This window comes from Tachyglossus aculeatus, chromosome 10 (assembly GCF_015852505.1).
Source record: "Tachyglossus aculeatus isolate mTacAcu1 chromosome 10, mTacAcu1.pri, whole genome shotgun sequence".
NCBI classification, from domain to species: domain Eukaryota; kingdom Metazoa; phylum Chordata; class Mammalia; order Monotremata; family Tachyglossidae; genus Tachyglossus; species Tachyglossus aculeatus.
In genome coordinates this window covers 16637295-16754083 of record NC_052075.1, presented here as the reverse complement: position 1 = coordinate 16754083, position 116789 = coordinate 16637295, and the positions used below count along the sequence as shown (strand labels likewise).

Here is a 116789-nt window from a genome sequence, read left to right as displayed (position 1 = left end):
TTTACTTGTCGGAGGATGAGGATCATAACGAGTTTGTGATGATCTCCATCCATCCCCTCTCTCCATCCCCCCATCTTACCTCCTTCCCTTCCCCACAGCACCTGTATATATGTATATATGGTTGTACATATTTATTACTCTATTTATTTATTTATTTATTTATTTTACTTGTACATTTCTATCCTATTTATTTTATTTTGTTGGTATGTTTGGTTCTGTTCTCTGTCTCCCCCTTTTAGACTGTGAGCCCACTGTTGGGTAGGGACTGTCTCTATGTGTTGCCAATTTGTACTTCCCAAGCGCTTAGTACAGTGCTCTGCACATAGTAAGCGCTCAATAAATACGATTGATTGATTGATTGATTTCAGGCGAAGTACAGTAGCGTTTAACAAGATGTAATCTAGGCATGCGCAGACAGGTAGTGTGGATTTTCAATCTGGCTAATGCTTGATTTTTAAGAATAGCACCTTTGGCCGATAAAGTCCCAATTCATCCGGGCCATTTCAAGCCAACATTCCCTCCTGTTGATTCCTTCCCCATCAGGCTGTGCCAAATGGCTGGGGTTTGTCTTAAACCACTGCAAACCTCTTACTTAGATTTTAAGAAAGCGCTGTTTATGGAATGCTAAGGATTAATTCAGATAGGCCCTCTATTGCCCCGAAGCCACAAGAGTAGGAGGAATTCTTCAGAGATCAATATGGAAGTGTTTTTGTTAGTGATTAAAGACCAACCAAAGTGAGTCTCCCTCTGTAAAATGACGGCATAAAGACTTGAACATTAGCAACTCATTGGAAATTAGAAAGCCTTCCTCCGAGGACCATCGCTAGACAACCAGGGAGGTAGCGTAGCCTAGTGAGAAGAGCACAGGCTTGGGATCTAGTCCCAGATCTGCCCTTGTCTGCTGTATGACCTTGGGCAAGTCACTACATTTCTCTGGGCCTCTGTTAGCTACTCTGTAAAATGGGAATAAAAGACCTGATTTCTCTCCCCACTAGACTATGAGCCCCATGTGGGACACTAACTGTGTCTCATCTCACAGCAATTAGCACATAAGTGCTAGCTTTTGGCACCTACTAGGTGCTTAATAAATACCATATTCCTGCTGCAGGAAAATCGGAAAAGACGGCGATTCTCATTCCAGATTTGCGAACTGGATTTCGATCAACTCTTAGGCTCTTTATGCTACTCCATAGATGTATTCTTATGTGCCTGCTACTATTAAAGCCATTTCCTGCTTCAGGAAAAATGAAATCTTGTTTCAAACCCTAGAAATGAAGGGTGGTTCAATGGAAAAAAAAGGTCAAATTGAAGCAGATGCAATGGACTAGCCTTTACGATCATCTCCCCTAGAAAACAAATGGCGGGTAATGGTTATTGTGGTATTTGTCAAACACCTTACTATGTGCCAAACGCTGAGCTAAACTCTGGAATAGATTTAATCAGACACTGTCCTTGCCCCATACGGGACACACACTCTAACAGGGAGAGAGAACAAGTGTTTAATCTTTATTTTACAGGTGAGACAACTGAGGCACAGAGACCTTAAGTCAGACAGTAGACAAGGTCACATAGCAGTCAAGTGGCAGAAATAGGATTAGAACCCAGGTCTCCTGATTCTCCACCTTGAACTCTTTCCCCTTGGGCTTTGCAACCTCTTTAAGGCATTCTTGGGACCATCTGTCCCAATCAGGTTTCCAAGGTCAGAGTCAATCAATCAATTAATCTATCAACCAATCATTTTTATTGAGCATTTACTATGTGCAGAGCACTGTACTAAGCGCTTGGGAGAGTACAATGCAACAGAATTTGTAGACATGCTGTTGGCTGGGGAAAATTGAAAAGCGGAAGAAAATGAATCACTGGGTTTTGATTTCAATCCTCAGGAAGACACCTGCCATCTGTCCCTGATGCGATTTCAAAATGCAGAAGGTAAAATTCCACAATACGTCCGCCCCGAAGTTAGATTCTGTAATGAAATAATGTTTGGACAAGTCCTAAATGGAAAAAGCAAAAACAAAACATGTTTTCAAAGATTCGAAAATGTCACGGCCAACAGGGTTCAGACCCCGCAAAATACCACGGCGCTGGTTTATGTTGCCAAAGCGCCGAAGGGAGTATGAGCTCAGGAAGTGGGGCCCAAGGCTGGAAACTCAAATTTGGGTGATCAATCAATCAATCAATCAATTGCATTTTTTGAGCGCTTACTGTGTGCAGAGCACTGGACAAAGCGCTTGGGAAGTCCAAGTTGGCAACATATAGAGACAGTCCCTACCCAACAGTGGGCTCACAGTCTAAAAGGGGGAGACAGAGAACAAAACCAAACATACTAACAAAATAAAATAAATAGAATAGATATGTACAAGTAAAATAAATAAATAAATAAATAGAGTAATAAATATGTACAGACATATGTGATCGTTAAGAAGCATTTCTAACTCTGCTCCTTGCGGTCCTGCAGAGTTGAACTGTTAGCCCTGCCGGGTGGTGGGAACTGAACTCAATAAGCGGAAAGAGCCCGGGCTTTGAAGTCAGAGGTCATGGGTTCAAATCCCGGCTCTGCCACTTGTCAGCTGTGTGACTTTGGGCAAGTCACTTCACTTCTCTGGGCCTCAGTTACCTCCTCTGTAAAATGGGGACTAATTCGGTGAGCCCCACGTGGGACAACCTGGTCACCTTGTAAATTCCCCAGCGCTTAGAACAGTGCTTTGCACATAGTAAGCGCTTAATAAATGCCATCATTATTATTATTATTATTATAAGGGATGGACACAAATGCAACTATTTGAGGCCCAGGGCAGAAAGACCCTAACAAAGTGCCAGACAATAATCACATTTCTCTATTCTGTTTGGGTCACCATCCCAAAACATTTCAAACACATTTCTCCCTCCTCATAAACATCGTTCGCTTTCCATCGACCCCAACATCACACAAAATCTCCTTACCGTTGGCTTCCAGATTTTAAACCAGCTGCCTCCTTCTTACATATTCATTCATTCGGTCGTATTTATTGAGCGCTTACTGTGCGCAGAACACTGTACTAAGCGCTTGGGATGTACAAATCGGCAACATATAGAGATAACCTCCTTACTGTTGGCTTCCAGATTTTAAACCAGCTGCCTCCTTCTTACATATTCATTCATTCGATTGTATTTATTGAGCGCTTACTGTGCGCAGAACACTGTACTAAGCGCTTGGGATGTACAAATCGGCAACATATAGAGATAACCTCCTTACTGTTGGCTTCCAGATTTTAAACCAGCTGCCTCCTTCTTACATATTCATTCATTCAGTCGTATTTATGGAGCGCTTACTGTGCGCAGAACACTGTGCTAAGCGCTTGGGATGTACAAATCAGCAACATATAGAGATAACCTCCTTACTGTTGGCTTCCAGATTTTAAACCAACTGCCTCCTTCTTACATATTCATTCATTCGATTGTATTTATTGAGCGCTTACTATGCGCAGAACACTGTACTAAGCGCTTGGGATGTGCAAATCAGCAACATATAGAGATTCTCTTCACCCACTTCTACCCTCTTTAAACTTCCAAAGCCAACCATGGCCTTTTCATGTACCACCCTACAAAGCGCACTTATCCCTTGACTTAAATATCATCATCATTATCAATAGTATTTATTGAGTGCTTACTATGTGCAGAGCACTGTACTAAGCGCTTGGGAAGTACAAATTGGCAACATATAGAGACAGTCCCTACCCAACTGTGGGCTCACAGTCTAAAAGAGGGAGACAGAGAACAAAACCAAACATACTAACAAAATAAAATAAATAGAATAGATATGTACAAATAAAATAAATAAATAAGTAGAGTAATAAATATGTACAAACATATATACATATATACAAATATACAGTGTTACTCATTTGTTTAGTTAGTCTTTGTGCTCTAAGGCAATATCGCTCTTCTAGACTGTGAGCCCACTGTTGGGTAGGGACCCTCTCTCTATGTTGCCAACTTGTACTTCCCAAGCACTTAGTACAGTACTCTGCACACAGTAAGCGCTCAATAAATACGATTGAATGAATGAATCGCTGACAGTGAAATTCACCTACTGATGCACCGGATAGCTGAAAAGCCAAGGAGAAACCCTCAGTCACAGCCACATTGGGAATGAATAAAGAGTGTTCTTTTTCGGGGGGGTTGCCATGTTTATTGCTTTCCATAGAAAAAAATCTCACCGTCAACTGGGATAGATTAAAGATCATCAGGTTGGACACAGTCGCTGTCCCGCATGGGGCTCACAGTATTAATCTCCATTTTAGAGCAGTGCTTAGAACAGTGCTCAGTGCTTAGAACAGCGCTTGGCACGTAGAGAAGCAGCATGGCTCAGTGGAAAGGGCCCGGGCTTTGGAGTCAGCGGTCATGGGTTCAAATCCCGGCTCCACCAATTGTCAGCTGTGTGACTTTGGGCAAGTCACTTCCCTTCTCTGGGCCTCAGTTCCCTCATCTGTAAAATGGGAATGAAGACTGCGAACCCCCCGTGGGACAACCTGATCACCTTGTAGCCTTCCCAGCGCTTAGAACAGTGCTTTGCACATAGCTCTCTCTCTCTCTCTCTATATATATATATACACATATATATCTATATATACACATATATATATTTATGGCATTTATTAAGCGCTTACTATGTATAAAGCACTGTTCTAAGCGCTGGGGGGATACAAGGTGATCAGGTTGTCCCACTGGGGGGCTCACAGTCTTAATCCCCATTTTACAGATGAGGTAACTGAGGCCCAGAGAAGTGAAGTGACTTGCCCAAAGTCACACAGCTGACAAGTGGCGCATTGGGGATTTGAACCCATGACTGCTGACTCCAAAGCCCGAGGTCTTTCCACCGAGCCACGCTGCTTCTAATATATACGATTGAATGAATGAATGAATGAATGAATGAATGAATGAATGAATGAATGAATGAGGGGCGTGGTGTGGCCGGTAGGGGGCGTGGTGTGGGGTGGGGGGCGTGGCCTGGGCTGGAGGGGCGTGATCTGGCCTGTAGGGGGCGCGGTTTTGGAGTGAGGGGCGTGACCTGGGCTGGAGGGGCGTGGCCTGGCCTGCAGGGGGCGTGGTTTTGGAGCGAGGGACGCGGTCTGATCGGACCGGGGCGTGGTCTGGCCTGTAGGGGGCGTGGCCTACGGCGGGGGCGGCGGTATCCCGGGCGCTGAGAGAAGCCTATGGCGGCAGGGGTGGGCGGGGCCTATGTCTCCGTGGTGGGCGGGGCCTATAGAAAGGGCGGTGATTGGGGGAGTGGCCTGTGTCGGGGGCGGGATCCCGGGCGCGGATTGGAGCCGGAGGCGGGGTGGGCGTGGCCTAGGGCGAGGTGGGCGGTGCCTATGGCGACGAGGTGGGCGTGCCCCGTGATGGGGGGATCCCGGGCGCGGAGAGGAGTCTACGGCGGGGGGGCGTGGCCTATGCCGGGGGCGGGATCCCGGGCGCGGAGAGGAGCCTATGGCGGCGGCAGGGGGCCCCCCGACCCTAGGTCGAGGTGGGCGGGGCCTATGCGGCGAGAGCGGGCGTGGCCTCTGATGAGGCGGGCGTGTCCTATGACGGCGAGGTGGGCGTGTCCCGGGCCGGGGGGCCGGGGTGGGCGGGGCCTATGATGAAGCGGGCGGGGCCTATGTCGACGGAGGGGGTGTGGGCGGGGCCCGGCGGGTTGGCGGGTTGGCTGGCTGGTTCCCGGGGCGGGGCGGGGCGGGGCAGGTCGGGGGTCCGTCCGAGCCGAGCCGAGCCGAGCCGAGCCGAGCCGAGGAGCCGAGCCGAGCCGAGCCGGGCCCGGCCGGGCAGGGGCGGGCAGCGCCGTCGGCCATGGCTCCGTGGAGAACCCCGAGGGCTGTGGGTGAGTGACGGACCGACGGACGGAGGGAGGGACTGACTGAGGGACTGAGTGAGTGCGTCCGTCCGTCCGTCCGCCGGGGCCGGGGGTTGGCGGCGGGCGGGCGGGCGGGCGGCCGTTCCCCCCGGGCCTCCTCTCCTCCCACCAGCCTCCCTTCCCTCCTCTCCCCCCAACCAGCCTCCTCTCCCCCCAACCAGCCTCCTCTCCCCCAACCAGCCTCCCTTCTCTCCTCTCCCCCAACCAGCCTCCCTTCCCTCCTCTCCCCCAACCAGCCTCCTCTCCCACCAACCAGCCTCCTGTCCCCCAACCAGCCTCCTCTCCCCCAACCAGCCTCCTCTCCCACCAACCAGCCTCCTCTCCCCCAACCAGCCTCCTCTCCCCCAACCAGCCTCCTCTCCCACCAACCAGCCTCCTCTCCCCCAACCAGCCTCCTCTCCCACCAACCAGCCTCCTCTCCCACCAACCAGCCTCCTCTCCCACCAACCAGCCTCCTCTCCCACCAACCAGCCTCCTCTCCCACCAACCTCTCCCCCCAACCAGCCTCCCTTCCCTCCTCTCCCCCAACCAGCCCCCTCTCCCCCCAACCAGCCTCCTCTCCCCCAACCAGCTTCCTTACCCCCAACCATCCTCCCTTCCCTCCTCTCCCCCAACCAGCCTCCCTTCCCTCCTCCTCCCTCCACCCAGCCTCCCCTCCCTCCTCTCCCCCTACCCAGCCTCCTTTCCCCCACCCATCTTACTCTCCCCCAACCCGCCTCCTCTCCCTCCTGCTCCCCCAACCAGCCTCCTCCCCAATCCAGCCTCCTCTGCCCAACCAGCCTCCCTTCCCTCCTCCTCCCTCCACCCATCCTCCCCCCCCCTCCTCTCCCCCCACCCAGCTTACTCTCCCCCAACCAGCCTCCTCTCCCTCCTTCTCCCCAACCAGCATCGTCCCCCAATCCAGCCTCCTCTCCCCAACCGGCCTCCACTAGCCTCCTCCTCCCTTCTCCCCAGCTGCCTCCCCTGGCTTCTGCTGCCCACATGGGAGCCCGTTCCCTGGGCCGTAATTTCCCCGAATGGGCGGGCGGGCGGGCCGGGGCAGGCCGGGGTGAGAGGGCGGGGTGCGGCCCGGCCAGCAGAGCCCCTGCCCGTGGGCCTGCCTGCGCTCTTCCTCCACACCCTCGTCCCCTCTACAAGGGGGGGGGGGGGGGGTCAGCCCGGCCCTTATCGGGCTTCCTCTTGCATGTGGCCCTTCGAGCCAGCTCCCAGGACCGCACGACTTATCTGACCTGCGATGAGGGAAGGAAAACCGTCTAAGACGAGACTCTCAGTGACAGTTGGGCAGAGGAGCCGTCGGTTTTCCGGTCCCGAGGAAGACCGAATTAACCAAAGTCCCCTTCCGAGTGTCTGCGAGGTGGATTACGTCCCCCCACTCATCCCAGCCAGACAGTTAACTGACCTCAGGCCCCTGGGGGGCCAGGACTTGCAGGACAGAGATCGTCTTTATTTGTTGCTGAATTCTACTTTCCAAGCGCTTAGTACGGTGCTCTGCACACAGTAAGCGCTCAATAGAGAAGCAGCGTGTCTCAGTGGAAGAAGCACAGGCTTGGGAGTCAGAGGTCATGGGTTCAAATCCTGGCTCCACCGCTTGTCAGGTGGGTGACTTTTGGCAAGCCACTTCACTTCTCTGTACCTGTTACCTTATCTCTAAAATGGGGATTAGTCTCTAGATGCTGCCAACTTGTACTTCCCAAGCACTTATTACAGTGCTCTGCACACAGTAAGCGCTCAATAAATATGATAGAATGAATGAATGAATAATAATAATAGCATTTATTAAGCACTTACTAGTGCAAAGCACTGTTCTAAGCGCTGGGGAGGTTACAAGGTGATCAAGGTTGTCCCACGGGGGCTCACAGTCTTAATCCCCATTTTACAGATGAGGTAACTGAGGCGCAGAGAAGTGAAGTGACTTGCCCAAAGTCACACAGCTGACAAGTGGCGGAGCCGGGATTTGAACCCATGACCTCTGACTCCAAAGCCCGGTCTCTTTCCACTGAGCCACGCTGCTTCAAGATTGGGAGCCCCACATGGGACAACCTGATCACCTTGTAGCCTCCCCAGCGCTCAGAACAGTGCTTTGCACATAGTGAGCGCTTAACAAATACCAAATTCTTAATAAATACAATTGAATGAATGAATGAGTCTGGGAGGAAGAGAGCCCTGAAGGACCCCTGGGAGAGGGGTGGGAGGAGTGCAAGCCAGTTGTTGGGTAAGGACCATCTTTATATTTTGCCGATTTGCATTTCCCAAGTGCTTAGTACAGTGCTCTGCACACAGTAAGCGCTCAATAAATACGATTGATTGAATGAATGAATGAATGAATGAAAGGAGTTACAGCATTTCAGTTTGAACACCCAGGCCTGGAGTGGGGATGAAATGGCCCCAAACTTTTGCAAGGGTGGAGCTTTTAGGGCTGTGGGGCTCAAGGGCTTGGTTTCCGGGGTGTTATTTGTGGGGATGGGCTCCCAAGGTGGAAATCTAACTTTGCCCTCAGTTGGGGGGACAAAGCCAACCCCAGGGGCAGGAGGTGATGGAAAGGGGACCGGGGGGAAGAAGCCCCCAGTCTGCCCCTTCCTTCCTCTCCCCCTCGTCCCCCTCTCCATCCCCCCCCCCCTTCTTACCTCCTTCCCTTCCCCACAGCACCTGTATATATGTATATATGTTTGTACATATTTATTACTCTATTTATTTTACTTGTACATATCTATTCTATTTATTTTATTTTGTTAGTATGTTTGGTTTTGGTCTCTGTCTTCCCCTTTTAGACTGTGAGCCCACTGTTGGGTAGGGACTGTCTCTATATGTTGCCAATTTGTACTTCCCAAGCGCTTAGTACAGTGCTCTGCACCTAGTAAGCGCTCAATAAATACAATTGATGATGATGATGATGATGACCCCAGAGCCCAGTGGGGACCAGGCCCCAGAAAGACCAGGTCAGCCAAGCCCCAACTTCAGAAATTGGGCCTGGGGTCGGGCCGTTGAAGCCGTTAGCTTCTTCCCCCTGAGCTTTGGGCCTGCTGGGCGGCCCTGTCCTCCCTAATAAGAATGAGCAGCTGACAGCTGGAGCTTCTCTGGGCTGGGATGTGGCCTTTCCTGTTCAGGCCTCGGGCCTCAGCAGGCGTCAGGCTCCCTGCCAACTATCTACTTTTTTCCCTGGATGAGGTTTTGGTCCTTTTCCTGCCCCGGGTGTATCCGTGTGTCCCCTCCCGGGGGAAGGGGGAAGGGGCGTGAGTGTGTACGAGCATACGCTCGCAACCCCAGGTCTGTGTGTTTCCATCCCTGGCCCATGTGTGACTGGGTCTGTGCTTGTTCCTAGCCCTGCGTGAGAAGCAGCGTGGCTCAGTGGAAAGAGCATGAGCTTGGGAGTCAGAAGTCATGGGTTCAAATCCCAGCTCCACCGCTTGTCTGCTGTGTGACTTTGGGCAAGTCACTTCTCTGTGTCTCAGTGACCTCATCTGCAAAATGGGGATTAAGATTGTGAGCCCCACACGGGGCAACCTGATCACTTTGTACCCTCCCCAGCGCTTAGAACAGTGCTTTGCACACAGTAAGCGCTTAACAAATACCAAAATTATTATTATTGTGGCCGTGTCTCCTGTGTGTGTGTGTTTTCCTCAGCCTTACCTCCCCAGGATCCCTGTCCCGAATCTGTTGATGCCTAGCGGGAACCAGAGACCAAGCCCACCAGTTTCAGGGCTTGTTCAGGGAGCTGTGTCCTGCTGGCTAAGGTCATGGCTCGCCCTTTGGCCCTGAGGGGTGGCGTGGGTGCCTCAGCTGCCCTCTGCCCTGCCCAAATAGCTAATGCCTGCCTGGGAGCGGTTGCAACTCTGCAGCCCTGGCCCCACTGCTGTGCGCAGTCAGAGGTCCTGTGCATGTGTGGCTGTACCCCTTGGCTGGAGCAGTTTCAGATGCCCAAGGAGCAACCATGCATGCATGGCAGGGTGTCCTGATGTTCTTTTCCAGCATGGCTGGGGGCCAGGACTTACAGTTGGCAGCCACTCCTGCTATCCCTCGTTTATTTGAAAAGTTTAAGCTGCCCTCAGGCTGCAGCTCCAGGCCCCTGGGCCTTTGACTGACTGGGGATGGAGGGGCGGAATGGTTAACTGTGAATTGGAAAAGGGTGGGTCATGTTTATGTCCGCCCTGGGCGTTTTGCAATCAGAAGCCTTGGAAAGCCCCAAGAGCAGTGCGCTTTGTGAAAGGCTTGTGAGAGGAATGGGAGAGGGACCGTCGTGCCCAGGGCAGATGAATCCCAGAAAGACAACCCTGTGTAAAGTGGAAATTTGGGGGCCTGAGAAAGTGGTCGAAAAGATGAATTGCAGACACTATGGCGAATGGGAGAAAAAGAATGATCTGTTCCCCTCTCAGGAGCAAGGCTTTTTTTTTTTTTTTTGGTATTTGTTAAGCGCTTACTATGTGCAAAGCACTGTTCTAAGCGCCGGGGAGGATGCAAGGTGATCAGGTTGTCCCATGTGGGGTTCACAATATTAATCCCCATTTTACAGATGAGGTAACTGAGGCACAGAGAAGTGAAGTGACTTGCCCAAAGTCACGCAGCTGACAAACGGCGGAGCCGGGACTTGAACCCATCTCCCACAGAAGAATTCACTTCTCAAACTTCTCTCACCTAACTGCAGCGTTCGCCACATTCAGTCAACCCTGATTTACGTGGAAAGATTTCTTGAGCTTGTCAACTGTCTAAGCTCTGTCCCTTTTTTTTTTCTCTCCAGAGGTCGGATGAGGCAATCCCACCCTTATTCTGCTCCTTCCCCCAAATCCAGAGACTGTGAGCCCATTGTTGGGTAGGGACCGTCTCTGTATGTTGCCGATTTGTACTTCCCAAGCTCTTAGTACAGTGCTGTGCACACAGTAAGCGCTCAATAAATACGATTGAATGAATGAATGTTTTGAGGGGTGCAGAGTGTGTCCACCCCCTTTTACATTTGAATGAAGAGAAGAAAGACAAAGTGATTATTTTGTCAGAATATTTTGCTCATCACAAGGCTTGGTGTCAGGAGGCCTGGGTTCAACCACTTTCATTCATTCAGTCATATTTATTGAGCTCTTACTGTGTGCAGAGCTCTGTACTGAGCTCTTGAGAGAGTACAATACAACAATAAATGGACACATTCCCTGCCCACAATGACTGGGTCACCTTGGACAAGTCCGTGCCTCACTTTCCTCATCGGTAAAATGGGGAATCAATACCTGGTCTCCTTCTCCCTTAGACTGTGAGCCCTTTGTGGGGCAGGGACCGTGTATGAAACGATTGTATTGTATCCACCCCAACACTTAGCCTACTGCTTGGCATATAGGGCTTAGCAAAATACCACAATGGTGGTGGTTGTTATTATTATTAATATTATTATTCCTTGGGGCTGTGGCATTTAGATGTATGAGCGGCTCCTTACAGTAGTAGATGGGAGCCGGGGGGGAGGGGGGAGTGTGGGCGAGGGCTTGGCACCTAGTAAAGTCAGGAATGCTGCCGATCTGGCAGACGGGCAGGCTCCAGGGTCCCGGGATGGCTCGGGGCCGGGCGTACTGCTACGTGGAATCTCGGAGGATCAGTATCGTCCCCGCAAAGCCTAGATTGGCCTTTGAGGTTCAACTGCCCCTAGTCGATAAATCCATCCATCAATTTATATTCATTTTCAATCCATCCATCAATGCGTCATATTTATTGAGCACTTACCTTGTGCAGAGCACTGTCCCAAGGGAGAATACAGTAGAAGAGAGGGGGTAGACATGTTCCCTGCCCACAGTGAGATTGCAGCCTAGAGGGGGTACGAATATTAATATAAGTAACTTAATTATGGATATGAACACTAGTGCTGTGAGGTTGAGGGAGGGGTGAATAAAAGGGAGCCAATTCAAGTGTAGGGGCCATGCAGAAGGGAGTCATTCATTCATTCAATCGTATTTATTGAGCGCTTACTGTATGCAGAGCACTGTACAAAAGAGGCAATGAGAGCTTAGTCAGTCCTCTTGGAGGAGATGTGCCTTCAGTAAGGCTTTGAATGTGGGAGAGTGATTGTCCCATATGAAGAGAGAGGGAGGGCCTTCCAGGCCAGAGGCAAGAGGTGGATGAGGAGTCCGTGGTGAGATCATCAAGGTTGAGGTACAGTGAGTAGGTTGGCATCAGTGGAGTGAAGCGTGCCAGTTGGGTTGTAGTATAAGAGCCACTAGGTGAGGTAGGAGGGGACAAAGTGATGGAGTGCTTTAAAGCTGGGGTGAAGAGTTTCTGCTTAATGCAGAGGTGGATGGGTAACCCTTGGAGGTTTTTATTGAGCACTTACTATGTGCTAAACATTTGGGAGAGAACAGTACAATAGACTTGATCCCCGTCCTCAAAAATTTACGACCTAGATGAGGAGATGGACATTAAAATAAATTACAGATAGGGGAATGGTAGCGCATAAGGATGTGCACATAATCAAAGTGCTTACAGGGTATACAGATCCAAGTGCAAGTTGGAGTAAGAGGGAGGGTGAATAGGGGAATTAAGAGTCAGGGAAGGCCTCTTGGAGGAGATGTGATTTTTAGGAGGGCTTTTAAGATGGGGAGGGTGGTCTGTCAGATGTGAAGTGGGAGGGAGTTCGGCAAGGGATCGACAGAGGAGATTGAGGTACGGTGAGCAGATTGGCTTTAAAGGATCAAATTGTGTGAGTAGGAAATCGGCAAAGGCAGGAAGGAGAGGCGATTGAGTGCTTTAAAGCTGATAGTGAGGAGTTTCTGTTTGACCCAGAGGCGAATGGGCAACCACCGGAGGTTCTTGAAGAGTGGGGAGATAGGATCTGAACTTTTTTGTCGAAAAATGATCCACGCAGGAGAGTGAAGTCTACTGGAGTGGAGAGAGACAGGAGGCAGGGAGGTCAGTGAGGAAGCTGAAGTCAAGGCAGGATATGATCAGCGGTTTGGGAGGGAAGATGAGTTCTGTTTTTGACGTTTTAAAACAGGACCCGATGCTTTGGGGTTATGATCAGCGGTTTGAGTGGGAAGATGAGTTCTGTTTTGGACATCTTAAAACAGGACCTGGTGCTCTGTTGAAAAATCCTCACAAGCACAGACCTTCCCTTCGTTCCAGAAACCATCAGTACCTCTGCCAGCGGGAAGCAATTGAGAAGAGATGGTGAAATGAAAAGTTTTGGGGAGGAGGGGTTTTCCTCGATGCCTGGCACTCTTTTGACTTTTCAATCTGGTATTTTGAAGACATGGAACTCTGCATCTGATCTGACCTGTGGTTGCGGTTCGCACATCTGGTGTGTCAGATGTTGCTGGAACGAGATGATACTGAAAACTAAGTCGTGCTATTTGGTGAGCTCACAGGATGTGTTATGAAAGCAAAAGAAACGGCTAATCGTATAAGGAAGCTGAGCACCCGGAGCAGGCAGAGGAAAAGGTTTTGAGTGACTGTAGCTGTGTGGCTAGAGAGGAACGCAGAGTGAAATCAGGGGTGCACAGCGGCACCCATAGAGAATAAAAATCCCTCAAAGTGGTCTAAAAAAACTCTGCTTCAATCCTGACGTGAATGTGAAGCGGAAGGGCTGACGGAGGCCCAGTGTGAGTTTAGAACATCATTGTGTAAGGCCAGGAAGTTCTCGCTGCGTTGGCTGCAAAAATACTGTTTTGCGTGCTACAGACCTCCTGCGTTTGTTGAGATGTAAAGCATTGTGCTCAACTGACACAGATCTGAAGTGGGAGGGAGTTTCGTGCAGGAGGGAGGAAGTGGGTCCACTTAGGGTGCCCCACCCCCAGTCCAGTTGTTGATATTATTCTTATGGTATATTCTAATCCTGCCTCTGCCCCTTGTCTGCTGTGTGACCTTGGGCCGGTCAGTTAACTTCCCTGTGTCTCAATTACCTCATTTGTAAAATGGGGATAAAGACTGTGAGCACCGTGTGGGATGTGGATTGTATCAGTCAGTCAATCTTATTTATTGAGCACTTTCTGTGTGCACTGTAGTAATAATAATTGTAGTATTTGCTAAGTGTTCGGTACGTGTATAATATAATAATATTCCCTGCCCACAATGAGCTTACAGTCTAGAGAGGGAGACAGGCATTAGTATAAATAAATATAATGACAGATACGTACCTAAGTGCTGTGGGGCTGGGACGGGGGTGATAAATGAAGGGAGCAAGGCAGGGCGATGCAGATGGGAATGGGAGAAGAGGAAAGGAGGGTTTAGTCAGGGAAGGGCTCTTGGAGGAGATGTGCCTTCAATAAGGCTTTGAAGGCTTAGTAAGCGCTCAATAAATACGATTGATTGATTGATTGAAGAGGGGGAGAGTAATTAAAATATCTGTCCGTTATGAAGAGGGAAGGCTTTCCAAGCCAGAGGCGGGACAAGCACGAGAGATCGGCGGTGAGATAGACAAAATCGAGGTACAGGGAGAAGGTTGGCATTAGAGCAGCTAAATGTGTGGACTGGGTTGTACGTAGTTGGAGAGTAATGAGATGAGGTAGAAGGGGGCAAGGTGATTGACTGCTTTAAAGCCGATGGTAAGGAGCATCCAACCTGAGTACCTTGTATCTTACCCCAGCACTTAGAACAATGCCCAGCCCATAGTGCTTAACAGATACCATAAAAAAAAGTATTTGTTAAGAACTTACTATGTGTCAAGCACTGTTTTAAGCACTGGAGTAGCTACAAGGTAATCAGGCTGGACACCGTCCATGTCCCAGATGGGGCTGTGTACAGTGTAATAGGGGTAGAACTGCATTGAATCCCTCTTTTACAAATGAGGAAACTGAGAAGCAAAGTGATTTGCCCACACGCAGACACGTGGCAGAGCTGGGATTAGTACCCAGGACCATTCATTCATTCAGTCGTATTTATTGAGCGCTTACTGTGTGCAGAGCACTGTACTAAGCCCTTGGGAAGTACAAGTCGGCAACATATAGAGACGGTCCCTACCCACCAACGGGCTCACAGTGTAGAAGTCTAGAAGGTCCACTGACTCCCGGGTCTGTGGTCTTTCCACTAGACCTCGCTGCTCCGGTTGAATGAAGTAGGGTGGGACAAGGGGAAGAGTTCTGTTCAGGCTGAATTTTCAACTCCAGCCAAGCCAGGCTCCCCCAGGACCCGAGGCCAACAGGAAGGGAGGCCGTTCTTCAAGCTTTATACAGTGCTCTGCACACAGTAAGCACTTAATAAATACGATTGAATGAATGAATGACAGTCTGGTTTTCAGCTGCGGGGTCCCCTGCTCGGTCCCGATACGACGTGGGACAGTTTTGTGTCCGGGACGCTTTCTTCTTCTGGAAGCTCCCAGCCTCCCTCCCTCTGCCTCGGCTCCTCTCGTCGAGTGCCACAGCTCGGCAGCAGGGCCAGTGGTGGCGGGATCTGGGGGAGCCGTGGAGAAACTTCGGAACAAGTGGTGGGGCGTCACGGGTCCCCACCGGAGAATCGCTCTAGGGTCAGGTGGCCTCAGACAGGGTTTTGCAAAGTTCTGTACTTCCCAAGCGCTTAGTACAGTGCTCTGCACACAGTAAGCGCTCAATAAATACGATTGATTGGTGCGTAGAGCACCGTGGCATTATTCTGCATGGTGCATGCATCTATCTGGTGTCCGTGAGGGCTGTCTGTACCACCCTGCTGATGGCCATTGAAAAGCGCAGGGCTCAACCTGACCATATCCCAAGAAGCTTCTTTTGTGGGAGGGCTTTGGATTTAGAGAAGCCTCTGGCCCCATTAGAACAATCAATCATCCAGTGGTGCTTATTGAGTGCTTACTAGGGGCAGAGCACTGTACTAAGCGCTTGGGAGAGTACAATACGTTAGAGTCAGTAACCACGTTCCCTGCCCACAGTGAGTTTACAGTCCAGAGAGGGAGACAGACATAAATATATATAAATAATCTGCGGATATAATGATAATAATAATGACGGCATTTGTTAAGCACTTACTATGTGCGAAGCACTGTTCTAAGCACTGGGGGGGGGGGTACAAGGTGATCAGGTTGTCCCACGAGGGGCTCACAGTCTTAATCCCCATTCTATAGATGAGATAACTGAGGTCCAGAGAAGTTAAATGACTTGCCCAAGGTCACACAGCTGGCAAGTGGCGGAGTTAGGATTAGAACCCATGACCTCTGGCTCCCAAGCCCGTTGCTCTTTCCACTGAGCCACACTACTTCTCTGTGTACAATGTGCTGTCCTGCTGAAGGAGGGGTGAATACCAGATGCCCAAAGGGCACAGATCTGGCTGCAGGGAGAGGGAAGATCCTGGCTTTGGCTGCAGGCAGTGGTCATTTTCTTATCCTTTCCTCTGGTTTCATCTTCCTCCCTCTCTTTCTTTCTTCCTCTCTCTTTCATTCTCACTCTGTCTCTTTCTCTCTCTGGATTTAAAGCCAAATCAAAGCAGGAGCACCCTGCCCCGTAGAAGCAGGATGGGGAATGGGCAGTGAGCAGAGCCACAGCTTGGGCTCTGAGGTCCACTAGACCAAGTGGATTCATAGGCAGGGCTGGTTGATAATAATGATATTTATGATATTTAGGTCTTAAGCTCTTTATTAAGGGCTAGGGTAGATACAAGATAACGAGATCGGACATAGTCCCCGTCCCACGTGGAGTGCACGATCTGAGGAGAAAGAACAGACATTTCAATTTATAGAGGAGGAAACTGAGGCACAGAGAAGTTAAGTGGCTTACCCTTGGTCTCACAGCAGGCCGGTGGCAGAGCTGGAATTACAATCCAGGTCCTCCGACTCGCAGGCCTGTGCCCTTTTCACTAGGCTACATGGCTTCCAAATCCTAAGAAAGATGATTGATGGGTTGCTTGTATTGTGAATGTGCAGAATCTGGAACTGGCCATGATGTGCTGCTCTGAGCCTGTTTCCCTAGGAGCGTTGTCAGTGCCTATTGTTACTATCTAGTCATCAAATAAGAATGTGAGTAGGGGGGAATCACCTTTCACAGGAGTAACTCCCCTCTGGGTACAAACCAATCACCTAAAACGGGCCTGGGAATCAGAGGACCTGAGTTCTAACTGTGCTCTACCACTTGTCTGGTCAAGTCACTTCACTTCTCTGTGCCTGTCACCTCATTTGTAAAATGGGGATTAAAGCTGTGAGCCCCACGAGGGACAGTCCAACGTGATTAACTTGTGTCTACCGTTTAGTACAGTCCCTGGCACATGGTAAACAGGTAACAAATACCATAAAAACAAAAACAAACAAAACAAGCCCTGGCTCTGACCCTTGCCAGCTGTGTGACCCTGGGCAAGTCACACTGTTTCTCTAAACCTCCATTTCCTTATCAGTTCTCTTCCTTAGGCTGTAAGTCCCAAGAGGAACAGGAACCGAATCCAATCTGATTGTCTTGCATCTACTCCACTGCTTAGCACATATTTAACAAATACCCCAATTATTATTATTTGTTAATGTATGGTTCATTCCCACAATACCACCATGTCTGTGGAAATAGTGATTGCTGGCAACGATGAGTTCATGGATGTCTTTAAAGGCATCTAGAGAGAGCATGGGCCTGGCACTCAGATGCTCATGGGTTTCAATCCCGGCTCTGCCACTTGTCTGTTGTGTGACCTTGGGCAAGTCACTTCACTTCTGTGGGCCTCAGTTACCTCCTCTGTAAAATGGGGTTTGAGACTGTGAGCCTCATGTGGGACAGGGACTGTGTCCAACCCGATTTACTTGCTTCCAACCCGCGCTTAGTATAGTACCTGGCACATAGTAAGCACTTAACAAATACCGCAGTTATTATTATTATCCTTTTTTTCAACCTCTACCCCAATTTCTGGGAAGGAAATGGCCTTTTGGAGCAGTTGAGGGCTGAGTCCACGGTAGAGCCCCTTGAAAACAAGGGTTGCCGTTCTATTGCTGGCAGAGGTCCTTTAACAACTTGTAAATTGGCCGTGGGCAGGGAACGTGTCTACCAGTGCTTGTACTCTCCCAAGCGCTCTGCACACAGTAAGCACTCGATAAATACTATTGATTGATTGATCCGGTGCATTTCCTGGCAGGGATTTTCCATCCATCCCTCCGTTCAAATTGGCAGGGACAAAGAGCTGTTTGACTTTTGCTCCGGGTTAAGTGGAAAGCGGCTGTTTTTCTGCCCTAGCTACAGGAAACCTGCATCACTGCCCCTGGCAGGGAGGGATCTCTTCTGATCCAGCCATGGGCCTCAGGGCAATGTGTCCTTCTCAGGTTTGTTTTTTTTTTAATGGTATTTGTTCAGCTCTTACTATGTGCCAAGCACTGTACTAAGCTAATCAGGTTGATACAAGCTAATCAGGCTGGACACGGTCCCTGTCTCTCACAGGGCTCACGGTCTTAATCCGCATTTAAGAGAAGCAGCGTGGCTCAGTGGAAAGAGCACAGGCTTTGGAGTCAAAGGTCATGGGTTCAAATCCCGGCTCCGCCAATTGTCAGCTGTGTGACTTTGGGCAAGTCACTCAACTTCTCTGTGCCTCAGTTACCTCATCTGTAAAATGGGAATTAAGACTGTGAGCCCCCCGTGGGACAACCTGATCACCTTGTAGCTTCCCCAGCGCTTAGAACAGTGCTTTGCACCTAGTAAGTGCTTAATAAATGCCATTATTATTTATTATTATTATTTTACCGATGAAGTAACTGAGACCCAGAGAATAATAATAAGAATAATAATGAGGGTATTTGTTAAACACTTACTATGTGCCAAGCACTGTTCTAAGCGCAGGGGTAGATAACAAGGTCATCAGGTTGTCCCACGTGGGGCTCACAGTCTTAACCCCCGTATTTCAGACGAGGGAACTGAGGCACAGAGAAGTGAAGTGACTTGCCTAAGGACATATAGCAGAGAAGTGGCGGAGGCAGGATTAGAACCCAGGTCCTTCTAATTCCCAGACCCGTGCTCTATCCACTCGGCCATACTGCTTCTCGTCTGGGGCCTGCCTTGGCTTCTGCTTTCTACAGTTACAGCAGGGAAAGGCAGGAGGCTGTTCTCCTCCCTCCTGTCTCTGCTATCCAGCGGGGAAACTTTTATTTGGGGGTGGAATCATCTAAGCTTCTTCCTGGAAGAAACCTGACCTGACAGGGCAGAATTCAGGCTAGGGGGCAATGAGAATTTTACCAAAAACAAGTTCTGGGGCCTATAAATGGAGAGGGGAGGGATCGTGGTGGGAGTGGGGTCAGCTGGTCTTGGGTGGGAAGGGAGGCCGAGAAATCACCCGATCTGCAGATTCTTTTGTGAGTCTTTGGGGAAGTTCTGCTTTATCCACCCAGTTGACCGGACTAGATTTACAACAGTTATACCTCTCCAACTGCTCTTTAACCAAGTTGAAAGCAGCCCTGCTTAAAAACAAGAAACAAAAGTCCTACAGATTGAACTGCTCTGAAAAGAAATACTCCAAAAGCAATGTGGAGAATGATCAAAAACCTTTCCCACATTCCATTGTTGTGTCTATATTTAGTTTTGAGGAAAATGGGCCAGATTTGTAAATTAGACTGCAAATACTCTTGTTTGATGATTTTAATGAAGAAGGCAGAAATGTCAGCAATAACTCACCTAAAGACAAATGAAATGTACGCTCCCGAGCTCTTACAGTGCTCTGCATGCGAAAAGCACTCAATAAATACCATTGATGATTCATTCATTCATTCAATTGTATTTATTGAGCGCTTACTGTGTGCAGAGCACTGTACTAAGCGCTTGGGAAGTACAAGTTGGCAACATATAGAGACGGTCCCTACCCAACAGTGGGCTCACAGTCTAGAAGGGGGAGACAGACAACAAAACAAAACATATTAACAAAATAAAATAAATAGAATAAATATGTACAAGTAAAATAAATAAATAGAGTAATAAATACGTACAAACATATATACAGGTACTGTGGGGAGGGGAAGGAGGTAAAGCGGGGGGGATGGGGAGGGGGATGATGAAACCTGACTTAGAAACGGTACTCATCGCGTTGGGTAGGGACCGTCTCTATATGTTGCCAACTTGTACTTCCCAAGCGCTTAGTCCAGTGCTCTGCACACAGTAAGCGCTCAATAAATACGATTGAATGAATATCCTTAAATGCCAGCTCTTCATTGTGAGGGCTTACGATGTATCAAGCGCTGTTCTAAGTACTGGGACTGATACAGGTTAATCAGGCTGGATGTAGTCCCTTTCCCACATAGGGCTCACAGTCAAGAAGGGGACAGATACAAGATAATCAGGTCCCACATGGGGCTTACAGTCTAAGGAGGAGAGAGATCAGGTATCGAATCCCTATTATGCAGACGCGAGAACTGAGGTGCACAGAAGTGAAATGACTTGCCCATGGTCACCCTGCAGGTGTGTGGCAGAGCCGGGATTGGAACGCAGGTCCCCTGGCTCCCAATCCCGTGCTCTTTCCACCAGGCCACATTGCTTCCTAGTTGTGTTGAATTGAATCCCCATTTTGCAGCTGAGCTCCCAGGCCCATAATAATAATAATAATGGTGGCATTTATTAAGCGCTTACTATGTGCAAAGCACTGTTCTAGCCCAAGCTCTATCCACTAGGCCAGGCTGCATTTGCACCCGACCTTTTCCATAGCTGAGGACAGGGGCAGTCTCTGGCCGTCTCTGGGCAGTCACAGTTTCCTACTTTCATCTCTGTCATCTTCTGAATGAACGCAGCAATGGTGTTAGTTGTTGTGAGGCCTGCGGTGGCCTAGAGGAAAGGTAGCAGCCTCGAAAGGCCGGAGGCCTGGGTTCTAATCCCCTCTCTGGTGTGAGAGTTAAACAAAATTGTAAATACACAGGAGGGTTTAGAATAAATCACCTAGGAGTGCTGAGATAAAATTTTGGAGAAGCAGCGTGGCTCAGTGGAAAGAGCTTTGGAGTCAGAGTTCATGGGTTCAAATCCCGGCTCCGCCACTTGTCAGCTGTGTGACTTTGGGCAAGTTACTTAACTTCCCTGGGCCTCAGTTACCTCATCTGGAAAATGGGGATTAAGATTGTGAGCCCCCCGTGGGACAACCTGATCACCTTGTAACCTCCCCAGCGCTTAGAACAGTGCTTTGCACATAGTTAGCGCTTAATAAATGGCATTATTATTATTATTATTATCAGCCACGTTCATTGGATGCCCAGGGGTGAAGAACACTGAACTAGGAGACAGTGTGACCTGGTGCAAAGAGCTTGGGCCTGGGAATCGGAGGACCTGTGTTCTAATCCCGCTCCGCCACGTACCTGCTGGGTGACCACGGGCAAGTCACCTCACTTCTGTGTCTTCACAATAGGGATTCGATACCTGATCTCCCTCCTACTTAGAATGTGAGCCCCATGTGGGACCTGATTATCTTATATCCATCTTAGCTCTTAGAACGGTGCTTGGCACATGGCAAGTGCGTAACAAATACCACTATTGTAAGACACTGTCTTGGTTGCTTGGGAACGAAGAGCATAAGGAAGGATGAGATTCCTGTCCTTAAGGAATTGATGCATTCCACCTGAGGATCAGGAGGTGAGAGAGCGGCCCTGGTGAGCTTTGGGAGAAATGGAGGGAGCTGTCTCTGTGGGAGGCCTGTGAAAAACCAACAGAGATGTATTCCCCCCGGGAGGGTTTCCTCATTCCTTGTCCGTCTTTCACCATGCCCTTCTGAACTGACTCTCTCCATCTCCTCCGCGGCACACACCTCTCCCACCGTCATTTCTGCGAGACTGTTAGAGGGAATGGTGCGAGCGGGCCAACGCCAAGCCTCCGTCTCTCTCTGCCCATACATGCCCAGAAACCCTATGTTGTTTGCGATGGCTACAAGGAGTGGAGCTGAATTTACGAAACTTATTTTAGGCTGTTGGAGCACAGAGCTTTCAAGTGGAAGTATTCCCCAGGGCTCCGTGTAGGAGCCCGAGTCCCTAGGAAAATCATGAGAATTATTAACATTACCAGAAACACTATCCCTGGACTTCCTGGCATTGGTGGCAGGGTCCGATGGCTGCTGGGTAAGCATTCCTTTGCCTTTTTTCTGAGTCCTTGGGCTGTGCCCAAGCAATTCTGCTGCTTCCGCCTTCTTTTTTTCACTTCCTCCCATCCATTCTGTCCGGAGGGGAAAAAAAACTGCTGAGAAACAAAGAATTCTCAGAGCAGGAGGACTCCTGTCATATTAGCTGAGAATGCAATGCGTTGGGCACAAATATTTTTGGAGACTTGGTTTTCTTTTTTTTTTTTGTCTGGGAATTTCCATTTCTGACTAGACTCATCTGAAGGACACCTTAACTGTTGTGTCCCAAAAGTACCAACTGTAATAATCATGGTGCTTAAGGGCTTACAGCATGCCAAGCATGGAGAAAGTTGTTCTTTAAGCAAATCCGATGTGGTCCTTTTCCCACCTTGGGCTCGGAGTCTGGGAGGGAGCGCCAGTATCTTAGCCCCATTCTGCATCTGAGGAAACTGAGGCACCAAGAAGTCAAGTGGCTTGCCCAGGGTCACACAGCAAGTAGGTAGTGGAGGTGGAATTAGAACCCGGGTTCCCTGACTCCCGGCCCAGACTCTTTCCACTAGACCACTCTGTCGCAAATCAACATTAGTAGAGAGAAGTGTATTGGCTTCAGAGCCACATTGCTGATCCTGCTCCAAAGCCATCCTGGAATATCTCCTCAGAATGTCTTTATGATTGACAGAGTTGGGCTATTTGCTTATCTAGTCTTCAAACTCTGCTTCCACTGCAAAAATCTGCATCGTGTTAAAGAGCTGAAAAGTGGTCTCGGGGCTGTGCAGCAGGACTCCCAGTGCCCAGGCAGCAGCTGTCAGTCACTTAGATTCCCAGTCAGTTGGGAGGTCCCCAGGAGTTGGCTGAGAATGAGCCCTCCCAGAAAATCAACCCGGCCTGTCCAGACTCGAAGAAAAGCCTTTCCGTGTACAACTGGTTTCAAATCCCCCTTTTATTGGAGAGAAGACAAGGTTGCCTCTGTCTGGGCCGGGGATAAGCAGGTGCGTTTCGGGTGTTTTCAAATAAGCATTGAGTTTTCCCCAACCAAAGACTTGGCCACTGTATTGAAGCACACCGTGGTTAAATAGCTGAGCAGTGGGAGAGAGATTCACTTAAGGGGAACGGGCACGTTAAGTCCAAACTTAACTAAGAGCAGGTATAGTCTTTGCCCCTCACTGTCTGTTTCTTTAACATCACAGCCCGTCTTCTCCATTTAACAGAGAAAAGCAGGGCATGAAATACACTCTAATTACAAGTCAAGCCGTAGTGAACCTGTTAATCTGGTGTGATTATTTTAAAAGTTTATCATTTTATGTGGGGACATGATAAAATCTATACTAGACTTGTAGTGAGGCAGGTGATCCAACTGGTTTTACAGTCCTATATGTTTGAGAGAGACCTTCCTTGATGGCAGAGGCTGATTGAGGCCAACTGGATGGTTGATGCCTGGGGTGGATCATGTCCTCTGTCCTGCAAAGTGAAAATGACTTTTGAACTCCTTTGAAAGGATGAGTAAGAGAGAAGTTTTACAACCACCTAAAGGCATTTATAATGCTCCCGATATTCTCTGGAGTGGAGGGGTTATGAATGAGATGACCAGTCATAATCAAAGTACTGAAAGCAGGAGAGAGGATAACTGGGAAATAGCCCAGTGAAAGAGGGACAACTTATTGAAGTCAAGAAAAGCTGTTTTCTTGGCCTAGGTAGTCCCAAGGACCATCAGTCAATAGTACTGAGCGCTTACTATATGAAGAGCCCTGTACTAAGCGCTTAGGTGAAGTGGTAGACATGTAGACACGGTCCCTACCCTGAAGGAGCTTACAATCTAGGGAGAAAGACATGAAAATAAATTATATATATAGGAGAAGCAACAGACCATAAGGATATGAGAAGCAGCGTGTGGCCCAGTGGAAAGTGCCTGGTCTTGAGAGTCAGAGGACCTGATTCTAATCTGGCTCCTCCACGTATCTGCTGTGTGACCTTGGGCAACAGTGCTTTGCACATAGTAAGCGCTTAATAAATGCCATTATTATAAGTAACTTCTCTGTGCCTCACCATTCTCATCTGCAAAAGGTTCTTCTTCCTACTTAGACTGTGAGCCCAGTGTGGGACATGATAATCTTGTACCTACCCCAGTGCTTCGCTCAGTTTTTGGCACATAGTTCTTATTAAATACTATTATTATTATTATGATGATTATTGTCATAAGAGCGGGAGTGGTGGTGAGAACTTAAGGGCCTAGAGGGTATGGACTCCAGGACATAGGTGATGAAGTTGGGAGGAAAATAAGGTAGGGAGATGAAAGATTAGTCAGGGAAGGCTTCTGGAGGAGGTGTGATTTAAGTAGGCTTTGAAGATGGAGAGAATAGTGGTCTATTGGATATGAAGGCAGGAGGGAAGGAGGGGCCAAAGGTGAGAGAGATGAGCATAGTGAGCATAGCAAGTAGGTTAGTGTTAGAGTAAAGGGTTTGGGCTGGGCTGCTTTGTGAGTGGAGCGAGGACGGGTATTCATTCAATAGTATTGATTTCATTCAGTCTTATTGAGTGCTTACTGAGTGCAGAGCACAATATTAAGCTCTTGGGAGAGTACAATACAACAGTAAACAGACCCATTCCCTGCCCACAATGATCTCACAGTCTAGACGGGGAGACAGATATTAATATAAATTACAGATAGGGAGGAGAGAGCTGATTGAGTGCCATAAAACTGATGATTAGGAGTTCTGCTTTATGTGGAGATGGGTAGGCAATCAATCAATCAATCAGTGGTATTTATTGAGTGCCTACTGTGTGCAAAGCACTATACTAAGCACTTTGGGGAGTACAATACAACAGAGTTGGTGGACAGGTTCCCTGACCTGTCTGTTGTATTGGTTAGGAAGGGTACCTTGCCTTTTCCATATTCACAGGTAGCGTTCCCCATCCCTCTTAATTGCTGGCACAGTTTCTTTGGAGAAGGCCTCCAGGAGAGTGACAAAATTGCGGGTCAGCGGGGTGACAAACATCAGAATCCAGGTAATTTCATCCTGTTTTCATACCTGGCAAGTCGCTAGCCTCTCTGGGTCTCAGTTTTCATACCCAAGGAATGGGATGTTCCGTATTTTAAGGTATTGAGAGGAACGACTTCCAGGCAAAACATGCTGCAACCCAAAATATCAAGTGTTACTGTGGGGCTGAGTATGGTATAAATAGAGAAAGTTTTAGTGAATTCTTTCGGTGCCTGAAAACAAAGGAAGAGGACTGAGAAGGGAAAGTAAAGTTTGTTATTCAAGAATAAATTTGGGTTTTCATTCTTCCTTTGGGCCGTATGGTAGAGCAGCTGGCTACTCTACTAAAGATCAAGTGGGCCCCCTGATGCATACCGAATCAGTGAATGAAAGCAAACAAAATAGGATCAGAGCAGAAATACCACCCCATTCACCTGGCAGATAGCAGTGTATTTTTCTCATTCTTTCCTGTAATTTCTGGGAGCCATCAGATTGTACTATGGCTTCACAGTCTCTTACTAGGGAGGCTGTTTGCTCTTGGGGTGGGTCGGTCACGCTAAGTGACTTTGTATGTGTGCCCTTGATTAGCGAAAAGAACCTTGAATCCTCATGCTGGAAAAGGCGGATTAGAAATGTCTTCTGGGCTGAGATGCTTCCTTATAGTCCTGAATCACTGCTAGGTCACCCGTTCTGCTTCCTCTCTGTCCACAATAATGATTCCATTCGTGGCTGTGGTCAGTCTCGGTGATGCTTAGGTACCGGAGTGATTGACCAGGAGTAGGTACTATCCAACCGACCTGTTAGTGGTAAGGTAGAAGTGTAACTTGTGGGGCAGGATTTTCAGTTTCAGCTTCTGGTGTAATTCAGCATTAGGTATCTTGATTGAGGGGTTTGGTCCCGGGGCAGGGATTAGGGATGGGAAGACAGGTGTGGACTTTCCGTTTTTACCCCAAAGCGCTCCCGGCATGGTGGCCCAGGTTGTTAGGAAGTGGTGTGGCCTACGGGAAAGAAGCAGTGTGGCCCAGTGGCCTGGGAACCCAAGAAGACTTGGGTTCTAATTCTGACTCTGCCACTTCCCTGCAGTGCGACCTCAGGCAAGTCACTTCTTTGGGCCTCAGGGTCCTCATCTGTAAAATGGGGATTAAATTTCCGTTCTTCCTCCTTCTTACGACTGTGTACCCCATGTGGGTCAGGAACTGGATCCAAGCTAGCCCCACTTTTGCCAACTCACCTGGCTTTTTGCTGACCTTGGCCTCCCACCTGCATCATTTCAGTCCCCTGACCCACGGCCTCCTAAAAATCCTCTCACCTCCAAGAAGGCATTCCTGATCAATTTCCTAAACTCCAAGTTACGTTGATCTAGCACTTAGCCCTAGTATGAATGTAAGTATCTGTGTATGTTCTGTGATGTTGTCTGCCATTTCCCCTGGTTTTAACTTATTCTTCCTCCTGCTATTTTTAAAGAATCTGTCCCCCTGATTTCCCCATTAGACTGCAAGCCCTCCGAGGACAGTGACTTTAGCTTCCAGTACACCCTTCCCCCACAACCACTTAGTCGGGGCTCAATATTGATTGTTGGATGGATGGCCTTCAGAGCTGCTATGGCCCACTGGAGGCTGAGGTCTCCCAGGGAGTAATTACTTCTGGAAACGCATGTGATAGCAGGTTGTAGGAATGGTAGCCTTTCTCCAAGGACCTGCTCCAGGTCTGATGAAACTGGGGGCGAGGGGGTTCTGCCCCAGCCTGACATCCCACCTGCACTTAGGCAGCTCTTTCCTGATTGCCAGGAGAGAGTGGACATGGACCGCCCAAAAAACAAACACATGGATTTTGGAGCAAATTAAGCCAAAGTGTTCTTTGGAAGTCCAGATGACTCAGTTTAGATTAGCATATTTTGGACACATAATCAGGAGGACTAATTCTCGGGAAAAGACACTAATGCTAGGAAGAGTCCAGGGAAAACATGGAAGAGGCAGACCAGCAGCTAGATGGATAGAAACCGTATCAACGATAACGGAAGAACCGTTAGAAAAGGTTCCAGATTATGGCACAAGACAGGACGTTCTGGAGAAAAAATATCCATAGAGTCACTGTGAATCGGAAATGACTCGATAGCACATGATAATAATAATAAGGCAAGATTGTGTTTGTGTGTGTGCATGCGTGTCAGTGATGGAGTTCTCATGGACTCTTCAGAGTATCCGTATGATTCCCCAGCAGGGGCCTGCGGAGGACAGGGGCAGCCTAAGCGGCCACCCAGATTGAGACCACGTCTGTCCTCTTTCCACCCCTCAGCCCCGATCCTGTCCCACCTGGAATGTGAATTCTAGAGCCCGGGAACTCCTCCCCACCCCCTTCACCCCCACCACTCTTCCTTTGTGCCCTAGTGAGTGGGCTTCCCTCCCACAAGTGTCTTCCTGAGCACAGGACCCTCCGCGAAAGTGTTCCCGAGGAGCAGAGGGCTGGCAGGAAGACAGGGGTGGGGAAGAATGTTCCACAGAGGCCCTAGGCTTACAGGCTTCCAACCCTGCAGCAGCCACAGTGGCTTTGGGTTTGGCATTCTCAGCCCGGAGATGTTTCATTTCTGGGAACTCTTAGCACGAACAAGTTTCTTAATAATAATTATGTGGTATTTGTTAAGCACTTGCTCTGTGCCAAACACTGTGGTAAGGGCTGGAGGGGATATAAGACTGGTGGGACAGAAAACAGCCCTTGCCCCACCTGGGGCAGCTGAGAATAATAATAATAATGATAATTGTATTATTTGTTATGTGCTTACTATGTGCCAGGCACTCTACTTAGTCTTGGTAGATACAAGATAATCGGTTTGAACACAGTCCCTGTCCCACATAGGGCTCAGTCTTAATCTCCATTTTACAGATGAGGTAACTGAGGTATAGAGAGGTTAAGTGACTTGCCCACGGTCACACAGCGCGAAAAGTGGCGAAACTGGGATTAGAACCCAGGTCCTTCCGTCTCCCAGGCCTGTGCTTTATCCCGTAGGCCACGCTGCTTCTCATGGCCTAGAGTGACCTTGTTTTTCCTCTCCCACTTTTTCCCTCTTTTCCATGTTTGGGTCCAGGGGAGAGCATGGGCTGGACACCAGATAGGACTCAGAGCTATGTGCTGCCCAGGGTGGGGCCGGAGGTCAGTCCCATCCCTCGGGACACGTCTGAGGCAGGGTTTCAGCAGGAGACCTGGCTCCTCTGGAAGAGAGAGGGCCCGGCCTTGGAATTTTTGCCTTGTCCTCGGTCCCGGAGACGTCCTCTTCGGGGGCCCAGGGGGGTCTCCAGATGGGCGTGGGTCTGAGGGCGGCCTTGGCTACTCTTTCTGGCCGGGCTGTCCGCACTGCTGCCACGCCCAAGGAACAGAAAACATTGCCCGGCTCTGCAATGAGCGCAGGCCATCCCCACTCTGCTCCACTTTACCGCACTGTTGCCTAATGGAAAGAGCACGGGCCTAGGAGCCGGAGGACCTGGGCTCTAATCCCAGCTCCGCTACTTGCCTGCTCTGAGCCCTCAGGCACTTAATGTCTCCAGGCCTCAGTTTCCTCATCTGTAAAATGGGAATGCAATACCTGTTCTCCCTTCTACTTAGACTATGAACCCCATGTGGGAACTGGCTAACTCATATCTACGACGTGTAGAAGGTGGAACGCTTGGCACAGAGTAAGCACTTAACTAATAACATAATTATTACTGTTGTAGCAGCCGTTTGTCCTAGAGATTGGGCACCTGTTGCTGAGGCCTCCCGGCCCCACTGCTTTGGCAGTGCTGTTCCTTGGCTCTGCTTTTTTGGGGTTCTTTATTTGGTTTATTCTGACGTTTTCCCATCTGCCTCTTTCCCTGGTTTCAAACATGCACACCCTACCCTCAGCATTGAGGACCTCATTCTTTCATTCAGTCGTATTTATCGAGCGCTTACTGTGTACAGAGCAGTGTACTAAGTGCTTGGGATAGTACAATATAACAACACAGAAGCAGCGTGGCTCAGTAGAGAGAGCCCGGGCTTTGGAGTCAGAGGTCATGTGTTCAAATCCCTGCTCTGCCAATTGCCAGCTGTGTGACTTTGGGCGAGTCACTTCACTTCTCTGGGCCTCAGCTCCCTCATCTTTCAAATGGGGATGAAGACTGTGAGCCCCCCCGTGGGACAACCTGATCACCTTGTAACCTCCCCAGTGCTTAGAACAGTGCTTGGCACATAGTAAGCGCTTCATAAATGCCATCATTATTACTAAGCGCTTAGTACAGTGCTCTGCACACTAAGCGCTCAATAAATACGATTGAATGAATAAACAGACACGTTCCTTGCCCACAATGAGCTTACAGTCATCCCAGGGTTATTGCTCCTTGGGCCGTTGAGGCCAAAGCCACCATCAGACCCTACCAGCCCCCTGGAGCGGATGCCCCTGGGAACAACGACGAGGCAAACACCCCACAGCCGGGTCCTCTCTCCTCCATGCAGCGTTCCTAACCCAGGCCACCCTCCTCTGCCGGAGGGGTCCGGTCAATTAATCAATCATCGACATTCATTGAGTGCTAACTATGTGCAGAACACTGTATTAATTGCTTGAGAGAGTACGATACAGCAGAATTAGCAGACATGTTCCATGCTCATAATGAGCTTACAGTCTAGGCAGGCAATAATATCATTTTTGAAACCCTGCCCACTGCCCTCTTTCAGGTCAGTCTGACTGAGAGAGGACAGTGAAATGCAGTTAGCATCTCACTGTCTCTCTGGGCTCAGCTCTGATCCGGGGGTAGTTTGGTCTCTACATCTGGGTTTGATTGTTTGGGATCAGAGGGTGTGGTGGCCCCTGATGGGCTTTGCAAATCCCATCCCAGATGACATCAGTCAGGGAGAAGTAGGATGGCCTAGCGTCTAGAGCACGGGCCTGGGTGACAGAAGGACCTGGGTTCTAATCCCACCTCTGCCTCTTGTCTGTTGTGTGTCCTTGGGCAAGACACTTCACTTCTCTGGGTCTGTTGCCTCAGCTGCAAAAGGGGGATTAAGACTCTGAGAGCCCCTTGTGGGACATGGACTGCGTCCCAGCTGATTAGCTTGTATCTATCCCAGTGTCTAGTACAGTGCCTTGCACATCGAAAGTGCTCACTAAATACCATAAAAATGGTATTTACTGAGCACGAGAAGCAGCGGGGCTCAGTGGAACGAGCACGGGCTTTGGAGTCAGAGGTCATGGGTTCGAATCCCGGCTCCGCCACATGTCTGCCGTGTGACCTTGGGCAAGTCACTTAACTTCTCTGAGCCTCAGTTACCTCATCTGTAAAATGAGGATTAAGACTGTGAGCCCCACGTGGGACAACTTGATCCCATTGTATCCTCCCAGTGCTTAGAACAGTGCTTTGCACATAGAAAGCGCTTAACAAATGCCATCATCATCATCATCATCACTTATTGTGTGCCAGGCACTGTACTAAGCACCTGGGAAAATACAGTAGTCACTAGACGTGATAGTGGGGAAGACAGACACTGAAGTCAATTACAGATAGAAGGAACCAACCAAGTTGGAAACAACCTGGCCAAGTGGAAAGAGGACCTGGGTTCTAATCCTGCATCTGCCAGCAGCTTCCTAGTTGACCTTAAGCTGGGCATTTCACTTCTCTGCACCTCAATTTCCTCATCTGTAAAACGGGGATTGAATACCTGTTCTCCCTTCTACTTGGACTGTGAATCCCATGTGGGACAAGGGCCGTATCTTATCACATTGAATTCTATTTACCCCACTGCTGAGGGCAGTGCCTGACATTTAACGAGCACCACAATAATAATTATTATTATAATCCTTTTAAAGATGTGTATGTAAGTGTTGAGCGGGGACGGTGGGGGAGAAGGGGGAGTGAAGGAGTACCCAAGGGCTTAGGGAAAATGGTGGTGTTTCAGTAGGGTGGGGAGAAGAGAGATAGAGAAGACATGGAGATGTGATTTCAGAAGGGCTTTGGAGATAAGGAAAGCAGTGTTCTCCCAGATATGAAGGGGGAGGGAGGTGCAGACTGTCAGGAGAGGGAGTGGGACCAAGGGATTGACTGCAAGAGAGAGGCGAAGGGGATATAGTGATCAGGTTGGCCTAATCAATCAGTGGTTTATGGGGAAGGGAGCCTTCAATCTATAGTGGGTGACGGGGAGAGAGCCGATCGATTGCCTCAAGGACATCACACATCTTACAGTTGGACCTGCTGCCTAAAGTGATGACGCCACGGAGCCGTGTTGCGGAAGTGTGCCGATTTCACGTGACCCCAGAGCTTTTCTCTGGGGAGGACCCCAGGCCCCCCCATTTTTCTCCAGGGATTTTGCGTTCCCCTCCCAGAGGTGAACGAGCCCCGCTGAAGCCTCTGAACTGCCAGAAATTGACGGCGGGAGTTGAATATCTGGAGATGAACAAACCTTCCTTAAAAGGTTGTGAAAGCATCTGGTACGACATGGGACAAGCCAGCCAAACACCAGACTGCCAGGGGTAGAATCGGACAGCTGGCCATCCGAATCACAGGCATTACTGTATGCTGTGCACACAGTAAGCGCTCAAGAAATACAATTGAATGAATTACTGGAAAATCAAGATAGGAGCCATTTCCTAACCACCACCTTCTCTTTTTTTTTTTTTTTCAAAATGACGCAACTTGTTTTGAAGAACGCACCCACATCTGCATTTATTTGTGCAAAAGTTGTATCTTGAGTTTCTTGTTTACGTCTCGGCTTTGAACTACTTTAGATTTTCAGTCCAGGGCCGGACAAAGCCTCGTGGCAGTGGGAGGTCTCTGAAAAAGTGCGGTCCTTGTAGTTACAAAATGGTATTTCAACAAAGTTTTCCTAAGCACTAGAGTGAAAGCAGTGTGGCCTGGTGGAAAGAGCACGGACCTGGGAATCAGAGGATTTGGGTTCTAATCCTGGCCGCTATTTGCCTACTGTGACCTTTGGCAAGTCACTTATTTTCTCTGTGTCTCAGTTACCTCATCTGTAAAATGGGAATTCAATAACTGTTCTCCCTCCTACTTAGATTGTGAGCCCTGTGTGGGACAGGGACTCTGTCTCACCTGATTATCTTGTGTTTACCCCAGGACTCAGTACAGTGGTTGGCATATAGTAAGTGCTTAAGGAATAACACAATTATTATTATTATTTTTATTATAGTAATAGTAAGACTGGTTAGCATATAGTAAGTACTTAAGGAATAACACAGTTATTATTATTTTTATTATAGTAATAGTAAGACTGGTTAGCATATAGTAAGTACTTAAGGAATAACACAGTTATTATTATTATTTTTATTATAGTAATAGTAAGACCTGTTAGGAGTGCTGGTGGTATTTTGTAAGACAGATAGGAAACAGAGAAGATAATTCCCACCCCGATGTCTTCTATGTTCTTTTTTAAAGGGATCCCTGTTGATCTTTCCCCCCACGGCCCACTTATAATATTAATAGTAATCATGGCATTTTTCAAGCACTTATTGCTGGCATAGACACAAGTTTATGAGCTTGGGCACACAGCGCTCACAGTCTTTCTTACTGTTGTTTTAAAGTTGAGGAGACTTAGGCCCAGAGAAGTTGCGATTTTCCCAAGAACACACAAAAGGTAAGTGGCAGAGACAGGATTAGAACCCAGGTCTCCTGACTCCCAACCTGTGCTCTTTTCAGTAGCGACAATGCCTGCTCAGGTTTCCTTCACCTTGGGTGTTCAAGTAACTAGTCAGTCAAATCAATAAATCAATCAGTGGTATTTTTTGAGTGCTTACTATGTGCAGATCACTGTACTAAGCACTTGGGACAGTGCAATGCAGCAGAATTAGACATGTTCCCTGCCCACAGCAAGTTGATAGTGTAGAGGGGGAGGCAGACATTAATAAGAATGAATGAATTAATTAGCTATGGGATCGGTTCCTGTTATGCCCAGGGCTGCCAGGCTCCCGAGCCCCAGGCTGAGGTACAACAGGATATATTATTAGGAGGGCAGGGCTGGGGGTTTCCAGCCCTGGTTTCCAGGAATATTGATAATAATGACGATGATAATTACGGTATTTGTTAAGCGCTTACGATCTGCCAAGCACTTTCCTAAGGCTGGGGTTGATCCCGGAAATCTTGTTCATGCTACGTTCTTTGGCTAACGGTTGTTTTCACAGGGTGGGGAAAATATTCATTTGCTTTTCAACTCAAAAGTTGGCACGTGCGTGTGATGAGAGAGAGCGCAGATGTGAGAGTAGACAGTGTTGAAGTAGACAAACTGTAGTGCGGGGCTCGGTTTAAGCCAAGGATCAAGGAACTTCTTTGTTGGAAAGTGTCGGACTCCACTTTGTTGGAAAGTGTCGGACTCGAATTAAGGGGTCGCCAGACGAAATCGCTTTCTGACACGTCGGCGCAAACGCTCTGAGCCCCCGAGAACAGCGTGGGCTTCAGGCTCACGTCGGGGTGGCGTTTTCGTCAGATGGTTAAAACACACCGAACTGTGGGTTCTCGCCCTTCCCCTCATCCAGCCCCCCACCCCACCCCGGTGACGCACAGAGAGAGGTTGGAGACAGGATGAAGACCATGTTAGAGGGTGGTAATGGAGGGGAGAGCAGGGAGCAGGAAAGAGCAGACAGGCAGAGGCCAAAAAGTCACTTGTAAGGTCAGAGGCTGCGGGGAGCGGCCGGGAGTTGAGGCCCAAGTTGATTCCCCAATGGCCGTTCGGCCTCAGAGGTGAGGTTCCCCAGAGGCTGACCGGTCTTGTAGAGAATTAGCTCCCTACGCCCTAAGAACATATCACTTTATTATTCTGTACATCGCAAACATCTAGTACAGTGCATTGCACCCAAGGGGCATTCAGTAAATGCCACTACTATTTACCACTATGTTAGTACTACCACCACTATTATTAATCAATCAATCAATCAATTGTATTGAGCACTTACTGTGTGCAGAGCACTGTACTAAGCGCTTGGGAAGTACAAGTTGGCAACATATAGAGACAGTCCCTACCCAACAGTGGGCTCACAGTCTAAAAGGGGGAGACAGAGAACAAAACCAAACATACTAACAAAATAAAATAAATAGAATAGATATGTACAAGTAAAATAAATAAATAAACAGAGTAATAAATATGTACAAACATATATACATATATACAGGTGCTGTGGGGAAGGGAAGGAAGTAAGATGGGGGATGGAGAGGGGGACGAGGGGGAGAGGAAGGAAGGGGCTCAGTCTGGGAAGGCCTCCTGGAGGAGGTGAGCTCTCAGTAGGGCTACTATTACTGCTACTATTAATACTACTACCACTACTATTACCACTACTATTATGACTATTACCATTACTATTACTACTGTTACTGCTGCTATGAATCAATGGTATTTATTGAGTACTTACTATGTGCAGGGCACTGTACTAAGCACTTGGGAGAGTATAATGCAATAGATTTACCAGACATGTCCCCTGTCCATAATGAGCTTACTACTACTGGAAAGCAGCGTGGCTCAGTGGAAAGAGCACGGGCTTTGGAGTCAGAGGCCATGGGTTCAAATCCCGGCTCCGCCACTTGTCAGCTGGGTGACTTTAGGCAAGCCACTTCACTTCTCTGGGCCTCAGTGACCTCATCTGTAAAATGGGGATGAAGACTGTGAGCCCCTCGTGGGACAACCTGATTACCTTGTATCTACCCCAGCGCTTAGAACAGTGCTTTGCACATAGTAAGCACTTAACAAATACCAACATTATTATTATTATTATGATCATTATTATTAAGCAGCGTGGCTTAGTGGAAAGAGCACGGGCTTTGGAGTCAGAGGCCGTGGGTTCAAATCCCGGCTACGCCACTTGTCAGCTGGGTGACTTTGGGCAAGTCACTTCACTTCTCTGGGCCTCAGTGACCTCATCTGTAAAATGGGGATTAAGATTGTGAGCCCCCCGTGGGACAACCTGATCACCTTGTATCTTCCCCAGTGCCTAGAACAGTGTTTTGCACATAGTAAGCGCTTAACAAATACCAAAATTATTATTATTATTATTATTAAGTGCCATCGAGTCGTTTCCAATTTGTAGTGACTCCGTGGATATGCTTTCTCCAGAACATCCTGTCTTCTGTCATAATCCGTAACCTTTCTAACAGTTCTTCCATTATCGTTATGGTCTCTATCCATCTAGCTGCCAGTCTGCCTCTTCCACATTTTCCCTGGACTTGTCCTCGCATTAGTGCCTTCTTCAGAGAATTAGCCCTCCTGATTATGTTTTCAAAATATGCTAGTCTAAATCGAATCATCTGACCTTCCAAGGCCCACTTTGGTTTAATTTGCTCCAAAGTCCATTTGTTTGTTTTTCGGGTATCAATCAATCAATCAATCGTATTTTTTGAGTGCTTACTGTGTGCAGAGCACTGTACCAATCAATCAATCGTATTTATTGAGCGCTTACTGTGTGCAGAGCACTGTACTAAGCACTTGGGAAGTACAAGTCAGCAACACATAGAGACAGTCCCTACCCAACAGCGGGCTCACAGTCTAGAAGGGGGAGACAGAGAACAAAACCAAACATATGAACAAAATAAAATAAATAGAATAGATATGTACAAGTAAAATAAATAAATAGAGTAATAAATATGTACAAACATATATACATATATGCAGGTGCTGTGGGGAAGGGAAGGAGGTAAGACAGTGGGGGGATGGAGAGGGGGGAGGAGGGGGGAGGGGGGTAGTCCATGGTATTCGCGAAAGCCTTCTTCAACACCACATTTCAAAAGAATCGACGTTCTTTCTATCCCGTCTTTTCACAGTCCGGCTTTCGGATCCATACATTGCCACTGGAAACGCCATAGAAACACCATACTACTATTACAACTTCCATTACTCTGACTATTAATACCCTCACTACTATCATTACCACTACTACTTCAACTACACTACTCCTGCCAGCCCCAGGACGCAGCGTTTGTCCACAGAGCTGCCCTTTGTATCTGACCAAGGGGTTCCCGGTGGTGATGCTTTTTCCCTGAGCATCAAGCTGGGTGGAGGCCTGCTATGTGGTGGCGGCCAGCGGTCACTGAATGAAGCTGGGGTGGACCTGTATTGGGCCCTCAAGAATGTGACCTTTGCTTTTGACTCTGCCTCTCTGACTTGCTGCCAGCCTAAAACCTCAGCTGTCTTCATTGCTGGCTGCTGCAAGGCAAACCAGTCAGTCCACTGCCCTGGTTTTCCAGTGGCCCACGCCTATAGGCCATATTGTTTGAAGTGATGTTTTACAGTTTAAATAAAAAATGCTTCTGTGGCCTATCCTCCCATCCCGTCTCTCCATTCCAGAGCTGCTGGGGCCCAATGGGAATGGGGCTGGGGAAAAGCAGGCTGGCTGGAACTCTGAGTGATTTCATTACCTTCATTTTTCAGATCCACACTCTCCATGTATGCCCTGTCCAGGAGAGCTGTCAGCAGCATAGGTTATGTCTTTTATTTTTATGGTACTCGCCAAGTGCTTATTATGTGCCGGGCACTGTACTAAGTGCTGGGATAGATACAAGATAATCAGGTTGGACACAATCCGTGTCCCACGTGGGGTTCACAGTCTAAGTAGGAGGAAGGAGGATTTAATCCCCATTTTACAGATTGGGTGACTGAGACACAGAGAAATTGAGCGACTTGTCCAAGATCACATCATTCCCCTCCCCACAGCACTTGTATATATTTTTACAGATTCATTACTCCATTTATTTTACTTGTACGTATTTGCTACTCTATTTATTTTGTTAATGATGTGCATGTAGCTATAATTCTATTTCTTCCTGATGATTTTGACACCTGTCTCCATGTTTTGTTTTGTCTGTCTCCCCTTTCTAGACTGTGAGCCTGTGTTGGGTAGGGACCTTCTCTATATGTTAACGACTTGTACTTCCCAGGGGCTTAGTAGAGTGCTCTGCGCACAGTAAGCGCTCAATAGATACGACTGAATGAATGAACAGACAGGTGTGGAACTGGGATTAGAGGCCAGGTCCTCTGTCTCCCAGGCCCGTGCTCCACTGATGATCAGGAGTTTCAGCTTGATGTAGGGAGGTGACTAGGATGAGCCCTATGACAGTTCATATTTGGGTCAGGCATGGGCCCAAAGTGAGCAGGCATGCTGAAGGTATGTCTCTCTCTCCCCTCCCTTAGCTTAATGAGTAACTCCGGACTGAAAAATCTGTGAAGTCTAACCCTAAACGGTCCGCTTATGCGTCTGTCTCTAAAGCGTGTGGTTTAAAATTGAGCGTTGTTCTAGGCTAATAAACACTCAGACTCTTAGGGTTCCCATGATTAATATCCGTTTAATGGGTCATTTTGTTCTGTTCTTGGTGCTGCCACCCAGGAGTTGTGCTGAGGTAGGCTGGCAGCTGTTCTTGGGAGCTCGCCCGCCAGCATTGGGTTGTGTGTTTTGTGTGTATTTGTATGTATGTGTGTGTGTGAGAGAGAGACAGAGAGAGAGATCAGTCAGTGGTATTTTCTGAGCGCTTATAGTGCACAGAGCATACTGTTCAAAGCACTTGGAAGAGTACAGTAGAGGTGATGATGATGGTATTTAAATTCTTACTATGTGTCAAGCACTGTTCTAAGCACCGAGGTAGATACAAGATAATTAGGTCATCCCATGTGGGACTCAGTGTTAACCCCCATTTTACAGATGAGGTAACTGAGGCACAGAGAAGTTAAGTGACTTGCCCAAAGTCATACAGCTGATAAGTGGCAGAGCCAGGATTAGAATCCACAACCTCTGACTCCCAAGCCCGGGCACTTTCCACTAAGCCATGCTGATGTGAGTCCTGTCCTCAAGGTGGGCAGGGTCATTTGTGAATGGTGGCCAGGTCTCCGGCTCAGGTGTGCCCTGTCCCCCTGTCCCCACCCTTTCAGTCCATTGTGTCCCCAGGCCAGGGGAACGGGCGAAGAGTCGAGGAGGGGTTGCTGTTGGGAGGATTGCCACCCATCCCCTTGCCGACAATCCCTGGGGGCTCTGCCTCTTCAAAGGAGCAGCAGCCGCAGGTCGGGGAAAGAAGAGCCTTCTTCTCTGGACCCTTGTTAGCCCTCGTTCTGGCCACCTGAACAGTGGCACGAGAGGTGGTTAAACTGGTCTGCCAAACCTGGGTGACAACTGGCCTCCTGCTTGTCCGCGGGGTGCTGGCTATTGCGGTGCCCACACTGCCTTCAGCCCTCTGATAACAACCGACATTACTTCTTTTGGGGACAAAGCCTGAACCCGGGCTTGGCCGCTTCCCTTCCCCAGCGGCGTGGGCCCAGGCCGAAGAGGGGGAGTTCTGCATCCAGAGGTGTTTTTGTTCTCTGGGCTGGGTTGGGCTGGAGTGAGCCAGGCCCCAGACTGGTGGCCGTTCCCTGGAAGCTGGGTTCAGGCACCAGTTTTCCAGCCGGCCGGTGTCCGGCGGTCCGCTCAGCGTCGTCTCTGGCCGGCCAGTAAGAGGCCGTGGTGTCAGCGTGGGGAAATCCACGGCCTTCTGGATGCAGCATCCCACAGACCCTGGATGAGAGAAAAGACTTCTGGGGATATGTGGAGCAGGACATGAAGTGCTTCTTACGGTGTGGCCTAGTAGAAAGAGCACAGAACTGGAAGCCAGGAAACCTGGCTCAAATCCCAGCTCAACCGTGTAGCTGCTTGATAGCAATAATAATAATGGACTTTTAAAAAGACTTACAATGTGCCAAGCACAGGGGTATGTGGAAGATAAGCACATCAGACACTACCCCTATCCCACATGGGGCTCACCATCTGCGTGGCGGGGGGAGAACAGAAACCTAGTCCCCATTTTACAAATCAATTAATGATGTTTGAGTGTTTACTGTGTGCAGAGCACTGTACCAAGGCTTGAGAGCACAATATATCAGAGTTGGCAGACGTGATCGCTGCCCACAGTCAACTCACAGTCTTAAGGGGGAGACAGACATTCATATAAATAATTTACAGATGTGTAATAATAATAATAATGGCATTTAATAAGTGCTTACTATGTGCAAAGCACTGTTCTAAGCGCTGGGGAGGTTACAAGGTGATCAGGTTGTCCCATGGGGGACTCACAGTTTTCACCCCAACTTTACAGATGAGGTAACTGAGGCACAGAGAAGTTAAGTGACTTGCCCAAAGTCACACAGCTGACAATTGGCAGAGCCGGGATTTGAACCCATGACCTCTGACTCCAAAGCCCGGGCTCTTTCCACTGAGCCACAGTTCTTCTCTGTGTACATAAGTGCTGTGGGGCTGAGGGTGGGGTGAATACCAAATGCCCAAAGGGCACAGATCCAAGTGAAGAGATGATGCAGAAGGGAGGAGACAGGGACAAGAGGGCTTAATTGGGGAAGACCTCCTGGAGATGTGACCTTAATAAGGTTTCGAAGGTGAGGAGAAGGGGTGGTCTAGCAAATATGGAGAGGGAGGGCATGTCAATCCAGAGGGAGGATGCGGGAAAGGGGTTGGTGATAAGATCAAGGCAGTGAGCAAGCTGGTACTGGAGGAACCAAGAGTGTGGACTGGGCTGTTTGATGAGTGAGGTAAGGTAGGAGAGGGCAGGCTGATTAAATGTTTTAAACTCGATGGAAAGGAGTTTATGTTTGATACAGAGGTGGATGGGCAACCCCTGGAAGTTCTTGAGGAATGGGGAAGCGTGGACTGAATGGATTTGGGTTTTTTTAATGATCCAGGAAGCGCAGCCAAGTATGGGCAGGAGACAGGGGATCAGTGAGGAGGCTGATGGAGTAGTCAAGGTGGGATGGGGTATTTGGAGCAGCATAGTAGCAGTTCGGATGGATAGGAAGAGGTGTATTTGTATGAGGAAACTGAGGCCCTGAGAGGTTCAGTGACTTGCTCCAGGTCACACAACAGGCAAGTAACAGAGCTGGGAGTACAACGAACTCTCCTGACTCCCAGTCTCCTCTTCTTTCCACTAGGCCACTTAGCTTCCTAGGCCAGTTGTTTAGCTTCTTTGTGCCTCAATTTTCTCATCTGTAAAATGGGAATACAATGCCTGCTCTCCCTCCACCTGAGACTGGGAACCCCTTGTGGGACTAGGGCCTTGTTGATCTGTGTAGGTTGTATCTACCTCAGTGTGAGCCCGCTGTTGGGTAGGGACCGTCTCTATATGTTGCCAACTTGTACTTCCCAAGCGCTTAGTACAGTTCCCTGCACACAGTAAGTGCTCAATAAATATGATTGATTGATTGATTGATTGTTTAACATAGTGCTTGCCACAGAGTAAGCCCTACCTAAATAATTACCGTCGTCATCATCTGTTCTCCCCATCTTAATTCCCACCCGCTTACCCTTTCTCCGCTGCTCCCCTAGCAGTGCCTCCCATTCACTCCCTAGCTTGGCCAGGGACAAAAAGAGCCCTGGAAATAATAATAATGATGATGATAATACTAGTTATATAATTGTGGTATAATTGCGGTATTAGTTGTCCATTCATTCATTCAATCGTATTTATTGAGCGCTTGCTGGGTGCAGAGCACTGTACTAAGTCTATCTAAGTCTGGGTCTAGATAGAAGAAAATTAGACTGGACACAGTCCCTGTCATATGTGGGGCTCATAGTCTTACTCCTTATTTTCCAGATGGGGTAACTGAGGCCCAGAGAAGTTAAGTGACTCGTCCAAGGTCACAGAGCAGACAAATGGCAGAGCCAGGATTAGAATCCAGATCCTTCTGACTCCCGGGCCTGTGCTCTAACCATTAGGCAACACTGCTTCTCTAGATGGATGGAAACCAAGCAGGGCCCAGCCCCAGCGTGCAAACGGCAGCTTTATCTGTGCAGGAGTCTCCTTGTCTGCCCTCTGGCACCCAGGAAGGAGGCACAAAGGCCTGGGTTTGAGGTGGTGGCAGAAGTTCGGTCAACACCTGTCTTTCATTAAGTCAAAGTCACAAAGCAAAATCCGCTGTGGTGACATCCCAGTTGGAGGATTCGAGCTGTGTCTTGCTAGATTCCACACACCCCGCGGGGAGGGATTAAGAAGCTTTCTCCTGATCCCCCTGCATTTAGCTCACTGTGGTGGTGTTCATTAAGCATTTGCCGTGTGTGTCAAGCCGCATGCCCAACCACTCGGGGTAGATACAATGCAATCAGACCAGACACGATTCCTGCCGTACATGGGGCTCAAAAGTCAAAGTATTTAATCTTAATTTTACAGAGGAGGATGCAGGTCCCGGGAAGTTAAGTGGCTTTCCCAAGGTCACACAGCAGGCAAATGGACAAACCCTGGACTCCTACCCCTGTTCTCTATCCACAGGGCCACACTGCTTCTCTGGGCAGCTGAATCCTCAACACTTCTGAACCCGTAGTCTGCGAATGAAATCTTTAAAGAGTCCACTGTGCAGAATCATTCTCCATTTCAGAAAGCCCCATTTTCAGTAGTGCAGCTTATAAAATATACTGCAGTCCCCTAGAAGAATCATACTTAATGACTGACCCCTGTGGACTCGCTGATCAAAATTTGGTCCTGTGGCTAACGGATCTGCAGGGTGTCTTCCCTGCTCTTTCCAATTCTTAACGTCGAGATTGCCCATTGTGGACCTAAAGCATGAAAAGTACAATGAATGCCCCACACGACACTGCAAACAGGGTACAACAATTGCTTGTTGATGAGGATCAGAGTAGTCAATCCATGGTATTTATTGAGGGCTTACTGTGTGCAGAGCACTGTACAGAGCACTTGTCAGATGGGGGAAGAAACGTCTTTTTTTAAGCAGAAATTAATCATACTCGATGTTTGGGTGGACCGATAACTTTTGTGCATTTTGTGGGCTGTTTTAATCCTTTTATTTTTCATGCCAGGAATTTTATCCTTCACCCTATAGACTCACTCATTAGCCACCCACTTCTACCTGGTTTGAACTCCGTGTTTCCCAAGCTCAGCTTCAACTGGCCCTTGCTTTTAAAGCTCCTCTACCTCCAACCCTCTCAGCTATCCCCCCAGCCCGGAACTTCCTCCCTCCCTCCCATGTCCCCCCACAATCTGTCAGACTGTAACTATTTCCATCTTCAAAGTCCTCCTGAAGTCTTTCCCTGATTAATTTACGACAGGGCTGGGATTGTGCCTACCTATTCTCTGGCATCTCCCAAGTGCTTACCACTGTGGTTTGCACGCAGTAAGCACTCATTTACTACCATTGATTCATTGAGGACACCCCAGTCTCATCAACCAAAGCCTACACTTAGTTGTTTTATATCTATGCTTAGCACTTTTGCGCATGTCTACTTTTTTATTTATTTATGTTTTGCTATATTTGGGACCTTCCATCTTGATATGTCTGGACCATTTCCTAGAAGATCTTTGCCCTTCCTCTTGCTCCCCTTATTTGCAAATCACGTTGATCTGTTTTGTTTCCCCTGTAAGCGCTCTCCCTGTTGAGCATTTTTACTGCATCAATAAATTCCATTCGATTGTTAGATTGTAAGCTTCTTGGAGGCAGGGAACATGCCTCTTGTGTTAGTTGTGCTCAGTACAGCGTTTAGCAGTCAGTAAATGCCACTGATTGATTGATAACTTTATTCAGTGGTATTTATTGAGAATCTATTGTGTGACGAGCAGTGTACTGAGAAGCAGCGTGGCCCAGTGGAAAGAGCACGGGCTTTGGAGTCAGAGGTCGTGGGTTCGAATCCCGGCTCTGCCAATTGTCAGCTGTGTGACTTTGGGCAAGTCACTTCTCTGGGCCTCAGTTCCCTCATCTGTAAAATGGGGATTAAGACTGTGAGCCCCCGTGGGACAACTTTATCACCTTGTAACCTCCCCAGCACTTAGCACAGTGCTTTGCACATAGTAAGCACTTAATAAATGCCATTATTGTTATTATTATTATTATTATTATTATTATTACTAAGAGCTTGGGAGATTCAATACAACAGAGTGGGTAGACACATTCTCTGCCCAGAGTTCCCAGTTCTGTATAGAAGGGGTTTGCTTCAACAAAAACCACACTCAGCCCTTTCCAAAGATTGGGCGTTCCCGGTCACTGGTGATAACAATAAGAATTGCGGTATTTGTTCAGTGCTTTCTATGTGCCAAGCACTGTACTAGGCATTAGGGGTGATAACAGTAAGAATTGTGGTATTTGTTCAGTGCTTTCTATGTGCCAAGCACTGTACTAGGCATTAGGGGTGATAACTATAAGAATTGTGGTATTTGTTCAGTGCTTTCTATGTGCCAAGCACTGTACTAGGCATTAGGGGTGATAACAATAAGAATTGCGGTATTTGTTCAGTGCTTTCTAAGTGCCAAGCACTGTACTAGGCATTAGGGTAGATAAAAAGTAATCAGGGTGGACATAGTCCTCGTCTCACATGGGACTCACAGTCGAAAAGGAGGAAGAACGATTATTTACACCCCGTTGAACTGATAGGAAGAACCAAGGCGTAGAGAGGTGCCCAAAGTCACCCAGCAGGTACGTGGCAGAGTCAGGATTAGAACTCAGGCCCTCTTACTAAGCGGTCTGGGCTCTTCCCACCAGGCCCAGCTGCCATTGAATGTTATCGCCGTCAGATACTGAGCTGTGTGCGCTTCCTTCCAGATGCGCACCCAAGCAGCATAGCTCAATGGAAAGGGCATGGACTTTGGAGTCAGAGGTCATGGGTTCAAATCCCTGCTCTGCCAATTGTCAGCTGTGTGACTTTGGGCAAGTCACTTCACTTCTCTGTGCCTCAGTTACCTCATCTGTAAAATGGGGATTAAGACTGTGAGCCCCCCGTGGGACAACCTGATCACCTTGAAACCTCCCCAGTGCATAGAACAGTGCTCTGCAAATAGTAAGCACTTAATAAATGCCATCATTATAGAGAAGCAGCGTGGCTCAGTGGAAAGAGCACAGACTTTGGAGTCAGAGGTCATGGGTTCAAATCCTGGCTCTGCCACTCGTCAGCTGTGTGACTTTGGGCAAGTCACTTCACTTCTCTGGGCCTCAGTTTCCTCATCTGTAAAATGGGGATGAAGACTGCGAGCCCCCTGTGGGACAACCCGATCACCTTGTATACCCCCAGCGCTTAGAACAGTGCCTTGCACATGGTAAGCACTTAATAAATGCCATTATTATTATTATTATTATTATTATTAGATGGCTATTACCCCAGCCCTCTGCCAAGCTACAGAGAAGAGGCGACGTCGTCACCTGCTCATTCTGGGAATGGGCATCCGGAGTACATCGCCTTTGCCCTCGTTCCGGTGTTCTTCATCATGGGCCTTCTGGGCGTCCTCATCTGCCATCTGCTCAAGAAGAGAGGGTATCGCTGCACTACGGAGGCAGAACAAGACCCAGAGGAGGAAAAGGCAGAGAAAATAGGTACGTGACCCCTGGGTCTCGGTTTAGACGCCAAAAGTCTCCTTTGCCGTTTCTTCTTTATGGGATCGTAAAGAGAAATAACATGGCCTAGTGGATAGAGCTTTGTCATCTGGGGCAAGTCACTCCACTTTTCTGGGCCTCAGTGATGTCACCTGTAAAACGCAGAAGCAGCGTGGCTCAGTGGCTCCGCCACTTGTCTGCTGTATGGCCTTGGGCAAGTCACTGTGTTTTGCACATAGTCAGCGCTTAATAAATGCTATCATTATTATTAACCCCCATTTTACAGATAAAGTAACAGGGAAATGGAGTGTGAGCCCACTGTTGGGTAGGGACCATCTCTATATGTTGCCAACTTGTACTTCCCAAGCGCTTAGTACAGTGCTCTGCACACAATAAGCGCTCAATAAATACGATTGAATGAATGAATGAGTGACTCGCCCAAGGTCACCCAGCAGACACGTGGAGGAGCGGGGGATTGGAACCCAGGTCCTTCAGACTCCCGGACTCTTTCCACTAAGCCAAGCTGCTTCTCTAACTTCTTATTATTATCATTAATAATAATTTTGGCATTTGTTAAGAGCTATGTGCCAGGCACTGTACTAAGTTACCTCATCTGTAAAATGGGGATTAAGACTGTGAGCCCCATGTGGGACAACCTGATCACCTTGAATCCCCCTCCCCCAGCCCTTAGAACGGTGCTTCGCACATTGTAAGTCCTTAACAAATGCCATCATTATAGAGAAGCAGCGTGGCTCAGTGGAAAGAGCACGGGCTTGGGAGTCAGAGGTCATGGGTTCTAATCCCGGCTCTGCCACTTATTGGCTGTGTGACTTTGGGCAAGTCACTTAACTTCTCTGTGTCTCAGTTACCTCATCTGTAAAATGGGGATTAAGATTGTGAGCCCCACGTGGGACAACCTGATCACCTTGTATCGCCCCCAGCACTTATAACAATGCTTTGCACATAGTAAGCGCTTAACAAATACCATCATTATTACTATTATTAAAATGGGGATTAAGACTGTGAGCCCCATGTGGAACAGGAACTGTGTCCAACACGATTTGCTTGTATCCTCCCCAGTGCTTAGTACAGTGGCTGGCATATAGTAAACAGCTCATTATGGGCAGGAACATGTCTGCTTATTCTGTTGCATTGTACTCCTCCAAGTGCTCAGACCAGTGCTCTGCATATAGTAAGCGCTCAATAAATTCCATGGATTGATTAACAAATACCATAATTATTATTACTGTTGTTATCGAATGCGGCCCAGCTGCAGGGACGTCGTGTCTCTGTTTCAAAGCCATGGAACCAGTAAAAGTTTTACGATGACTGGAAGAGGCAGTGTTGGCCCTAGCCTTGGCCAGCCGCTGACCAAAGCCCTGGGGCTGGTTCCCTAAGAAGGATGGGCTTTGAGCCTGTTTACCCTGTATTTCTGTGCTGGGCCCGACTGTGCCGGACTGTGCCGGCCTGGAGAGTATTAGCTCGGGCAGCTTAAGAGACTACCCTGCTACTAAACCGGTTTTATTGGTGTCCGGCGACAAGGTCACAGCCCCAGCTTGGGCCTCAGCCGGGAATCCTGCATGTGAAAGGTCAGTGAGCAGGAACAGATGGCAGGCAGGGAGTTAAGCCTCTTCATTAGCTCCCGGGGCTTCTTCAGCGGTGGCCCAGGCCGAGGTCCCAGGAGAAGCAGAAAGCACGGCCTCGACCCCGACCCATGGCTCCTTTTCCTCCGGAAACTTTCCTAAAAGGGCCCGACTGAGGCGGTCGCGGAGAGGGAGCCATTCCGCTTCCTGCACTGTTGATTTTTCCCGCCCACCCCTCTGCCCTTTCAAGGTGGCAAGAAAACAAGACTGACATAGTGAGTCATCTGAGAGCTGGGAGTAAACTTAAACGGAGGCTGAGTTCGTCAGCAGCGAGGCTAGCTGTTCCCCTTCCCCCCCCCCACACACACACAGTGCCCCATCTGGGGTGGCCGGACCGGCCGACAGAAATCTCCACCATCCGTGGTCTGAGGGTGCCCGCTTCTGACAGGAGGCTGGCTCGGGGCCTCCTGCCGTGTGGACCGGCTTCTCCCCCGCCTCAAACATGCCGTCAGCAGGGGCCCGGGACACACACCGAGGTTTCCGAGCCCGCACGGCCTGTCACTTCCTCCTCGGTGCTTCCTCTCCAGCCGAAGCCTGTGCCGCCTTCCAAGGCAGACGCTTTGATGGGAAAAGGTCCCCTTCCCACCAGGCCTGCTGGCCCCACCACCGGTTCGGTTTTCTCCGATTGAGCCTCTGCGGGTGGAAATTGGAAAACGGGGACCAGATCTGGTCAGCAGCCCCTGAAGGTGGCTCGGAAGAGATTTGAAAAATGCCTCTCAGCACGGCGGGAGAGGAATGAGGCCCTCTGTCTCCTCCCCCTCCTAGCTATTTGAGTTTAAGCAAAACAGCAGAGGGCTCATAAGGTTACACCCTCTTCTGATTTTTCCCTAAGACCATTGGTGGCATGCGGAGGGTGTTGCGATGCTTCTTTTGGGGAAAGTTTGGGGCAGGGAGTTATGGCGTGGCCCTGTTGAGACAATCTGCCCCTAGGGTTTTGTGCAGTTAAAAACCAGGATTCAAAGAGGATGAGAAATGGATTTAGCATTTATTCTGGGGTTGGTTAAGTGCTTGCTTCGTGTCTAACACCATACTGAGTGCTAGGGAAAGGTACAAAGGTACTGAATTAGGCAAATGAGCTACAACAACAGCAAGAGAAGCAGCCATGCATTCCTGCTGGAGGGAATGATTCTCAGGTTCCTCTAGTAATATCCGTGGGTTGTGTTAACTGCTTACTGTGGGCAAAGCCCTGTGCTAAGCATAAGGTTAGATACTACCCTGTAAGTGCCTTGAGGCAGGGATAGTGTCAATTTTTTATAGTTTTTAAGATATTTCTACGTACTTACTGTACTTTATTGTACTCTCCCAATTGCCTAGCACAGTGATCCGCATACAGTGATGATAATTATAATAATAAATAATAATTTTGGTGTTTAAGGGCTTACTATGTGCCAAGCACTGTTCTAAGCATTGGGGAGATACAAGGTAATTGGATCGGGCACAGTCCCTGTCCCACAGGGGGCTCACAGTCTAAGTCATAGGGAGAACGGGCATCGAATCCCCATTTTACAGATAAGAGAAATGAAGCACAAAGAAGTTAAGTGACTAGTCCAAGGTCACACAGCAGGCAGGTGGCAGAGGAACACGGGTATTTAATCCCCCTTTTTAGATGTGGTAACTGAGGCACAGAGAAGTTAAGTGACTCACTGAAAGTCACACAGCAGGCAAGTGATGGAACCGGGATTAGAACCCGGGTCTCCTCACTCCCAGTCCTGTGCTGTTTCCACTAGACTGCACTGTTTTTCCCTGCTGGGTTGCCTTGGGTGGGATTAGTCAGACGTTTCCCTGATTTCTAGCAGTTGTTCCCAGAGATTCTGCACCCATTCTCCCTGGGGTGAGGAGTCTCCCCTGCATCAGTGGGCAAGGAAGGAGTGGGGAAGGAACTGTCCTCTCAGGGACACCCCCCCGCCCCCCCGCAGAGCCCAGATTTTGGGGTGCTTCCAGCCTGTTTCTTGATCACTACTACCCTGCAATCCTCTGTTTGGGCTCCAGTAACGGAATTCTGTTGATACTGGCAAATGCATGGAAAATCAGAAACTTCAGGCCTTTGGGAGCTCTGCAGAATGGGCTGGGTCTACACAGTAGCCTTTGACATTGTAGATCGCACACCCGTCTCTTGGAAACAATTTAACCTTGGTTTAACTGACCCAATTCTGTCCTCTTATCTCTAGCCAGTCCTTCTTCAAGGTCTCTTTTGCCAGCTCTTCCCCTGCCTCCTTCCCCCAACTGTGGGTGCCCTTCAAGGCTCTGTTTGGAGTCTCCTTCTTTTCTGAGTTCCCTTAGGGAGCCCATCTACTCCTGTGGTTTAGCTACCATTTGTATAGGTGTGACTCCCAAATCTATCTCTCCTTTCCCCTTCTTTGCAATCTCACATTTCCTTCTTCCTTCTTCCCCCAGGATATCTCTACATGGATGTCCTTTCAACATTTCATGCTCAATATATCCAGAACTGAACTTCTCATCTTCCCTCCCAAATCATCTCATCAGCTTACCTTGCTCATTACAGTTAACCACAAGTCTGTAACCAGTAACCCTGAAATTAACCTTGATTTTTCCTTCTCTTTCAACCCCTATAGTCAGTCTGTTGTCAGAACCTTTTGGTTGTTGTTCCAGAATCCTCCTCTTCCCCCTTCATCCACTCTGGTCCAGGCACCTGCCCTATCTTCACAAGATCTCTAAAATCAGCCCCATCTTCCTCATCCAAAAGGCTAATGCAGTGGTTCAAACACTCATCATATTCAGCCTCGACCTCAGTGGTATTGGTTGAGTGCTTTGTGTGCCGAACGTGCTGAGCGCTTGGGAGATTTTGATACAGCAGAGGTGGTAGACAAGTTCCCTGCCCACAGTAAGCTTACAGTCTAAAGCGGAGGGGACAGATAGTAATATAAATAATTTATAATTTATAGATAGGTACAAAAGTGCCGTGGGACTGAGGGTGAGGAAAATATCAAATGTCCAATATATTTGAGTGTTTGTCTCCTTTGCTAGATTGTACGCTCTCTCTCAGGGCAGGGAATCGTGTTTACTAATTCTATTGTACTCACCCAAGTTACAAGTGCTCTGCACAGAGTAATAGTACTCAGTAAATATTATTGATTGATTGATTGTCACCCAGTTTTCCAAGGGGGAGTTGTCATAGAAGGAGCCATAATGACTCTCTGGCCTCCAGACTGGGGATTTAGTGTTGGGGTCTGGAATGAGCGACCTGTCGTCTAGTCCGAGAGGCTGTCTGGTCACTGCTCAGCCGATCTAGGTGCACAGCTGAATGGGGATGTCCCCCGGGATGGGAAGCTCACAGTTGATTCTCACTGTTCTCTTTCTTCCCATTCTCAGTGCTCTCTTTCTTTCCCCAGAACTGAACGACAGCATCAATGACAACAGTGACACCGTGGGGCAAATCGTTAACTTCATCATGAGGAACGAAGGTAGGGCGAAGCGGAGAGCCCATGCTGGGCAGGGCTGGGGTCCGGGTCACCGGTTCTGGGTCTAAAGATGGCAGCACGGGATGCATCCTCGGGCTCTGGTATTACGCTCTGCCAAGCGTTTCCTGTCTGAGCCGTCTCCCGGCACGATGGTAATGGCTCACTCGTCTGTCACTGCTCGTGGGGTGAACTAAGAGATTCATCTGGGGCTCAGATGAGTTTCTCGGACTATACGTAACTCTGAAACCGAAGCCTCACCCTGAAAGGATGATTTAAGGCAGTGTCAGCACCCTTGCCAGAAGTTGGCTTGCACACTGTGCCTCGCTCTCTCTTTTCTCTCTTACCATTGACCTCTCGCTTACATCCTCCCTCTGGCTCGGAACGCCCTTCCCCTTCACATCCGAAAGACCACCACCCTCCCCAACTTCAAAGACCTCCTAATAACACGCTTCTCCAAGAGGTCTTCCCTGATTACTCTTTCATCTCCCCACCTAGTTTCCTCCCTGTTGAGTCGCTTAAGCAGTTGAGTCAGTCAATCGTGTTTATTGAGCGCTTCCGTTGTGCAGAGCACTATACTAAGCACCTGGGAGAGTACAATATAACAGTGAACAGACACATTCCCTGCCCACAGCGAGCTTACAGTCTAGAGAAGACCTGAGTCCAGACCCTCTAAGCACTTAAACAGCACTCGCCACAGCACTTTCATCCATATCACTGTACTCCGTTGCTTTCCCTACATGTCATTTATTTTGGTGTCTGCCTCCCCTGCTGGATCTTCAGCTTCATGAGGGCAGGGATCTACCTACTCTGCTGTACGCTCCCACCCCCTTAATGAAGTGTTCTGTGCACTTTGGGAGCTCAATAAATGCCATCATTTGATTGATCGACGCCCCGCTTTAGTCACACCACCCCAGGCCAGTCCCTGGGGAGAGAGCTGATGCTCGAGGAGATTTGGTCCCCTTTTTTTCCCCTAATCCTTTCCCCTCCCTGGCCCCCTGCTTTGATCCAGCGCTTAGAACAGTGCTTTGCACGTAGTAAGCGCTTAACAAGTGCCATTATTATTATTATTATTATTATCCAGGGGAGCAGCATTCCCCCAACACCCCCTCCGGCCCCTTCGTCTGGCCCAGGGGAGCAGCAGAGCCGAAGGGAACTCTGCGGTTAGTGGTGAGGGAGAGCTAAGTGCCGGGTGGTCCCTTCTCTGGCCACTTAGGGTGGGAGGCGGGAAAGGAGGAGGAAGAGGATAGCGTGGCTGGAATAGCCTGCTTCCGTGGGGTTCAAAAGGGCTCCCTCAAGAATGGTTCACAGCTGTAGTTGGGCAGGCACATGCAGGTGTCCTTTCTCGTCCCGGCCATCCTCTGAGCACAGTAAGCGCTCAATAAATACGATTGATGATGATGATGAGCTGCCCCAAGCTGAGCAGTTCAGAGGGCCGTGAAGGCTGGCGGGGGACTGCCTGCACTGTGGGCAGCTTGGCACCCCTCCTCTGTCCTCCCCTGCTGACCTCCCCTGCCCCCCGCTAACTCTGCCTTAGGCCTCACTCAGTCCCCACTCGGGCACAGATGGGAAAGAAACAGGTGGTGTGGCTCCATGCCACATCGGTGCAGGGGAATGACCAAATCCTGCCCTTCTCTGTCCCTGCCCCCATCAAGGTAAACTCAGGCCACTGGACCAGAAAAGATTTAAAAGCTTGCTACCCCAATAGTCCAGGTGTCTATTACACCTCTCTCTGGGGGTGTCTGTCTGCTCACAGCCCTGCTTGAGGCTGACAGTGATCTCCTTGCTCAGCTAGGACTGCTTTTCCCGCTCCCTTTTGTGTCTGCTTTTCCTTTTGACAGGTTTCCTGTGAGTTTCCGCCGACTCATGACTATTAATAAGATCTATTTCATTCGTGACTTCTCCGCTTGTACGCCACAGCCGGCCTCTCCCTTGATCGCTCCAGTGGCCTTCCGCCGGCTTGGGAATGGCCACGATCAGAATCAATCATTTATTTATTGAGCACTTACTGTGTGCAGAGCACTGTACTAAGCACTTGGAAGAGTACAATACAGTGATATAACAGAGTTGGTAGACACATTCCTTTCCCACCATGAGTTTATAGTCTAGAGAATGGCTTGCGCAGTGTTCAGGAGCCAGCGGGGAAGGTTTGCTGACAGGCTGGTGAGTGAGATAAGTGACTGCAGAAGGGACTTGAGTCTCTTCTGACCCAGAGAGGGGGATGAAAGCATTTCGCTAAACTCAGCCTTGGGCAGAACCAAGACCGTTGTTCCCTAGCCACCTCCCGTGATCTGAAGTATTCCCTCCCACAAGTTTCACATACTAGAGTTTGTTGCAGAGATCTCACCCAAGAGACTCCAATTACCTGTTATCGAGGCACAATACAAAGTTTGGATGACTAGGGGGAGTGGGGGGGAGAAAATGAAGTCATTGTTTTTGTAAAACATGGGAATTTGGCGTAAAAAATGTCTTAAACCAAAAGCAAAAATGCCCTATGCATGCTTCTTTTCCAGATAATTGACATTACATTGTTCATTCAGACATAATTTGCGTCTAGCATAGACCGTACCCTTCTTCAGTTTTTTTGGATTATCCGTCTTTGGGGTACCAGGTACAATATGGGGGTCTCTAGACAGACACTTGGGGCTCCCCACTAGTGAGATGCAAGGAAACAACTCCAAATTCTCCTTAAAAGGCTCCTCCGCTTTTGAAGCGTGCCAGGATATTTTCTTCTGGGCTGAGTTGTGGTGTGGAGAGAGCGTGGCTCAGTGGAAAGAGCCCGGGCTTTGGAGTCAGAGGTCATGGGTTCAAATCCCGGCCCTGCCAATTGTCAGCTGTGTGACTCTGGGCAAGTCACTTAACTTCTCTGTGCCTCAGTTACCTCATCTGTAAAATGGGGATTAAGACTGTGAGCCCCCTGTGGGACAACCTGATCAACTTGTATCCTCCCCAGTGCTTAGAACAGTGCTTTGCACATAGTAAGCGCTTAATGCCATTAAAAAAAAGAATAAGAGGGGCCCACTGGATGGCATCTTTGCTTCAAGAATAGAATCTCTTTGTATTAACAATAGTAATAATAATAATAATTATTGTGGCATTTATTAAGTACTTACAGTGTGCCAGGAACTGTACTAAGCACTGGGATAGACACAAGATAATCGAGTTGAACACAGTCCCTCTTTCACATAGAGCTCATAGTCTTCTTCCCCATTTTACAGATGAGGTAACTGAAGCCCAGAGAAGCGAAGTGACTTGCCCAAGGTCACACAGCAGACACGTGATGGAGCCCAGGATTAGAACTCAGGTCCTTCTGACTCCAAAGTCTGTGCTCTATCCCCTAGGCCATGCTGTTTCCAGGGAATTGTTGATGGTTCATTTTGTTCTGCTGATAATATCTGATTTTGTTTTTTCAGCCAACGCAGATATACTGAAGGCCATGGTGGCTGATAAGAGTGTGTCTGATCCTGAAAGGTGAGCCTGGGGAACCCCACTCATTTTCTGGTACCCCAGAATCAGCGATTTTGCTTCCCAAGCGCCCTTCCTTCTGTTCACTTTCTTTTCTTTTCATTTAGTTTAGCGAAACCTTTTGAGCATGCTCTATTTTAGCATGTCATTTAATGCTAGGATTGTATTAGTATTAGTAATTAGTGTTAGTATTAGACTGTAAATTCCTTGAGGGCCGGGATAGTGTCTACCAACCCTATTGTACTCTCCCAAGTGCTTAATACAGTGCTCTGCCCAAAGTAAGCACTCAGTGCCACTGATTGATATTTAAGTCTTTACTCTGTGCTAAGTGCTGGGGTGACTACAATAGAATTAGATTGGACACAGTCCCTGTCTCACTTGGGCCTCAGCCATCCATCCCCTCCCTCACAACTTGCCAATACTCCCTGCGTCGTCCAATAGCCTTGAGCCAGTCATTGCTGCCTCCATGATGCTGTGGGTCACGATATGATGATAATTTTGGTATTTGCTAAGTGCTTACTACGTGTCAAGCACTGCACTAAACATTGGAGTACATACAGTTTAATCAGGTTGGACACAATCCCTGTCCTGCCCCTGGGCATCCTAAGAGAACTCTCAATGGTCCCAGAGGAGGTCGGTCAGTCGGTCAGCCCGTCAATCGTATATATCACTTAACTTCTCTGTACCTCAGTCACCTCATCTGTAAAATGGGGATTAAGACTGTAAGCCCTATGTGGGACGTGGCCTGTGTCCAACCTGATTACGTTGTATCTTCCTCAGGACTTAGAACAATGCTTGGCACATAGTAAGTGCTCAACCAATACCATTTAAAAAATGAACAAGCAAAACTCCTTCACTTTGGGCCCAGGGTCTCTCCCCTTCTGGGAGTGAGCCATTGATGCCGATCGGAGAATTACTTAACCCTTTCAAGGCACCGGGAATATGGTGCGAGCCTACTCTTGTCTGCCCTTCCCAACCGAACCAGGGTCATTTTCAGACTGCCTCTCGGCTTAAGCTGCCGGTTTCCCTGCTCACGCTGAGGTTGGTCTGGGAGCTGGAGAAAGCTAACCCCACAGGGATTAGGGACAACCATTTCTTGGTTGGTTTGGGTCAGCTGTGTGACTTTGGGCAAGTCACTTAACTTCTCTGTGCCTCAGTTACCTCATCTGTAAAATGGGGAGTAAGACCGTGAGCCACACGTGGGACAACCTGATCACCTTGTATCCCCTCCACCCCCAGCACTTAGAACAGTGATTTGTACATAGTAAGCGCTTAACAAATATGATCATTATTATTACTATTTAGGAAAGTTGTAACTAACGATTAATGGATGGTGAATTGTTAATTTACAGCTCACTTCTTATAGCATACAGGTAGGGGCAAGGGAAAATCTGACTGGCTTTCCTAGGCAGTCAGAAGGTGGCTGTGGGCCTCTGAGTAGATACCAGTGTGATCCCAAGCGCTTAGAACAGTGCTCTGCACACAGTAAGCGCTCAATAAATATGATTGAATGAATGAATGAATCTGAGATGAATCTGTCCATCAGTGGTATTTATTGAGTGCTCACTGTGTACAGAGCACTGAGCTAAGCGCTGGGGGGAAAAGGGACAGGTGAGCATTTGACACAGTCCCTGGCCCTCCAAGGGATCTCACAGTCTTGCTTTATATCAAAGTCGACTTAGCTTTTCTTTGCAGTTCAAATCATGTTAGTATTAAACAGTATCATCCGGGCGGTTGTTAGTGTGTTGGGGACCTAGTCCTAACCCTAATGTCTCCCCTCTCTCCTAGCCCCTTGACTCCGACCACGCCAGGTAGCCCTCCCCTCAGCCCGGGGCCGCTGTCCCCGGGAGGGACCCCCGGGAAGCACGGCTGTGGCCACCACCTGCACACCGTCGGAGGAGCCGTGGAGCAGGACATCTGCAGCCGCTGTCGGCACAAGAGGTGGCACTTCATCCGGCCGGCCACCAGAGCCAAAGAAGGGAGGGGCCGACGGCAAGGAGAGGTCACAGTTCTCTCTGTGGGAAGGCAAGTCCCGCCCTTGGATGCGTCTAGGGGTTTTTGCAGAGTTTTGCGCCCCCTCCTTCCCCCCACTCCCTCTTCCCACCTTCGGACTCCCGGCACTTGGCGTTTCCGTCCATCTTGGGCCCTGAGCAGGAATGGCCAAGAGTCGAGGGCCTTGGCTGTCAGGGTGTATTATTAGAAGAGGGGTGGCTAGCAGACAATCCCCTGGAAGCACCCGTCCAGCAGGAACCTTCTGGGCTCAAGTGCCACATTGCTTTAATCAGTGGGAATCTCACCGGCCTCCAGGGCAGAGCAACGTGCCCGCCTGCCCGCTCAGCCTGGCTCTGGCTCCAGCTACCGTTTCTGGCTTCTAGGTGGACTGGAGAGGGCTTCCTCCCTTGAAAGAGGTGTGTGTGAGTCCACACTGAATAGCCTCTTATGGCCCTGGTGAGAAATAATGCCTTAGGACATAAGGCTTGGAGGACCACCATTACTGGCTCATCCTCGTCATCCAGCCAGTTCAGGATCCCATCTCTAACAGGGGACACCGAGATGCTTGGAGGAATCGTGTGCCAGTTACCCTCTGGTCACCCACCCTCTCTCCACTTGACTGCTAATTTTCCATCCAGTGACCCTTTAAATGTAGGAAATGTGTAGCTATGGCCCCTGGCTCCCCTTTCTGGGTAAGATAAAGCTCTAAATCAGCTTTCAGTAGGATCATTTCCTGGACTTTTTCCAAATCTTTGGGGCATTAATAATGATACCCAGACCCAAAGTCAACTTGGTCACTATCGCTCTGCCATCCTGCTGCCCTCCCCTCTCGTCAGTTGGAGATTCAACCCATTATTTCAATCAATAGTATTTACTGAACACCTACAGTATGCAGGGGACTGTACCAATCACTGGGGAGGGTTAGTAGATATGATCCTGGCCCTTAAGGGACTTACAGTCTAGTGAGGAAGCTAACCACGAAAAATATTACCAACAGGAAGAAGAAGTGTTCAAATAGTATAGTGAGTAAGGCAATAAAATGCAAAAAACATAGTGAGTTTGAATGGCTCAAGATGATTTTAAGGAGGATGAGATCTGGGTATCAGGGAAAGCCTCTTGGAGAAAGTAAAATTTCAGAAGCGTTTTTGGAAAAATGGAGAGAGATGCAGAGAGAGAGAGATGCACAGAGATCTTTCTCTGACATGATGGTTCAGCTTATGTTGAGCTTCCTCATATTTCCTTCCACTGCCCTGGCCCCCACTTTTGTGGAAAGGAAGCCAATTCAATGCCTTCAAGCTGTTTTGGGGGGAGCAGGGAGGAAAGGGACCTGCTCCCACTAGCCAGAGTAGTCGGGGTCCTGTACGATTCTTTCCCTGTCACTCCTGCATCGTATATGGGGAGTGCTGTCCGAGAGAAACCTCCGGATATACTTGGCTGCTCTAGCAAGCATGAATATTAGAGGGATTTGGGTTTTTAACTAAATCTAAAGCCAACGGCTTCCACTTCCGACTTGCAGGTGACGCGCCGAGTGATCACAATGTGCTAACGTGGAAACGTGGAAACAGTGGCTCATGAGCCACTAGCATCGAGTGACTGTGAATTGTCATGTTTCCGCTGCATCTCTTGTTCGAGCTTTTCGGCCGCAGCCTCGCTGAAAACTTCCCACCAAACTCACTTCCGTGTCACCCTCCAGGTTCCGAGTCACGAAGGTGGAACATAAGGCTAATGCCAAGGAGCGCAGGAGTTTGATGTCCGTCAGCGGGGGAGAGAGCGTGAACGGCGAAGTCCCCGCCACCCCTGTGAAGAGGGAGAGAAGTGACACAGAGTAGCAGGTGGGTATGTGAGGGGAGCAGAACACTGGAAAACGAGCTGCTGGAGGAAACAGTAAATATGGCAAAGCTTGGGTTTCAGGAGCCTCAGGGGAAAAGACCATGGTGGTGATGGGGCTTTATCAATTAAATGGGGGCTTGTTAGGGTGTGTCCTGGCCTTCAGGGGTTCATTGTTCCAGGTTGGAGGAGTTGACCCCCACTGTAGGGGAGAGAGTAAGCAGTCTCTCTACAAGACAGCATCTTTGAATTCAAGAAGATGCCCATCTACCAAGTTTTCCCTTCCTACTGTGAACTGAAGGTGGAGGGCGGGAGAGAAGGTATGCTAGAGTGGAAGAAGTCTGGGAGATGAAGGTATGGCCTGAACTCTTTTATTACCCCAGCCCCCAGTGGAATTCCTCATGGCCAACCTCTAGACTATGAGCTCGTTGTGGGCAGGGAATGTGTCTGTTTATTGTTGTATTGTACTCTCCCGAGTGCTTAGTCCAGTGCTCTGTAAACAGTAAGCATTCAATAAATATGATTGAATGACTGAACCGGTCATATCTGGTGAGCGTGACACAGCACTCGATCAATCCTTGGTATTTACTGAGTACCTACTGTGGACAGGACACTGGACTGAGTGTCTGTGAGAGCACAATGGGGTTAGTAGACAAGATCCCAGCCCTTGAGGAGCTTGCAACCTAGTTCTGGAGACAAATAATTTACAGATAGCAGGAAGAGGGAAGGTGGATATGTAGGTGAGTCTGTGCTTAAATCAGTTTTTGTGCAGAGGTGCTACTGTTGTGAATGCATAAGTGCTTGGCTCACCGAAGGACCAGGCTGGTTGTTGTGGGTCTGTGCTTAAATCATAGTTTTTGTGCAGAGCTGCTACTGTTGTGAGTGCATAAGTGCTTGGCTCACCCAAGGACCGGGCTGGTTGTTGTGGGATGAAACAGTAGGAGAGGAGAATTAATTAGGGAAGGCCTCCTAGAGGAGTTGAGATTTCAGAAGGGCTGTGAAGATGGGGAGAGTTGTGGTCTGGTGGATATAAAGGGCTGGGGGGAGTTCTAGATGGGAAGAAAGACAATGAGGAAGGAATCAGAGATGAAAGAGATGAGAATGAGTCATAGTGTAGTTAGCTTTGGAGGAACAAAGAGTGTGAACTGGGGTGTAGTGGGAGAAAAGAGCGGATAAGAAGGCAGGGAGAGAGCAGATCAAGTACCTGAAAGCAAGTGCTTGATGCAGAGAAGAATGAGTGACCTTTGGAGATTTTTGAGAAGTGGGGACATGTGTGGAATCCAATTTTAGGAATGTGATCCGAGAAGTAGGGACTGGAAGCAGGGAGTTCCAAGCTGGGATATCACAGGTGCCTGGACTGGTGCGCTGGCAGCTTGGATGAAGAGAGAGGAGCAGGTCCTCCTGAGCCCTGGTGGAAAAACTGGCAGGACTGAATGACAGGCTCCCTTGGGCCGTGGATTGGCTGCAGGATTATCTGCTGGCCGGGCCTGCTGGGAAGCAGAGGATCCCACTGGCCGTGAGAGGGGTCAAGCTATGGCACAGCGGGGTCGCAGCCCTGCTCCCCTCGGCCTGGGACATCCAGGCCCGGTAGGGGTGCAGCACGGCCTGCTGGAAGTTTCCTTCCTCAGCGTTAAGTTCGGAGAATTGATTCCCAAAGGAATTGATTGAAGTTACAGGACTGTCCAAAGACTTGAGACTTGGAGCTGGAGAAATGTGCTCTATGGGTGCCCAACAATGCACGCTTGGTAGATCTACTACTAATAATAATTGTGGTATTTGTTAAGCACGTACTGTATGCCGGCCACTGTACTAAGGGTACAAGCAAATAGGGTTGGATGCAGTCCCTGTCCCCCATGGGACTCACAGTCTCAATCTCCTTTTAACAGATGAGGTAACTGAGGCACAGAAAAGTAAAGTGACTTGCCTAAGGTCACACAGCAGACAAGTGATGGAGCTGGAATTAAAACTCATGACCTTCTGACCCCAGGCCCATGTTCTTTCCGCTACACCATCTCCTCAGGCTGGATGGGTGGATCAAAGGGAAATCAATCAGTCGGACAGTGGCATTTATCGAGCACTTCTTGTGTGCGGAGCAGTGTACTAAGCGCTGGGGAGAGTACAGTAGAACAGAGTTGGTAGATGTGATCCCTGCCCACAAGGAGCCCACAGTCTACAGGAAAATGTTTGTGGAAAAGCCTGGGATTTGTCCCCACATCTCACACTCCCCAGGAAACTGAAGGAAAAATCACTAAAGACTGAGCAGCTCAGCCTGCTCTTCAACAGCAAGCAGGGAGTTGGGAGGCGAGCAAAGAGGGTGGGACAGGGGCTCTGGGTGGGAGGCAGAGGGGGAATTCCGTCTTGTTCCAGCTCCCGCTCATCCTCATCGTGGGAGGGCTAGCCATTCCTGGGGGAACCCATCTTTTCCAGCTTCCTGATGTCCTCATCACCTGCAGAGGGACGGATGGTGCAGTTGGGTGGGATGCTTGGGGGAGCCAACAAGAGTCCCAGAGGGGGACAGGGGACAGGACTGGGCCCCGGGGGGGCTAGGAGCTCAGCGGGGAGTGATCCACCCTCTCTATTCCTGTGGTGAGAAGGTAAGCGGAAAAGGACTCCAACTGGACTCTTTTTTGGACACTTTCTCTCTGGAAAGCTGTCAAAGGAGGGGACCGGAACCAGCCAGACTGTGTGTGGATGCCCCGGCAGGTGGTGACTTGGACTTCTAGGGAGAATAGAGCCTCGTGAAGCAGAGATTTCCCCTTAGAGAGGTTAGGCCAATTCTGCCATAACAGGTGCTCTGGTAATAATGATTGTGGTATTTGTTAAGCATTTGTTAGGTACCAAGCACTTTCCTAAGTGCTGGGGTAGAATCAAGGTGGTCGGGTTGTATGTAGTCCATGCCCCACATGGAGCTCCCAGTCTAAGCAGGATGAGGTATATTTTGGACAGAATGTTATTGCAGAATCAGGAAATGTGCTTCCCAGCCTAGTGGAAAGAGCAGTGGCCCAGGAATCAGAAGGACCTGGGCTCTAATTCATTCATTCAATCGTATTTATTGAGCGCTTACTGTGTGCAGAGCACTGTACTAAGCGCTTGGGAAGTACAAGTTGGCAACATATAGAGATGGTCCCTACCCAACAGTGGGCTCACAGTCTAGAAGGGGGAGACAGAGAACAAAACAAAACATATTAACAAAATAAAATAAATAGAATAAATGTGTACAAATAAAATAAATAAATAGAGTAATAAATACATACAAACATACATATATATATAGGTGCTGTGGGGAGGGGAAGGAGGTAAGGTGCGGGGGATGAGGAGGGGGAGAGGAAGGAGGGGGCTCAGTCTGGGAAGGCCTCCAATCCCCACTCTTCCACTTACCTGCTGTGTGACCATGGGCAAGTCACTTCACTTCTCTGTGCCTCAGTTTCCTCATCTATAAAGGGGAGATTAAATCATTCTCCCACCTACTTAGCTCATGAGCGCCACATGGGACAGGGACTAAGTCCAAACTAATTATCTTGTATGTATCCCAGCGCTTCATACAGTGTTTGGCACATAGTAAGTGCATAATACCCTAATTATTATTATTTTCCTGGTGGCACATGTCTGTTTATAGCACAAGGGGGTATTGGAAAATACCTCCGTGCACACATGCCGTTGAGCGTGGTGTGAGAGCAGTGGGAGTTTTCTGTCAAGTTAGGTTCTAAAGGAATTCAGCTTCACTGTAGAATGACCTGGAGTCCCCCTCCTTTCCAGAATAGTCAGGCAAAAGAAAGAAAAGCAGATTTCTTCTTGCTTCACCAAGCTCAACCTGCTATCTGGCTTGGCTATCTCTCTGTCACCCAAAACCCTGAGCCCGGAGGGCCAGAGTGGTAAGAAGGATGATACCAAGGAGCTTAATCATGGAATGATCAGAACCAAATAAGGCCACCCCAACGTGCTTCAGTTACAAAATGCTGGTGAGAGAATGAGTGCAAGCTGGACTTCTAACTGGAACAGGGAACATTGATAAAGAAGTCATTATCAAGGGAAAAATTAAACCCGTCGTACGGGTTTCTTTTGAAAAGCGAAAGACCAGACACTGGTTGAACCACATTTTCATTGCAGGATTGTGCTGATTCAAAACAGAGTCTCATAAAGTCTGCAGGATTAAGTGAACGGGGGTTGGAAAAGGGATTGATGACTTTTGGAATCCCAAAAAAGACAGCGTTTTGAAGCAAGAGGGGAAAGACTGTATTAAGATTTGCTGGGCCCTACCGTAGTGATGTAAGAACATATTTCATTCATTCAGTCATATTTACGTATTTATTTCTAGACTGTGAGCCCGCTGTTGGGTAGGGACCGTCTCTAGATGTTGCCAACTTGTACTTCCCAAGCACATAGTACAGTGCTCTGCACACAGTAAGAGCTCAATAAATACGATTGAATGAATGAATGAATTTACTGTGTGATGAGCATGGTACTAAGTGCTTGGGAGTATCTAATATAACAGAGTTGGTAGATCCATTCTGCTTATTCAGGTCAGGGGATGTTCATTCTTATACTGTACTGTCACGAGTGCTTAGTACACTGCTGTGTGCACAAGCACTCAGTAAATACAATGGGCCTATTGCCCATGACAGGCTTAATGAGAAGCAGCGTGGCTCAGTGGAAAGACCCCGGGCTTGGGAGCCAGAGGTCATGGGTTCTAATCCCGGCTCCCCAACATTTCTGCTGTGTGACTTTGGGCAAGTCACTTCACTTCTCTGGGCCTCAGTTACCTCATCTGTAAAATAGGGGTGAAGACTGTGAGCCCCATGTGGGACATCCTGATCCCCTTGTATCCCCCCCAGCGCTTAGAACAGTGCTTCACACATAGTAAGCACTTAACAAATGCCATCATTATCCAGCACTTAGAACAGTGCTTTGCACATAGTAAGCGGTTAATAAATGCCATCATCATTATTATTATTATTATTACAGTTTGGGGGAGATACAGACATTAACATAAAACAAACAATGGATAGGTACGTAAGTGCTGTGGGGCTGAGGGAGGAGTGAATAAAGAGTGCAAATCCAAGTGCAAGGGTGAGGAAGAGAATGAAGAGGAAGTGAGAAGTGGAAATGAGGGCTTAGTGGGGAAGGTCTCATGTGATGATGTTGCCGATGATGAGCGAATCTCCTGTTGGGAGCGGCAGACAGGCCTCTCCTGGGAAGGAAGGAGTGAGAACCTGTGCGGAAGAATGGATTCTAGTGCTCGTGGCTGGCGTAGCTCCCCTTGTGCTCTCCTGTCTCTGCCAGTCATGTCCCCGCTGGGGAGCGGATGTGACAAGCAAGTCGGCAGGCAGCAATGGAGCACAAGAAGAAGGGGCTTTGTGCACATAGGACCCATTTGTGGCTGAAGTGACACCTTTACAGAATGCCACTGCTGGACTGTGGTGCTATGCCCTGGGGGCAGGAGGTTGCCTTGGCACTGGGGCCTTTGCTGCCGAGTTAGCCAGCTATTTTTTTAGGACTCCTATCAATCCATCAGTGTCAGTGGCATTTAGGCTTTGACTGTGAGTCCTAAATGCTTTAGGAACTGTGTCCGGCCTGAAGCATCGTAACGTAGTGAATTGAACACGGGCCCGGGAATCAGAACGTCATGGGTTCTAATGCCGGCTCCGCCGCTTGTCTGCTGTGTGACTTTGGGCAAGTCACTTAGCTTCTCTGTGCCTCAGTTACCTCATCTGTAAAATGGGGATTGAGACTGTGAGCCCCACCTGGGACAAGGGTCGATATCCAACCTGATTTACTTGTATCCGCCCCAACGTTCAGTACAGTGCCTGGCACATAATAAGCGCTTAACAAATACCATAATTAGTATTATTATCTACCCCAGTGCTTAGAACAGTGCTTGGCACATAGTAATTGCCTAACAAGAACCATAGTTATCATTATTGTTCTTGTTGTTTACTGAGCACTTGCATTACGTAGAGCACTGTATTAAACACTTTGGAAAATACAGTAGAGTTGGTAGATATGATTCCGGGTAGGGGTGAATAATGATGCACAGAACATATGTTCTGTGGGGCCGGGATTAATATCAAAGTGGTTAATGGGTATACAGCCAAATGCCTAGGCAGAAGGGAGGATGGATCTCAGAGTTGAGGGCCCAGTCCTATGGGACACGTCCACCTTGGGAAGTCCCACAGCTGGTTCTTCAGTTTGAAAACTTGACCACTTTTGACATAACCCCAGTGGGCAGAACCAGGAGTAGAACATGGATCTCACGATTCCCCTGAGCGGCCATCTCTCCACTGGACTCCCAGCAGGGCTGAGAAAGTGTTTGATGTGCAGTGAAAACACTGAACAATATCAGGGGCAAGGAAGATGTTCACAGTACTTAGCAAGTAACCACATGAGGGGTTTCCGTTTTGAAAACAAAAGCGGACTCTCAGGATCTACAAGGGGGCGAAGAAGCCATCAATCAGTGGTATTTATTGAGCATTTACTGTGTGCTGAGCACTTTAGAGAAGCAGCATGGCTCAGCGGAAAGAGCACGGGAGTGGGAGTCAGAGGTCGTGGGTTCTAATCCTGGCTCCGCTACTGATCAGCTGTGTGACTTTGGGCCAGTCACTTGACTTCTCTGTGCCTCAGTTACCTCATCTGTAAAATGGGGATTAAGACTGTGAGCCCCATGTGGGACAACCTGATTACCTTGTATCTTCCCCAGCAGTTAGAGCAGTGCTCGCTACATAGTAAGTGCTTAACAAATGCCATTATTATTATTATTATTATTCTGTTGCTGAGCACCTGCAGGAATACAGTACAACAGAGTTGGCAGAAACATTCCCTGCCCACAGGGAGCCATTTCGGCTTACAACTTCAGTGAAAATGAATGGGGGGCGGGGAGAGCAGCTGGTGGTTCTGGGAAGAGTGAATCCAGAGGCTCAGGAGCTTGAGTCTACACGCTTGGGCCGGCAAACGACGAGTCCTGATTGTTGCCCAACCCGGGACAAGCCGGAACCTAGAATACCAAGGCCAAGTCTAGGCACCTCCTAACCAAAAAGATGGAAATTTCGGCCTGTTTAGGCAAGACCAACGAGCGCGCATTCACTTTTCGTCACATCCGAGTGGCTCGGTGGATGCAGTAACTGAAATCTTCTCTGGTGGAAGACTGGAAAGTTCTACTTCAGACAAGAAAACTGCAAGGCCTAGTGGAGGACCATGGGGCTGGGGGTCAGAGGACTTTCTGCCTTTTGTCTGCTCTGTGACTTTGGGCAAGTCACTTTCCTTCTCTGTGCTTGTTTCCTAATATGTGAAATAGGAGTAATGTACATGTTCTCCCTTCCTCTCAGACTATGAGCCCTGTGTAAGTCAGGGACTTTGATTATTTTGTATCTCTCCCAGAGCTTAGCACAGTGCTTGGTCAAAGTTAAATGTCCAATAAGTGCTGCTGCTGTTATTATTATTACTACAACAAGGAGATAGTTTGAGGAATCCAGAGAAAGGTCTAAGGATCTAAAAAGGTTTGGATATGTCAGAGTCTAAGACGTTCCAGGAGAGAATACTGGGTACATAGTTTGTTTTTTTTAATTGCATTTATTAAGCTCTTACTATGTGCAAAGCACTGTTCTAAGCGCTGGTTCAGCAGTTACTTTGCAGTCTGAAAAATGAATGAACCTCTAGCATATAGTAGTAATAGTCAAAATGATAATAATTGTTGTATTTAAGTGCATACTTTGTACCAAACACCGACAGTCCCTGTCCCAGGTGGAGCTCACAGTCTGTCAGGGGGAGAACAGGCATTAAATTCCCATTTTACAGATGAAGAAGGAACCGAGGCACAGAGAAGTTAAGTAGCTTGCCCAAGGTCACAGAGCAGGTAAATGGCAGATCCGGAATTGGAACCCAACTCCTCTACCAGACCACTGCTCTTTCCACTGGGCTACACTGCTGCCACCTTTCTACTTGTTCTGTTTTGAAATTAAACAGGAACTGCCTTAGCTGGCATGTGCATTTTTCATGCTGCATTGGAAAATACATATCAGTGTTAACAGGAACCAGTCATACCCATCAACTTTCCATTCAACTCCATCCACATTCAACTGGAGGCCAGAGTAGCTGGTAATTAATCAGCGGCATTTATTGAGGACTTAACTGGGATTAGGGTCCTGGAGTGAGGAGTCTTTTTAAGTCTCTCCAAAAGTTAGTCACTGCATTGTAGCGATGCTAAGCCCCACAGCCAGGCCCTTGGGGGTCATGGGATGAAGAGTTTGAAAGGAATCTGGACTGACTCTCTGCCCAAACCTTTCTGAAAATAATCCCAAACATTTGGTTTGGTTTACTTAGCCTGTTTCTTAAGTAGTGTCACTGCAGCTTTCCACAGTTTACACAAAGTCTGGGGGGGAACCCCTCGATGACCAGAGTGGACGGGCACCCTTGGGTGTATAGAGTTGGGATGTGAAATGAGCCCCCTCCGCCCCCTCCTCCCCCTGGGGCTGGCCTAAGCCTCTGTTTAGCATGATTTTGGATCTTTTCAGTTTCCTCATTGCAGGAGGTGGGGCTGGGACAACTGGAATTTTCTCTTTTTTGGCCCTCTCACATGGCTGCCAGAAGAGGATTCCATCAGCCGTCCTTGGATTGTTCTCCCCCTAATCATGGGGAGGAAACCGAACCAGGATTTGCTATTTCTGTGCTCGGTGTTTTCCGCCAAAAATCCCCAACAGGGGAACAGGGCATCGAGGTAACCAGCTTGTTTCGCTAACTGGCCAACCTGCAAAATTCACACTGCCTCCAGTGCTCCAGATCAGGCTGGGGAGGGAGACAAGTTTAGTTCAAAGTTGTGGTTGGGCGTGTTCGGCCCGCCCGAGGAATGAGCGTTACTGCTTAGCTGAGACTCTGGTGGTTGAGTGGTGGAAAATATTTGTGCAAAAAGGTTGATCCCCAGTCGTTCTGAAAGTTCATTCCTGTGCTTGTATTGGTCCCATTGGCGCTAAAAGCAGATTATCGGTCTCAGTTTGGAGTTGAAAATCTAGATGGAAGAAAACTGGGAGTCTGACCTTTCTGTTTCTTTAAGATTCGGCATGCTGCCAGTGCCTCAAGCATCCATGGCAGCGTGGCTTGAGAGTTGAGAAGCAGCGTGGCTCAGTGGGAAAAGCCCAGGTTTGGGAGTCAGAGGTCATGGGTTCTAATCCCGGCTCCGCCACTTGTCAGCGGTGTGACTTTGGGCAAGTCACTTAACTTCTCTGTGCCTCAGTTTCCTCATCTGTAAAATGGGGATTAAGACTGTGAGCCCCATGTGGGACAACCTTGATTACCTTGTATCCCCCCCAGCGCTTAGAACAATGCTTGACACATAGTAAGTGTTTAACAAATACTAACATTATTATTATTATCCATGGTAGAGTCAGAGGTTCTGCTGATCACTGCCCAGGAGGGAGAAGTATGGGGAAATTTGTTTGTCAGCATGGTTTCCATGGGCTGGGCGAGTCTCTTCCTGTTTTTTTTTTCTTTTTATTGGCACTCCCGTACACAATCTACGTTTTGCTAATGTTCCCTATCATCGGAAGTACATCCTCAAGGAAAGTGAATGAGCATATGTGTGTGTGTGTGTGTAAGAAAGTCTGTATGAGTGTGCCTGTGCGAATTGTCTCCTAAGAAAATCTGTGTCCGTACATGTGCGTGTTTGTGACATGTCCTCTGGGAAAGTCCGTGTGTGTATGTGAGAGAGAGACCCAGACAGACAGACAGACAGACCAATGCCAGTGTCCAAGAGTGGCTGGCTGGGTGTTGTGAGCTTCCTGTCCATCACTTGGTTAAATCCCCTTTCCGAGCACGAGGGAAAAAATTCCTGAGCCATGGCCCGGGTTCAGCCCGTTGGGCGTAGGCTGCGTCTTCTGCTGCAGGGCTGAGACACAGTTGCCTGCTGCTCCCTGCTGGTTCCCTGACATAGCCCAGCTCCTGCCGTCCTACTGACATTTCCAGTTCCATTTTTTGAGCTGAACTGTCTTATCTTGTCTTACGCTGGCGAGTCGTCTCCGACCCATAGCGACACCATGGACACATCTCTCCCGGAACGCCCCAACTCCACCTGCAGTCATTCCGGTAGTGGATCCATAGAATTTTCTTGGTAAAAAATACAGAAGTGGTTTACCGTTGCCTCCTTCTGTGCAGTCAACTTGTCTCCTCCCAAGCCGCTGCGGCCCAGCACAAGGGAGTTTTGACTTGTAGCAGGTTGCCTTCCACTCACTAGCCACTGCCCGAGGTAGGAATGGAATGGGTATGCCTCCGCTTGACTCTTCCTCCTGTAGTCGAGACTGGTAGAGTGTCAGAAACTCTCCAGGTGCGACCCTGAGAGGACAGAACTGAACCGGATCACCGTCAAATCGACCCTGCACCTCTGTAACCCCTTTTTTTTTAAAAAAAAATACGTGTTTGCTAAGCACTTACTACGCGTCAAGCATTGTTCTAAGTGTTGGGATACATGCAGGTTAGATTGGACACAGTCCCTGTCCAACATGAGGCTCACAGTCTAAGTAGGAGGGAGAGTAGTATTGAATTCCCATTTTACAGTTGAGGGAACCGAGGCACAGAAAATTGACTTCCCCAAGGTCACACTGCAAGCAATTGGCAGAGAGGGGATTATAGCCCAGTTTCAGGGATTCCCAGACCCGTGCTTGTTCCACTGGGCCATACTGCTTCCTACGTGCCCTCATCCCAGCCACAAGGCCTGCTCCTGTTCACATCTCAGCTTTGTCCAGTAAGAAAATCGATCCTTACGAGAATGATGGTCACCTCATCCTTCTTCTTCTCAGCACTTATGTATGCATCTTTACATCTGTTTCTTCCTCTTCTTTTTTTTATTCCAATGGTACTTGTTAAGTACATATTATGTGCCTGGCACTGTAGTAAGTGTTGGGGTAAACACAAGATTATCAGGTTGGACACAGTCCCTGTCCCACATAGGGTTCAGTCTTACTCCCTATTTTTCAGAAGCAGGAACTGAGGCACAGAGAAGTGAAGTGGCTTGCCCTGTGTTACACCGCAGACAATAATAATAATGGTATTTGTTAAGCATTTATTATGTGCCAAGGGCTGTTCTAAGACAAGTGAATGAGCTGGGTTTAGAACCCAGATCCTCTGACTCTCAAGCCTGTGCTCTTTCCACTAAGCTACGCTGCTTCTTTCTCTGTAGTTGACTTAAGTCTGCGTCCTCCCCTGGTTGGTAAGCTCCTTGAGGGCAGGGATCTTGTCTACTCACCCTGTTGTACTCTTCCCCTTCCTTCCTCTCCCCCTTGTCCCCCTCTCCATCCCCCCCATCTTACCGCCTTCCCTTCCCCACAGCACCTGTATATATGTATATATGTTTGTACGTATTTATTACTCTATTTATTTATTTTACTTGTACATATCTATTCTATTTATTTTATTTTGTTAGTATGCTTGGTTTTGTTCTCCGTCTCCCCCTTTTAGACTGTGAGCCCACTGTTGGGTAGGGACTGTCTCTATATGTTGCCAACTTGTACTTCCCAAGCGCTTAGTACAGTGTTCTGCGCACAGTAAGCGCTCAATAAATACGATTGGTTGATTGATTCCAAACATGTAGTACAGTACGCTGCCCAGAGTAGCCGCTCAGCAAATGTTTTTGATGGTTGACTGATTGAGGTGCGGGACTGAAGCAGGGAAAGGTGGTGGTGCTTTAACTGTTTACCATTCAGGTAAGGCTGGGCATTGCGTAGGGCGAGGGATTTCACACCGAGGCAGCATTAGTGGCATTGTGGGGGGAGTAGCTCCGGCTCAGCCTGCATCCCGGGGTGTCGGAGGGGCCGCCGAGGGCCTGTCTGCCCAAATGAGCGGGGGAAGCAGGTGTGCTGGGCAGCTATGGCCTCAGGCCTCACGGAGCCATGCCAACTCGCCCGGGAGCCGTCGGCTTGAATTTGGGCCTCGAGCAGGCACTGGCCCACATTAAGACAGAGTCTGCCGCTGAGCATGAGCACACTAGTGGAGGGGGGAGCAACCCGGCCCCTGTCCAGGAGGCTTGGCTCAGTGCCAGATTTACCAGCGGTTTCGACTTAGTTATCGCGTCACCAGAATTTTCCGGCGGACATCCGTCCTGGGAAACAATGCCTGGAGTGGGCAACCCGCTAGGATCCCCTAAAAATCAGGGAGAACTTCCTGTGAGTCGCATGTTTGTGGGAGGTGGGATCAGACTCTAAGCTAGGAATGGATCTGTACATTTTTCCCAGTGACCTACAACCAGTAAGCACTTAGTAAGCGCTTACTGTGTGCAGAGCACTGTACTAAGCACTTGGAAAGTACGATTAGGCAACAGAGACAATCCCTACCCGACAACGGTTTTATTTATTTGTATCGATGTCTCTCTCCCCCTCCTTGATTCATTCATTCATTCTATCGTATTTATTGAGCTCTTACTTTATGCAGAGCACTGGACTAAGCACCTGGAAAGTTCAATTCAGCACCAAAGAGAGACAGTCCCTGCCCACAATGGGCTCACAGTCTAGAAGGGGGGTGACAGATATCAAAACAAGTTAACAGGCATGATTAGTATTAATATAAATAGATAGAATTAGAGATATCTATTCACATCAGAACAAGTAAAACAGGTATTAATATAAATAAATAGAATTATAGAAATGTACATATATACACAAGCGCTGTGGGGAGGGGAAGGAGGTAGGACAGAGGGAGGGAGTAGGGGCGATAGGGAGGGAAGGAGGAGCAGAGGAAAAGGGGGGCTTAGTCTGAGAAGGCCTCCTGGAGGAGGTGAGCTCTCAGTTGGGCTTTAAAGGGGGGAAGAGAGCTCGTTTGGCAGATGTGAGGAGGACGCGGAACAGGCGAGAACGAGGCCCAGTGAGGAGGTTAGCGGCGGCAGAGGAGCAGAGGGTGCGGGTTGGAGAAGGAGAGGAGGGAGGTGAGGGAGGAGGGGGTGAGGTGAGGTGGCAGTGGTAATCACTTGAAGTGTTCTTGTGGTTATTATGGATGTTGTTGTGATTATAATCATTTTTATTATGATTACTGTGTACGTATCTGTAATTTTATTTATAATAATAATGGTAATGATGGTATTTGTTAAGTGCTTACCATGTCCCAGGCACTGTCCCAAGCGCTAGGGTAGATACAAGCAAATCGAGTTGGACAAAGTCCCTGTCCCATGTGGGGCTCACAGTCTCAATCCCCACTCCACAGATGAGGCGACTGAGGCACAGAGAAGTGCAGTGATCTGCCCAAGATCACACAGCATCCCTTTGCTCTTCCCGGACGGACAGACAGATGGACACCCGGACGGATGGACATTAGGACAGACGGACCTTAGGACAGATGGATGGGCATTAAGATGGATGGACAGACAGACGGGCGGATGGACATTAGGACAGACGGACAGACGGACGGATGGACGGACATTAAGACGGATGGACAGATGGACGGACATTAGGACAGATGGATGGACAGACGGATGCATGGACAGATAGACTGACATACGTTGAAATACAGATATAGAAAACAAAGAAGAAGAAGCCAACTTCGTCACTACAAAGACAGTGTAGCATCCAGCTCATACCAAAAGGAAAGTCTATAATCCGTTGACCTCATTTCAATTCAATTTTCTAAATGTCTTTGAGATCTAGATAACCTACAGAAGGCTATTCCAGGTCCCGAAGCAGTTAGTTTCATCGGCATAATATGTGAACCATACCCAACACACAGTAGCAGACGGCACTATTGAGTACGTGGTCCTGGAATGTAAAATTAGAGAATGTAGAAAATGTAGAGAAGCAGTGTGGCTCAATGGAAAGAGCACGGGCTTGGGAGTCAGAGGTCATGGGTTCTAATCCTGGCTCCTCCAATTGTCAGCTATGTGACTTTGGGCAAGTCACTTAACATCTCTATGCCTCAGTTACCTCACCTGTAAAATGGTGATGAAGACTGTGAGCCCCACGTGGGACAATCTGATCACCTTGTATCCTCCCCAGCGCTTAGAACAGTGCTTTGCACATAGTAAGTGCTTAATAAATGCCATCATTATTTATTATTATTATTAAAATGCCCCATCATCTAAATTACAAAAAAAGAGGTTTGGCGATTCAGTTTAAATTTCCCAGGGCAAATGAAATTAGGAAGGCGAGTGTTAGAAGAGGGGAGGGACTGCTTCTCAGGAGAATAAAGTTCGTTCAAAGCCTCCCCAAAATCTCTCAGCAATTTGGTAAGGCATATTAATTATTAATTTATTGAACCCCACCTAGATAATTAGAAAGAACTAATTGAGGTATAAAAGGAAAGACAGAGAGAGGAGATCTTGAAGCTGTTGAAAGATCTTGAAACCACTTTTCCTCCTTGTTGAAGGATGCAAAGTACAGAATGTGGTTTCAAGATCTACAATATGCAGATAGAATGGACCAGTATCCTCTGGAAAAAGTAGGAGGAGAAACCCCATTGAGTAGTAAGGGACCATGGATTTCTAGGAATAAGTGATTCTGATGTGATTTTAGTTTTGCCTGTTAAGAATTTTTTTCTGCTTTGATGTTTTTTATTATCCTTGTTCAACTAAATAATGATAATAATAATAATGGCATTTATTAAGTGCTTATTATGTACAAAGCACTGTTCTAAGCGCTGGGGAGGTTACAAGGTGATCAGATTGTCCCTCGTGGGGCTCACAGTCTTAATCCCCATTTTACAGATGAGGGAACTGAGGCACAGAGAAGTTAAGTGACTTGCCCGAAGTCACACAGCTGACAATTGGTGGAGTCTGGATTTGAACCCATGACCTCTGACTCCAAAGCCCGTGCTCTTTCCACTGAGCCACGCTGCTTCTCTACAGCAGACTAAAAGCTTTTAAAGCCAAAATCCAGGTCATCTGCTTGATTGATGGGGAGGAGAGCAAGACCTGAGGTTCGGGGGACACGTTAAAAGGAGTCTCTGAGGGAGGTCTCCATCCCCTGCATAAGGGAAAAAAATCTCAAGAAATTTAGAACCACTCAACTTACATGTTCAACCAGTCCGTCCACAAAAATGGGTAAAAATCTAACGTTTGAGCCTTAGACTTAAGGAAGAATGACAAAAACTTTTATGTACAGCTGATAAAATGTGTAATAGCGCAACAACCTGTAGAGTTTTCACACATTCATTCATTCATTCATTCAATCGTATTTATTGAGCGCTTACTGTGTGCAGAGCACTGTACTAAGCGCTTGGGAAGTACTAGTCGGCAACATATAGGGATGTTCCCTACCCAACAACGGGATGTGTGAGGGACTGCCATTCAGATGTTGGCTTTTTCAGCTGCACACCCTGAAAAATCTCACCATCGGTAGGATCATCTGCAAACAACGTAGGTCTTTACTTTTCTTGGTTGTAATTGGAGCACCCTCTAAATTCCAGGTAATACTTTCACAGAGTGAGATAAAGTTTATATTTTTTTAATGATATCACTTTTTATAATAGGAAACACACTACTAATGAATTCTCTTGGATTCAACACACCTAGTTTTGAGGGGTTTTACCAGACATTTCCCTTTACTGCTGCTCTGTGCTCTAGTTTGGCAAATAATTATTACAGAGCATTCAGTAGTAAAATAGATTTGTCTCTATTTGAGGATGTTGCAAGTACCACTGGGAAAATATGTCATTGTCACCTTTGTTTCTACATCAGGTAGGTATGAAGACACTAAAATATTTATCACTTAAAGTAAATGCTCCCCTGCAATGTGCTAGGAGACGAGGGAATCGAGATTTAGTGTGATTCTGAAAGCCAATAATTCAAAGCATAATATGATAACATCAAGTGATGGCCCAGAAGTATATTTGTCACAACACTTAGATGGGGAAAGCATTGGGACCATCTCTATATGTTGCCGATTTGTACTTCCCAAGCACTTAGTACAGTGCTCTGCACACAGTAAGCACTCAATAAATATGATTGAATGAATTGAATGAACTGGTAGTTCTAGAGGCGCACACACACAAGAAATTGTAAACTCCATGAGAATAGAGATCATACTCTCCCAAGTGCACACAGTAAGCATTCAACATAAAGTAGTTGTCAATAAATACCTTAAATCAATCAATCGTATTTATTGAATGCTTACTGGGTGCAGAACACTGCTAATCGCTCGAGAGAGTATGATATAACAATATAATGCAATTGGTAGACATGTCCCCTGCCCACAAGAATTATGGAATTCCTACAACACGTAGTCTATGCCCAGTTAAGGCCTGTGTTAGATCACAAGGTAATCAGATCAGACCCATGAACTCGCTGACATTTGAATTTAGGTATTTAAAGCAATTTGAAATTCAGAATCAAAAGTGATTAATTTGGAAAACTATGCTGATGATGATCAAAATGTCCCCACAGGATTAAAAGTTTCTTTTTCTGCAAGGATGATAAGGAACAAATTAGATGTTTCACCAAAGTGGTATGGCAAATTGCAGAGCACCTACTAGTACTCATTTCTTTTGAAATTATTCAGGGCTGTAATTTTCACTTCATTGGTAAAGACTAATACATTGTTACCTCATTGCGTTAGTCTTCTCGTGAGTATTCTCATTCAAAGGAATTTTCTAGGTGTAGTTTTCCCCTCCACAGTACTATTGCTATTACTTCTACTACTCTCCCTATATACTGTAAGCTCGTTGTGGGCAGGGAACATGTCTACCAACTCTGTTATTATTGAACTCTCCCAAGCGTTTACTACAGTGCTCTGCACATAGTAAATATTCAATAAATACCATTGTTTGATACCAACTTCCACTCATATCCATATGTAGCCTTCCGATAACAAGCCAATGTGGCCCGCCACTTTGGCTTCCCCAAGATTGTTTAGAAGCCATGGTACTTCCCAAGCGCTTAGTACAGTGCTCTGCACACAGTAAGCGCTCAATAAATACGATTGAATGAATGAATGAATGAATAAGACCTTGGGTCAGGCAGCTTTGGGTTATATGGAATACCGCCAAGTGACTTTTCTTTAAAAAATGCTCAGCGTTAAGTCTAAATAGTGGCCTGATGGAAATGTCATTAGTAAATAGAAGCAGCATGGCCTTGTGGATAAACCTCAAGCTGTGTCTACCCCAGTGCTCAGTACAGTGGCTGGCACATAGTAGGTACTTAACAGCAAAATACCATTAAAAAAATGGGTCAAGAGTCAGCAATATCTTGTGTTTTTCTTTCAGGAGGACTCCTTGTTTGGAGAAGTTGGAGAGACTGAAAACCGGGAGATCGGCAATCCTGCAGTGCAAATAACTCTGGGATATTTTCATACATCTTGGATACTCTTTTTAGGAGGGGAGTTTCTTCTGGAGAAAGGTCAAGGACGGAGTGTGTGTCTGATGGTGGCAGGATGGTTTGTGAGCCCTGAGGCTTTTCTGGACCAATGCCCAGCGGTGGAAAGCTTCTCGTTTTTAGGAAAAACCAAGGTCAGGCACACTTGACCCAATGTCATCTCCATCCTGGCGAAGGTACGCGAGTTACACAATGGTGGCAATATACGCGATGGAAAAAAAGTGCAGTTTCACCATTTGCTTGTGTGTGTGTTTGTGTGAGTGAGTGTGTGTGTGTCGGTGGGTGGGTGGGTGTCCATCTGCCTTGTCCACCCATCCCTCTTGGCTGTCTTTGGTAATGATCCCCTACTTTCAAGCTAGTGTAGAATGATACCATTCAGTGATGTCAGCAGCTCCTTAGCCTATTGTCTTAACCATGTGGTTCGGTCATAGAAGATGGGGCGTTTCATCCTGCCAGTGCCCATTTTTCTCCTTGCAGACTTTCTCCTGTGGTCAGGATTCAGGATGTCACCTACCCTCAGCGTTGTCTAGAAATTAGTCCCAGAGAGCATTTGGGTGCCAGACCCCAACCACAGCAAGAAGTGTCCCCTGGGCTAGGTAGGGGGAAACTGGCATCCCCTCCTGGCCTTTGGACTTGTGCAGTATAGTCTTGGGCCCCGCAAGGTCTTAGCCCACAGTGGGCATCTGCCCCATAGGCGTGTGAGAGCCCTTAGGAAGAGACAGCCTTTCCGCTTCTGGAGAGCATGGCCCAGAATTTCTCCATGTGACTACACGTGACCACAAAGACCTGCCCCAAGCTCCTGCCCCCTCTCCTGAGACCACCTGCTCTGATGGGGCAGAGTTGGGCCAGTCACATTACTTCCCTCCCATCCTGCCATCCAAGAAGCCTTGTCCTTCCCAGACAGGATAGGCCCGGGAAGCAGCATTGGGAAGGGGACTACGGGTGATTTTTGTAGCCATTCCCAAGGCAGCTACCTGAAGGAACCAAAAGTGGGGCAAGGGTGGTAAAATTGGGACATCCAAGAGTGTTTAGCCAGAACAAGGCTGGAATGAAGGTTTCGCTCTCTAAGATGGTCACCCCAGTGAACTGTGTCAGTTTTCAGCCACATAGCATGGATGTGTTGGGAAGAGGACTCTAGGGGAGTGAGGGAATTCCTTTTCGGTAGGCTGATGCTTGGGAGAGGGGCAAGTCGCATAGAGTTAACCAAGAACAGCCAACTCAACAGTTGGGGGAGGGTCGGCTCGGCCTGCTTGGCCTGTCTGGGGACTGAGACTGTGGATGATGTTGTAGCTGCTTTAGCTTTTTGGGCTCCTGGACTCAGCAACTCCCACGGCAGCGTTGTATGTGACTCCTGCAGGGATGACACCATCCTTGTTTCTGAGAAAGAAAGATCGCAAGCAAGGCCACCCCCAACCCATCCAAGGGCTATTCCACTTCGGGTGTCCTGCAGATACGATTATTGTCCTCAAGACCCTGCAAAATTGAGATCTTTCTGCCCCTGGAAGCGGTGGGGCAGGGTTGGAAGACACAATGTGGTCTCTTCTTAAATTGTTCCTCATAAGAAATCCTACAGGGTGTGTGTGTGTGTGTGTGTGCGTGTATGGGTGGGTGTGTACATATGTACCTGCCAATGGGCAGGAAATAAACTTCCCAGAATTCCAGGGATCTGGGATTCAAGGAGTATTTTTGTTTGCTCATTGTAAATATCTTTTGGGGTTGGGGGGAGTCTTTGATAGTTCCTTCAAAACAAGGCCTAGATTGAAAAGTCTTTGTTTTGTTAAACCCACAAGCAGCAGGTGTTTTCTTAATGCTTTTTAAAATATCACGCCCTTGGTTCCCAGAGGGGTAAGTATAAGCTGTTCAACATCTAACGACTTTAATACCCATAGTTTATTCTGGATGGAGTGCTTTTTTCGGTCCTAAGTGGGGCAGGAGGGTCTGAAATATTTTGAGGTTCATTTAAATATTAAAGCCATTTTTTACACTCAATTTAAGATCTGTATTTACCCAGCCTGCCGCATTTTAAATATGCCCGAAGGGAAGCACCTGTTCCTTTGGCAGGAGGAATTTTATTGGTCTGTAGCATTGGGCCAGCAGACATTTTTCACTGTGCTCAAAACTACAGTTTACAACAACTCAGGAGTTTCTGCCTGCCCGGAGGGATTGGAAACCCTCATAAAGCCTATCATGAAATAACACTATAATCTGATCGCTGGATAGAAGTGAGTCAGATCCCATCAGGTGTCAAATTGGTAAAGGTGATTTTTCTTATTTTGCTTGTCAGATATATTTTTAACTTTGTGGTTTGTACTTGAAGACTTTTGTACTACCAAAGCAAAGCTAAAATAGATAATTAAATTCCTTTGGTGATGTGTGGCTTTTTTTAAAAACTTATGTTACTTGATTTTTACTTTAAGCCTCAAGCTGTTCGAGAATGAATTTTCAGTTTTCCTGGGTTTGGATAGATTCATAATAATATCTTGAATTCAATTAGCGCCTCCCCTTTAGTTAACCTCACAACATCACTGTGAGATAGGGAAGGGAAAGTATTATTATCCCTATTATATAGGTGAGTAAACTGAGGCCCAAGTGGGCCTGATGTCACTCAGCAGGGTGGTGACCAAAGCTGGATTAGAACCCAAGTCTTCTTATGGATAAGCACAAGAGAGAAAGGGAGGCTAGAAGGCTTTGGATAGGTTCAAAGACAATGGGTCTTTTTCCTCTCCTCCTTTTTCCTCTCCTTTTTCCTTTCCTCCCCTTTTTCTCCTCCCCTTTCCTTTGCTCCCCTTTTCCCTCTCCTCCTCCCCATCCCCCCCGCCCTACCTCCTTCCCCTCCTTACAGCACCTGTATATATGTTTGCACAGATTTATTACTCTATTTTACTTGTACATATTTACTATTCTATTTATTTTGTTAATAATGTGCATTTAGCTTTAATTCTATTTGTTCTGACGACTTGACACCTGTCCACATGTTTTATTTTGTTGTCTGTCTCCCCCTTCTAGACTGTGAGCCCACTGTTGGGTAGGGACCGTCTCTATATGTTGCCAACTTGTACTTCCCAAGGGCTTAGTCCAGTGCTCTGCACACAGTAAGCGCTCAATAAATACGATTGAATGAATGAATGAATTTTCGATGATCTTTCATTAGGGGGAAAAGTTTTATGGATGAAGAAGGGAAAGTTAGGGAGGTTGGATGTTCCACCCTTAAGCAGGAAGAAAGACCCGGATTCATTCATTCATTCAGTCGTATTTATTGAGCGCTGTGTGCAGAGCACTGTATTAAGCGCTTGGAAAGTACAGTTTGGCAATAGATAGAGACAATCCCTACCCAACAGTGGGCTCACGGTCTTGAAGGGGGTGACAGTCAACAAAACAAGTAGACAGGCATTCTATTTATTTTATTTTGTTAGTATGTCTGGTTTTGTTCTCTGTCTCCCCCTTTTAGACTGTGAGCCCACTGTTGGGCAGGGACTGTCTCTATATGTTGCCAATTTGTACTTCCCAAGTGCTTAGTACAGTGCTCTGCACACAGTAAGCGCTCAATAAATACGATTGATGATGATGATGATGATCAAAATAGATAAACAGAATTATAGATATATGTTCATCATTAATAAAATAAATAGAATAATAAATATGCACAACTATACAAAAGTGCTGTGGGTTGGGGAGGGGGGTAGAGCAGAGGGAGGGAGTAGGGGTGATGGGGAGGGGAAGAGGAGCAGAGGAAAAGGGGGGCTCAGTCTGGGAAGGCCTCCTGGAGGGGGTGAGCTCTCAGTAGGGCTTTGAAGGGGGGAAGAGAGCTAGTTTGGCAGGTGTGAGGATGGAGAGCATTCCAGGCCAGAGGTAGGATGTGGGCCAGGGGTCGACGGCGGGACAGGCGAGAATGAGCAACCAGCATCCGGCTCTTCGAACCATGAGCACAGAGGTGTTTCTGGTGGGGTTGGACGTTGTCTCTGGGGGGGTCCGGGTGGTGTACTCTAGGTGGTGTTTCTGTGGTCCAGACATTGTCTGTGGGGTTTGCTCTGTGTCGCAGGGGTCTGTGTGGTCTACGCAGTGTCTCGGGGTCCTGGCTGTCTTTCTGCAGTCCGGCTGTTATCTCTGGATCCTGGGTGGTGTCTCTGGGCGTCCGGGTAGTGTGTCTGTGGTCGGGCGGTGTCTCTGGAGATCTGAGTGATGTCTCTGGGGATCTGGGCATTGACTCAGTGGAATGAGGGTTCCGAGGAAAGAAAAGTCTGGCTGAACAGTCTGTTTCCCACGAAGTTCTACATTCTAAGTTGTGGCTGATTAACAAGTCAAAATGGAAGCGGAGTTCCTTTGTTCCTTTCCATTTCCTCTCCCTCGGTCTCCCTAAAGGGTTGGCGGGGCTTGTGTCAGTTACACCAATTCTCTGCCCCTTATCTGTCCCTCAAAAGGCGGTCACCCCCAAGCCGCCCTTCGTGGGACCTCGGGTGTCCCGCTTACCTATGAGAGTCTAGGCAGGTCAGGGAACCTGGGGCTCTTGTTCCAGTCTTTCCATACTGGATCTGGGACATTTTTGTTTGTCCACTCCTGGGCTGGGGACTTGATTGTCCCTCCCCTGCCCCCTCCATAGTGCTCTACTGGACAATGCTGTGCCCCGAGGTCACCCCGCCGTGATCCCACATTTTACCCATCACCGAATCCCAGAAGGTCAAGGGTTCTAATCCCTGCTCTGCCACTTGTCTGCTGTGTGGCTTTGGGCAAGCCACTTTACTTCTCTCTGCCTCAGTTACCTCATCTGTAAAATTCATTCAATTGTATTTACTGAGCTCTGTGTGCAGAGCACTGTACTAAGCACTTGGAAAGTAAAATGGGGGTGAAGACTGTGGGCCCTGTGTGTGACAGGGACTGTGTCCAACTCGATTTGCTGCAGCGTGGCTCAGTGGATAGAGCACGGGCTTTGGAGTCAGAGGTCCTAGGTTCAAATTCCGGCTCCGCCAACTGTCAGCTGTGTGACTTTGGGCAAGTCACTTAACTTCTCTGTGCCTCAGTTACCTCATCTATAAAATGGGGATTAAAACTGTGAGCCCCCCGTGGGACAACCTGATCGCCTTGTAACCTCCCCAGAGCTTAGAACAGTGCTTTGCAAATGGTGAGCACTTAACAACTACCATCATTATTAGTATTAGTAGTACAGTGCCTGGCACATAGTCAGTGCTTAATAAATGCCATAATTATTAAGTATTATTATTATTCCAATCAGAGCCTTGCAGGTTGGAGTGGGTGAGCAGTCAGTGGGTGCTGGTTGGAGCAGGTGGGCAGTCTGGGGGTGAGGATTGGGTGTGGGTACTGTGTGAAATGGGTGGACAGTCAATGGGTGAATATTGGGTGTATGTGTGATGAGTGGACAGTCGTCGGGTGTGGGTATAATGGGTGGGCAGTGCGTGCAGGTGAAGCTCAGGTACAGGGTGGCCAGTCTGATGTATGTTTTGGAGCAAGTGGACAGTCAGCGGGGAGGAGAGAGTGAGGGGTCATCCCCAGATGGGCTAGGATCCTTCCAGATTTCCTGGGTTTTTGGAGGCAATCACCGCCCCAGACCAGCAGCAAGCTGCATTGTGCAGCGATGAATATTTAATTTCACATTTCCACAGGGATAAATTTGTTCCAAACCATAAATTAGAGGCACTTCCCTCCCCACGTTGTTTCTGTCCAGGGCACAAATGACCTTCAAACCAAGGAAAGTATTATGATTTCCCACTTGTTCTGTGACTGCCTGCATCCAGCCTCCTGCCAGGGCTGTTGCCTGGTGGGCTCCTCTTGTTAACCCTTCCCTCTTTGGAAGTGTGATCCTCTGCTCCTGAGAACAGCAGAACTCCAAGCTACCAGGAGGCGGTATAGGGAAAAGGGGGCGAGGGATGGAGACCTAGCAGAAAGACCCCTTTGCTCCCAGCCTTTATTTCTGCTTCCAGCTTGCAGAGCCCCTGCCTCTTTGGGCTCTCAAATAAGGATGTGGAGACCAGCAAGGACAGGGGGGCTGGGAGAAGGGAATCTAAGTGGGAATGTCATTCCCAAGTCCTGGAAGCAATTATTCTCGTCAGGGGTACTGCTTTTCCCCCCTCCCCCCACCTTCCTCAGCAGGATCCCAGGGGAGAGGCTGAACCCATACTTCCCCAATTCCAAATGGGTTGTTTTGTCCCCAGATATGGGGTCGGTTCAGGAAGTCTGGGGTCCGAGGTGGCCACGGAGCAGGGCTGACAGATGCCTGCCTCCACCCTGTGTCTCAGAGTCCTTTGGAAGGCTTTCTGCAGCTCGAGCCCTGAGGTCTGTGGTAGCAAAGTAACCAGGGCATGTAGCTAGGTGCTTTGAGGGAGAGCTCACTGCCTGTTGGACTCCCAAATCCTCTAACCATCTCTCCTTCCTCCAAGCATCCTTGGAGCGATCAGGCAGTTACGCTGTTTATTCTTCCCATTGGAATTGGAGCTGAGGCCCAGGGATAGCTACTCTCTGGACCAGCTGGCCCTGTGGGAAAGAGCACCGGCCTGGGAGTGTGGAGACCTGGGTTCGGCCACTTGCCTGTTGGCTGACTTTGGGAAAGTCAGCTAACTCCTTTGGGCCTCAGTTTCCTCCTCTGTAAAATGGGGATTCAATACCTGTCTTCCCTCCCTCTTAGACCTAGAGTCTAATGTGAAACAGGGAATGTGCCCGTAGTGATTGGCACAAAGTAAGTGCTTAATAAATACCACCATTTTTATTAGTAGTACTAATATTATTAAGCATTTACTGTATGCAGAACACTGTTCTAAGTGCTGGGAATTAAGCATGGTCTCTGTCCCTCTTGGGGCTCACCGTGTCCCACTAAAAAGCACTCAGGCAAGTTCTGCTTACAGAGTTATAGCTGTAACTATACCGTCACTGTAGGTACAGGGAGCTGGTGGTTTGGAAAGAATGAATAGAATAAATTGGGATGTGGTCTAAGGAGTTTCGGCCTACATCGCTCATACATATCACAGTTTTCCCAGTCCCTAGAAGAGTTTAAATCCTGGGATTAGGGGATTTAGTGAGTCTGATATCACCACTTTTACAGAGGTGTGAAAGGGGCATTCCACTGTTTATTGCTCTTTGCACAGATTTCTGTCAGCAGGGTAACTTTTTTCAGTCTTCCAAAGATCACTGTCCAGATATCAGACCGGTTGTGGCACTACGCTCTGACTTCCCGTCCCAGATTTGGCACTCAGTTATTCCCGGAATCCGATTTAATAGTGTCTTCTGTAAGGTCACAGAGCGATTAGTAGTGAGCTTAGTGGGTGTGCTAGCTGGGCCAGTTGATCAATCAGACAATCATTGGTATTTATTGAGTCCTTTCTGTGTGCAGAGCACTGTATTAAGCATTTGGGAAAGTATAATATAAAAGAGTTGGTAGATATGTTCTCTGCCTACAAGGACCTTACAGTCTGGAGTGACCCAAATTACTTCCCTTTTGAGGTAAGGAGAAAAAAGAAACCATATATTCGAAATTTTGTAGCTTAGTTGCGTGGTTGGTTGAAACAGCGGGGTGAGGGTCAGGGTGGTGATTTGGGATGGACAGGACCTCTGGCACCCTCAAAGCTGGGGACACCGGAGGACGTCAGCTTCATCCTGAACAGCCACCCGGCCCCTCCCTTGGCTAGTGGAAAAACCATTAGGGCAAGGGGTCTCGGGGTTGGGCTAATGCCATTCGGTAGATGCTGACTGGAGCTAACTCCCCGGGGTGGGGGAAACGTTGTTGAATTGTTGAAATTCAACAAACAAATCGTTGGAATTGTTGAAATTCAAAATTGTTGAAATAGGCGTGGGGAGAGCGGATTCGGAATCCCCTCCCCATCCCGGGAGCGGGTCAATACAGCCCCTCTCACGGGGTCGAGGGTGAGTGTGAGTGTGTCAGCGGGCTGGCTGCAGGGTCCGGTCAGTGTGGGCACGGTGGGAAAACACTGGTCCCACTTCTCTCCAGTACTTGTTTGCTAAAAATCCTAGAGTGATACTTCTCCGCACATGGGGCGGGGGCAGCCCTCTAATGTCGGATTGGGCGTATTTGTCCCAGGGTGTACTGGGGCCTGTGCCCAGCCCTGCCCCCACCGGGCTCACTGTGGCCCAAAAGATGCGGCCTTGCCTTGGGAGGGAAAGGCAGGCCGGGATCCAGGTCGAGGTCCGGTTCGGAGCAATCTACTCTTCGTCCACTTCCACTTCTTCGCCCGCCGTAGCAGCCTCCAGTGCCGCCAGGGCTTCTGCCACGGCCACATCCTCCTCCTCCTCCCCCATCCCTGCTCGCTGCCATTGGCCTCTGCCCCCCCAGTGGTCCCAGCCGGGCCCCTCTGTGCTTAGTGAGAGCATCACGACCTCGGCTCCAACAGCCTCCCCTGGTGAGTTCTGCCTCCGGTTCGTGGCGCTGGGCCGACCAGAGACGTGATCCCCATCCATGGGGAGGGTCTCCGGCCCTGACGGGGGGTGGGGCCGGCCGGGTGAAGCGCCAGGGGGGCCCGTGGCTGGGAGTGGCCCAGGATCGTGGCCCAAAATGTCCTCTGCCCTGGTTTGGGGTGTGCCCAGCTGGGGGCTTTGGGCACTGCTGTGGACTCGGGGCCCTCTGTACCCTTCAAAGTTCGCTCTGGGCTGACCCTGGCCCACCGTGGGGCTGTCCCTGGTTGCAGGGGACCCAGCGGGGCTGTGACAGGGGTCCCTCCGGTGGAGTCCTCCCAGGCAAGGGCCGATGCCATTAGTGGCCTCCTCAATCCAGTCCTCGGTGCAGGTGGCATCTCCTGGGGCAAGAGGCACCCAAGACAACTGCACCTCTCCCGGCGGGGAGGGCTCTCCCTTCCGGATGTCAGTGTTCGCCGGCTCCTCGATGTAGCGCTCGCTTCGGCGTCCTTGGGCTCCTCCGGACTGCGGGGCCTTGGGGTTTGGCACGACGCACTCTGCGGGGCCCCGGCTGGTCAGCTCGGCCACGTAGGCGGGCGATGGTGCTTGCACCGGGTCCAGCAGGTAACTGCAAGGATACGAGGTAACCGCCTGACCACTGACCAGCTCCATCCTGCCTCTCCCCAGCTCCCATCCAGCCCCCGCTGCTGGATCTTAATCGAGCCTCTCCCCTTTGGCAGGGGGCAAGGCCCCAGGCAAAGCTCTGTCTGAGCAGTGCTCACCCAGGGGGGTTTCTTGCTGGGATTTTCCCGTAGGAATTGGGACCTGTTTGCACTGGGTTTGAAAGATTTTTATCGTCCTCTGTGCATCGCGTGCCCCACCTCCCCCATCTCTGACACCAGCCTGAGCGCCCCAGGCCTAGGGAGGAGTGGCAGGGAGGCTCTAAATTACTTTGCTGTACCACCCCCATGGAGCACCTAGCACAGTGCCCTGGCTCTCCTATATGCTGAACCCCTGGTAGTGACTCCAATAGCATTCTCTGGCTCTTGCACTGAGCGCACATGTTTGGAAAATTTGCTAGCTGGGATGTCAGCACTGGCCAGTCTGCTTGGAAACTTAAATTTGGTCCAAACTGGCCACCCCTCCCCCCAGGACAAACACCCATATGTGTGTGGGCAGACACACACTTGAACACACAAATGTGTCCCTAGACCCAGGGACGCACAGATCCATGCAAAGCCAAATGTGCATTCAGACATCCCCACATAGGCACAGGCCCACAGACCACAGGCTTGGGAGTCGGAAGATGTGAGTTTTAATCCTGCCTCCGCCACTTGTCTGCTGTGTGACCTTGGGCAAGCCACTTCACTTCCCTCTGCCTCAGTTATGTCATCTGGAAAATGGGGATTAAGACTGTGAGCCCCACGTGGACAACCTGATTACCTCATATCTACTCCAGTGCTTAAAACAGTGCTTGGCACATAGTATGCGCTTAACAAATACTATCATTATTTTTATTTATTATACAACTGCAGGCACAGGCATACAGACAGATACAGGCACAGACAAATGCATATGTGTGCACAGACATAGGCACTTGCATACAAAGAGGTCAATGCCACCAGCTGGGAAGACTTACTGTGGTCTTCTACATATTTACTATTACTGTGTTTTGTCTTTTAGACTGTGAGCCCACTGTTGGGTAGGGACTGTCTCTATATGTTGCCAACTTGTACTTCCCAAGCGCTTAGTCCAGTGCTCTGGACACAGTAAGCGCTCAATAAATACGATTGAATGAATGAATGGTCACCGTCTGGGCCCTGCAAGTAGGGCTGACTGGGCTGTGGGACAGGAGGGGGAAGGAGGGCCTTTGGGGCAGGGGAGAGGGGTGAACCGCAGAGGCAATCCGTTTGGGGGCTGGGCCCTCTGCTTGTGGATGAAGTTGGGCACACAGAATCACTGGCCTAATGGCGAGTGACACGCAAATTCGTGAAGTGTTCCATATTTTTTACAGATTTATTACTCTATTTTACCTGTACATATTTACTATTCTATTTATTTTGTTAATATATTTTGTTGTCTGTCTCCCCCTTCTAGACTGTGAGCCCATTGTTGGGTAGGGACCGTCTCTATACGTTGCCAACTTGTACTTCCCAAGCGCTTAGGACAGTGCTCTGCACACAGTAAGCGCTCAATAAATATGATTGAATGAATGAATGAGTGGCAGTATTCGCTGCTATCCCGAGAGCAGATGGAGCCAGAACAAGAACTCCGTCCACTTTTCCCTCAGTGCTCTTCCTAGGCCAAGTTCTGACCTGCACATTCTCCCCAGGAATTTCCGCTCCCCTCCTAGCATCCTGACTTGAATGGACAGAGGGGTCAATCAATCAATCAATCATATTTATTGAGCGCTTACTGTGTGCAGAGCACTGTATTAAGCGCTTGGGAAGTACAAGTTGGCAACATATAGAGACAGTCCCTACCCAACAGTGGGCTCACAGTCTAGAAGGGGGAGACAGAGAACAAAACCAAACATATTAATAAAATAAAATAGAATAGATATGTACAAGTAAAATAAATAAATAAATAGAGTAATGAATATGTACAAACATATATACATATAGTCACGTGGGCACATGGTCTCCGGGATTGATGGCTGGGTCTTGGGCTTCTTCGGTTCAGTTACCAACGTTTCTGTCTGCACCACCCCGTAACGGTCCCTGCCTGGATTGAAAACTCTTTGCGGGCAGGGAGCATGGCTACCAACTCTCTTGATGGTACTCTCTCAAATGCTTTGTACAATGCTCTGGACACAGTAGGCGACTTAATGAATACCACTGATTGTTACTTTACCTTTGTATTAATTTGCAGCACCTGCACCCCATCTGGATGATTCTTGCTTAGCATCTGGAAGAGAAAGGTCTGAGGTGAGGGTCAACTCTGGGGCAGCACAGGGTTCGGGGAAACAAAGATGCCCGCTTCCTCCTGGAGAGGAATTGCCTTGTGCAACGTGTGGATCGCCACGGGGTCGGGGGCGGGGTTTCCAGGAATGCTGCTTCGCAGTTTCTCTGCCCAGGAAGCAGGCTGGGTCCCTATGCCAAGTGTCCTGGCTCTTCCACGCAGTGATCCTGATTCTGATGAGTCCCTCGTTCGAGTTCAGGTCTCTGGTCTCAACTGATGGGACCTCCCTCATTGTCCCTAGTGATGGTGTTGTGAGCTCGTGTGGGCCCTGGGCCCCGCGCCCCAAAACTAAAAATCCACACAAACCCCCACCTCAATCTCTAAGGACAATCAGGGAGTTCCCATCCGCCGAGACCGCCTTGACTCCTGACCCTTGATACCAGTATAAGATGCCAGAATTGTGCCACGGTGCCCATGTGTCCTTCTCTGAGAAGGGCTGCCAGGCTTTTGGGGGTTCTGCCTGCCGCTCAAAGCTTAAGGTGGGTTTCAGGTTATTGAGCGGCAATGTGGGGATGTTATATGAAATGATTGTGGTACGTAAGTGCTTATTCTGTGCCAAACACTATTAAACACTGAGGTTTTAGACACAAGATATTCAGGTCCCTGTTCCACATTGCGTTCACAGTCTGAGGCAAAGGGAGAATAGCTTTTGAATCCCCATTTTACAGATGAAAAAGCTGAGTCCCAGAGAAGTTAAGTGATTTGCCCAAGATCACCCAGAAAGCAAGTGGCAGAGCTGGGATTAGGACCCAGGTCCCCTGGCCCCACAAGGCCTGTGTTCTTTCCAGTAGGCCCCCCTACTTTCCTCAGAGGGCCCCCTGGCCTTTTCCAGGTGGTTTAATAATAATAATAATAATGACATTTATTCAGCTCTTACTATGTGCAAACCACTGTTCTATGGCTGGGGAAGTTACAAGGTGATCAGGTTGTCCCACGGCGGGCTCACAGTCTTAATCCCCATTTTACAGATGTGCATCTAGTTTTATTTCTATTTATTCTGACACCTTGACACCTGTCCACATGTTTTGTTAGGTTGTATGTCTCCCCCTTCTAGACTGTGAGCCAGTTGTTGGGTAGGGACCGTCTCTATATGTTGCCGACTTGTACTTCCCAAGCGCTTAGTACAGTGCTCTGCACACAGTAAGCGCTCAATAAATGATTGAATGAATGAATACAGATGAGGTAACTGAGGCACAGAGAAGTTAAATGACTTGCCCTCCCCTCCCCACGGCTTCCAGTTCCCTGGGGCTTCCCAGCTCAGAACGCAGGCAGACACCTCAGTTACAGGCCTGGGTGGGTTTCAATAGACCACTTGCAAGGATCAGTCATGTATTAAAAAGGTAACAAATAGAACAGAATTCTGATCCAAAACGCTTTTCCCTTCATCTAACACTTTCCCTCTTTCTGCAGGCCCTTTCGACTTTCATGAATCCTGGCCCTGTGTCCTAGTGCACACGTTCTCCTGGTCCTTTCTCTCTCTTCTCAGAGTGATCCTGGTTATCATTATTATAATTGTAATATTTGTTAAGCATTTGCTATGTGCCAAACACTGTACAATCAGGTCAGACACAATACGAGTCCCACATGGGCCTGACCATTTAAGTAGGAGAGAGGACAAGTATTGGGGAAACCGAAACTTTCAGTTTCTTGTTGCCAACTTGTACTTCCCAAGCGCTTAGTACAGTGCTCTGCACACAGTAAGCGCTCAATAAATACCATTGAATGAATGAAGGAATGAAACACAGAGAAGTTAAGTGATGTGCGCAAGGTCACCTAACGGGAAAGTGGCAGAGCTGGGATTAGAACCTGGGTCCTCTGACTTTCTGGCCCAATAGGTCACGCGGCTGTCCCGTCAGGTGAGGGAGGGCCGAGTTGGCAGATTTTATAATAATAATAATGTTGGTATTTGTTAAGCGCTTACTATGTGCCAAGCCCTGTTCTAAGCGCTGGGGGCATGCAAGATAATCAAGGTTGTCCCACGGGGGGCTCACAGTCTTTATCCCCACTTTACAGATGAGGGAACTGAGGCCCAGAGAAGCCAAGTGACTCGCCCAAAGTCACCCAGCTAAGTGGCGGAGCCAGGATTAGAACCCATGACCTCTGACTCCCAAGCCCGGGCTCTTTCCACTGAGCCACGCTTTATGAGCGGAAACACAGTCCTGGCAGATGTGCGCAGATGGAGAGGCCACGGTGCCTTCTGGTCCAAGCAGGGAAGGAGGATAGATTCTGTACCTGTTGGGGAGGGTTTCCATCGGGATCCTCTAAAGGCTCTGCTTTCCGCCCGTGCTCATCCTGCAAGCAGGTGGCCAAAAATCATTTGCGTCCCTAGAGCTGCATCCCGGCCTGGGCACAGACTCCCGGAGAAGGATGAACCCGTCGTTGGCTGGCGGGGACCTCCCTCCACAAGCCCACCAGACCCACCCTCCCGTGCCCATCACTTGTCGGATTGACCTTCCCAATGTTCCCCTGGCAGCCTCCTGGTCTCTCTGGGAGGCAGAAGAGGATTCCTTTGGGAAGCAAGGGTGAGGCGGCAGGGCAGAGAGGCGGGCAGCGAACCCGCGGCACCCCGTCGGGGAAAGCCCTGACCCTGGAGCTCGGTCAAGCGGTGCCAGGAAATGTTCCAATGGTTCTTGGTCAGAGCAGGACACGCGGAGATGGTTTGCGAGACTGAGGGCAGTTCAGGGCTGTGTCCCCAGCAGAGACAGAGAAGGGGCAGCAGCTCTGTGGAAAAGCCCCATTTTCCCTGTGAAATTGTACACAAGAGCCTTTTGGCTTTTAGCTCTATGGTGGCCCCTGCCAGCCAGCTATCCGGTGGCCCTGCACCCCTCTTCGGCGGGAGCCCGTGGTAGACCTAGTAGATACAGCTCAGGTCTGGGGGTCAGCCCTCCCGGGCTCTTGCAATCTTGTGGTATTCATGAAAAGCTTTCTGTGTGCAGAGCACGGGACTGAGGGCTTGGGAAAGTAGACACAATCCCTGTCCTCAAGGAGATTACAGTCTAGCGTGGAGACAGTACAACAAATTACAGGATGGGGAAGCAATGGAGCACAAAAACATATGCAGAAAACCATCTCTATATGTTGCCAACTTGTACTTCCCAAGCGCTTAGTACAGTGCTCTGCGCACAGTAAGCGCTCAATAAATACGATTGAATGAATGAATGAATGAAAGAAAACCAAAACATAGGGAAGTAGTGTGGCTCAGTGGAAAGAGCATGAGCCTGGGAGACAGAGATCATGGGTTCTAATCCCAGCTCCGCCACTTGTCAGCTGTGTGACTTTGGGCAAGTCACTTCACTTCTCTGTGCCTCAGTTACCTCATCTGTAAAATGGGGATGAAGACTGTGAGCCCCACGTGGGACAACCTGATCACCCTGTATCCCCCCCACATCGCTTAATAGTGCTTTGCACATAATAAGCGCTTAACAAATGCCATGATTATTATTCTATGCTCACAGGAGAGTGGCTCTTCATGTTGAATTAGCTGTTTCGCCCTCCTTTGCCTCTTTATTTGGGTTGTGGTTGCGTTTTCTCCACGGGAGGCTGGGGCTGATCCCTAGGATAGGAGACAGCTGGGGCTATCAGTCCTGTTCCTGCTGTTGCCTGGCCTGCACCCTGTTGTCTTCTGGACCTGTTCCCCGGTAGTGAGGACTCTGTAGCCCCCCGTACCACCCACCAGAAAACATCAGAAATAACCGAACCAGGGCGTTCTGACCCAAGGTGGCACTGCCCGTGGGCTGGAGTTTTCATGAATTTTTCCACCCAGCAAGCTGGAGCTTGATTTGCATGGTGAGAGCCCGTTGCCTAGGTGAGTTTTCATTCTTCTTTTCCGCTGGCTGGGATTGTGGTGAAGGGCAGAGCCCTAGCCTCCTTCTCTGAGCAGAAATCCACCGCCTCACCGGGGATTTACTAACCAGAAGCCACGAGGTTGAGTGGAAAGAGATAGGCCAGGAGTTAGAGGACCTGGGTTCTAATCCTGACTCTGCTGCTTGCCTGCTGTGTGATGTTAGAGGACCTGGGTTCTAATCCTGGCTCTGCTGCTTGCCTGCTGCGTGATCTCGGGCAAGTCACTTCTCTGCGCTTGTTTACTCATCTGTAAAAAGGGGATTCATTTACAAGTTCTCCTTCCCACTGAGACTCTGAGCCCTTTGAGAGATAAGGGCTGTCTCTTTTTTTATGGTAGTTGTTAAGCACTTATTATGCATCATAGAGAAGCAGCGTTGCTCAGGGGAAAGAGCACAGGCTTTGGAGTCAGAGGTCATGGGTTCAAATCCCCGCTCTCCACTTGTTAGCTGTGTGACTTTGGGCAAGTCACTTAACTTATCTGGGCTTCAGTTCCCTCATCTGTAAAATGGGGATAAAACTGTGAGCCCCCCGTGGAACAACCTGCTCACTTTGTAACCTCCCCAGCGCTTAGAACAGTGCTTTGCAAATAGTAAGAACTTAATAAATGCCATTATACTTCTAGACTGTGAGCCCGCTGTTGGGTAGGGACCATCGCTATATGTTGCCAACTTGTACTTCCCAAGTGCTTAGTACAGTGCTCTGCACACAGTAAGCGCTCAACAAATACAATTGAATGAATGAATGCATCAAACACTGGTCTTAGCACTGGGGTTGATACATTTCAATCAGGTTGGACCTTGTCCCTATCCTGCATGGCGCTTACCGTTTAAGTAGGTGGGAATAGGATTGAATCCCTATTTTACAGTTGAGGAAACTGAGGCACACAAGTAAAGTGACTTGCCCAAGGTCACCCAGGTCCTCTGACTCTCGGGCCCATGTTCTTTCCACTAGGCCACGCTGCTTCTCCTGTATCTACTGTATCCTGTAATGATGGTGATGATTAGAACAGTGTTTGGCACAGAGTAAATCCTTTACCAAGTACCCAGTGATTATGAAGACACTCAGCAGAGGTCAGTGGTGGAATGATGGGTGTAGGGATGACTTTCCTACCAAGCAGCTCTCCCCAGGGAAGGGTTCTGTCCATCCCCGTAGCTTGAACGGCACGGAGTTCAAGGTCAAACGTGCTAGTGGCCGGCCGCCCACCTCCCCCTGCCCTCTCCTTCCAGCCCAATCCCGGAAGTGCCGATGAAGTTTTCCCACTTGGACTTGGGGCCCAGCTCCAGTGGCAGTTTGCCCAATTCCCACCAAGCAAACAGAGGCTGGTTGGACTTGGGCCTCAGGCCAGGCCTGTGCAGGGGGTGAGGGAAACTCGGCGAGTGGGACTCAGACTGCTCTTGCTCGCTGATCTCAGGACCCTCACTGTACTGGTGATACAGAGACACAGAGACAGAGAGAGTGTGAGAGGTCTAGCCCCCCTCAGCTTGGCTTCTCTGGCTGGTCCCCACTCAGGGGGGTTGGGTGGGGGGGAGGGGGGAGAAAGAGAGAGAGATCGAGTGTGTGTGTGTATGTATGTGACACCCCCACTCAACTTGGCCTCTCCTGCCAGTCCCGGCTTCAGGGGAGAGCTGACTGGGTCCCGGCCTCTGGCTGTGGGCCTGGAAATGCCCCTGTGGTATCCTGAGGTCGGTCTCTCCCTCACTGGTGGGGAGGCTGGGGCAGTCACTCTGTGGAGGTTGGATTGAACCCATGTTATAATAACAATAATGTTGGGTATTTGTTAAGTGCTTACTATATGCCGAGCACTGTTCTAAACACTGGGGGGTGGGGGGGGTACAAGGTAATCAAGGTTGTCCAATGTGAGGCTCACTCACAGTCTTAATCCCCATTTTACAGATGAGGTCACTGAGGTACAGAGAAGTTAAGTGACTTGCCCAAAGTCACACAGCTGACAATTGGCAGAGCCGGGATTTGAACCCATGTCCTCTGACTCCAAAGCCCGGGCTCTTTCCACTGAGCCCCGCTGCCCGGAATCCCTTTCCCGCTTAAGTGGAAACACCATGTCTACCAACTCTGGTATGTTGTATTCTCCCAAAAGCTTAGTACAGTGCTCTGCACACTGCGAGTGCTCAATAAATATGATCGATTGGTTCCTTCAGTCTTAGAGCTCGTATTTATTGAGTGCTTACTGTGCGCAGAGCACCATACTAAGCGGTCAGCACTTAGTACAGTGCCTGGCATGTAGTAAGTGCTTAATAAGCACCACAGTTATTATTATTATTATTACTCCCACACACTCTCCCACATAGCAGGCCCTCAGAACCAAGTACTGATTGGCTAATCACCAGGCCGGTAATCGGACCCAGGGCTACAAAGCCTTGTCCAAAGTTGAGAATTGAGCTTGTATTGTACTCCCTTAAGTACCTAGTACAGTGCTTTGCACATAGTAAGCGCTCAATAAATACTGTTGATTGATTCATTTAAGTTCTGTGTCCTGAGATACCCAGGAGCTCAGCAGCCTGTGCCAAGCAGGGCACCAGGTCTCAGCTGCTTGGGAAAGTACAGTAGAGTTCCTTAGGGAATTTTCAGTCTGTTGTGTGCGCAGCACTATGCTAAGCGCTTGGAAAAGTACAGTAGAGTTGGTAGACATGATCCCTGTCTTTTAGAAGCTTAAAATCTAGCCAGGGAGACAGACACAAAAATAAATGACACAGCTGAAAGAATAGGAATGGCAAAAAGACCGTTGTGGTAGTGGTTGGCTGAAGGCAGGCCGAGGAAGAGCAGGGGTCCCTGTGCCAAGCGCTGGGCTCCCCCCCATGAGCTGGCACGATCGCGCCTCTGAGCTGGACTCTGGGCAGGGCATGAGAATAGTCTCTGCTGGGCTTTGCCCTTCCCATACACTGAAGGAAAAGATTCATCTCCTCTCCTTCCTCTCCTCCTGCTGCCCCAGACCAGCCAGGTTTGGGTGGCCCAGGGGACAACAGCAAGCACAGGGGACAACAGCAAGGACAGGTGACAATAATTATAATAATAATGGCATTTATTAAGTGCTTACTATGTGCACAGCACTGTTCTAAGCGCTGGGGAGGTTACAAGGTGATCAGGTTATCAATCAATCAATCAATCGTATTTATTGAGCGCTTACTGTGTGCAGAGCACTGTACTAAGCGCTTGGGAAGTACAAGTTGGCAACATATAGAGACAGTCCCTACCCAACAGTGGGCTTACAGTCTAGTTATCCCACAGGGGGCTCACAGTCAACCCCCATTTTACAGATGAAGGAACTGAGGCCCAGAGAAGTGACTTGCCCAAGGTCACACAGCAGGCAATTGGCGGAGTCAGGATTTGAACCCGTGACCTCTGGCTCCAAAGAAGCAGCAAAGGGGACAACCAGCAAGGACAGGTAACAACAACAGGCAAAGAGCTTTGCCACTCTGGCACCCACCCCCAAATGAACCAGGAATGTTTGCCCTTTCTCATTCTTTCTCTCTCACTCTCCACCCTTTTTCTTTCCTCCCACACCCTTTTTATTTCCTCCTTTCCTCTCTCCACCCTCTGTTTGCATTCTAGGATTGGCTCTTAGCCCACCAACTTTTCCAAGGTGACTCTTTCTCACAAAAAGGTTGCAGCCCTCTGGCCTAGTACACGGCAAGTGCGTAACATAACCTCAGTGATGACTACAGCCTGGTTTCCTGATTCTCACTGGACCCGCAGCAGGTTTTGAACACTGCAACACTATAACCCCAAAGTCTGGGGTAGGTATTGGGGGGGAGGGAGGGAGGGAGGTGAGAGGACTCTGGAAAGCTGGAATTGATTGACTGATTGAGTAGCTTTGGAATTATTTGGTCCTGAATCCAGCTCTAAGACTGAAGGAATCAATCAATCATATTTATTGAGCACTTGCAGTGTGCAGAGCACTGTACTAAGCTTTTGGGAGAATACAATATACCAGAGTTGGTAGACATGTTCCTTGTCCACACTGTGCTTACGGTCTACAGGAATCAATCGATGGGTGGTATTTACTGAATGCTTACTGTGTCCATGAGCACTGTACTGAGCGCATTGGAGTGTACAATACAAAGTCCTCTGGGACTCTGGTTTTCATGAGCACCAGGACATTTGGAATACAATATACCAGAGTTGGTAGACACGTTCCTTGTCCACAGTGTGCTTACGGTCTAGAGGAATCAATCGATCAGTGGTATTTACTGAATGCTTACTGTGTCCATGAGCACTGTACTGAGCGCATTGGAGTGTACAATACAAAGTCCTCTGGGACTCTGGTTTTCATGAGCACCAGGACATTTGGATTCAGGCTGCAGTTCTCAGCAGCCCCTCTCTCGTCTCCAGCCCTCCCCATGGTGGGTGGGTAATAATAATAATTATGGTACTTCTTAAGCACTTACTATGTGCCAAGCATCATTCGAAGGGCTGGAGTAGAATCAAGTTAATCAGGTGGAAAACAGTCCCAGCCCCACATGTGGCTCACACTCTTATCCCCATTTTTATAGATGAGATAACTGAGGCACAGAGAAATTAGATGATTAGGTCACAAAGCAGACAAGTGGCAGAGCTGAGAGGAGAACTCAGGTCCTTCTGAGTCCCAGGCCTCTGCTATATCCACTAAGCCACATTGCTACTGGGAGCCTCTTATTCAATGACAGATCCTCATGCCTTTTCCTGCTTAGAGTTGGCATTTGATAGGATCGCCACCAGGAATCTCATTTAGGAACCCTAAACCTGAGGTAGCTTGTACTGGGGGGCTGAGCCCTCTCAGAGAGGACCTCTGTCTGCATAGAAAAATGTAGGCAGCCAGACCCGGGGGGCAGAGTCAAGGGCAGGGGGAGGGTGTCCCTGGCTATGACAGATTGTGGTGCCCCAACCAGCAGGGTGGAGGCCCGGGCGGCCAAGGCAGGCCGACGTGGTTCCAGGGGCCGAGGCCCAGGCAACACGTGCAGTCTTTTCAGTGCATCCGGCACTCCGACACATGCCAACCACCCGAGACCGAGCTTTGCGGGGGTTCGGGGAGGAGAAGCCGGGACGTGATCTGAGTGATTCCTAAAATGCTACATTGGTAGGAGAGGGCGGGGGAAAAGCTTCCTTTTCTTGGGAGCAGCTGGTCAGGGCGAGTGTGATTTAGCAATAATTGCAGCAAGAACTGCATGAAACCAGGAAGTTTGTTCATGTTTCTAAGGCTCCGGCCTTCCGGCTGATGTGGAGGGAGCTGGAATGGTGGTGGGGAAGTGCAGGACTGGTGGTATGACCCCAGAGAGGGAGGCTCGCTGCTCTCTGTCCTTCCTTCTCTCTGCTCCCCCTCCTGCTCTTCCTCAGCACCTTTCTTTCCTGATCTCCTCTACACCTTCTACGCACCTTCTCCGTTTCCCTTCCCTCTCCTTCAGTTTTCCTCTCTCCTGCCCTGCGGACAATATGGCTTCTGTGCCTCTGTTCCAAGGAGGGTTTCCACACTGTTTCTACAGGGAACTCCCCACTGAGCAACCATGAGAGGCAGGGCCTTGGAGGAAGGAGTCAGGGCGGTTACAATCCCCTGGTTTCTGAGCTATGAGTTCCAGAATTCCTGGGTCCTAGGCTGGACATATATTGAGCATACTCCAGCCTGGGGTGGCAGGAGAAGTCTCTATCAGAGCATGTATATTTGCAATCAGTGCCCCGATGGCCAAACGACCTATCCAGATCAGTTCTGATTCTGGGAATTGAGTCTATTTTTCTAAAATTGTTCTGAAAGAAATCCAGGGTGAAACGTGGAGAAGCAGTGTGGCCTAGAAGCCTGAGAGTCAGAAAGACCTGGGTTCTAATCCCAGCTTTGACATTTGTCTGCTATGTGACCTGGGGTCAGTCACTTCACTTTTCTGTCTCTCAGTTCCCTCATCTGTAAAATGGGGATTTAGACTAGATTAGATTAAGATTAAGATTAGATTAAGATTGGAGAAGCAGTCTCAGTGGAAAGAGCATGGGCTTTGGAGTCAGAGATCATGGGCTCAAACCCCAGCTCTGCCAATTGTCAGCTGTGTGACTTTGGGCAAGTCACTTAACTTCTCTGTGCCTCTGTTACCTCATCTGTAAAATGGGGATTAAGACTGTGTGCCCCCCTTGGGACAACCTGATCACCTTGTAACCTCCCCAGTGCTTAGAACAGTGCTTTGCACATAGTAAGCGCTTAATAAATACCATTAAAAATAAAAAGACTGTGAGCCCATGTGGAACAGGGACTGTGTCCAACCTGATGAGCTTGTATCTACCCCAGCACTTAGTACAATGCCTAGTATATAGTAGATGCTTAACAAATGCCATAAAAAAACTCCAAACAAAAACTAAGAAAAAAAAAACCAAAACCCTGGCTAATCTGAGTGGAAAGGGCCCCAGAGCTCCAGGCAGTGTTTCTTCCTCATGGGGCTGGGATTTGATTAGTGACTCTGAGCCAGATCAGTCAACTCCTGGGTTTGGAGGGTGAGTGGGGCTCCCTGAGGGCTGGACACTTCACTCCTCTAATACTTACTTCTCACTGTAACTTTGATCTTGTCTATCTTGTGGCTGGACCTCTTACCCATGTTCTGCCTCTGGACTGGAACTCCCTCCCTCTTCACATGAGAGAGACAATTACTCTCTCCTCACCTTCAAAGCTTTATTGAAGACACATTTCCTCCAAGAGGCCTTCTGTAACTAAGTCCCCTTTTCCTTTTCTCCCACTCCCTTCTGCATCTCCCTGACTTGCTCCCTTTATTCATCCCCCATCCCAGTCCCAGGTACATATCCATAATTTAACCATAATCTATTTCTATTAATGTCCGTCTTGCTCTCTGGACTGTTAGCTCGTTGTGGACAGGGAATGTGTCTGTTATATTGTTATACTGCACTCCCAAGTGCATAGTACAGCCCTCTACACACAGTAAGAGCTCAATAAATAGAAATGACTTACTGAGTTATTGCCCAAGTGTGCCCCAGGGCTCTGTCACCTTCAAGTCTGGGGCACAGAGGCTGACTGCACCATGTTCAGTGCTTCTGATCTGCATGTGAGATAAAGTCCTAGAGGCCAGGAAGAGAGCTCTCGGGAAAGACCAGGTCTGGGAACACTGATCATGTCTTCGAGGAGCCTGTGCTTCTGCCCAGAAACTAGCGCTCAGGAATTTGGGAGAGTTCACATCTGGCCCTGGGAAGCAGAGGAGATTACCAGCTTGCTGGAATGATTTCTGAAACATGGCACACTAAACGTTCTGCTACGGTTCCCCGGCTACATATAATTTGCTTGTCGCGACCTCACTCCTTCTCTACAATTGTCTGCTTTCTTTGGCCTCTAAGTCATCTGTGAGACCCCATCAGCACCTCAACTTTGACACATCCAGAACTCAGCTCCTCTTCTTCCCTCCCAAATCCTCTCCTCTGCCTCCCTCCCCATCACAAATGGCAGCACCTCCATCCCTCAAGTCCACAGTCTTGGCATTTCCTTTGACTCCTTTCTCTCTTTCAAGCCCCAAAGTCAGTCTGTTGCCAATTCTTGATGAGTTTTCTCCACACTTGCATGATCCACCACTTCCTCTCCATTCAAATGGCCACCACACTGGACCAAACATTCCAGTACTGCATCTGTCCCCTAACTGATTCTTGTCTCTCTCCAGACCATACTTCCTTTTTTCCCCCCTAAAAAGTCATTCTGTGCACATCTCCCCACAGCCCAACTTGGCTTCAGGGCACTCAGACAGCTCTGTTCCCCTTTCTTATCCTCTCTTCTCCCACAAGACCCCAGCTCGCACTCTTCATTCCTCTCAAGCCAAGCTACTCACCTCACCTACTCTGCCTTCATCTTGTCTCCTTTTTTAATAGTTTTTGTTAAGCACTTACTGTGTGTCAAGCACTGTTCTAACACTGGGATATTATCATCAAATGCCGTCGAATCACTTCCAATTCATGGCGACTCTATGGATATATTTTCTCCAGAACATACTATCTTCTGCTATAATCCATAACCTTGCTAACGGTTCTTCGGTTATTGTTGCTATGGTAAATGTGAGCCTCTTGCCAACAGTCTCTTGTTCACTCCTTCCCTCCTACCTGGAACATCTCCAAACCACTGCTTCCCCTACCTTCAAAATCTTTTTGAAATCACATCTCCCCCGGAGGTCTTCCCTGATTTATCTCATTTCCCCACCTTCTTTCCCCCAGTACTGCCAGTTCCAGTTCTTCCTTATCACCTAAGCACTTGGGTTCTCACACCTCACATCCTCTCCAAGCACTTACCTACTTATCTTTAAATCTATTACTCCCAATCTCTAATTTATTTATTTATTTCAGTGTTTGTCTTCCCTACCATATTTAAGCTCCTTGAGGCTATGTATCACATTTAATTCTATTGTACTTTCCCAAGGGCTTAGTACAGTGCACGGCACACAGCAGGCACTCAGTGCATGCTATCGATTGTTTAAAAATAAAAGGAACACTTCCAGAAATCCTCATAATGTATTTTGGCATCTGATCCTGTGAGAGAGGGCCTGAGAGAGGTCAAAACTTGGCCAAGGGTTTTCAGTTTGCCGGTGAGCACGGGAATAAGGATTTGGACTACTGGCCCAATGATCAGTCCAGAGGGAAAAGGTGCATCTGTGGGGAGTCTGGTGGCACTTTGGAAAGAGTATCAAACTGGGCTGGGATCATCCATCATCATCATCAATGGTATTAAGCGCTCACTCTGTGTAAGGCACTGTATTAAGCACTTGGGAGTACAACAGAGTAAGTAGAGACAATACCTGCCCTCAAGGAGTTTATAATCTAGCAGGAGCTTACAATCTCGAAGTTTACAAAATGCCTGAATGAAACTTTGACTTCACACTTCATTAGATCAACTCCTTTCCCTTTTCTTCCTTCCCTTCTCCATCCTCCTCTTCCGCCTTATTGTCGAATTGTACTTTCCAAGTGCTTAGTACAGTGCTCTGCACACAGTAAGCACTCAATAAACACGAGTGAATGAATGGTGAAACAGTGCCTAAAGAGAGGTATATATAGCTACTGAGGGGCACCATGACTACTCCTTATTTGGTGTGGGATTGGATGACTGCTTATGGGATTCTTTGCCTCACAATTCATGGGGTGTGGGGTCTTACCCCACCTAACATCAATGGCTTTGCACATACCAAGAGGTTCTAGAAGGGCTGCTAAGTCGGGAGGCAGAAAGCTCCCTTGGAAAAAAACCACCAGACTTTTCTTACAGGGGCTGCCCGTTGGGGAGGTTGAGCACCAGGTGAAGCTTACACAAATGCCTCACAGTTTAAGTAGGAGGGAGGCAGGGATTTAGTCCCCATTTGACAGCTGAAGAAACTGAGGCACAAAGAAATGAAGTGATTAACTTAATTTCTCTGTGCCTCCATTTCCTCCTGTATAAAATGGGAATGAAATACTTGCCTCCCTCCTACTTCATTCATTCATATTTATTGAGTGCTTACTGTATACACAGCACTGTACTAAATGCTAATGTTGCCGATTTGTACTTTCCGAGCGCTTATACAGTGCTCTGCACACAGTAAGCACTCAATAATAATAATAATAATAATGGCATTTAAATGCTTACTATGTGCAAAGCACTGTTCTAAGTGTTGGGGAGGATACTAAGTGCTTGGAAAGCACAACTGTGAGTCCTATGCGGGACAGAGATTGCCTCCAACTTGATTAACTTGTACGTACTTCAGTGCGTAGTGCAGTGCTTAAAACATAGTAAGCCCTTAACAAATAACAAAATCACCATCACCACCATCATGATCTTATCGTGACCCTCAGCATCATGGAGGCAGCAATGACTGACTCATGGCTATTGGGCGATGCACAGAGCCTTGGCATGTTGGGGGGGATTTGGGCAGCCTATTTCATCTCCCAGCTGACAGAAAAATCTGCAGTGCCAGCCCTGGTGGTCCCACTGGCCCTGCGATGGGTGGGGTGGTGCCCCTTCCCACCCTCTGGGGGCTTCCCAAGCATTTCCCACCAGCTTGGAACTAAGGCCCCCCCACCCTCCACCCCCTTGAGCCTCCGCCCCATGCCTCCCGATTCTTCCCATCCCAGGTAAACCCCAGTTTTTGGTCACTGGACTCATCTAAGGAGCGGAAGCGGGGGTCATCGGTCATAGGGTGCAGGAAGGGAGGCCATCTGTGAATGGACACTCAATTATTATTATTATTATTATTATTATTATTATTAAGTGCCATCGAGTCATTTCTGATTCACAGTGACTCCACGGATATACTTTCTCCAGAACTTCCTGTCCTCTGCCATAATCCGCAACCATTCTAACGGTTCTTATGTTATCGTTGTTGTGGTCCCTATCCATCTAGCTGCCGGTCTGCTTCTTCCACGTTTTCCCTGGACTTCCTAACACTAGTGGTCTAGTGGTTAGGATTCGGCGCTCTCACCGCCACAGCCTGGGTTCAATTCCTGGTCAGGGAAGAGTAGTTTTCTTCCCCTTCTAGACTGTAAACCTGCTGTTGGGTAGGAACCATCTCTATATGTTGCCAACTTGTACTTCCCAAGCGCTTAGTACAGTGCTCTGCATACAGTGAGCGCTCAATAAATACGATTGAATGAATGAATGAATGAGTAGTGTCTTCTCCAGACAATTAGTCACTGAAACGAACTAATAATAATAATATTGATGACAGTATTTGTTAAGTGCTTCCTATGTGCCAAGCACTGTTCTAAACACTAGGGTAGCTACAAGGTAATCAGGTTGTCCCATGTGGGGGCTCATAGTCTTAACCACCATTTTCCAGATGTGGTCATTGAGGCACAGAGAAGTTAAGCGGCTCGCCCAAGGTCATATGGCAGAAAAGTGGTGGAGGCAGGATTAGAACCCATGTCCTCTGACTCTCAAGCCCGGGGTTTTGTCACTCAGCACTTAGAACATAGTAACCGGACCAGGCTGGGCTGCGCTCCTCCATGCCGGACCAGGCTGGGCTGCGGGGGACCCAGGCGGGCTGGACGGGTCTGGACCGGCCTGAACCAGAGCGGGGTGGACCGCACTGGGCTGGGCTGTGGGGGCTCAGGTCAGGCCGGACTGGGAAGGATGGGCCCGGTCGCCTCCCCTGCGTTTGGCCCCGAATCCTAGAAGTAGGGTGGCTCAGTGGAAAGAGCAAGGGCTTGGGAGTCAGAGGTCATGGGTTCTAATCCCGGCTCCGCCACTTGGCAGCTGGTTGACTTTGGGCAAGTCACGTCACTTCTCTGGGCCTCAGTTCCCTCGTCTGTAAAATGGGGATTAAGACTGTGAGCTCCATGTGGGCCGAACTGAAGACCTTGTATCTACCCCAGCGCTTAGAACAGTGCTTGGCACATAGTGAGCACTTAACAAATACCATTATTATTGTGATTATTAAGCCGGGCCGTTTCTCTAAGGTGTTGGGGGTGGGGAGGGAAATGGAGAAAGCAGGGGCCAGAGCTCGGAAATCCTGCCCCCACCCCCAACCTGGCCAAGGTCCTCCCGGTCTGGTCTGGTCCTGGCCCTGTGGGTCAATGTTTAACCAGCACTTTGGGACACTTGGCGTGCTTCTCTGGCTTGGGCCGGACACCCACCCCACCCCTGCCCTCCTGGCCAACGTCAATCCTGGAAGGCTCCCGGTGACGGCGGGGCGGGGAGGCGACCAGGTCCCATCCCCTTCCCACTGGGCGCCCCTGGGTGCTCCCCACAACGCGGGATCCGGGAAGCCGGGGGTCCTGGGTCCGGGGAACTTGTGCACCTCAGGGCTGGCCGGCCATGTGGCCAAGACAACTGGGGGGAAGTTTTTCCGATTTCTAATAATACTACTAATAATGATGATGGCATTTGTTAAGCGCTTACTATGTGCAAAGCACTTTTCTAAGCGCTAAGTTCTTTCTCCCCAGGAATCCTGAGAGGGGGGAGCTTCTGCAGCAGAAAGTGGACAAGGGGATAATGATAATAAAAATAATAACAATGATGATGTTATGAACCCGTTGTTGGGTAGGGACTGTCTCTATATGTTGCCGATTTGTACTTCCCGAGCGCTTTGTACAGTGCTCTGCACACAGTAAGCACTCAATAATAATAATGGCATTTAAGTGCTTACTATGTGCAAAGCACTGTTCTACGTGTTGGGGAGGATACTAGGTGATCACGTTGTCCCACGTGGGGATCACGGTCTTAATCCCCCTTTTACAGATGAGGTAACTGAGGCTCAGAGAAGTGAAATGACTTGCCCGAAGTCACACAGCTGACAACTGGCGGAGCCGGGATTAGAACCCATGACATCTGACTCCCAAGCCTGTGCTCTTTCCACTGAGCCACGCTGCGTAAACACGATTGAATGAATAATAACAGTATTTGTTAAGCGCTTATTATGTGCCAAGCACTGCTCTAAGCGGTGGGGTAGATACAAGATGATCAGGTGGTGGGGCTCACAGTCTTAACCCCCATTTTTCACATGAGGGAACTGAGGCCCAGAGAAGTGAAGCAACTTGCCCAATGGCCGAGCAGGATTAGAACCCACTACCTCTGACTCCCAAGACCGGGCTCTTTCCACTGAGCCACGCTGCTTCTATGATTCGCTCTATTTACTTTATTTGTACATATTTACTCTTTTAATTTTATTAATGATGTGTATATAGGTATAACTATTTTTTCGGATGGTATTGACACCTGTCTACTTGTTCTGTTGTCTGTCTCCCCCTTCTAGCCTGTGAGCCCGTTGTTGGGGATGGACCATCTCTATCTGTGGCCTAGCTGTACTTCCCAAGCGCTTAGCACAGTGCTCTGCACACAGTAAGCCCTCAATAGATACGATGGAACGAATGGATGAATGAATGCACGAATGAATGAATTGGGGGCCAAACGCGGGCTCATCCTCCCCAGTCCGGCCGAGTCCGGCCTGACCCGAGCCCCCGCAGTCCAGCCCACCGCGATCCCGACCAGTCCGGTCCATCATATCCCAGCCCGGTTCAGCCCAGTTCCGTCCAGTCCGGTCCACCCCATCCCCGTTGGGCCCAGTCCGGTTCGTCCAGTCCAGTCCCGGTTTGGTCCAGGACACCCCAGCCCGGTTCAGCCCCGTCCCGTCCAGTCACTCAATCAATCAATCGTATTTATTGAGCGCTTACTGTGTGCAGAGCACTGTACTAAGCGCTTGGGAAGTACAAGTTGGCAACATATGGAGACGGTCCCTACCCAACAGTCCGGTTCGGCCCACCCCAGCCCCGTCTAGCCCAGTCCCGTCCGGTCCGGTTCGGTCCACCTAGCCCGGTCCTGGTCCGGCCCACTCAGCCCAGTCCGGTTCGGTCCAGCGCGTCCCAACCCGGTTCAGCCCAGTCCAATCCAGTCCGGTTCGGTCCAGCCCAGCCCCGTCTAGTCCAGTCCCGTCCGGTCCGGTTCTGTCCACCTAGCCCGGTCCCGGTCCGGTCCACCCATCCCGGTTCCAGTCCGGTCCAGCCCCGTCCCGTCCAGTCCGGTTCGGTCCACCCCTGCCCCGTCTAGCCCAGTCCCGTCCGGTCCGGTTCTGTCTACCTAGGCCGGTCCCGGTCCGGTCCACCCATCCCGGTTCCAGTCCGGTCCAGCCCAGCCCCGTCTAGTCCAGTCCCGTCCGGTCCGGTTCTGTCCAGGCAGCCCGGTCCCAGTCCGGTCCAACCCAGTCCCGTCCAGTCCGGCTCGGTCCAGCCCAGCCCCGTCTAGTCCAGTCCCGTCCGGTCCGGTTCTGTCCACTTAGCCCGGTTCCAGTCCGGCCCAGTCCAGTCCCGTCCAGTCCGGTTCGGTCCAACCAGCCTGGTCCAGTCCAGTCCGGTTCGGTCCAGCCCAGCCCCGTCTAGTCCAGTCCCGTCCGGTCCGGTTCTGTCCACTTAGGCCGGTCCCGGTCCGGTCCACCCAGCCCGGTTCCAGCCCGGCCCAGCCCAGTCCCGTCCAGTCCGGTTCGGTCCACCCCAGCCCCGTCTAGGCCAGTCCCGTCCGGTCCGGTTCTGTCCACCTAGGCCGGTCCCAGTCCGGTCCACCCAGCCCGGTTCCAGTCCGGTCCAGTCTAGTCCCGTCCAGTCCGGTTCGGTCCACCCCAGCCCCGTCTAGGCCAGTCCCGTCCGGTCCGGTTCTGTCCACCTAGGCCGGTCCCGGTCCGGCCCACCCAGTCCCGTCCAGTCCGGTTCGGTCCACCCCAGCCCCGTCTAGCCCAGTCCCGTCCGGTCCGGTTCTGTCCACTTAGGCCGGTCCCGGTCCGGTCCACCCAACCCGGTTCCAGCCCGGTCCAGCCCAGTCCCGTCCAGTCCGGTTCGGTCCAGCCCAGCCCCGTCTAGGCCAGTCCCGTCCGGTCCGGTTCTGTCCACCTAGGCCGGTCCCGGTCCGGTCCACCTAGCCCGGTCCGGTCCGGTCCGGTCGGGTCCGGCCCAGCCGGGAGGGCCGAGGAGCGCGGCGGTTCCTACCTGGAGCCCGGCGGCGGGTCCGGCTCCGGCTCCGGCTCCGGCTCCGGCTCCCGGGGGGTGTCCTGCTCATAGCTCCCTCCCGAAGCCCTTCGCCGTGCAAAGTGCCAAACGCCCAAAGTCCTGGCCCAGGGGCGCTGCCCCGGGTGCCATTGGGCAACGGGCTCCCTCGTGACGCCCGAGGACCCGCAAACCCGGCCAACTTGCCATTTCATCATCATCAATCGTATTTATTGAGCGCTTACTGTGTGCACAGCACTGTACTAAGCGCTTGTTGGGAAGTCCAAGTTGGCAACATAGAGAGACAGTCCCTACCCAACAGTGGGCTCACAGTCTAACACCCTTTCCCAACTCAGGAAGGCCTCTCCCAGCCCCGTCCCTGGGGCTGGGGGGCTCCCTCGCCCCCCGCTTGGCCAGGGGGCGGCTAGACCGTGAGCCCACTGTTGGGTAGGGACCGGCCCTCTATGTTGCCAACTTGGACTTCCCAAGCCCTTAATCATCATCATCAATTGTATTTATTGATTAATCAATTTAATTGATTAATTTAATTTATTTAATTTTAATTTAATTTAATTTGTTGATCAATCAATCGTATTTATTGAGCGCTTACTGTGTGCAGAGCACTGGACTAAGCGCTTGGGAAGTACGAGCTGGCAACATATAGAGACAGTCCCTACCCAACAGTGGGCTCACAGTCTAGAAGGGGGAGACAGAGAACAAAACCAAACATACTAACAAAATAAAATAAATAGAATAGATAGGTACATGTAAAGTAAATAAATAAAGTAATAAATATGTACAAACATATATACATATATACAGTTGTTGTGGGGAAGGGAAGGAGGTAAGATGCGGGGGATGGAGGGGGGACGAGGGGGAGAGGAAGGAAGGGGCTCAGTCTGGGAAGGCCTCCTGGAGGAGGTGAGCTCTCAATAGGGCCTTGAAGGGAGGAAGAGAGCCAGCTTGGCGGATGGGCAGAGGGAGGGCATTCCGGGCCCGGGGGAGGACGTGGGCCGGGGGTCGATGGCGGGACAGGAGGGCTGAGTAGGTGCAAATGAGGTTGCACACGGTAAGCGCTGGCTCAGTGGAAAGAGTGAGGGCTTGGGAGTCAGAGGTCATGGGTTCGTATCCCGCCTCCCCCACATATCTGCTGTGTGACCTTGGGCAAGGCACTTCAATCAATCAATCAATCAATCAATCGTATTTATTGAGCGCTTACTGTGTGCAGAGCACTTGGGAAGTACAAGTTGGCAACATAGAGAGACAGTCCCGACCCAACAGTGGGCTCACAGTCTAGAAAGGGGAGACGGAGAACAAAATCAAACATACTAACAAAAGAAAATGAATAGAATAGATATGTACAAGTAAAATGAATAAAGAAATAAAGAGAGTAATAAATATGTACAAACATATATACACTTCTCTGTGCCTCAGTCCCCTCATCTGTAAAATGGGGATTAAGACTGAGCCCCACATGGGACAACCTCATCTCCTTGTGTTCCCCCACAGTGTTTAGAACAGTGCTTTGCACATAGTAAGCGCTTAACAAATACCAACATTATTATTATTAATAAATACGATTGAATGAAAGAATGAATGCCCTCCTGCCCAAGCCCAAGCCTGGCAACCCTGGCAGAGAAGCAGCGTGGCTCAGTGGAAAGAACCCAGCGTGGCTCAGTGGAAAGAGCCCGGGCTTTGGAGTCAGAGGTCATGGGTTCGAATTCCCACTCTGCCACATGTCTGCTGGGTGACCTTGGGTAAGTCACTTCACTTCTCTGTGCCTCAGTCACCTCATCTGTAAAATGGGGATTAAGACTGTGAGCCCCACGTGGGACAATTTGATCACCATGTATCCCCCCCCAGCACTTAGAACAGTGCTCTGCACATAGTAAGCGCTTAACAAATGCCATCCAAAAAAAAAAAAGCCCGGGCTTGCGAGTCAGAGATCATGGGTTCAAATCCAGCTCTGCCACTTAGCTGTGTGACTTTGGGCAAGTCACTTAACTTCTCTGTGCCTCAGTTCCCTCACCTGTCAAATGGGGATGAAGACTGTGAGCCCCACGTGGGACAACTTAATCACCTTGTATCCTCCCCAACGCTTAGAGCAGTGCTTTGCACATAGTAAGCACTTAACAAATGCCATCATTATTATTATTATTAACCTGAGACATTTGCTGGACTGCCCTGCTGTGTGGTCTAAAGTGGAAACCTCCAAGGGAGGTGGGGGTAATAATAATAATAATAATAATAATAATAATAATAATAATGATAGCATTTGTTAAGTGCTTACTATGTGCAAAGCACTGCTGTAAGCACTGGGGAGGTTACAAGGTGATCAGGTTGTCCCACGGGGGGCTCACAGTCTTAATCCCCATTTTACGGATGAGGAAACTGAGGCACAGAGAAGTGAAGTGACTTGCCCAAAGTCACACAGCTGACAATTGGCAGAGCGGGGGTTTGAACCACGACCTCTGACTCCAAAGCCCGTGCTCTTTCCATTGAGCCACTCTGCAATGTCCCCCTATCCCTGACTCCCCTCGGCCCCCCGCTGACCAATCAATCAATCAATCAATCAATCAATCAATCAATCAATCGTATTTATTGAGTGCTTACTATGTGCAGAGCACTGTACTAAGCGCTTGGGAAGTACAAATTGGCATCACATAGAGACAGTCCCTACCCGATAGTGGGCTCACAGTCTAAAAGGGGGAGACAGAGAACAGAACCAAACATACCAACAAAATAAAATAAGTAGGATAGAAATGTACAAGTAAAATGAATAAATAAATAAATAAACAGAGTAATAAATATGTACAACCATATATACATATATACAGGTGCTGTGGGGAAGGGAAGGAGGTAAGACGGGGATGGAGAGGGGGACGAGGGGGAGAGGAAAGAAGGGGCTTAGTCTGGGAAGGCCTCCTGGAGGAGGTGAGCTCTCAGCAGGGCCTTGAAGGGAGGAAGAGAGCTAGCTTGGCGGATGGGCAGAGGGAGGGCATTCCAGGCCCGGGGGATGACGTGGGCCGGGGGTCGATGGCGGGACCAGCCAGTATGGGGGACACTGAGGCAGTGAATCCCAGAGAATGTCAGTCAGTAGATGGTAGTATTTACTGCGCTCTTATCCCTTCATTCATTCAGTTGTATTTAGTGAGGACTTACTGTGTGCAGAGTACTATACTAACCTCTTGGGAGAGTGATTGTCATTCCTTACTGCTGTGACAATAAGCGCTTCCCAAGCGCTTAGGACAGTGCTCTGCATACAGTAAGCCCTTAACAAATAATAATAATGGCATTTATTAGGCGCTTACTATGTGCAAAGCACTGTTCTAAACACTGGGGAAGTTACAAGGTGATCAAGTTGTCCCAAAGGGGGCTCACGGTCTTAATCCCCATTTTACAAATGAGGTAACTGAGGCACAGAGAAGTGAAGTGACTGGCCCAAAGTCACACAGCTGACAATTGGCGGAGCCGGGATTTGAACCCAAGCCTGTACTCTTTCCACTGAGCTACGCTGCTTCTCTTGAATTAATGAGATGGATGAGACTCCAATGTAACACATTCCTTACCCACAACGAGCTTACAGTCCAGAGGGGAACTGTGAAGAGCACTGCACTAAGGGCTTGGGAAGTACAATAATAATCACTGAAAAATTTGCTAAGTGCTTACTATGTCCCAATGGCTGAGGTAACTACAGATCAGGTCACACACAGGGCTCAAAGTCCAACGAGGAGGGAGAACAGGAATTTTACCCTTATTTAACAGGAGAGGAAATTAAGACACAGAGAGGTTAGGACATTTAGCAGGCAAGTGTCAGAGCCAGGATTAGGACTCAGGTCTCCTGATTTCCAGGCCATGTTGCACCCTCTGGACTGTCAACTCGTTGTGGGCAGGGAACGTGTTCACTAACTCTGCTGCACTGTACTCCCCCAAGCACTTAGTACAGCGTTCTGCAAACAGTAAGCACTCAATCAGTCGTATTTATTGAGCTCTTACTGTGTGCAAAGCACACCGTACCAAGTGTTCGGGAGAGTACAAATCAACAGAGTTGGCAGACGCAATTCTCTGTCCACTATGAGAAGCAGCATGGCCCAGTGGAAAAGAGCATGGGCTTTGGAGTCAGAGGTCATGGGTTCAAATCCCGGCCAATCCGCCAATTGTCAGCTGTGTGACTTTGGGCAAGTCACTTCACTTCTCTGTGCCTCAGTTACCTCATCTGGAAAATGGGGATTAAAACTGGGAGCCCTCCGGGGACAATCTGATCACCTTGTAACCTCCTCAGCACTTAGAACAGTGCTTTGCACATAGTAAGTGCTTAATAAATGCCATCATTATTATTATTATTATAAATGCCATCATTAAATACCATCATTGAGAAGCAGCGTGGCTCAGTGGAAAGAGCCCGGGCTTTGGAGTCAGAGGTCATGGGTTCAAATCCCGGCTCTGCCACTTGTCAGCTGTGTGACTTTGGGCAAGTCACTTAACTTCTCTGTGCCTCAGTTACCTCATCTGGAAAATGGGGATTAAATGTGAGCCCCCAGTGGGACAACCTGATCATCTTGTAACCTCCCCAGCGCTTAGAACAGTGCTTTGCATATAGTAAGCGCTTACTAAATGCCATCATTATTATTATTACTCAGTAAGCAAATCCCATTGATTGGTATGCCCTCCAGAACTTTACAATCTAGTGAGGGGAGCTCTCCCCAGTGCTTCCTACTGTCCCTAGAAAGGCAGTTTGGTGTCCCCTGCCCAGGGAGTGATCGGCCGGGGACGAACCGACCCCCACTCCAAACCCTGAGCTCTGGGGCCCCTTGAAAGAGGACGGGCTGCAGATGGAGGCCCTGGACCTAGCGAACGACTATATATATATATATATACCTGTATATATGCATATATGTTTGTATGTATTTATTACTCTATTTATTTATCTTACTTGTACATATCTATACTATTCATTTTATTTTGTTAATATGTTTTGTTTTGTTCTCTGTCTCCCCCTTCTAGACCGTGAGCCCACTGTTGGGTAGGGACCGTCTCTATGTGTTGCCAACTTGTACTTCCCAAGCACTTAGTACAGTACTCTGCACACAGTAAGCGCTCAATAAATACGATTGATTGATTGATTGATTGAATAGAAAGGTGGTTCTGAAGGTGAACTTCTCTGGATGGAGTCCCCTGTTTCCTCTTTTCAGTCGCGGAGCTGTGGAAGTGGGATCGGTCATGCATTTCTGCTCTCAGGGAACTAGGCAGGGGACAGGTGGTGGCTAACAGCATCAGGACAGAACCCCCGCCCCCACCTCTCTCTGGACCCATTCTGCCAAAGCACCCACACTCAGCCAGGCTGTGTCCAGGGCCTCAGACAGAGGGCTGTCCTGCCCTGGGCTGGCACAGATTAGAAAGGGGCACACCCCAGCCACCTGCAATCCAAAGAAACAAGGCCCAGGTTGTCCCCCCAAAGCCCAGGCAGAACATTTCATCAGTTCATCTGCCCACCTTCCTCTCTCCTGGCCGGCCTCTCGTTGTACAGCCTCTGCCCGGTTGAGCGCAGACCCTGGAGCAGAAGCACTGAGCATGAAACTTCAGCCAGGAATAATAATAATAACAATGGCATTTATTAAGTGCTTACTATGTGCAAAGCACTGTTCTAAGCGCTGGTGCAGGGCTGTAGTGCTGCCCTGAGGGCCATATCATCTCTAATTGGTCGCTTTGCCCAACTACCCCAAAGAAGAAGCGTGCCATTGATTCCACTTCCATGGTCCCAGAAATGCTACATCTTCTCCCACTCCTTTCTGCACTGTCCTGATTTGCTCCTTTTATTCATCTCCCATTCCTAGCCCTAAGGCACTTATGTGCATATCTGTACTTAATTTATATTAATGCTTGTCTCCCCCTCTAGACTGTAAGCTTGTCTTGGGCAGGGAATGTGTCTGTTTATTGTTCTCTCCAAAGCGCTTAATACAGGGCTCTGCACAAAGTAAGCACTGACGGACTGACTGATGACTACATTCTTCCGGGACGGGGAGCCCAAATATCTTGTTCCTGACTTCCAGGACTGCGATTTTTTTAACGGTATTTGTTAAGTACTTACTAAGTACCAGGCACCACCCTAAGTGCTAGAGTAGATACAAGCTAATCACGTTGAACCCAGTCCACGTCCCACATGGGGCTCACAGTTTTAAATCCCCATTTTACAGATGAGGTATCTGAACCACAGAGAAGTTAAATGACTTGCCCAAGGTCAAACAGGAGAGAAGTAATGGCGAAGGATTAGAACCCAGGTCCTTCTGGGTCCCAGGTCCGTGGTCTACCCACTATTCATTCATTCAATCGTATTTATTGAGCATTTATTGTGTGCAGAGCACTGTACTAAGCGCTTGGGGAAGTACAAGTTGGCAACATATAGAGACGGTCCCTACCCAACAGCGGGCTCACAATCTAGAAGGGGGAGACAGACAATAAAACAAAACACATTAACAAAATAAAATAAATAGAATAGTAAATATGTGCCAGTAAAATAGAGTAATAAATATGTACAAACTGCTTCTGACAAACAGATCCTGAGAATTTTTGCTGGAATGAAATGTCTCTTTATCTCCAAGGCACTATCCCCCAGAGAGGTCTTCACTGACCAGAGCTGGGTTCAGGATGAGGGGTTCTGGGCAAAAACACAGTTACAATTATTATCATTTTTGTTTTTGTTGTGTTATCGACAAGTAGGTGGCAAAATAAGTTAACCGGTGTAAATCGGCCGCAGGGTTTGAGAACCCAAGGTGGTGACGCGGATAGGAAAAACGATTCAGAGACTTGGGTTCAGATACAGCAATAAAGGTAGGAAGGTTGACTGCTCACCCGTTCACCTCCCGAGAGGTACAAGTGACGAACAGCCCCGATCCCCGCCACTTCTTCCCTTTTTTTTGGTTCTCCATCCGAGCTACACAAAGGATTCCCGGGCGCATGAAACTTTGGCACCCTGTTGTCAGGAAATGCTAGCAGGAGACAGGATGGGGTCGTCTCAGACAGGGCGTAGCCGCTTTGATCAGTGTCAGCCCTCCTCGATTACAGAATCTTCCGCGAATCTTCCTATTCCTCACATACTCTGTTGCTAAAAACCCTACATACAATGGAAGTCGGTTATGCTAAGCCTTTAGGGAAAATGCAGTTAATGCCAATTCTGCTGGAATATGCGGCTAGGGTGGACAACAGTTGTTGTCTGTATTATTGCATTTATTAAGTTCTAAACTGTAAGCTTGTTGTGGACAGGGAAGGAGTTTACCAACTTTGTTGTATTTTCCTGTCCCCCGTACTTAGAACAGTGATCTGCACAAAGAAAGTGCTCAATAAATGCCACTGTTTGATTAAGCATGTACTATGCGTCAAGCACTGTTCTAAGAGCTGGGGTGGATACAAGTTAATCAGGTAGGACACAATCTCTATTCCACATGGGGCTCACGATCTAAGTAGGAGGGAGAACAGGCATCAAACCCTCATTTTACAGATGAGGAAACTGAGGCGCAAAGAAGTGAAGTGACTTTCCCAAGGTCACACAGAAGGTAACAGGCTGAGCTGGGATTAGGAGCCAGGTCCTCTGAAACCCCTATTAGGCCACATTGCACCCTCGCAGATCTTTCTTGCGTACTTCCTGGTGACCAACGACGAACTTGTACTTCCCAAGCGCTTAGTACAGTGCTCTGCACACAGTGAGCGCTCAATAAATGCGGTTGAATGAATGAATGGGCAGGAACTCCTTGACAGCTTTAAGGAGAACATTTACCTTTCTGAACTACCTAATTTCCATTGCCCCTGTGAGATAAGCATCAGTTACTTGCTTTCAGGAAAAATGAATGGGAGACTTCCCCTCCCCTGTTCCCTGCCCAACTAGTCAGGAAAATATTTGCTTGCTTTAAGGCCAATTTCCTGGAGCAGAAAGTAGAGGAAATAAGGATGGCAGTTACAGTTCCCCCTTTCCCCCCATTTACTCCTTAATAGCAGGGAGGATTTAAAGGCCCCTGGATATCTTGATGGGAAGGAGCACTCGCTGATTGTATTCAAAGTCTTAAAGGAAGGGAGGAGGGGGTCATTAAGATAAAGAAAATTAACTTTCGGGAACAAGATCCTGCTGGAAGAAAAAACCAAGGGACAAAGGAGACCAAGAGCCTGGCTACTTTTCAGAGACTGTTCTGAGGCCTCTGGAGTAACTAATTCAGGAGGAGGAGGAGGGTAGCAAAATATCTAAGACTCTCTAGGACATCATGGGAGTGTATGGGAGGGGGAGGGTGGGAGGGGGAATTGGGGTGAATGGGAAAACTATAAGAAGGTGGTACTGAAGCTGGCCAGGTCTACCAAGTGCTTAACAAATACCATCATTATTATTACTATTAACTCTGTTGTATTGTAGTCTCCCAAGTGCTTAACGCAGGGCTCTGTGCACAGTAAGCACTAACTCAATTCCATTGATTGATTGAATAAACTACCCCAGGGAATAGGGAGAGTCCTTGCCCAGGAGTTTAGCTGCCACTTAGTGACAGAGGATTTAATCTGGTCAGATAGCTGATAATTTGCTTATAATAATAATCCATCGTATTTATTGAGCACTTACTGTATGGAGAGCACTGTACTAAAAGCTTGGGAGAGTACAGTATAACAGAGCTGGTGGACATGTTCCCTGCCCACAACAAGTTTACAGTCTAGAGATTTGTTAAAATGTGGCAGATACATGAAGGAGTTAATTCTGCAGTTAAATGCTCTAGGGAGCTGGAGCAATAGCTCTTGTTCCATGTAGGTTGAGTTCCCTTTGTATGGAATTGACTCTCAAATTTTGCATTTCTTCAAGTTGTTTAGCAGCATGCCCTAATTGAAAGCCCGTTGTTGGGTAGAGACAGTCTCTATATGTTGCCAACTTGTACTTCCCAAGCGCTTAGTACAGTGCTCTGCACACAGTAAGTGCTCAATAAATACGATTGATTGATTGATGTGTAGTGGACTGTTTATAGAAGCAGCATTGGCTTAGTGGATAGAGCATGGGCCTGGGTGTTAGAAGGTCATGGGTCCTAATCCGGGCTCCGCCACTTTCTGCTGTATGATTTTGGGCAAGTCACTTCTCTGGGCTTCAGTTGCCTCATCTGTAGAGTGGGGATTGAGATTGCGAGCCCCATGTGAGCTCGGGACTGTGTCCAGCCCGATTTTGCTTGTATCCACCCCATTGCTTAGTACAGTGCCTCTCACGTAATAAGGGCTTAACTGATATCATAATTATTATTTAAATCCTACTCTCTTCTACCTGTACTGTGAGCCCCCATGTAGGAAAAGGGATCGTGTCCAATCGAGTTATCTTGTATCTACCCCAGATTTTAACATAGTGAGTGCTTGGTAAATAATAAGCTATTACCAAGTACCATTATTTTTAGTAGTAATAGCAACCCAAGGATGCTTTCATACCAGGGCTGAAATATGCTTGGAAACCAATTGATCTTCCTAACGCATGCCCTTATCTGAAGTATACTATACTATTTTTGAAGGGCAGGCCATATCTTGCGCTACTTCAATCAAATTATGAGGCTCTGTGAATAATGTTATGGTTTCAATAAAATATAATATAAAGAAATCCACTATCTACTACTACTGAGCTAGGTCATTTTGCTTCCCTAGTTCTACTGTGTCTCGGGTGTGTGGTGATAATTTAAATTAACTCAACCACTTCTGGGCATTAGCTTTCAGGCTAGATCTGTAATCCAGCCATAGAAAACAATCTGTGGGTTTGTGTTGTTTTTGTTTGGATTAGTGTAAAGTTGTGTACACTAGTCAATGACTGCTGATATTTGTCAATATCAATGCTGCATTTTGTTTTTCTGTTTGGGTTAGTGTAACGTTGTATACACTAGTCATAATGACCATTGATGATTGTCAATGTCAATACTGCTTTAGCTGCCAGATTACATTGCACTTTGGGGAGAAATTCTTTCAATCAGGTTTACACTCCTTTCAACGCATATGTTGAGAGGTGTAGAACCTTGTCAACTCCCCAGGGCCATCAATTGGCTCGGTCAGGTCACCATCCTGGGTAACTCACTGAGTGACTGAGAACCAGCTCCAGACAATGGTGTCCCATGTGTCGTCGGAATTTGGGAAGAAGAGTTTTTATAGAGCCAACTCAGCTCTCCCCTGATGTCCTCCAAATGAAGAGGGATGGGTCCAACTCGAGTAGAATGGTTGTCCACTGGCTCATTTGCTTTCTAGCCCCTCAGAACAGTTGTATGTTATTTCAGCAGGTCATCATGCTCCCACTGAAAGGTGGTGGAATTTGTGTAGCCGTGTTGGAAGGCTGTTTCGGGAAATCAAATAAAGCTTCCATTATCAGAGGCTGTGTCTTGGACCTTTAAAGCAAGCAGAGGCTTCTTGCAGCAGATGCCTCGAGTTTAGGTCAGGTCTGGAGCTCCATAAAACCCAAGAGCTGAACATAGCGGGCTTCATAGCTGGGAGGACTAGGTTGCCTCTCGAGATTCCAGTTTTCAGTAGGTGGATGACTTTGATATTATTTTGAATATAAGGACTATTGAACTTGGGCTCATTCAAAACGTTTATTGAACTGTATTATTAGATGAAGGGAAAACTGGGGATTCATTGCCAAGAAAAGTAATGGAGAAGCAGTGTGGCTTAGTGGAAAGAGCCTGGGTTTTGGAGTCAGAGGTCAGGGGTTCAAATCCTGGCTCCGCCAATTGTCAGCTGTGTGACTTTGGGCAAGTCACTTAACTTCTCTGTGCCTCGGTTCCCTCATCTGTAAAATGGGGATTAAGACTGTGAGCCCCCTGTGGGACAACCCGATCACCTTGTAACCTCCCCGGCGCTTAGAACAGTGCTTTGCACATAGTAAGCACTTAATAAATGCCATTATTATTATTATTTTTAAATGACCTCTTTGGTCCAAGAGGAAAACAGCTGTGGTTATAAGTAATGCTAAAGTGTTAACTAAGTCACACTTCTTAAAGATTAGGTTCATAAGCAAAGTTCTAACCAGGCAGGACCTTCTGGCTGCACTGGTCTGTACTGAGATTAATTATTAATCAAATCAGTAGATGATATTTTAGTGCTTACTCTTTTGGTACGCACAACCACATGCAAAAAACCATAATCCCTGCTGTGGGTGTAGTGGGGCATCAGATGCCAATCATATAGGCACAGCAGGAGCAAGAACAAGGATGTCGTGGAGGGAGTTGAAGGCTTGGAAGAGTTTTTGGGGACTGTGGGCATTGGAATCAATGAGGGAGGAGTACAAGAGTTGTTGAGCAAAAGACACTGAGCGAGAAGTCGAGAAGCAGCGTGACGGATAGAGCATAGTCCTGGGAGTCAAAAGGACCTGGGTTCTAGTCCTGCCTACGTCACATGTGTGCTGTGTGAGCTTGGGCAAGTCACTTAACTTCTCTGTGCCTCAGTTACCTCATCTGTAAAGTGGGGTTTAAGATTTTGAGCCCTATGTGGGTCATGGACCGTGTCCAACCTAATTAGTTTGTATCTAGTACAGTGCCTGAGTCACAGCATGCACTTGACAAATATCATTTAAAAAAAGACTCAGTGTGTGAATTTGTAGTAGGAGAAGTTGGCCTGGAGCCTGGATTCCCTCCAGGCTTGCTCAGCTAAATGGGAGCAGAAGCAGAGGAAGCAAGCTGTGGCAGTGTGGCTGTGTCTGTCCCCCATGGGGGTGTCCCTTGACTTTGTGTGTGAATGTGTCTGGGATCCATGTGTGTCTTTCCCTTGCTTGTGTGTCTGCCTTGCTTTTGAATCGCTCCGTGTGCCCCTCTCTGTCTCTACCTCTTTCCTGCCTTCTCCTCTCACAGGCTCAGATCTGAAGGGTTCCATGTCGGCCTGTTCAGATTGACTTCCTGCTACAGTGATCGCGTGGCTCAGATTTCAGCGTTTGCAGATTCTCTTGGTAAATTAAGTCCACGCGGCTCCCTTTGTCTTGAACGCCCTGGTCCGCTCTTAATGATGACATTTATTAAGCACTTACTATGTGCCAAGCAGTTCTAAGCACTGAGGAGGTTAGAAGGTGATCAGGTTCTCACAGTCTTAATTCCCATTTTACAGATGTGGTAACTGAGGCACAGAGAAGTGAAGTGACTTGCCCAAAGTCACACAACTGACAATTGACGGAGACAGGATTTGATTCCAAAGCCCATGCTCTTTCCACTGAGCCATGCTGTTTCCCACGCTCTCCCTCCCACTTAGTCAATGAGCCCCTTGTGTGTCCGACCTGGTTATCTTGTACCTTCCCCCCTGCTTAGGACAGTGTTTCGTACATAGTAAGGGCTTAATACATATTATTATTATTGTTATTATTACCGTCATTATTTTCAACACAGCTTTCCTGCTTCCTACCCAGCACCCCAATTCGGCCCCCACCCTCATGGTTACCACACACCCCCAAACCCTCCCCTGCACCTTCTGCTGCCGCTCTCTCCCCCTCAACCCCCCCAGTCCTCGATTGATCCTGGCTTCATCCCCCAGGCTTTGCAGAACCCAGAGGTGAGAACCATTCACACCACACAGGAACTGGAGGCAGCAGTAGGGTGGGGGTGTCCAGGGAGATGGTGGCATCGTGAAGTGAGCACCACAAATTCTTCTGTCTAGTAATAGTCACCTGAGGACCTCAGGTGTGTAAGCAGAAGATTACCTTGACAACAGGAAAAACCTGCGGGACTCCAAAAGGCTCCATGGTTAGCAAAGTAGGGAATGGCAAATTTGGGGGGGAATTTTTTTTCTCACCCTAAATCCTGGCCAGGTGACAAGAGATTAATGAGAGCATAAGGACGGTAATCGTGTCTACCAATTCTATTGAATTATACTCTCCCTATCACATAGTACAGACTCTGCGCACAGTAGGCACTCAGTAAATACCACTGATGGATACATTCCATCCAGACCATCAGCCCGGGCATAGGGAAACCTGCACATTCTCCCACTTTGTACTTGATCTAATCTTATCCCATTGTGATTTCCCCTTGGGTTTCCTGTATTTGAAGGAGAAGCAATATTACCTCTGCCATTTGCTTGCTCTATGGTCTTGAGAAAGTCCTTTAACTTCTCTGTGCCTTAATTCTTTTTCATTCTTAAAATTAATATGAAATATTCATTCATCCATTCATTTATTCAATCAGATTTATTGAGCCCTTACTGTATGCACAGCACTGTACTAAGCACTTGGGAGAGTACAACACAACAATAAACAGACCCATTCCCTGCCCACAACAAACTTACAGTTTGGAGGTGGGGGGAACAGATATGAGGGAGACCAGGGGGGGCAAGGCCTGTGTCCAATCCGACTCGCATGAGTCTACGGGGTTTAGCACATTTTTTGGCACATAGTAAGAACTTAAATGCTGTCATAGTATGTAGAGATAGTCCCGGGGATTAGGCAGAATCTGGGCTGAGGGTTCAAGAGCCTGGGCTAAGCTTAAAGGAAATCAGATTTGCAAACCACCAGTTAAGTAACAAGATTTGTTTCTGCTCAGGGATGGGCAGAGAAAAGAATTGTTGCTAATCAGGGGCTTTGGTCCTGGGAGCTTCTGGAAGCTCCATAGGAGACAATCA

General features: G+C 48.6%; 2 protein-coding genes and 1 non-coding gene across 3 annotated transcripts; 1 reads left to right on the top strand and 2 right to left on the bottom strand.

The window, feature by feature from the left end:
* The first annotated feature begins 5816 nt into the window (after window positions 1-5816).
* Window positions 5817-76026, top strand: RELL1 (RELT like 1). The gene is made up of 7 exons (XM_038752856.1): window positions 5817-5857; window positions 43831-44055; window positions 49049-49120; window positions 52528-52585; window positions 54368-54604; window positions 56265-56403; window positions 73556-76026. Exons 1-6 carry the CDS (start codon window positions 5827-5829, stop codon window positions 56398-56400), a joined length of 759 nt encoding a protein of 252 aa, XP_038608784.1. The 5' UTR covers window positions 5817-5826; the 3' UTR covers window positions 56401-56403; window positions 73556-76026.
* Window positions 66585-66722, bottom strand: LOC119933843. Its single transcript, XR_005452712.1, has one exon. It is a non-coding gene; the product is annotated as a small nucleolar RNA SNORA7 (small nucleolar RNA).
* A 4703-nt stretch (window positions 76027-80729) lies between the features above and the next one.
* C10H4orf19 (chromosome 10 C4orf19 homolog) lies at window positions 80730-87270 on the bottom strand. The gene is made up of 3 exons (XM_038753008.1): window positions 87210-87270; window positions 84870-84923; window positions 80730-82644 (listed from the first exon to the last, which is right to left on the bottom strand). The coding sequence occupies exons 2-3, from the start codon at window positions 84899-84901 to the stop codon at window positions 81828-81830; spliced, it is 849 nt and encodes a 282-aa protein (XP_038608936.1). The 5' UTR covers window positions 84902-84923; window positions 87210-87270; the 3' UTR covers window positions 80730-81827.
* Window positions 87271-116789: the final 29519 nt, after the last annotated feature.

Coding starts and splice junctions, on each gene's coding strand:
- C10H4orf19 (XM_038753008.1), bottom strand. CDS start 84,901: ATGGGGTGCAGGTGCTGCAAATTAATACAAAG. Junction 82,645..84,869: donor TGCTGCAAATTAATACAAAG/GTAAAGTAACAA, acceptor GTATCCTTGCAG/TTACCTGCTGGACCCGGTGC.
- RELL1 (XM_038752856.1), top strand. CDS start 5,827: ATGGCTCCGTGGAGAACCCCGAGGGCTGTGG. Junction 5,858..43,830: donor GAGAACCCCGAGGGCTGTGG/GTGAGTGACGGA, acceptor TATTATTATTAG/ATGGCTATTACCCCAGCCCT. Junction 52,586..54,367: donor AGTGTGTCTGATCCTGAAAG/GTGAGCCTGGGG, acceptor CCTCTCTCCTAG/CCCCTTGACTCCGACCACGC.